The 134,786-nt window shown below is 31.8% G+C and overlaps 1 protein-coding gene across 1 annotated transcript; it reads right to left on the reverse strand.

Annotated features, from left to right (window-relative positions):
* Positions 1-43,058: 43,058 nt before the first annotated feature.
* Positions 43,059-91,793, reverse strand: LOC140435941 (alpha-tocopherol transfer protein-like). Its single transcript, XM_072524651.1, has 6 exons — positions 91,589-91,793; positions 79,769-79,928; positions 78,557-78,815; positions 74,780-74,890; positions 70,975-71,077; positions 43,059-43,251 (listed from the first exon to the last, which is right to left on the reverse strand). The coding sequence occupies exons 1-6, from the start codon at positions 91,713-91,715 to the stop codon at positions 43,103-43,105; spliced, it is 909 nt and encodes a 302-aa protein (XP_072380752.1). The 5' UTR covers positions 91,716-91,793; the 3' UTR covers positions 43,059-43,102.
* Positions 91,794-134,786: the final 42,993 nt, after the last annotated feature.

Here is a 134,786-nt window from a genome sequence, read left to right on the forward strand (position 1 = left end):
TAGTCCAAAATTGTGTAACATCTGAAGATCTGGCTGGTCAATTTATCAAAACGAACTACTATACTCTATTTTATTTTAAAAATGGTTTTTAAATCATTGCCTCACAGATCTGACATAATGGAATGCACATACATCTAACTGTTAGTATCTCACACCAAACATTGATTTTTTGGGAATATTGTACAGTGTATTACGAAATGGAGATTTTCCGTTACCCAATTGCGACAAATTTGTGAACGATATATCTATAACCTATTTTTTGAAAAACTATATTGTTTCAACAATCGAGTGCACGGCCAATATTCAGAAAACAATCCTGGGTCATGTGTCTGTTCTTCTAGTTAAACTACTTATGCGAACTTTTGAATTGTTTTCTGGACACAAACTTTTGGTTCTTCTATTAAGCTTTGTTTTACGCACTTTTCTTATTAGAACGACTTAAAATGTTGTTACAGTTTCTTTGTTATTTAACAATTCTTAATTAACGATTGTATATTTACCTTCATGACTAGTCCCCAACTTTTATAGGATTGTATTATATATAATTATATGTATTATATATATTGTATTGTATTATATATATAGAAATGTAGCCATAAGCTCCCTTACTATTAAGAATCAGCAGATTCCGATATCCGACGTTATAAATAGGAAGAAATCAATATTTTTATTATTATTGTAATTATTATGTTTCAATAGTCAAGTTTAAATCATTAAATGTAGTAGTTTGTAGAATTTCTCAAAAATTGTAACTTATTTTCGAAATAAAGATTTTTTTTTGGGAATATCGACGTTGAAGAAACATTTCTGGCGCTGCGAACCACAGGATATTTTATACAGAAACATAGTCGTTTCCTGGTCTACATTAGTTTAATGAAATCCTGAAGAACCTGGTAAAAGAGAAAAATGTATTGGAAATCAAACACGATCATCCTTGCGTAAGTTTTTCCTTTCTTTACCATTGTTTATGAGCATTTATTATTTTTATTGAATTCTTAAACATTTACATTGAATTTATTATTTATTGTTTATTGAATTTATATTATTTATAACATTTTACTTCAACGAATTTTTATATATACTTGCATTTATATTTTTGCATATATTTTATGAGTACATTGAATGATATTTCCCAAAATAGTATCGAAAATTTAAGTTTACTATTCGACAGTTTAAATCTAAAAATAAAAAGAAATCTACAAACCTCTAAATCTAAGCCTGCATCTAAATTACGTTCCAAAATGCCGATGACCAATAGCGATATTGCTAGCCTTTGCTCAACTCTGCCCGAATTCTTTTCTGGAGACAACCTCTCCACCTTTATCAAAGCAGTAGATAATTTAATAGTTTTCTTAGGCACCCAAGATTTAAATCCGTCCCAAGAATTTATCTTAAATTCCCATATCGTATCTCGAATTAAAGGAGAACCTAGAAATTTCTTAAACTATTCTAATAAAACCAATTGGACAGAAATTCGTCCAGCATTATTAACTAAATACGGAGACAGACGTTCCGAAGACATATTAGTAACACAACTATCCACTACCGTCCAAAAACATAGTGAATCCTACGACAATTATCATCAGAGAATAACTACAAATCTGAACGATTTACTCCAACACATCACCCTAAACGATAATCCCGCGACAGTCACTTTTAAAACTCCATACTTCAAAAACATTGCCCTCAAAACTTTCTGTACCGGAATCAACGAGCCTTATTGCGAATACTTATCGCATTTTGAATTAAATTCCCTAGAAGAAGCCCTTCAAAAGTGTATTGCCTACGATAACCACAAAAATCAACAACAATACATGAACTTCCTTAAGAGCCAACAAAACAAAAAGGCCCCACTCAAAAATAAACCCTATCAATCTTCGAATAATCAAAGATCCACAAACTTTCAACCCACATACTCAAACTTCCAACCCACGCATTCAAATTATGTGAGACCTTCAACTCACAACACAGAGCCCAATTTTAACTTCACTCCACAACAGAACTATAATTTTCCTCAGAGACAAAATTTCAGTTCTCACGAACAAAATCAATCCTTCCAACGAAACAATGTTCCGAAAAACAACCAACAAAGATTAAATAAATATAAAGCTCCTCGACCCCAACCAAATTTTGCTACTCCAATGAGCGGTGTTCAAACTACCACAACCAGAAACCATCAGCCCATGACAATTACAACTAATAGAAGCCACAATTTTCACATAGACTCAAATGATACCCAATATTTCGAAAATGATTTCGAAAATTACGAATCCGAACAAGAGCCCGATTTGCATGATGAAAATCATCAGGATTTTCAAGCCATCCCATTAGACGATCATCCACCCCCTGTATAAACCTACATAATATTGAAAGTTCCCCTGGGTTACCCTGCTTCGTTACACCCAAAACACATCTACGCGTTTTAATCGATACCGGCGGTTCCCATTCAATTTTATCCGCGAGCTCTCAAACTATTTGATAAAAATCATATTTATCGAAAACCTTTTTCGCTAACGTCAATGAAAATTACTTCCAAGCACGACTTAAATATTAAGACGCCACTATTCCTAGAATATGGAATTCCACAAACATTCGACGTAAAAATTGCCGACTTTAGTCAACACTTTGATATCCTCCTTGGAACTTACGATCTGAAAAGATTCCACGCCACAATTAGCTACGCAACTCATACTTTAACCTTTGAGAATCCTCATGTTAGCATTCCATTTGAAACTTTATACCAAAAAATTCCAGTAAGCGTTCATAATGGCGAAGTTTTATTGCACGAAAGACACTTTCAAGGTATCAAAATTCCCCATTCTATTCACGTTGCAAAAAACGGCTTTCTAGACACTTTCGACTTACCTATGCCTATGAAATTTAATAAGAGAATTGAAGTTGAGAACTTTTGTAATTATAATATAGTAAAAAGTCCAACGACGCATTTTAATGAAAACAAAATCCGTACTTCGCACTTAAATAACGAAGAAAAATATAAAATTATAAGTCTTTGCAAAAAATTTAAAGACGTATTTTACGACGAAAACAAAAATTTAACTTTCACGTCAGCTGTTAGACACGAAATTAAAACTAAGGATGAAAATCCAATTTATGTAAAGGGATTTCGGCATCCCAAAGCAATGCAGGAAGAAATAAAAAAAACAAATAAATAATTTATTAGATAATAAGATAATTCGACCGTCAATTTCACCGTACTCAGCTCCAGTTTGGATAGTACCAAAAAAAAGCTGATGCCTCAGGTCAGAAAAAATTTAGATTAGTAATTGATTATAGGAAGCTCAATGATCATACTGAAAGTGATCGCTACCCACTTCCTCAGATAGATGAGATACTGGATAACTTAGGAAAAGCCAGTTATTTCACAACATTAGATTTAGCTCAAGGTTACCATCAGATTGAAGTTCATCCGGATTCTATTCGGAAAACAGCCTTTTCAGTTCCGCATGGTCACTTTGAATTTTTACGTATGCCCTTTGGTTTAAAGAATAGCCCAGCAACATTCGAAAGGTTATTGGACAATATTCTTAGGCCCTTTATTCATAAGTTTTGCTTCGTCTACATGGACGATGTCATTATTTTTTCCAAGTCACTGCAAGAACACTTAGTTCATATTGCGACTATTTTTGACACTTTCAGAAAAAATAATTTAAAAATTCAGTTAGACAAATCTGAGTTTCTCACGAAAGAAGTTTCTTTCTTAGGTCACGTAGTGACAACCGAAGGAATCAAACCTAACCCAGCAAAAATCGAAGCTATACAAAAATATCCTCTACCAAAAACAGTAAAAGAAATTAAATCATTTCTTGGTTTAATCGGTTACTACCGAAGATTCATACCCAACTTTGCAAAAATAACGTCCCCATTTTCGAGATGTACTCGAAAAGGAGCAACTATCGACCCCACAAATCCAAATTATCTAGAATGTTTTGCAAAATGCAAACAATTGTTAACTAATTCTCCAGTCTTACAATATCCAGACTTCGAAAAGCCTTTTGTACTGACTACAGACGCCTCTAATATAGCTATAGGATCAGTATTATCTCAAAATAATCACCCTATTGCCTACTATTCTCGAACTCTAAATTCCGCAGAACGAAACTACTCCACTATTGAAAAAGAACTTTTAGCCATACTAGATTCTTGTAAACACTTCCGTATGTATTTATACAACCAAAAATTCACCGTAGAAACAGATCATAATCCTCTCGTATGGATCTACAAAATTAAAGACCCCACTTCTAGATTAGCCCGATGGAGACTTAAACTAGAAGAATATGATTTTGAAGTTAAATATAAAAAAGGCAAAGAGAATCAAGTTGCTGATGCTCTTAGCCGAGTCCAAATAAATGCCCTAAGCTCGAGTTCAGAATGTGCTGAACCCCCGAATTCAGAATGTGCTGAACCACCCGACAATTTCGACATAGACGATTTCCTTGCCGATTTTGACAACTTACAAAACAGTACTAACACACAACATACATCAGTTGAGAACCCTATCACTGGAATAGAGATTTCACCTGAACCAATTAATTTATCCTCAAACCAAATTATTTTTAAACCAGAGTCAAATAATTTTGAAATTAAATACAAAAGAATTTTTAACAAACACCGTTACACTGTCACTTTGACAAATAATTGGAAAACAGAAATAGCAAATACCTTCCAAAATATCCTTAGACCAAATCAAAAATTTGCAATAACAATCCCACACGAATTTAGACCTTTTATCTGTAACTATTTTAAAGAAAAAATAAATTCCACAGTCAAAGCAATATTTTGCAATATACTACTTCAGGACATAGAAGAAGAAAACCAACAAATAGAATGCATAAAGAAATATCACGTAGAAAATCACAACGGAATAATTGAAACCTACAAACATTTAAAACAAAAATTTTACTGGCCCCTTAATGCAGACAACTATTTCTAATTTTATCAATAAATGCGAAATTTGCCTAAAAAATAAATACGAACGACGCCCTTATAAACTTCCCCAATTAGGACCGTTGTTAGGTCAAAAACCTTTTGATATATTACATATCGATCTATTCCACTGCAATAAAAACCTGTATCTCACAATAATAGATTCTTTTTCCAAATACGGTCAATGCTATAAGCTCACCGACAAAACTTCCATTTCGATACTAAATAAATTAAGACACTACTTTTCGCACCACAATTACCCAAAAAAGATTGTATGCGACAGCGGCACCGAATTTAATTCCTCAGTCATTAAAGAATTCCTAAATATCCACAAAATCGAAATACATTTTACAACAGTAAACAATTCTTCCTCAAACTCTCCTGTAGAGCGCTTTCATTCAACTCTTATTGAAAAACTTAGGACCTTACAAGCCCAAAATCCAAATGACTCGTTAGATGACATTCTAACACACGCCATTCTTATTTACAACCAATCAATCCACAGTTCCACAGATTATTCCCCGTTCTCAATTCTGTACGGACCCTATGCAGAAGAAATACATTTCGACTTTGATCTTCCGATATACGAAACATATAATCAAAGACATAAAGAAGAACTCCAACCCTTTATTGCAGAACTATATAATAAACAAAAACAAAAAAGACAACAACTTTTAGATAGACAAAACGAAAATGCCGAAGATATTCCGGAAATAGACCTTACAAAATCCCTATATGTTTCTAAGAAAAAACATAAGTCCAAATTACAAGCCCCTTTCTCCACTAATCATCCAGAAACACAAGACAAAACAAAAATAATCGGTAAAACAGATAAACAAAATTTAACAAGCACTCACCTTAAATATGTAAAACGAATACGAAAACATGTAGACAAATCTACTCAAGACACAAATTTTTCACAGGACAATCCTCGCCCTGGTCCATCCACTCAATCTTCAGATTCCGAATAACGGTTAAAATCCAGACGACTCTGACTTAGACTTGTTAAAATCACACATAATCTCTTTAGAAAATAAACAAAACGAAATCATAAAAAAATTTAATAACCAAATATCTTATGGAAACTCTTTTAACACGAGATTCGATAAACTTTTAGAAAAACTGAATTCTGATAATTCAATTCTCATATCTGCACTCAACAAATTATCAGCTGATTTTGACAGCTATATCATTCTACACAACGAGATAATAAATCTCCAAAATATAAACGAATTTCTAATGAAACTTATAAGAACCATTACTTTATCTGAACTTAATATCTCTAATATAGAATTATTCACTTTAAAGGAAATAATAGACCTTAAAGAGAACCTTCTCAAAATTTATCCCAGAAATTCAATTCCCAATAGTAATGAACACCCTTATGAACTTATAGAATCAACAAAAACTTTAGTTTGTGTAACTTCAAATACAATGCTCATAATAATTAAAATCCCTATACTCCATGAAATTCCTTATACTACCTATAAAATCTATCCCATTCCAAACAAAGATCATGTTATGATTCTGCCACCTGCAAGCTACTATACAAATAATAAATGGTTCAACACTTGTATAGGACAAGGCGATAACATAGTTTGTTCCAACTATGTACAATCCAAATGTAACATACCCAATGTAGATAATTGCACAAAAACATTAATCACAGAGAACTTTTTCCAAGAAACCAGCAAATTGCTAGGACTAGTTCACCCAATGAGAATCCAGCAGATAGAAATTAATTCAACCAGCCTCTTGACGACAGATGTACCAATAATGATTGAAGGTATCCAATTTAATAAAAAGACGTCTCAAGACATTTCCATTCCAAAAATTGTTCCAATAAAATTAATACCAAACCATGAGATGAAAGTTGAAAAATTAACAATCCCAGAGACACATGGCCAAATTCAACCAATAGATACCATAGAAGTACTACCCCGATTATCCATAGGACTGAGCACCACTTCTGTTATAATATTTTTAACTATTTTAGCTTTCCTAATAATCTTCCTAATTAGGAAAAGAAAACGAATTTCCAAAATCCTATTTGGAGAAAAATTGCATCCTGTCCAGATCCAGATACTAGACGAGCTGATAGCCGAAGTAACCAAAACTTCGAGGACGAAGTCCCAACCAATGGAGGGAGGAGAAATGTAGCCATAAGCTCCCTTACTATTAAGAATCAGCAGATTCCGATATCCGACGTTATAGATAGGAAGAAATCAATATTTTTATTATTATTGTAATTATTATGTATCAATAGTCAAGTTGAAATCATTAAATGTAGTAGTTTGTAGAATTTCTCAAAAATTGTAACTTATTTTCGAAATAAAGATTTTTTTTTTGGGAATATCGACGTTGAAGAAACATTTCTATATATATATATATATATATATATATATATATATATATATATATATATATATATATATATATATATATATATATATTGTGATGGTGTATTGATTTGTGAATATTTTAATGAGCAATGAGTGTTTTTTAATAATATATATATATATATATATATATATATATATATATATATATATATATATATATATATATATATATATATATATTGAGATGATTGGTGTTTAAAGAAAATAATTTATAAGTTATATACTAGATAATATTAGATATAACAAGTATTTGGTTATTTTAAGAAGTTATATACTAGAGAATTTAATAAAAATTATTTATGTGAGGGCATTTTTAAGAAATTAGCATATAATAATTGTAAAAAGTTGTATTTTAGTAATTATAATATTGTAGATATATTTAAGTGAGCCATGTGACTAGGCAACCAACTATACAGTAAGTGACCGATAGAAATTAATAATTAGGAATATAAAGTGGGGTTATAATAATGTTAGTTTAAAATGTTTAATTTATATATAGTTACTGATTTAAGTGTATATTCTGATCTGAAAAGCCTAAATGTCAACAAAATTATCAATAGAAAAGTAAGGAATTCTCTAGATCACCGGAGATGGCCTTGTTTGCGAAATGGTTTGTTCCAGAAAATTCAGACATGTATTTAATAGAACAAATGGAACATGATTTCTTGCTAGATGATTCTGGAACATGAAAAAATATATAAATACCCGGTGATTTGGATTCAAGATGTCCATTCAGTTAGTCAATCAGTTATGAGTTACAGTTACTATGATGGCCAGTTTTAGTATGAAAATTAGTTAGAGGCAGTCAATCAGTTACAATTGTTCAATATAGTGAGTTAAATCAAGATTAAGAAACAGTAGAAAAAAAAAATATTATTGAAGATTAAAAATTATGTTATGTATAAATGATGATAATGGAAGAAGTATTAATTGAATATTAAAATTAAATAATATTTTTGGTGATTGGATATTGATATATTGAAAAGAAGAATAAAAATAAATGCTGTTTGCTGGTTTGCTTGGTGGTTTATAAATGCTGGTGAAGAAAAATATCTTAAATTAGTGGAAGCTGATAATTGGAAAAAGTAATTTCACAAAAACAAGGATAACCGAAGCTGCGAAGAAGACATTGAGTGGTGATTATAATCTATTCAGTGGAAAACAGTTCATTTAGGCATTTAGTGACAGAAAGGTACAAAATTTGTTAATATAATTTAGTTAGTGTCATAACAATTTCAATTTTGAAGATAGTTTGTTTAAATTTTACATTGTCTATAGAATTTAATTAGTTTCATAAGAATTTCAATTTAAAGATAGTTTATTTTAAATTTACATTGGCTAGGTTAGATATATATATATATATATATATATATATATATATATATATATATATATATATATATATATATATCTATATATATATATATATATATATATATATATATATATATATATATATATATATATATATATGTGTGTGTGTTTCATAATAGATATAATAAAGATAATTTAAAAAAGTACTTACAAACTAATTCTTTGAGAACCGCGATAAAAACCCTATATTATTAAAAAATACTCATTGCTCATCATTCACAAACAATACATCATAACAATTTGGCGCCCACCGCGGGGCTCTCTATTTAAAAAAATTAGTTTGGGAAGATAAGTGCTCTCATATAATTAAATTAATTATCAGTAGAAAGAAAAAATTATAGATTTTATTTTTAATTATATTTGAACAAGTAAAGTCTCAAAATGTCTCAAGGAAAGAAAGGAACAAGAAGCAAAAAGAATGAAGATGATGTGGAAGTAGAAACACAACCTATACAAGAGGAGAGTTTAGTTCAAGTTCCACAAGATACTGCAGAAATGAATCCAGAAAGAGAGGAAAATGTCAATATGGCAGCTTTGATGTCATTAATGATCCAGATGAACAAGACAATGGAAGAGAATTCAAAAGAAATCAAAGAAGACATGAGAAAAATGGAACACAAAATGGAGGAGAATACAAAAAAATGGAAGAGAATTCAAAAGAAGTCAAAGAAGACATGAAAAAAATGGAACAGAAATTAGAAGAGAATTATAGAAAATTAGAAAAGAAAATAGAAGATAATAATAATAAAATTGTAAAACAAATAGAAAAACAAATGGATAAAAAACTTGAAACTGCAGAGAAAAAAGTAGCAAATGAAATAAAAAATATACGGAATGACTACAAGAGAAGGATAGACAATGAGAGGACAGAAGTAAAGAGGATTATTCAAGATAATAAGATAGATATAGAACAGAAAATAGAGTTGCAAAAATTAACGAAGACAGGAGAAACACAGAAGAAAAATTAGAGGATATACAACAAAATATCCAAATAAATAGTAATCAAATAAGAAATGTGGAACAGAGAATAGATGATATTTCACAAATGAAAGACATAGGGAGACCTTACTTAAATTTAACAAATGAGACTGGGATTAAATTCTCTGGTAATATAAAAAATTTGCATCCTAGAGTATACATAAATAGTTTAAAACATAAATTAAGATTTGTGAATAATATTAATGATATTAAAGATTATATTAGAATGACATTAAATGACAATGCAGCAACTTGGTTTGCTAGTATTGAAAATGATTTAGATAATTTTCAAACATTTGAAAATAAATTTTTAAATTATTATTGGGGTGAATTAGAGCAAGCAAAGTTTAGAGAAATTCTATATTTTGGAAAGTATAATCACAATTTAAAATCAAATATGGTAGATTATGCATTGAAACTGATAACGGTTGCAAAATATTTGGAACCACCACTTAGAGAGGATGAAACAGTCTTAAATGTATCTAGACATTTTGATGCTGATGTTGTGCAAACAGTAACTGTACAAAATATTCAAACAATAGATAGTTTTATTAATTTTATTCAAAGAATACAAAGAGGTAATATGACAAGTAATAATAACAACAATAGAAAAGGCAATAATAACTTTCAATAAAATAAGAATGATAATCAACAATATAGACAATCATATAACAATAATACTGGGTATGGTGATAGTTTACAAAATTTTAATAATAATAACAATAATCAAAATAGACAGAATTTTAATAACAATACTAGTTATGATAGACAACATTTTAATAACAGTACTAATAATAATAGACAAGATTTTAACAATAGAAGAAATACAAAGCGACCTAACTATAACAGACAGGTAAATTGTGTACGAAGGAATAGAAGCTGCGAAGACAGGGAACGAAATAGTACAAGGCAAGAAAATGTGAGTAGAAGTCATAGTAGGGAAAGACATAGGACATCAGATCTAAGTGGTCAGATACAATCTGACCATTCTAATAATCAAAATTTTGTTCAGTAAACTTTCTGAATTACAAGTTAGGCCATTGCTATTATGAAAAACCTGAATTTATTTCTTTAGATGAAGATAAAATTATAGAATCTATTAATTTAATTTATATAAATGCTTTGACCAAAAATAAAATGATTAAGATTATGTTAGATACTGGTTCAGAAAGTACTTTAGTCTCGGAGAATTTTATTTTTAATACATTAAAACTATCAGATATAATAAAGATTCCAAAAATTAAAATTGTTGGTGCAAATAATAAGAAGTTGGGTGAAATTGATAAACTAGCCAATTTTAAAATTAAAATTAATATTCTTAATAAAGAAATTAATATGCAAGGATTTATTGTCAAGGATTTATGTGTTGATATATTAATGGGAAATGATGAATTGGAAAAGAAGAAAGTAAAGATAGATTTTGAAGAAAAATGGTAACTTTGGAAGGGCAAATAATTAAATCTATGCAGAAAGATGAGGTGGAAGAAGGAATAAGAGTTAATAGTATATTATTATCCTATCAAGAAATATAAAATAATGTATAGAAAATAATGATGTTTATGAAGAAGAAATGTATTTTGATGATAGGGAAATGTCCCAAAAGAATGTAAAGAATATATTGTAGTGAATATTTAAGTAATGGAAATTTTAAGCAGATGGATGCCAACGAGGTGGAGTGCTTAAAATTGGAAGCAAGGAATAATGAGTACATAATGAAGAATAATTTTATTTGTAAAGAAGAAGATGTGATAAAAGTTAATTGCCCTGAAGAATATAAATCAATAGTCGTTTCCATATTGCAGCAACACAAGGGACTTGTCAATAAAGAAAATAGAATTGCACAAAATTATATCCATAGTATAAAAGTTAAAGAAGAAAAAGATTTTAAAACAAAATCATACCCAATACCATATAAATACAGAGAAGAAGTAAACAGAACGATTAATAATATGTTAGAAGATGGAATAATTGAGAAGGCAGATACACGTTTTATAAATCCTATAGTAGTAGTGCGTAAAAGATCAGGTGAAATCAGGTTATGTTTGGATGCAAGGAATATTAACAAGATTACTGAAAAGCAATTTGAAGCACCAATGAGTATAGATGGAATACTAGGAAGAATTACAGGAATGTCATTTTTCACTAAAATCGATTTACAGCATAGTTTCTGGTTAATACCTCTAGAAAGAAAAAGTATACAGTATACAGGATTTCAGATAGATGGAGTAGTATATCAATTCAAAGTAGTACCATTTGGACTTCAATCATCTTGCAGTGCTCTATGTAGATGTCTTCATGATATTTTAGATAAATATGAACATTTTGTAATTCACTACATTGATATATTAATTTTTTATAAAACGGCTGAAGATCATGAGAAACACCTAAAAATTATAATCAACAGATTAGACAAAGTTGGACTAAAAATAAATCAAGAAAAATGTACATTTTTTCAAAAAGAAGTAATATATCTAGGTGATAAACTTAATACTAAGGGAATAGAAATGGATCCAGAACGGACACAGGTCATTCAGGAATATAAAACACCACACAATTTAAGAACTTTAAGAGGATTTATTGGAATAATTAATTATTATAAAAGGATGATACCAGATCTAAGTATAAAAGAAATTCCATTACTTGAACTACTAGAAAAAGGTGTAAAATGGAGATGGGATCAGAGAAGAGAACTAGCATTTCAAGAAATCAAAAACATTTTTCTGTCAAATTTAAAAATATACTATCCTGACTACACACAGCCATTCATATTAAGAACAGATGCATCCATAGAGAGATTATCAGGGGTATTATTACAAATACATGATGGGGTCGAATACCCAATACAATTCATTTCAAGAATTACAAAGCCACATGAAAAGGGTTACTCAGTTTCTGAATTAGAACTAGCAAGTATCATACACTGTGTCACAAAATTAAGATTTTATTTGTTGGGTAATGAATTTACTATAGAAACAGATCACCAAGCTTTAACATCTATATTAAATAACAAATATGGAAACAGCAGAATACATCGGTGGAGTCTAATACTTAGTGAATACTGCTTTGAAATCAAATACATTTCTGGAAAATCCAATATAGTGGCAGATGCTTTATCAAGGTTAGAACATACATTACAAAAAGGGCAGCGAACAATAAAAATTGGATTAAATCAATTAGTAGAAAGTACTGGATTATATTCTAAAGAAGAAATTATAAGAAATCAGATCAATTTGAGTGAAAAACAAAAAGTCCTTAAGAAAGATGGGGTTTATTATAAAATAATAAATGGCATAGAAGTATATGTAATAAGTAGAACTTTGGCAAGGAAAATATTGAAAAATTTACATAACAATTACATGCATAATGGTTCAAGAAAGCTATGGATGCTATTTAGGGACAATTATTTTGCAAAGAATGACATAAGTATAGCAAAGGAAATTACTACCCAATGCCTAATATGTCAAATAAACAAAGAAAAGAATTTCAAAAACCAGAACACATATAGATCTAATGTTGTATATGAAAAACTAAATACAGTGTCCATTGATTTTATCTAAAATTTAATTCCAAGTCCAACAGGAAAAAAGCATATCCTAGTGATAGTTGATTTATATACAAAATTTATTAAACTATATCCCTGCTCAAGAACAAATGTTAAAACATTGAAATTATATATTAATCAATTTTTCGAAGAAATAGAACTATTTAGAAATTGCATAATAGATAATGCTACATATTTTAACAACCAAAAATTTCGGGCATTTTGTGCGAAAAAGGGAATCAACATTCATTTTACAAGTATCAGACATCCTCAGGCAAATCCTGCAGAAAGATATATTAAAGAAGTTATAAAATATTTAAGAATAGTATGCCAGAATCAACATGAAACGTGGCAGCAACATATACCACAAGTAGAATATTTTTTAAATAATACACATAATTTAAATACAGAGGAAATACCAGAATATTTAATGTTTGGTCATATAGGAAACAGAAAATGGATTAGTGAATATAATCATAATATGTTAGAACAAGTAATGCAGAAAGTGAATAACCGAATTAGGAGGAAAGCTGAAAAATATATCAGAAGACAAAATCAAAAAATAAAAAAACCAATCACATTTCAAAAAGGAGACCAAGTGTTAATTCGTTCACTTAGAAAAAGTAATGTTAAAGAAAACCGTTGTAAGAAATTACAACCAATATTTGAAGGTCCATACAGAATTGAAAATCAGAATGGACTAAATAGTTATGTGTTAATAGATACAGATAATAGACCTAGAGGCATGTTTCATATCAAGGACATCTTAAAATATTATGAAGAGAATGAATAATGTTTTCTATACTTTTAACACTAATAATAACAACACTAACAGCTTACTGATATATCCATTTTATTCAATAGACTTGATTTGTTAAATAGATGGTAGATTTCATTATTGTGAATCAATTTGACATCATACTTGTTGTCTTGTACATATGGAAATTATTTTGTACCCTAAAAATCATAATTTGGGGTTAGATACAAAATTGATTCTATAAATGTCTATCTGATATAATAAAGTGTAAAACTTACCAATTCATATGGATAAAAGCCTGTTGAATGGAAATAATTCCTAGATTTTGTCTATAAATAAACATACAAACTTCCATTTGACATGACAGTTTGACGTAGACATGGAAACATAGGCGTACTTAATAGAACAATTTTTAAATAAGAAATTAAATTAGGTAATTTATTATATTTACTAAGGTATGTGGATAAGAAAATTAATATTTAAAAAAATAATAAGCAAATTATTTATTTTAAATTTAATTTTGGGGTATTGAGGTGATTGGTGTTTAAAGAAAATAATTTATAAGTTATATACTAGATAATATTAGATATAACAAGTATTTGGTTATTTTAAGAAGTTATATACTAGAGAATTTAATAAAAATTATTTATGTGAGGGCATTTTTAAGAAATTAGCATATAATAATTGTAAAAAGTGAGCCATGTGACTAGGCAACCAACTATACAGTAAGTGACAGATAGAAATTAATAATTAGGAATATAAAGTGGGGTTATAATAGTGTTAGTTTAAAATGTTTTTATTTATATATAGTTACTGATTTAAGTGTATATTCTGATCTGAAAAGCCTAAATGTCAACAAAATTATCAATAGAAAAGTAAGGAATTCTCTAGATCACCGGAGATGGCCTTGTTTGCGAAATGGTTTGTTCCAGAAAATTCAGACATGTATTTAATAGAACAAATGGAACATGCTTTCTTGCTAGATGATTCTGGAACATGAAAAAAGATATAAATACCCGGTGATTTGGATTCAAGATGTCCATTCAGTTAGTCAATCAGTTATGAGTTACAGTTACTATGATGGCCAGTTTTAGTATGAAAATTAGTTAGAGGCAGTCAATCAGTTACAATTGTTCAATATAGTGAATTAAATCAAGATTAAGAAACAGTATAAAGAAAATATTATTGAAGATCAAAAATTATGTTATGTATAAATGATGATAATGGAAGAAGTATTAATTGAATATTAAAATTAAATAATATCTTTGGTGATTGGATATTGATATATTGAAAAGAAGAATAAAAATAAATGCTGTTTACTGGTTTGCTTGGTGGTTTATAAATGCTGGTGAAGAAAAATATCTTAAATTAGTGGAAGCTGATAATTGGAAAAAGTAATTTCACAAAAACAAGGATAACCGAAGCTGCGAAGAAGATATTGAGTGGTGAACAGTTCACCACTCAATGGTGGTTGGTGACATACAGTGGAAAACAGTTCATTTAGGCATTCAGTGACAGAAAGGTACAAAATTTGTTAATATAATTTAGTTAGTGTCATAACAATTTCAATTTTGAAGATAGTTTGTTTAAATTTTACATTGTCTATAGAATTTAATTAGTTTCGTAAGAATTTCAATTTAAAGATAGTTTATTTTAAATTTACATTGGCTAGGTTAGATATATATATATATATATATATATATATATATATATATATATATATATATGTGTGTTTTATAATAGATATAATAAAGATAATTTAAAAAAGTACTTACAAACTAATTCTTTGAGAACCGCGATAAAAACCCTATATTATTAAAAACACTCATTGCTCATCATTCACAAACAATACATCATAACAATATATATATATATATATATATATATATATATATATATATATATATATATATATATATATATATATATATAAATATATATATATATATATATATATATATATATATATATATATATATAAATATATATATATATATATATATATATATATATATATATTATTGAAGATCAAATATATATATATATATATATATATATATATATATATATATATATATATATATATAGATATATATATATATATATATATATATATATATATATATATATCCTTATCCTTTTCTTCTTCATGTAACTTGTAAGTTACATTTTTGCAACTCTATTTTCTGTTCTATATCTATCTTATTATCTTGAATAATCCTGTTTACTTCTGTCCTCTCATTTTCTATCCTTTTCTTGTAGTCATGCCGTATATTTTTTATTTCATTTGCTACTTTTTTCTCTGCAGCTTCAAGTTTTTTATCCATTTGTTTTTCTATTTGTTTTACAATTTTATTATTATTATCTTCTATTTGAGACTTTACTTGTTCAAATATAAATAAAAATAAAATCTATGATTTTTTTCTTTCTAATGAAAATTAATTTAATTATATGAGAGCACTTATCTTCCCAAACTAATTCTTTTAAATAGAGAGCCCCGCGGTGAGCGCCAAATTGTGATGATGTATTGATTTGTTAATATTTTAATGAGCAATGAGTGTTTTTTAATAACATATATATATATATATATATATATATATATATGTATATATATATATATATATATATATATGTATATATATATATATATATATATATATATATATATATATATATATATATATATATATAAATACGTTCAAATTATCGGGTAAAGTGGTCTATAATAAAAATCTTTCTTTTTTCTAAATTACTCAATATTTCGCCATTTATTTAAAAGCTTCCTCAGGAGTAAACTAAAAACAATTTGAACATTACAAAAAATGGCGTACAAATACATTTTAAAACACTCACAGAATTTAAAAGATTTCACAAATAAAAACTGACATTGAAGTATTTGAAATATTGAATGTCAAGATTAAATGTCTTAAGCACGTTCGTTACAGCTATACGATAAAAAATTAATATTATTTCAAATGTAAAAATAAAAATAACAATAAACGAAAATTTAGAAGAATAATATTTATTTGATGAATTATTAAGGTTAGTTGTTATTAAGATGAATGTTGGCTATTTTTAATATTTATAAATTTTGTTCAATATGTTACAATATATGTTACTTAACTGTCCAGTGTCATATGCTAGACTATAACAAAGCTCACATTTTGGCACAGACTGATAACTACACTTTAATAAACGCAGTTGACGACAACATAAAAATCGCTAATTACACAGTGTTAAACATTAACTCGATATTCACCAAACTAAAAGATAAAACACCTACTGATCAATTATCTAATATAGTCTATCGTATCCTGTGCGGAAGTTGTAACAAACAATATATTGGCCAAACCAACAGACACCTAAAAAGTCGCATCACTTCCCACAAGAGTGACAGCAGATTATATCCTGATAGATGTTCCCTTGCAAAACACGTACATGATGAACACCACATAATGAACTACAGTGAAACAAAGATTCTTGCAATGGAAAATAATCTCAATAAAAGACTCTTCCTCGAGATGGCATTTATCACTCAAATGGATAATTTAATAAATAAGAAATCAGATGTTGAACATCTGAGTGAGATTTATGCTTATTTATTACACATCGAAAAGCAAACATTATGAATAGACACATCTAACTATTAAATAATTAATGCAACACATAATGTAATTTCAAAAATTTTTTCAACTATAACACACCTTTACAGTAAATATTAATCAAATAAACAACTACTACGTCAACGCCATGTAACTATTCATCTTCACAAAAGTCAATTAATAACATTCGATATTTGATAGTTCTGGTACTTAACCTTAATGACAGTTACCGAACTAAACGTTGTGTCTATTTTATTTTTAATTTGAATTGTGTTTGTTTCCTATATTTTAATTTGTGAACGTAAAATATACAACTAAATGTTACATTTCGAATATAGATACAATCAACATTATTCCAACAAAAAAATTTTTACTTGATGTTATTAAAATAAATCGCACTGCCATTAACCTCAATTAAGTAAGTATATAAACAACAAACTATTATTAAATTGTATTTTACCATGTTTTAAATAATTGTAGCTCTCATCTGATGATGCCAATGAAAATTGGCGAAATATAATGAATTGTTGAACAGAGTACACTTGGCTTTCAATCAGCTGTATACCCAATTAACCTCAACCCCCCTTTTATATATATATATATATATATATATATATATATATATATATATATATATATATATATATATATATATATTATAAAAGTAATACTGATAAGTGGGGGAAGGGAAAGTGTAGTTTGTTTAGATTTGGAAATGCCTGGCAGCACAGTTTTTAGCAGAAGAATACAACCAGTGGCGACTACCACCTTATCATTGCGAACTTAATCCCATTGAACTTATCAAGGCACAAGTGAAAGAGAAGTAGCACGCAATAACAAAACGTTCAAATTAAACGAAGTTAAGGAACTTTTGAATCAAGCAATCATCCATGTAACTCCAGAGAAATGGGTTAAATGTATAGGCCACATAATTAAAGAAGAACATCGTATGTGGGAACTTGACACTCATGTCAAGTTTTACTAGAGCCAATTATAATTGCACCAGGTGAAGATAATGACAGCTCTGGCAGCACTGCATCTTCTGATTTAGACAGGGAATAATATTTTTTAATAGTTTAGTAAGAACATTAGCATAAAAAAACCAAAAACAAAAAAAAGCCAGAAGAATATAGTAAGTGTGTATAGTATTTCTGTTTAAATAGAATAGTACAATGATTTGTTACATCAAAAATTATTTTTATTTTGTTTTTATAGAATTTTATTTTGTTTTATAGGATTTTGTTTTGTTTTGTTTTATACTGTTTAAGTGTTTTGTTCATTTTATTTAATGGGACAATATGGATCTTGGCGAACACCCATTTAAAAAAAGTAACGCGCCAGAAGACATACCTCTGGGGTGGTGTGGAAACTGTCTTTAAATTTGATTTAAAAAATTTCATTGTGTAACTCTTTAAGGACGGGTCACGTCAAAAGACGTTTTATCGTAACTTCCGCTACAGCCGGGTGGCATCAGTAAGCTTTCTGCAAAATTACTTGTTTTTTATAGCTTTTGGTTTGTGGCGTTCTGTATTTTTAGGAGACTGTAGGGAATAAGCCACAAAATATTTATTCATAGGTTTAATTTACTGATGTTTCGATCTCTACATAAAGAGATCGTTTTCAAATATACAAATGATAGTAATATTTATTTTTCTATGGCTTTTTGCTTGCCGTTCTGTATATTTAGAAATAATCTTGGGAATAAGTAACAATATATTTATTCAAATATTTAATTTACTGACGTTTCGATCTCTCTATAAAGAGATCGTTTTCAATATACAAATGATAGATATATTTATTTTTCTATAGCTTTTTGCTTGTGACATTCCGTATTTTTAGGGAGAATGTTGGAAATAAGCCACAATACATCTATTTAAATGTTTATTTTACTGACGTTTTGATCTTCATTTCAAAGACCGTTTTTAAAGTTAAAAAAAAAGAAAGTAAATAATATAAGATTATATAAATATATAATAATAAACAAATAAAATAAATATAACTATAATTTATATCTTTGAAAACGGTCTTTGGATATAGAGATGTAAACTTCAGTAAAAACCTGCAGATAAATATATTGTGGCCTATTTCGAACAGTAATTTTTAAACAATATAATATAATTAACGTTGAAATAAAATTGAGTGTACGCCACTGGATTTTCATATTCATTTTCATTTCCACACTGCTTGTACTTACTTAAAAAAAGATAAGGGATTTAAAGATACTTCAAGAATTATACAAAATGAGTTCTTAGATTACATGCTTCAGAGTAGCAAATTTTAAAATTATTATTTCTTGCATTAATGGCAGACGATACCACATATGTTTCTACACGAACTCAGATGGTATTAGTCCTTTGTTAGGTACTTTTTTGGCGGGAAAACACATGACCAATTTGGGTCTTTCAAATCCGAAAAGTCAAGATGCTGTTGCGATATCGACCTGTATTTTGGAGCAAATTAATGATACTTTGCCCGAGAAATTAATTGCAAAGACTTACGATGGCGCTGCTGTTTTCGCTGTAATGCGTAGACAGTTGCGGGGAGTTATTGTTAAAATCCAAGTTTTGGTTATATTTATTAATAAATAATGACAATTACAACTGCAGAAATTAAAAAGTGTTTTTCTACTTTGAAATAGATCAAGATATTTCTAAGGAATACAAGAAAGACTGACGGTGCTTCCCATGTTGTACTTTAAGAAAAACTTTAGTTGGAGAAATTTCTGCCTTCAACGAAATATGACGTAAAAGTTCATCTCCGATAAAAACAAAAGGATTGGGTTTCATTTTAAGAAGTTGGCTTGTGGTAAGTATCTATTTATTTTACGTTCTGTGATGTAGCCCGAAAGGGCCTTTTAAACTATAACCTTTTATAAACTATTTTTAAATCAAACTTTTGTGATTCATGGTATACAGCCAACTACAGGAATTTCGTTTTCCTTGTGAACAGACTTATAAGTCTACTACCAATCATATACAAGATATTCACAAAGATCATTAACAATAGATTAACAAATGCATTAGATGCTGCACAGCCCAGAGAGCAAGCTAGCTTCAGAAGTGGATTCAGTTTCACCGGGATCATATCCATACGTTTCGAGAACTAATAAGTAGAACTAAAGAATATGAAATACTGTTAGCATTAACCTGCATAGATTTCACGAAGGTTTTCGATTCTATATCTCAAAGCAGTAATAGAAGATTTGATCAACCAAGAAATTGACAAACCGTACATAGATAATTTAGCAAATATATACAGACAAGCAAAAGCTAAGGTAAAAAGCAAAATAAACTGGCAGAACAAAAGCCTATTCATTGATGGAGAATACCTCGGCCAACTAACATTTGCAGATGACATCGTTCTGATTGCTAATAATCCAGCAGAGCTACAAGAACTTATAAGCGACCTAAATGCAGCTAGCAAAGAAGTTGGCCTAAAAATGAACTTAACAAAAACAAAAACCATGTGCAAGATGTAATAATAAACAACACTGCACCTCAGACAGTAGACGAGTATGTATATCTGGGACATTTAATACATAAATCTGGCTCCAGACTCCCAGAAATCAACAGAAGAATAGAACTGGCTTGGGCATCTTTTGGTAAAAATGCAGTTATATTTAAATTCAGGATGCCACTTTACCTGAATAAAAAAGCATTCTATCAGAGTATACTAGCAATCATGACATACAGCTGCAAACCTTAAACACTAAAGAAACATATAATAGCGAAACTCAAAGTCACTCAAAGGTCAATGGAGCGATGCCTACAAGGTAACTGATGTAGTCTACATAATGAAATTTTTAAAATAGCAGTGGGCGGGACATTTAGCCAGAAAAACTGACAATAGATGGTACACTAGAATTGCACTGTGATACCCAAGAGGCGTCAAGAGATCAGGAAGACCTTCAAGTTTAAAATGGAACTATGACATAAGGAAACAAGCCGGTACAACATGGCACAGAAAAGAGAGTATTAGACAATCGTGGGTAGAAATGAAGAACGACTATTTAATGGAGGCTGCACAATAATCGGTAGAATACGCTAAGAATGATGATGATGATATTTTTCTTCTTTTAGTTTGTTTCGAATGTTGTGCGACCATCATCGCAATCTGTATTTGCGCACTGCTGCTCTGAGAAGATTTGTGGTTGTTGTGTTGAACCACGTCCGTAGATTTTTCAGCCAGGAAATCCTTCGTCTGTCAGAGTCCATGACTCAACTCCGTACAACAGCATAGGAAAGATATAACATCGCATTAACCTGATTTTTATGGGTACTGATAAATCATAGCATTTGAATAGCTTAGTCATTTTTGAAATGCAGATCTTGTTTCCTCTATTCTTCGATTCATTTCTAGGGAATGGTCCCAATTTTCATCGACGTTCGTACCAAAGTATGTGTATGTTTTTACTTTTTCTATTGGTTGACCAGTCAAACTGATTCAAACTGATTCTTCCAATTTACTGTTCCTTCTTAGAGATCATTATACATTTTGTTTTCTTAATGTTCAATGAAAGTCCATATCTCTGACTCACTTCTGTGATTCTATTCATGAACTTCTGGATGGCTTCATAACTGTCAGCGAATACCACCGTGTAATCTGCATATATAATGTTATTGATAGATGCTCCATTAATTCGAATTCCGGCTTCAACATTCGCTACTGCTTCTTGAAAAATTTCTCCAGATTATATGTTGAACAGCAGGGGTAATAGTATACATCCCTGTCGGACCCCACGTTTGATTTTGATATCATTGGATTCTCCTGCCTCTATACGAATAAACAATGTTTAATTCCAGTAAAGATTGCTAATAATTCTTAGATCACACGTGTTTATTTCAATATTTGTTAATATCTCCATCAGCTTGTCGTACTTTACTGTATCGAACGCTTTATGGTAATCAATGAAGCATGCATAAATATTGCAATTCACATCTCTACATCGTTAAAATAGCACTGGTATGTTAAAGATAGTCTCTCTCGTACCCACTGCGTTCCGGAAACTAAACTGTGTATGGCTGATTTCTTCTTCGCATAGTCTATCGTTTATGTATGATTTTTAGAAATATCTTTAAAATGTGACTCATTTATATATCTTATACATATATATATATATATATATATATATATATATATATATATATATATATATATATATATATATATTTATATATATATATATATATGTATATGTATATATATATATATATATATATATATATATATATATATATATATAAAATAAAGTTTTATATTGAGGTTGCAGTCATTAATAGGGCAGGAAAGTAAAACTCTTTGTTCTTTAATCAAGCTTTCGCAAAATTTATTTGCTTCTTCAGGATATGCTAAAATATGGTATCAGTAAATACAACGAAATTAGAACTAAATAGCATTGTATAAAACTAGTAAAAAAACTTACAACATGAGGTTAATCCATTAAATTTTCAAATTTGCAAAACACTAAAACTTAACTTATTTTAAAAATTATACAGTTATGTAAGTACAATATTCCAATTTAATTTAATTTTGTAAAAATTCATTTTGACATTGATTACAATACAAAATTAAATTAAATTGGAATATTGTACTTACATAACTGTATAATTTTTAAAATAAGTTAAGTTTTAGTGTTTTGCAAATTTGAAAATTTAATGGATTAACCTCATGTTGTAAGTTTTTTTACTAGTTTTATACAATGCTATTTAGTTCTAATTTCGTTGTATTTACTGATACCATATTTTAGCATATCCTGAAGAAGCAAATAAATTTTGCGAAAGCTTGATTAAAGAACAAAGAGTTTTACTTTCCTGCCCTATTAATGACTGCAACCTCAATATAAAACTTTATTTTACATAACGTGTCAGTCAATAATACCTAACTACTTTATATATATATATATATATATATATATATATATATATATGTATATATATATATATATGTATATATATATATATATATATATATATATATATATATATATATATATATATCAGAGTTAAAACACACCAGTAAAAGATGCCATAAACCAAGTTTTACTATCTGTACCTAAATTTTAAAAATTTTAGAATGTATTTTGTCCATTATTTTATATTTTATATGTGTGTTTTTAATGTTGAGTGTCAATGCTTTTATAAATAATCTCAACGACTAGTAAGTTGCTCTGAAGAATTGTGATATTTTATAAATATTTACATATTTTTATTATTACAGTGTCTTGAAAAAGGAATAAAACCATTCCGAAAGCTAGACAAAAAGTCAAAAGAGTGTTTCTTTAACACCCCTGCCAATTTTCTGACTAAAACCCTAATAAACTGTGTTCTTTATAAAATATATATATATATATATATATATATATATATATATATATATATATATATATATATATATATATATATATATATTTATATATTTTACAAAATTTATATATTTATATATATATATATATATTTTAGCAGCAGCAAAATATGGAATCCAAATAGAAAATTGTGCCCGTAATTGGTTTGACGAAGAATGTAAGAATGCAACCAAAGAAAAAAAAATTACACCTACAAAAAGATGCTTACCCAACGAACTAGAACAACTGTAGAGATCTAGCAGACAAATAGAAGAGAATAAAAAAATACCCAAAAAAACTAAACCACTCAAAATAAGGAATTTAATTATATCGAAAGCTTTAACAGAAAAAAAAAAGAATTAAGAATATTCTATAAAAAAGTTAACATCAACAGAAAAGAATTCAAGAAAGTCACAAGCCAATGTAGAAGTCACAATGGTGACCTATCAACAACAAGTAAAAATGTATTGAAGTAATAAGTGAAATACTTTAATGAGGAATATATACTTTATATAGAGGAAGAAGACCAAAGAGATAAGGTGAGCAAAATAGATGAGAGGAAAGAGGAATCACCAACGATTCTTGAAGTTAAAGGCACAGTTACAAAAAGCAGCCAGAACCAAACCAACTGGAAAAAAACATTTTTTAGCTGAACTATATAAATAAGGTGGTCACGATACCATAAGAGCACTAGAGCAGTTTATAAATAAAATATGGACACAGAAATCCCTCTTCAGTGATTGGAATATTGGAATATTATTCACCATACACAAAAACAGAAATATTTTTTGAATGCTGTAACCACCAAGGAATATCGCTCCTAAATTCAGCGTATAAATTATTTACACAATAATACATCACCGTAATGCACCCTAGGCAGAACGAAGAGTAGGAGAATAGTATGCTTGTTTCTGATGTGACAAATCTACAATTCATCACATTGCAACCCTGAAACAAATTTTAGAAAAAACACTGGAATATGGCATATATACTCATCACATGACAGCCTACGACTCTGTCACGACAAGAAAAACGTTCAAAGCAATAAAATAACTTTAAGTACCAAATTAGTTGATACATTTGACAAAACTAACTCTTGAAAAAGTTGACTGTATAGTACGAATACAGTGGAAACTATCAGAACCTTTTTAAACAAATAACGGACTGCGCCAAGGATACTGACTGCCGGCTCTCTCCTGTATACTGTTCAATATAGCTCTGAAAAGGTAAAACGTATATCACAAATCATAACTAGCAGTTCACTGTATAACAACTCAGTGCAAATCCTTGTCTATGCTGATAAGATCAATATGGTTGAGAGAACGGAAAACGCTGAACGAAATACGTATGTAGTACTACAATAATCGACTACAAAAATGGGTTTAATAATAAAAACCAACAAAACAAACAGAGTAAATGAATTTGTATACCTGGAGTATTCGTTTAAACCTTATAGAATATACTAGAAACTAGATATCGTAAAATATATATTAAGGTGGGTCGTCTGGGGTAGATAGGGCATGTAATGCGGATGGAAAAAATAACCCAACTACTCAGTCAGTTACTTACACTTTAAAATCTCGTTCTGGTGGTGGTGCCGCAACACATACAGCTATTAATCCAGCCAATAAAACAATAATTTGTATCTTCATTTTTAGTTTGCGTTTATTTGATGACGAACAACGAATATCAGATTAAATCCTAATTTTCTATTTAAATGAATAATTTTTGGGTGATTATTCAAATTATTAGTGGGGATAAGATGCTGCACAATTAAAATGTAAGGCAATATATCTTCGAATGATTGCTGAATTTTAATTAATAAAGTGCAGGTCAGTAGCCGAAAATTTTAGTGCTGAAAATTTATTTTAAATGTACAAAATATTGTAATGTTTATTATATTGAAATTAAATTTGTAGTGGAGAACAGAAAATGTTAATGTTATATTAATGTAACTAAGTGAGCACTTTTTATCTAGTAAGAATAAAGTTACTTAAAAACTTTCAATTAGACCAGCGTTTCCCAAACTTGTTTTTCTGTGGCCCGGCTATTTTTGTGCTTATACTTCGTGACCCACTATTTTTTGCATACCCTGGTGTGTGTGTACAAGAAAACATATCTAAATATTTGTTATAGTTTTATATATTTTAATAACGAATCATTAGCTTAAACAAAAATTTAATAAAATAAAAATCAAATACTTTATTAATGAGAAGTATGCAGTTGTTTCTGCTTAATTAAAAACTTCACGTTTGGAGGAAAAGATGTTAATTTTATCCTCAGGTCCAGTTCGACTTCGAAACGGTTCCTATATTTATTTTTGAGGAAAACCAGTGTTGAAAACCCTGCTTCACACTTATAGGACCTAACAGAAGGAATTAGAAACTTTATCGATTTTCCTGCTAAAACTAAGTACTCCTTGCGGCAAGTCAGCCAAAAATCTATCAGTGGTATTTTGTCAAATATGTATTTGAGTGCTCTACTATATAATAGTTCAATTACTGATTCATTATCTAAATCCGGAATTTCTGTCTCAGATTCTAGGTCCACTGTAAATGGATTTCTTATCCATGCTTTGTTGCTGACGATTGGGAAACAATATCCCTTCAGATTTGCGTTCAGTCCTAGCAAGTGTTCCTTTTCAGGTGTTTTAGCAAATAATTTTGATCTTTCATTTTAGTACAAGGTTTTAAGATTGAGCGATCTGAGAAAAATTCAAAGGCATAGTCTTCTTGGTAGCTATTTATTTTCTCTTTTTATTTATAAAACAAAGCTATTGGTTTACAACTGTATTCCCGATGCTTCAATGCCAAGTGCCGCTTCAATTTGAAAGGTTTCATGGACTTATTTAAAAGTGCAGCATAACAAATAACACATAATGGTTTGTCATCAGTACCCTTTATAAAACTGAACTGTAAGTAATCTTCAAAATATTATCGGGTCCAGGCCTCCTTCTTTTTTGTGAAAATTGTAGACTGTGCGTTGAGCGGCCGTTTGTAATTACCACTCGTACCTGCCACTGGATGGACATTACTCGACTGTCTATTATTATTGTCGCTTTTAGAACTTGTACTTGTTTTATAACAAATTTATCCATTGTCAAATTCAACGTAATCGATATGCACGAAAAATACGCGCTCTCAGGCCTGACAACTAAGCTTGACACTGATTGAAATAAAAGAAGCAGCAGTGCAGTGGACACCGAAATTTGATAATTTGTGGATATAATAGTGGGAGGTTAAAATAAAAGCAGTGGCGTCAGTCAGAGCGCGACCTGAAAAAGCAAGAAGAGCATTTGGAAAAGGCTAAATTAGACCATTTTTCATTTATTTAATAACGCATCGACCACGCGGGATCATTAGCGTATTTAATTTAATGTAACAGTTGATATAAATAAAGTATACACATCAGTTTACATTACTTATGTGTATTAAAATGTGTGTTTTAGGTCTTTCGAAGTAATTGACAATCTTTAACCCTTCAGTGAGCGCGCCAGTTTTATAACATTCAAGGTCAAGCGCGGAATCCGTACTCCAATATGACCCTATTTTATTTGAACTAAAAATAATTACTTGAAAAAATATTGTATTTCTTTTAATTAAAATTATAGAAAATTAGTCAACAACAGAAACGAAAGATGTATTTCATACAGAAAAATTCTAACTTGTAACAAAAAATTTCTAAAAAACAGTAATAACAGCAAAAAAATGACTGAAAACAACTTAATTTTCCATAGCAGTCATTGCATATAAAATTGGCATGTTTCAAACACAAATTTGTGGCATCTGTTACAAAAATATTTTGTAGGTCTATTTTTCTTACGGTCGCAATATTTGCATTTGCCTTTTTGGGGAAAAGACATATTTGGTTGATGTTCTTCTTCTTAAAAACCATAAATTTCGCTAATTTTTAGTTTCAAAGTTGTTGGTTATGAAATGATTAAAGCCCTTGTGAGGAAAGGATCTTGAGGTAACGCGAAACCTAGATATCGTAAAAATTTTTGTCTTAGATGGTCGTCTCTTCAGTATTCTCTACATAATAAACAACTTGACTGTTGATTATAAACACGTTTAGAAACACATAGAAAATGACCATTGGCCACCTTCTTGTAGTTCTTGCGCAATTATATGTTGAACATAACTTGTCGACAACATCGACACCGCCTTTGATCTGATTATATGTTGTCAATTTTTCAGGTTTGTGGGAATCTCCGGTTTTAGCATCTACTACTAACAAAAATTTTAATGCCATATTTGTTTTACTTGCTATGTAGGTATATTATATTGTCGAAGAAAACATCGGACCCTAAAGGATTCTAATTTTTGGTCAATGGTTACGAAGTCGCACAGGCTATACCCAGTTTTGCAACTCTTAATAAACGAATAAAAAAACTGTCGAATTGCTGCTAGTTTATCTTACTTTTTTCTTTGCTCACGGTCATTTCTTTTATCAAACCTGATACATCTGAGAAGAAACTTGAAACGATTCAGTGACATCGTGAGCCGAAATATCACAATTCCTTCACCGCTGCTTTCCCACAAGTCTTCCAAATTAACATGACTTGCTTCATGCGTTCTTGCGATATATAAGAGGCCAATAAGAGCTCGAATCTATATTAGTAGATATACCGTCTATATAGTGCGAGCATAGTCACTGACCAAATATTGCATATGTTTTTTTTTTATTTGAAACTGCTTCAACCACAACAGTTATTAGCAATGGTCGATTTTACAGATAACATAAATTAAAAAAAAAATAAATAATACAATTAGATTTTGTTAATTAGTCATGAGGAAACAAAAAAAAGTATGGTACGATTGCGGTCAATATGTTCACTTAGAATGTCTTTTATTGTTATAGGTAACTGTTCATCTTTTATTGTCTTTCAAATGCGTACAACGGACATTCCACTAATAAGTGATCTGTTAGATCACTACCACATCCGTAACACAAAGGTTTGGGTTACTTCTGTAGTAGGAAATTATGTGTGATCTTGGTGTGTCCTAATCTTAGTCTATACATGAAATTTTTTATATTGTGACAAGAATTTCCTTTGAAATGTGTTTGATTCCTTTTGTTGAAATAGACGGATGAAATTTATTTATTTATTTAAGAATTTTAAGATCTTCTAAATGGGTATGGCACTCATTTGGGTTCCATTGAATAGAACTTCTAGCAGTAGCGGAATCAGTAGAGCACTTCAACCAATACCTCTATGGAAGAAAGTTTTTAATCCGAACCGACCATGCCGCCCTTAATTGGTTGATGCAATTTAGGAATCCAGAGGGTCAGATAGCTGGATGGATCGAACGACTCCTAGAATACTATTTCAAGATTGAGCACCGAGCCGGAGTTAACCACAGAAACGCTGATTCTCTTTCCAGAAGGCCATGCCCAGCAGAGTGTTCCCACGGCAACAAAACGGAATCCAAGGAAGCAGCAGTGCTAAGAACAACGATGGTCAACGAGGATTGGACGAATAAGATAAGGGAAGAACATGAGAGAGATCCAGTTATACAGAAAATTCGATAATGGAAAGAGGAAAACCGTCGACCACCTTGGCAAGAAATATCAAACCTATGCTCAGTAGTTGAGACGTATTGGGCCCAATGGGACTCATTTATCATCGAAGATAGCTTGCTCAAACGAGTACTGGAAACTGATGACGGTTCAGAGAAGAGAAGAGTTGGTAATCCCAAAGAGCAGAATAGCCGAAGTACTTCGTCAGTTACACCACACTTCATCAGTAGGGCATCTTGCCCTCCTAGAAGGTGTAAAGAAAACCCTTCCGCAAATTCGGGAACGGTTTTATTGGATGAACAGTTCCGACAACGTAAAAGACTGGTGTAAGAAATGTACTATTTGTGCTACGAGTAACGGGTCTTACCGAAAAAGGAGAGCTCCTATGAGACAATATAATAAAAGTCCGTTTGAAAGAATAGCTTTGGACATTGCTCGACCATTATCAGAAAGTGAAAATGGAGGCAAGTACATGTTGGTAGAAATGAATTACTTTACTAAGTGGGTCGAGATTTACTCACTTCCAGACCAGAACGCCGCCAACACTGCAGATAAGTTAATCAAAGAATATATCACCCGATTTTTAGTGCCTTTGGAGATCCATATTGCCCAGGACGGAACTTCGAAAGCGATCTATTCCAAGGAATATGTGATAGACTAGGCATGAAGAAAACAAGGACTACAGCATATCATCCGCAATCGGGTGGTATGGTAGACGAATGAATAGGACAGTTGGCAAGTATTTGACAAAGATGGTGTCCGATAATCAGCGAGACTAAAACCAATATCTTCCGTTCTTCACAACAGCCTACAGATCTACTGTTAACGAATCAACAGGCCAGACACCAGCCAGAGTCCTATTCAGACGCGAGATGCGACTACCTTGTGATCTAGAGTTTGGGTGTCGACCTGGAGAAGATGAAGCAGGTGAAGATTATGTGATCGAATTACGAAGAAGAATGGACGATGTACACGAGTTGGTCCGTTCCCATCTTTAGGTCGCAAGCGACCGAATGAAAAAACAGTACGATACGCAAGCCGAAAAGGGGTGCTTTAAGAAGAACGACATAGTCTGGCAATCGAAAAGGTTTTGGTAAGGTCCGTACCTCATTATGGAGAAGATCAATGATGTCACCTACCGAATAAGCAAGATTCCGAGGGGAAAGCCAATGATAGTACACCATAATCGGCTGGCGTCTTTCGAAGGTGACCACGACGTAGATAAAAAAGTATAAGTAAACCAAATCCAAAAAGTGTCTGACCTTTTGAGGAATTCCTGGGGGCCTATGGAGGTACCCGTAAAGCAAGACGGTGTTATCTCTGAAGAAAAGCAAGATCTACTCGCGCTTCCCGATGACTACTCGCTGGCCCGTACCATCCCGGCCAGTATCAAAGATGCACCAGGGTTGGCATCCGTCTTTCGAAGGAAGTTCAGTCGAGTTGCAGAACTTCAATACCAAGTGCCAGCTGCCGGGAAAGCCTTGAAACTCCAAGATGCATTACGTTACTTTTTCTACCTGGTAACAAAAGACACTGCCCGTGACCAACCTACCTACCGAGATGTATGAGAAGCCTTACTTCAATTGAGAGAGCACGTACTAGAGTCGCAAAAGTGCAAAGTTAGCCATGCCAAAGGTAAAGTGCCGCCAATTAGGTTGGAGGGTTATCCGAAGTATGGTGGAAGAGATCTTTAAAGACACCGAAGTCCAGGTGTCCAAGTCTGTTGCAATCCGCATAGTTATAGGTGCGGAGAGAAAACCGTCCCTTATCATTATTATACGACTGGAAGTTGTAAAAGAGAGTCCAGTTACCGATACCAGCATACTGTTCCAGTTCCAGTCCCGACAAGGTTCCAGGAGGAACTATCTTTTAAGAGTGGTCAATGTTACGATAAATATCACTGATATTTAACCTGTAACCTGCTATTATTCTAATAAGAATTTTCTAGTAGTTTCCCCTACGATAGAATCGGTCTTATTTCCATACCGTTCAAGAGAGTTCAGAGGTCAGCACAGGTCAACATCCGTCTATTTTGAAGGGATTCCAGAACAACGGATATTTAATATATATAGAGAATTTTCATTGAAACAGTTAGTCTAAAATTGTTATCGAGTCGAGTTCTGAAATTTTACGCGTATTCTCGGGAATATAAATGGTAATAAATGTTTAGTAAAAGTAAATAAATTATATAATTATATTGTGAAATTATTGGTTAAAAGAACACTGCACAGAAGATGATATAATTATTTAGGCCAGCGCCAGCGGTAGAAAAGATAAAATAAGCTAATGTTGTTGCTAATAATGTTAATAAAAAAAGGAAGTGGCTATTAAAAAGCTGGAGACTTACTAACTATTTTTCTTTGTCGATATTGACGGATTTTTTGAATAACTGCAGACATTGGATTTATTAGTCTTTTTTGTTTGCCTTTGTCCCTATGTCTCTTATATTACGAAAATAAATGTTAAATTGCTGTATAGATATATTTTTGTGACCTTGTAGCATAAGAAGTTTAGACATTATGATTAGCTCATAATATGATAACAGATTAAAAACTAATTTTTGACTTATAGTTAATGACAACTACATCTGAAGGTTAACACATTAGAGGATATGTTAATTTAATTACTGGATTAATATTTAAATTTCTTTTAAAGTTGAATATAATAGTGGTATATCCATTGGATTATAAATTTATATCAAAAATGCTACATTAACATGCTAATCTAAATTTTCTTTCTTACATACATAAATACCGTGTAAAATACCCTAGTTATACTGGAAATACCACTCCGAAATTTAAAATTATTAACCAATTTCAATGTCTTGTTATAAAATTTGTATTTATGGATAATTTAAAGTCTGTATTCCAATTTTTCGATCATTCTAAACTAGACTACTTTTACGTCAACTTCGTATACTCGTATATAACTACTGATATTATTAGTGAAAGGATAGGTAATTATTATAATTTGAGATTTTTTATTAAAAAAAAAATTACAGTAATGAGTTCAAAACTCCTCCGAATAGCTCTGACCAAAATTTTAAAGAGACATATTTATTACTAACGAAATTATAACTTAAAATTCGAACACACACTAAGCTAACAGTCATACATTAACACCCTGTATCGACAGACTATATTATAACGAAACACACTTAACTTTAACAAATAATAATATACTAGGTTATCGCAAAATTTATTTTTATTTCAGATTGCCTACTAATCTACCTAAGTCTAATTAGTATTTAATTCATGTGTACGAATATCCCATATTCGAAGTACTAAAATGGTTACATTAGCTTGAAATAACTGACTAGCTTTAGTTTGGTAGTTATGGGCGGTGACCGTATGGTAACACAGAATAAAAGGGAGTAATAAACATAGAGTATGTTTGATTATTTGTTTGAACTTATTTAGGAGTTTTAAAAGTGCATGTTACGATTTACTTGGTGTGAAAAATACAGAAACACTTTTTACTAAGTCCAACGTCAAAATTCTCACACTCGCTGGTACACGTAGGCGTCGCCAGCATACCGTCTTCTAATGGTCATCTATTATTATTCAGTACAGGACTAACAAAGCGGTTTATACGAACATACCTAAGTGCCTCCGATATTTTATTTAGTGTCAAACTAAATTAGCTGGCACTTGGTCGTGTTGGTGTCTTCGGTTAATATTGAGCAATGTTAATTTGGATCGTGCAAATTCCCGCCGAAAATCTCACTTAGAGGTACATTTTCTGTCCTCTTTCTATCAATAAAGTCCGTATATTACCCAGGCATGGTGAAGCGCAACGTCTATTAGCCATGCAAAAGAGCCAATATCATTTTTACAGGTATGGATAATATGCTAATACTTGGCATTATTACCGAATTATCTACACATCGGACCAAGATCGTTCACTTAATTTTACTAATTGTTTTTTCAAACAACCTTTATTTTTTTTAATCATTAATTTGTGGTTTGCAAGGTGATATTTTTTTGGAATTTTAATTGCTAATAAAGGCCTTGTTACGTCATATCCTTTTTCTTTAATTTTTGTCAACAAATTATATTTTGTAAATATATTAGCAACAAAAATTTGAAACTGTATTGACTTTATATCTTATGAGAATACTTCAGGCATGCTTAATAATGGTAATGTACAGCTGCGAAAATTCTTATTAAGGTAATTTGCATTTTTAGGTTTTTTACCCTGATAGACCTGTAAGTTTATCAAGCTATGATTTGTTCAAATTGATTTCTTATCATTATATTTTTGTCATTTCGTTACCCATATCATCCCACTGATTTCAACAAAAGTTTCTTCTGCTAGGAAAGGAGTTAAAAGCAGAAGCCACCAAATATTCGAAAAAAATATTTCAACTCTTCGGCAGTTATATTTGGGTCGGAAACATTCAAGAACATTGCGTATCTTTTTGTTTCAGATGCAATAAGCTCAAATACAATATATAAATATACTATGTATGTTACTAATATAAGTAATATATAATATATATCTAAGTAATATATACTTTTGCTTGCTTGGACCCTTTCCTTTTGTATTCTTCTATCTGGACATTTTCGAGTTCATCATCAAATTCCACATCGACCATTTCAGCAGTTTCTCTTCTCCAGAATCCTCATATATATTAATACTAGGATCAAAAGGGAGATATATATTTAGTAGAACTAGATTTCTTAGTTTTTCGGAGGAGATGCTTGCAAATAGTCCAAAATTTGTAACATCTGAAGATCTGGTTGGTCAATTTATCAAAACCTACTACTATGCTCTATTTTATTTGGAAAATGGTTTTTAAATCATTGCCTCACAGATCTGACATTATGAAATGCACATAAATCTAAGTGTTAGTATCTCACACCAAACATTGATTTTTTGGGAATACTGTACAGTGTATTACCCAATGGATATTTTCCGTTACACAATGGCGACAATTTTGTGAACGATATTATCTATAACCTATTTTTTGAAAAACTATATTGTTTCAATAATCGAGTGCACAGGCGATATTCAGAAACCAATCCTGGGTCATGTGTCTGTTCTTCTAGATAAACTACTTATGCGAACTTTTGAATTGAATATATATATATATATATATATATATATATATATATATATATATATATATATATATATATATATATGTATATATTATATATATATATATATATATATATATATATATATATATTATGTATATATATATATATATATATTATATATATATATATATATATATATATATATATATATATATATATATTATATATATATGTATATATATATATATATATATATATATATATATATATATATATATATATTATAAAAGTAATACTGATAAGTAGGGGAAGGGAAAGTGTATTATGTTCAGATTTGGAAATGACTGGTAGCACAGTTTTTAGCAGAAGAATACAACCAGCGACTGGTGGGAGAGAGCTACGGAGCGCTAAGCTCCCTAGAAAAAATGATGTACAAACATTTAATTTTATTTTACATTTTTAAATTCCATATTTAAACCTTTCTGTTAAAACTTCATTCACTTTTTTGTTGAAACTTACTTTTAATTCCATTAAAATATGTTTACCCTAACCAAAGTAAATTTTATAATAAAGTTATTTTAAGCGTCCGCGCTATATTCGAAACTGCTTTTATAACGTCACATAAAGGTATGCGGTTACCATGGAAACAATATCCAGTAAATAAAATATTTCGTAGCTATCGGGCCTCAAATACGCAATCTGGTTGTTCAGTTCAGGGGAAAACTTACGATTCGATTGGTTAAGTCTCAAGAAATGACAATAAGGGCGTGCAAAATAAAGAAACTTAACTTTAGTTCTTTGCTAAGATTAATTATAATAATATGCTTGTACTACGTGGTCATAATGGGTCCAAAGAGTCGATTATAAAGTGTGCGTCTTTGGAACTAGTTCATTACACTAAAAATATAGATTCCACACTGCCTGTAGTTACTTAAAAGAAGCTAAAGGATTTAAAGATACTTCAAAAACTATCCAAATTAGCTCTTAGATTACATGCTTCACAGTAGCAAAATTTAAAATTATTATTTCTTTCATTAAAGGCAGACGATACCACATATGTTTCTACACGAACTCAGATGGTATTAGTTCTTTGTTAGGTACTTTTTTGGCGAAAAACACAAGACCAATTTCGGTCTTTCCAATCCCAAAAGTCAAAATGCTGTTGGGATATCGACCTGTATTTTGGAGCAAATTAATGATATTTTGCCCGAGAAATTAATTGCAAATACTTACGATGACGCTGCTGTTTTCCCTGTAATGCGTAGACAGTTGCGGGGAGTTATTGTTAAAATCCATGTTTTGGTTATATTTATTATTAAATAATGACAATTACAACTGCAGAAATTAAAAAGTGTTTCTCTACTTTGAAAAAGATCAAGATATTTCTAAGAAATACAAGAATGACTGACGGTGCTTCCCATGTTGTACATTGAAAATCTTTAGTTGGAGAAATTTCTGACTTCAACGAAATATGACGTAAAAGTTCATCTCCGATAAAAACAAAATAATTGGGTTTCATTTTAAAGAAGTTGGCTTGTGGTAAGTATCTATTTATTTTATAAATAAATAAATTTATCACCAGCGGCCACTAATTTTAACGGTCTATCCGGATTCCTTGTATCACATCGAACAGAAATTTGTGTCCGAAAAAATCATTGGTTTCACGATGAATGCAAGAATGCAACAAAAGAAAACAATGAAGCCTACAGAATGATGCTTTAGAGAATTATCAGAAAAAGATAGTAGAAGAGAAGAGGATACACAAAAGAAAAAAACGAAACCACCTAAATGGGGAACTTAAATATATAGAACACCTCAACAGAGAGAAAGAATTTAGAACAATCTATAAAAAAGTTAACATTAATAGAAAATAATTCAAGCCAAGCACAAGACAATGCAAAAGTCAGAATGGCGACCTAATAATAACAAGAAAATATGTATTGAATAGATGGGTATAATACTTTAACCAGGCACTTAATATAGAGGAAGAAGAAGAAAACCTGAAAGACGAAAAAATGAGGTAAGGGTAACAGACAAGAAGGAATAGGAATCACCAACGATTCTTAAAGTAAAAGATGCAGTACTTACTTACTTTATCGTGTCCGGACATGTCATTCATAAAATTTCGGCCCAGTATCGGGCTACGTCGGTTCCATCTTTGTTGGCGAGCCACAAATCTTCGAGGATACATCGATGAGGACAGTTTTTGCATGTAAGAAGATGTTCCATATTCTGTGTTTCTCCACAGTCACAGTTCACATCATCTTGGTCGATTTTCCCCATTTTGCCATGTTTGATTTTACTGGAGCAACCCTCATTCTTATCCGATTCATAGTTTTCCACGTTTTAAAGTCTAGGGACGGGCCGGTTCATTGAACCTGGGGAAGAGAAAAAGACTCAGGCGGATCATTCTGCACTGTTCCAAAGAAGCTTTTCCTAGATTTTAGTCGCTTTCGTGGTGTTCGAGCTTTGTATAGAGCATGCCGCTCGTCCGCGATCTGTTTAATTCTCTCTATGTGCTCTGCAACGCCTCTGCGTGTTGAGGGTTCTGCAAAACCCGCTGCTTTATATAGATTTGAGAGTGGCGTTGGTTTCATGCACCTAGTTACTATCCTGCATGTCTCATTTAGCGCAGTATCAACTTGTTTGGTGTGGGCAGATCTTCCCCAAACGGGGCACGCATATTCAGCAGTTGAGAAACACAGTGCCTGTGCCGTTGTTCTTAAAATGCCAGGACATGCGCCCCATTTACTTCCCGTTAGCTTTCTGAGTATGCTGTTCCTAGTTGTTACTTTCCCTTTCGTTTTTATGCAATGCTGTCTGTAGGTGAGCGACCGGTCCAGAGTTACTCCAAGATATATAGGTTGGTTTGTGTGTTCTAATGTTTTACCATTCCACACAATTTGGAGTTTTCGCTTGGCTTCCTTTGCACGAAGGTGGAAATCGCAGACTTGGGTTTTAGAGGAATTGGGTCTCAGGGAATTCTGCAGGTAGTATGCTGTCATTGTTTTTAATGCAATTTCGAGTTTCTTCTTCACTTCTTCAAAACTATTTCCTTGAGCACATTGCAAAATCGTCAGCATAGAGGAAGTGCTTGGTTTCGGTCGGCGTAGGTTGGTCGTTTGTGTATATATTGAAGAGCATTGGTGCTAAAACACTTCCCTGTGGGAGGTCATTTTTTTGAACTCTCCACCTACTTACTTTACCCTCCAGCATAACGAAAAAACGTCTGTTTTGCAGTAAGGAATATACGACCTTACTTAGATGGTGGTCATTTAGAGTGTCGTATAAATTGTGGATCAATGTTTTGTGCCTTACTGTGTCATAAGCTGCTGTCAAATCTACAAAAGCAGCCCCTGTTATAAGTTTTTCTTCAAAGCCCTCTTCAATGTGTTCTGTTAGTGCGAGGACTTGACCGGTGCAAGATTTGCCGGGTCTGGATCCTCCTTGTTGTGGGATGAGGTGCTTGTCGACTTTTTTTTCTATTCTGGGGAGTATGAGTCTCTCGTATAGTTTAAAAAAGTGATACAACAGCGAGATAGGTCTGTAGCTACTAGGGTTTTCTAGGTCCTTTCCTGGTTTTAACAAGGCTATTACTTTAGATTTCCTCCATGATTTTGGAATTTCGCAGGTTTTGCAGCACGTGATATAAAATTGCATGATCCAGTTTTTTGCTCATTGGCCTAGATGTTTTATTTGTTCACTGTATATATCATCCACACCTGCAGCTTTTCCGTTTTTTAACCTGTTCATACCGTCGTGGAGTTCTTTTAGTGTAAAAGGAGTACCTAGGTGGTTTGTCTCCGAATCCAACCTTCTTCTAGTGTTTGGGCTCTTATATCGGTTGGTAGTTCTCCCACTTATAAGGAGTTGAGCAGCGATTTGGTTTGCTGTAACCTTGCAAGGCGGTTTATGTTCTTTTGGATCACCGCTAAGTTTTTTTATAAGGTTCCATGCTATTTTGCTACTATGTGTCATGTCCATTTTTTCCAGGGTCTCAATCCACTTTTCCTGTCTGGCTTGACTTAGCTGTTGGAGTAGTACTGCTCCGCAGTCAACCGCAGTTAACCGCATCACAGATGCAGTTAAAAGCTATCCAGAAACAAATCACCCGGAATAGATGATCTCCCAGCTGAAATATATAGAAAAGGTGGTCAATATACCACAATGGCATTACAGCAGCTTATAAAAGAAATATGGACACAAAAATCCCTCCCCAATGATTGGAATATTGGAATACTTTGCACCATACAGAAAAATAGAGATATCTTTAAATACTCTAACCACAGAGGAATTACGCTTGTAAATGCAGCGTATAAAATATTTTCCAGAGTACTATGTCACCGTATGGTACCATACGCAGAAAGGATAGTAGAAAAATACGAGGCTGGTTTAAGAGGTGGTAAATCGACAATTCATCAGATTGCAACCCTGACACAAATTTTGGAAAAACCACTGGAATATGGCATTGATACTCATATTTATTTCACAGATTTATAGACTACAAACATCCTACGACTCTGTGAATAGAAGAGAAATCTTCAAAGCAATGAAAGAGCTAGGAACACAAAATCAGTTGGTAAATTAAACAAAACTAACTCCTGAAAAAGTTAAATGTAGAGTAAGAATTCAGGGGAAACTGTCTGAACCTTTTAAAACAAATAACGGGCTGCGCCAGGGAGACCCTCTCTCCTGTATACTGTTCAATCTAGCTCTGAAAAAAGTAATACGTATGACAAATCAGAACCACTGGTTTAATATATAATAAATCAGTGCAAATCTTGGCCTATGCTGATGATATCAATATTGGTGGGAGAACGAAAAATGCTGTACAAGAGGCGTATATAACATTAAAAGAATCAGCTACAAAAATGGATTGAATAATAAACACCAACAAAACGAAGTATATGAAAATAAGCACGCAACCACAAATCCTACAACCACTTACAGAAGAATATTTATAGAAAACGACGTCATCGAAGCAGTTAACGAATTTGTATACGTGGGAATGCTCCTTAACACTGGAAATAATACTACCGCAGAGATAAACCGCAGAATTTGCACGGCCAACAGATGCTATTTTGGGCTAAATCTCCTTCTAAAATCCACAATTATATCGAGAAATACAAAAATAAAACTCTACAAAATAATAATACGCCCACTTTTAACATATTTAACATATGGTTTGGAGACCTGGACTAACAAAAAATAATGAAAACATGTTAAAATGTTTCGATGTGTGGAGAAGACCATACAACTTCGAACTTTATAAAATATACCAGGAACCTGATATCGCAAAATATATTAAAATAGGGCATCTGAGGTGGATAGGCCATGTAATGCGTATGGAACAAAATTATCCATCTAGAAAAACGCTCCTTAATAGACTCATTGGCCAGAGAAGAAGAGGAAGACCCAGAACAAGATTTCTTGATAATATCGATGAAGACATGAGAAATATGGAAATACGTGCTTGGCGGAAAAAGGCGATGGATAGAGACGACTGTAGAGAAATTCTTGAGGAGGCTAGGACCCACGCAGGGTTGTAAAGCTGGAATGATGATGATGAATTCCTTGTATCAGTTGTGTACAAGAATTTATAAAAATAATGTTACCGCCGCGACAAATTTCGAATAAAATACATAAATGCAACTGAGTAAGCCTTGAGGTTTAATCCAGATTTTCACGCCTCAGTGACGGAGAACATGAATATATTTTAGTCTTTAAGTTTAAATGTGGTATTGTTGATCGTGACATATCCCTTTATTTGCACCCAGATTAATACCATGGTAGTATACTCGGTTCGCTATCTCCAGTCTGAACTGTCTAGTGAATTTAGTAATTATTTTTTGCGAAGTTAGTTACTTTTTGACAGACTAGAAGTGGCTGGAAATTACTATACAACCAAGCACACGTATTTATAGCCAATATTAATAGTAAACAAACTAAATAGTATATAAAACAGAACTTTACAAATTACCGACAATCAATATTTATTTATTTGCACCATATATAATAAATAGTTATGTTAAATTATAACAACTAAAATATATCTTTTAAATATATACTACCCAAAATTGTATGGGTTTAGTATGCACTTCCACTATTTAGAATAATTCTTCTTTTTTCAAAGAAAGAAGTCTGCAACAGTATAATACTTGAGCTATTAAAACTGAGAAGTAGGAATTGTTGTGTTGTAGGTTTCCGACAATGAATCTGTCAAAAAATGCCCGAGCTAAGCGAATGGAGTTTAACTACACTTTGTTTTACTACTTCGTAAATAGCAAACTTCTTAAATCTTGAAAAATGTAATTTACATAACTGCAAAAGTGATTTTTTGAGCATTACTTTTCATACTTTTCGTTCTTTGCGTATTAACTGCACTGGCATTGTTCACAGAAAGACAGAATTGATCAGAAAATAATCTTCTCTTCGACAAATCTTCTATCCTCCAACATAACAGTCATAATCAAATGACGACCTTTGCCAGTTGGAAATTTTAACTAGTAGACAAACCTTCAGTAAATGTCTGACGAGCATTTGTAATCTGTTTATCTTGCAAAGTTTTCATTTTTTTATCAGATAAAAAAATATTAGTGCCTTTAATAGAGACTCATTTAAGTAATACGTAACGCACTTTTAAAATTTTTTTGACCATCTCTGCCATCTACTATTAATGACTCTTAATATGTTTAAAATCGTTCTAGGCTTCATCTTATCGAAAGCCGTTGATCGCAGCATTTTTGGATGAGTACATTTAAGCCAAAAAGTGCCTCACTGATACTCAGCGCATTTCTAAATACAAAATTGGGTTTCATCTAGGTCTATTTCGTAATGAATAATGTGAAAAAAAACTTTTCGATGTGTAAATCTAATTAATCTGTATTCGTCTCATCTTTTGGCCGCCGTTTCGTCGGAATTACTATAAAAACATAATTTAACCATTCCTCAAATATTTTAACCAGTAATATATACAGCATTAAAAAGCTTAACTAGGGCACTGATATGGCCATTATGTATGTTATTATGTTCAGTTGCTTTTTGATTTTAACTGATGTTATTGTATAAAGAAATTCAGATTTTAAAATTTCAGGCCCTTTTTGATTTACATTTCTCTGTATGTTTGACATGTCATCTTGGAATACTCATCTACTAGAGCATTAGTGTTTTTCTTATTTTATACAGGCCTAAAACTTTACGAACTTTCTTTTGCTGCAAATTGAACATGTCATGCTTGTTTTTATAATTCTTCCAGTTCTGAAGCCACTTTATTTTAGCCGCTCATATTTTTTGTTCTATATCACTTTTTTTTTCTATATTTGTCTGCCTTGTCCTTATATTGACTTGTTTGTTCAAAAAGGTCTAGTATTTCTTCCGTCATCCATTCAATCTATTAGTTACACTATATTCTTCTATTCTTGGTCATACGTACACGAAATAATTTCTATGTTTTCTCAATATTTTCGGTAGTTCTTGTTTCTTTCAAGTGATTATTTACATCATTTTCTATTTTACTTTTGTTGATATCTGAAATAGTAAAATTTTGTTCCCGACTAAAGGGTTGTGATTAGATTTAATATCAACTTCAGGGTATGTTTTTATTTTACTGATAAAGTTGGAAGTCTTTTGTTGATACAAATGGAAGAAAGAGATAGGTATTTAAAAAACAGTTCAGTTGGCGTTACTAAGTACTTTTCTGTCCTTAGGTTTGACAGATATTTAAATGATTTCAATAGTGACATCCGGAGAGCAGACGAAGAGGGTTCTGGAATTATTAAACCACTTGCATCAACTTCGTCTTTGCTGAACCAATAGGCATCCTCAGGCGATGTGTTCTTGTAGCGCACAATGCAGAGAAGCTCATTTGCCAATTTGGCAGCAAGTCGCTGTGGAATACTCTAGTGTGGGATGTAAATAGATCCTACTGGTTGCACATATTCTGTTCTTGAATCGTAGAGCACCTGCTTAAATGCTTTCAATGGAGGCAATAGATCAAATTAAAACCTCACAAAAAGTGGTGACAACTTGCATGATCCTTTATCTAACTGACTAAGTAACATGAGAATAATTGGGATTTAAAGGATTGGGCAGTCTGACTGCAGGAAATCTGGAAATACAGATTTAAATGCACTCCTTTGGGATAACAGCAGCATATTTCTGCTGGATCCCGAAAGCTATCTTCAGGCTTTCGGTATTCGGCCGAAACATCATAGTTATTAAGTTTTTTTTTTTCAAATTTTGATGACATGACAGTGATTCATTTTTATTTATATAGATTCTTAGATTTTGCACTATAATTTTTCTATTCATTTTTTATTAACTGGTTTGATATTGTATCTGAGCCTGCTGCTTCTTTGTTTGAGGTTTTTAAATTCTATTTCCCTTATTATCTCTTGTTTTTTCAATTTTTTTTTTCATACACATTCTTCCATAACCTTAAATAGCTATGGGTAGTATATTTACCTTGTTTTAGTATTTATTTTATTTGTTGAAATTCTTTAAATGGGTATAATTTAGGTAGTTAAATTTTTTTTTTTTTTTATTTTTAACAAATATGATATAATTGTTTAATTACAATTTATTTTAAATTAACAGCATATTAATCAAAGCACAGGTTTTTAAACGTGCCTTGAACTCCATAAGATTCTGTATCCTCCAATGGAGTGGGGCGAAGACTTTCGTTCACTTTTAATACATCCCGTTGGTCAAACATTTGTTGGTATTCTTTTAGCTTTGTGTTCCAATCTTCTAAAATAAATAAAACAAATGAATATATTATAGGTTTAAATATGCAAGGGGATAATAGGACACATTAAATATCTTCTCTTGACATCTGCGGAAAAACGAGGAGCCAGTATTCTTAAGGTTAGTTACCCAAGTTAACTTCAAGCACCAGCAAGAGGCGCTACTACCTGACTTGACGATGTGAAGTGCGACCTTGCCGAAACGTCGTCAAAATAATGGTTTTTATCAAAACCAAAATTATTCAACGGAAAACCACAAAAAGAGCATATACATATATATACATATATGCACATGTATATATATATATATATACACATTATATATATATATATATATATATATATATATATATATATATATATATATATATATATGTATTGAAAACAATACGACCGTTAATTAAATTTAAAATATATTCAATGGTTGAATTGCAGAGGTTTGATCGATCAATAATTGGGAAATGAAAGTCGTCAACTACTTTATTGATTTACTTGAATACGTTTCGCTTTTATTCTTTTTTTAAGCATCATCAGTTCAAAAAACAATTTGTAGGCTTTTTTAGATGTTATAAAAGCTCTACGATAACTTAACATTAAAATTTAACTAACTAAACGAGAAAAAAAAACAAAAAACACCAGAAAAACTGTATATTTTCATTTTCAATGAACTAATTGTTCATTTATATTATTTTTTGGTGATTTTTTTTTTAGAGACACACATATATATATATATATATATATATATATATATATATATATATATATATATATATATATATATATATATATATACATATTGTTGTAGTTCAAAATTAACTTAAAAATAAAATAATTTTATGTAAAGCATTATATAATTTAGCATTAAGAAGTGTTTGAAGAAGAGTGGACAGTTTGTATGTTGGCACATTTATGCTAATACAAATTTTTGATAATACGGAGGTCTTGGTCATCAATTCCCACCTATTTTAAGACACCGATTAGTTTTTCATGGGCGAACCGGTGAAAGACCTTTTCAAAGGCGATAAACCATATACATATATACTGGCTGTTCTATATCCCTACATCTTTGAACCTGGCCTGCAAACTGAATAAGGCATTTCTGGTTCCAAGGTTGTTTCTGAAACCAAACTGTGTTTTGCTTAGTTGTATTTCTATTTTGTTGTAAATTCTCGAGTGTAGACAAATTTTCAGTACATGGCTCATTAGACTGGTAGTGTTTTAGTTATCTTGCCTTATATTTAGTTATCTTGTATGTTATATACTGTTATGATTGTTTATTTTGAGTTCAAACTTAGTTTATTGAGCCAATAAAAAAAGTATAACTTATCTGTTATCAAAAGTAAAATAATCCTTATATTATCTGTGTTCGATGGATTCAAAAGATTTTCTAGTTGTCTTTTATCGGGAAGGAGAAGAAAGGATAATAATACAAATATATTATATTACAAAGATTTACGTTTCTTTATTTTATATGAACGAATAAAACAATTATTAAATTCTGTCGTTATCTTATCAATCAGCATACAAGAAAATAAATCAAATTATTATGATAATAAGATTATAAAGCTACATACATTTATATTACGTGAAAAACCAATTTTACTTAAAATTTTCTTTACTTGAAAAAAAACCACAAAACTTTAACTTTTTGATTAGCCTAACAAAACCTCAATTCTTAAATTTGAATGCTAATGACCATGATGTCGAAACGATCCTTCACAGATATAAAATTCAATTGTACAAACACTTACAGTTTATTTTCTTCTTGAGTTGTATGTTGGAACATACCCAGAAAAGTCCAGTCTCCTCAAAGATGTGATCTCCCTTTTTTGGCACCTCGGCTCCTTCTTTACATCTCTGCAAACCTCCTGCAGACTACACAAAAAACACCTGATTCACTTCTCCAAACTCCGCTACTTATTTATGATACCAGGACCTCCTTTTGTCAACTTGATAAGAATACGTAAGAATACTTTCACATATACTTTATAAAAATGCCCACGGTAGATACAAGGACCTGTTTTAATCTACTTGTTATCTCCTTCTTCAAACTATTCACTTCTTTTCGTTACGCCGGTATCCAAACTCACGAACCACACCCTATCTTGAGACACACGACTGTTTCCTTTCGATGACCAAAATATGACTAACTTCTCCTCTCTCATGATCGACTCACCAAATTCCCATTTAAAAACGACCGTCCAATCAAAAAGCTTAAATTGTGTTTACTATGATATTGGAAAAGCCTAATTTCGGTTTCAGAGAAAACTAAATAGCTTACTTTAAAATTGGTTTTTTTTTAATACATCATTTATACATATTTCAAAAGATTAGAATATGGTCATTTAATACTCGACTCTAAAAACAATGAAGAGATTAACTTACAGGTAAAATGTCTTCTAATTCTAAACAAAGGATTTTTGATAATTTTGTTTGAAACGGAAACAGGTCGTTTGCCAAACAAATTTCTATTCTTATCTACTAAATCTTATCTTAAATTACTATACAGATTGAACGAATTTAAAACGGAACATACGAAATCAATGTATTTCGGCTCAACTCCGCTCTAGGTGGTTGGCCAACAAAAGGTTGTCAAATAATTATATTATAAAAATCCAATACTTCAGCGGGCTGCTGGATTCTGAATTCATTCAAGAACAAATCAAAACTCCACCCAAATAGGTTGCCTAGAATCACTGAAAAAACTAGACTACACAAGCAGTTATTATGCTGTCAAACCACTTATCGCTTCCTTATAGTCCAAGAGATAGAGCCGAAATTTTGAACTGATCAGTAATATGACATTTCTCTATTGGAATATATTCATTGTAACTGGGTTAAGATTTTGCATTACAGGCGGACCCCCTCGTGGTACAGGGAGTAGCTATACAGGGATGAAGTTGTCATTTTTTTCGGAAAAATTAACGATCGATGATATGGCTGAAAATTTGCCCAGAGTAAGATCTTGGTATAACTAGACGAAATCCCAAAGGGCGGACGCGAGAGTGGATACATAAGGGGTGGCGGACAAGGGTGAAGTTGCAATTTTTTGGGGAAAAAGTAACGATAAGTAATATGTCCGCCATTTTCATGGTGATAATGTTTTTTTTTTTCAAACTAAAGTCATATTTACTTTACAAATCACATTTTTTTCTTAAATATAAATATTTTACGAATTAATTTTTAATTGAATAAATGTTTGATATTTGATATTTTATTAAATTAAAGTAATTTTATAATGTTAACTATTAAATATTTTTTGTATAACAAATAGTAATTTTACTTATTTTTTATTACAATAAAAAGGTTTTTAAATTTATATTGCATAAATAATGGTTGTTCAGATATAAGAAAAATTTGATTTATTATTACATTAATAATCAAATACAAAATATATTATTTCTATTTATCAATAGGTAAAATTCAATTTGTAGAATTCCTTTAACATTTTACAAATAATTATTAATAAAAATCAATTTAATAGTGGAATTATCAATTTTTTAAGTTTTGAAATTTACTTTGTAGATATTTTCAATATTTTTTTTAACTTTTAAATTGATTGAATTTTTTTTTCATTAGTTAATTATAATTTTACAAATTCTGTTTGGACATTAATTTTGCATCATTATTATTTTAAAATATTAAAATAATAATGATGCGCGTTCCATTTAGACCAGTAATTCTAGACGCATGCGCTAAATGTAATAAGTATCAAGATGCTTTTATCCAACTTGGTGAAACTGACTTCGATAGTAATGAAGTTTTTGAAAGCTTAGAAACTTTCATATGTCACTTATATGGAACAGGACTGACGAGAACAATTCCAAAAAGCAAAGTAAACGATGTCAGATTTTCACTATTTAACCGACAGTATAAGTTGCATGATGTAAACGAGCCTTTTTAAAAAAAAAACTAAAAAATTTCGATGCTTCAAGCTTACCACCATGTCAAGATGAATTACACCAACATCTACTGAGAGCCCATTATATTTCAAATATTTAAACAAATGCTCATAAAAAAGTACCAACAGAATTGATTGTTGAAGAACATGGTTGGGAGTTTTAAGATGAAACATATAAATTCAAATGGTTTAGTGGACGTCAGATGCCAGAATCAGTTCGAGAAGTAGTGATTAAAAATGAAGCAGATAATGAATGTGATATTATTGAAAGTGAAAGTGACGAAGATGATGAATGTGATGACATCAATGAGAGTGAGAAAAATGACGAAATTTTTAAAGTTTTTCTAAATTTTTTTTTCTTATCGGAAAAATCGTTTGAAAATTTTTGGAAAAAAATTATGGTATAACTGACAGAAAATCGAAAGGATTCTACAAATTGGATTTTACATCAAAAAATTACGAAAATTTTCATTTACGGAAATTTTTTTGGAAAATTTTGAGGAAAACTCTACTTGACGCTTTTCAGAATAGTAACAGAAGTGAGCATACAAATTTTCAAATCAATCGGTATAAAAATATCATAATAAAATCAGTTTGAAAATTGTTACCGAGACCTAAAATGTGCAGGCAAGTGGTACATTTGACCCCGTTTTATGGCTCTCTGTACCAACCCAGCTGTCCGCTCTTTTGGATTTAGAGTTTTTAGGGGCTAAATAATGAGCCATGAAAATGGCGGACATATTACTTATCGTTAATTTTTCCCCAAAAAATTGCAATTTCACCCTTGTCCGCCACCCCTTATGTATCCACTCTCACGTCCGCCCTTTGGGATTTCGTCTAGTTATACCAAGATCTTACTCTGGGCAAATTTTCAGCCATATTATCGATCTTTAATTTTTCCGAAAAAAATTACATCTTCATCCCTGAATAGCCACCCCCTGTACTACGAGGGGCGTCCTCCTGTAAGGCAAAGTCTTAACCCAGTTACAATGAATATATTCCAATAGAGAAATGTCATATTACTGATCATTCCAAAATTTCGGCTCTATCTCTCCGACTATTAGGCAAGCTCCTCCTTCCTTTAAAGGAGACAGATAGTTGAACGATATTTTATACAATGTCTATCACTGGGTATGGATTTATTTTTGTCCAAGTTTTATATTGGTCCACTATTTCAAATGCAGTTCAAACAGACATATATTAAATTGTATGTTCCGTTTTAAATTCGTTCAATCTGTATACAATTTGTTTATATTGATATCTTGAAATTTTATTTCGATGGATTTTTTTATTTATTTTTCTTTGGTTGGGAAAGAAGAAACATAACAATACATATACATATATATATATATATATATATATATATATATATATATATAAGAATAAGAAAAAAGAAGTACTTGTGACTCGTTTGGAACAAATATATAACTGTTTTGGATGGGTTGGAGTCAATAATAGGGCTACTGGTTAACTATTTTTATATTCTAGAGCTTTCAATTGTGTTTACAATTATTATCAAGAGCTAAAAAAGACAAAATACTTACAAGGTTGAACTAAAAAGAAAAAACAATCTTTGTTAACTTACCAAATAAAAATTAGTTTGGTAAGTAAAAATCACTGCTTACATCTTCAAAATATTTAATACAAAAATGCTTTTATCTAATAAATGTATAAATCATAAAGAAAGAATATAATTATAAATTTTGCTTAAATTTTGAATTTCAGATCTTTTGTTTAAACTCTTATCATTTTTGCTAATACAAACCATTTCCAAAAAAGTCCTTTTAAATTTATTACTTTCACTACATAAAATTTTAATGTTATCAAAATGGTCTTTATCGATTACATGTTCTGCCAAAGCACAAGATGGTTTTTTAATTCTGCAATCAATAATTAATAAAAAACCATCTTGTGCTTTGGCAGAACATGTAATCGATAAAGACCATATTATGGATTTTGATAACATTAAAATTTTATGTAGTGAAAGTAATAAATTTAAAAGGACTTTTTTGGAAATGGTTTGTATCAGCAAAAATGATAAGAATTTAAACAAAAGATCTGAAATTCAAAATTTAAGCAAAATTTATAATTATATTCTTTCTTTATGATTTATATATAAAACTTGTAAAATGTCATATTTAATTCTCCATATATCTGTCACATTCTTTCAGACATCTGTCAACGGTGAATAAATCTTCTTCTTTTTGTTACTAAACAAAAAAGAATGTTTAAACGAAGTTTTACTTTTGGCAATATAATTGTCAAAAATAAAAATTTTATGTTGGCATTTATGACATTGAGGCTATTTGTAATTGGTTGCTATTTGAACTTATTTATAAATTCAATTATTCTTATATTAAAAAAATGTTTTCAAAATTATAAAAATTTTTCAGAGAAACATTTATTAGATAAAAGCATTTTTGAATTAAATATTTTGAAGATGTAAGCAGTGATTTTTACTTACCAAACTAATTTTTATTTGGTAAGTTAACAAAAATTGTTTTTTCTTTTTAGTTCAACCTTGTAAGTATTTTGTCTTTTTTAGCTCTTGATAATAATTGTAAACACAATTGAAAGCTCGAGAATAAAAAAATAGTTAACCAATAGCCCTATTATTGACTCCAACCCATCCAAAACAGTTATATATATATATATATATATATATATATATATATATATATATATATATATATATATATATATATATATATATATATATATATATATATATATATATGTATATATATTGTTATGATTCATTTTATCAGCCAAAGATAAAATTAAAATTACTAAATAGACCATCTAAATAAATTTTCAAGATATCCTGGAGAGTTTTTATGCTATGTAAAAATAAAAAATAATATTGGTTTGCTCTTAATATATTTCAAAGTATAAAATATAATAATTCAAAATATTTCAACTGATAAACTATAAAAGATATTTCGAAGAAATGAAACTCCATTATCTTTGGATTACCTGTAGTAAACAAAATTTAAAGATATCCAGAAATTATATTCTATGTAAAATATATTTGAGTGAACGAAGTGAAATGAACAATGCGACCGGGTTTTCCAAATGGACTTGTACAGTGAATAAGACAATTTGTAGAAACCGATTAGCATGTTAATAGTTTTTAGGAAATTTATAATTGTAGGTAAAATTGTTTGTTTGTTATCTAAATGGTAGATGGGGATACGTATGACGAGCTTTGATTGGAGGAGATTAAAAGAAGGTGGGATAGCTATGTAGGAATGAGAGTTCAGCTAGATTTTTAAGGAAGAAAAGATAATCAGTTGTTTTCCAAGGGTGCAAGGCGAACAGTCGTTGTTCTTTGGCGGTTCCCAAGTAATAGTAAGCATTAGAAGTGAATGTTTGTGAGTTTTCGTAGACTGATGATGATGATGAACTAATCCTGACGGAAGCTGATCCAGTAAAATATTGTAAGTCATTCTTTTCTACTTATATATTCCAAGAGTCACTGTTCAGGCCGGAACGAGAGATTCAGTTTATCGAGAGGAGAAGAAGCTAGCATCTTTTGAACGATACGTGCATCTGAAGGAGATCATTGAAGACGAGAGGCTCGCAATAATTTGTTGTACGATTGCTGATTATCTAGGGAACTGCTAAGAATAGATAGTGTAGGCTTCAAGGAACAAGGATTTGGACAACTTATCTTCAGAGAGATAGTTTTTTTTTACCATTCGTCAGTTTTTCTTTATCAACAAAGTTTTTTTTTAATTGCTTCAGAAAAGATAGAAATATTTATCAGGAGATATAGAACAACAATTTTGATTTGAAATTTTAATTTATATAGTATATAACATTAATTTTTGAAGGTTCACGTACGTAGAACAAAATTTTGATAATCATTGTATGAGATATTTTTTGTTTAAGATATTTGAGTGTGAATTTTATTTCAATATATAATTTTGTATCATATATGTTTATTATTCCGGTATTGCATTAGACCTTACCTATCATATGTAAAGCATAGCTATTGAAGCACGAATATAGCCCTGAGGTAAGAGAATTAAATAGTGTGATAAAATCATAATTGCATCATTTAAATAAGTTTAATTAATTAATTAATTAGCTAATTACTTGCTTGGCGCACCACTGACTTTTAATATCAGATTAACTGGCGCCCAACGTGGGGCTTGAAAATATCGCAGCTTTACGTATGATGGTACGAGAAGAGATCCGGAATAAGTACAGGTGATCCAGAGATAAAAAAAAATAACATTGAGGGAATTTGAATTTGAAAGTATTTTGACAATTTTTCCAGTGGATAAAAAATTGATTTATTGATTGATCGTAGTTAGTTGATATTTACTGCTATTGAATTATTTGATTTTTATTTTCTTTACCAATCGTACATTTGATATTTATTGTGAATTATTTAAATTTTACTGATTGCATATTTGATATATGTCGTGAAAATTTATTAAATTTGGGGAGAAATATTTGTCGTGTTCTGCAACATATAGAGTGTGGTAAAATTTCACATTTGGCGGGGACAAAAGGAGTAACAAAAAGAAACAACATGTCTGTCACAAGGAGACAAAGTAAAGTGCAGGAAAGGAAGGAGGATAACAGAGAAGATGAAACAATTTTGGAAGAAGGATCGGATAATGAAGGAAATGTTACAATAGTTGAGGAGAGAAAAAAAACCATCAGGAATAAATAAAATATTACAACTAATGCAACTCCAGTCACAAAAAATGGAAGACACAAAACAAACAATAGAGAAAAACCAAAATGAAACATCAAAGAAAATGGATAGAAATCAACAAGAAACAAGACAAGCAATAGAACTAAATAACAGGAATATAGAGCAGCGTTTGGAAAACTATGAACAGAAAATTAAAGAATGTGTCGAGGGGATAAAGAAAGAACTGATACAACAGATAGAAGAATAACCCTAAAGAATGCAAAACAAGAGACAGAGATTAAAGATATCCAAAATACAATGAAGGAGATACGAAATTGCCAGAAAAAGGAACTAGAGAAATTAGAAACAAAATTTGAAATGGCGTTACAAGAAGACAAGAAAGAAATGGAAAGGAAACTTAAGCAAAATGAAAAACAAATGGCAGAAATTGAACTAAGAGAAGAAGAGAGAAAAGAAGTTATCGTCCATGGAACAAGCGAGGCGAAAATACAATTTGGCGGGGATATTAGAAAAACACACCCAGTACCGTTTGTTAAAAATTTGAAAACTAAATTGCAACATGTTAGATATTTTGACGATTGCTAAGAAACAATTAGAAACCATCTGAAAGAAGAAGCAGCGTTATGGTATGAAAGCAAAGAAGATGAGTTTGAAAATTGGACAGATTTCGAAAATAAATTTCTCAATTATTTCTGGGGTAAAAATAAACAGAGGGAAATCAACCAAGAGCTACAGAATGGAAAATATCACGAGAAAATGGGAATATCTGAAGAAAGATATGCTTTGCAGATATATAACAATTCAAAATATCTAGATTACAAATACTCTACCGAACAACTGGTAGAAATGATAAGCAGACATTTCGAAGAAACGTTGGAGGATCACGTGATTTTGAGAAACTATCAAGATATTGATAGTTTGTGCCAATTCCTTCAATTAAAAAAACGAAAAGAAGAGAAATGAGAAACAGAAGACAACATGACCAATATAATAGACCGGAAAGAAGGTACCAAGCAAATTACGACCAGAGAAAACGACATCCCCATCAACAAATGAATATAGGCCAAGAGAATACCACAATTACACTAGACAACAAAATTATGATAACCGGAATGACACGCAAAATAGAACATATGAAAATCACAACAGGAACATAATTGCACAAAATTCTCCGAATAGGAATATGAACGAACAAAGGGACGGTAGAAATAATCAGAGCTTCCAACGACAAAATAGAAGAGAGATGAATCATGTAGCAATAGAAAACGAGGAAGAAGCTGTATGCAATGAATCTAGACAGGATCCACTAAACAAAAGTAAAAAACTCTCCGGTATATTTTGTCACCCGAGAGAGTTTATACAGTTGGCGGAAAACGCAAGACAAAATTCTAATTCCAATCTAATATTTTTAGATGCATTTATAAAACATAAAGCGATTAAAATTCTGATTGATTCTGGATCGGAGATATCGTTAATCAGTAAAAAACTAGTAAAAGAATTAAATTTGGAGAGATTTGTGTATAAGATTCCTAGAGTTGCTTTAGTGGGTGCAAATAATAAAAAATTGACGACAGTAAACGAAGGTTTCGGAGTACGGATTAGAGTGGGAGGCCAATTCCATATTATGCAATGTGTGGTGATCGAAGATTTAAATCTTGATATGATAGTGGGAATTGATGAATTAAGTGAAAAACATATCACTATTAATTTTTCGGAAAATAAACTGGAAATCAGAGCAGAACCAGACAACACAGAAGAAGAAAAGAGAACAGATAGGACAAAAATTTTTGAAAGAATAAATGAACAGGAAAAACATAAAGAAATCAATATGACTGTAGAGGATAAACCGAAAGGACAAGAAAAAAATCAATCAGAAGAGAAAAAGAAGGAAGAAAAAGAAGAAGAGTTCGAAAAGAAAGCAGGAAAACACGGTAGAGACAAGAGAAAAACAGGAAATAGAAGGTACAGAAGAATTGTTGGCAACCGATGATAAAACAGAAAGAAAGCAGGAAGAAAAGGAAGTGATCATAAGAGAAACGAAAGGAGTAGAAACGTGGTGCTCGGAATACCAAACGGAAATTGAATAAAGAGAAAAACCAGAAGAAGAAATAAAGGATGAGGACAGAGAAGAAATGGCAATTATGGACGAGAGTCCAGAATTTTGTGAAGAAATATTATGGACAGTGAACACACGTAAACAAAATGAGGATGAAAGAAAAATAAAATGTGGAGAAAACACGGAAAAGGACAAGAAACATGAGAATCGGAAAAATGATGATTTAAACAAAGAAAAAACGGTGGAAATGAATTTGACAACGAAGCAAGGACAGAGAAAGAAGAAAAAGCAGAAAACAAAATTAAAAAATGGAATAGAGAATTCTGCAAAAGAAGAGATGAGCTCAGCCGAAGAAGAAAAAGAAAAATCAGGTTTGATGAAAGAAAAGTGAAAAGATATAATTGAAACGGGAGTGTTTAAAGAAGAAGTATGCGAGATAAAGAAAACGGAATTAATTTCCGAGTTGGAAGCGGTAAAATTTAAAAAGAAAAATTTGCAGATGTTGCTGGAAATGAAAACTGATGACAAAAAAAGACTTATGGATCGCCTAAATAAATTTACATTCGACTCATCCAGCGAAGACTGTACTAACTCATTTTTTGAAGTTTTCGAATAAAGCAAGATCAAGTTTTGATTAGCGCAAAAAATCAGGGGTTCTTATTTATTAAATTCTTTTTATATTCATCCATTGTGTTTACCGTATTGTTCCATTCGTGCTTTTAAACATGTCAATTTTGTTTCTTTATCTGGATTTTGAATGAGTTAGTACAGTATTCGCTGGAAAAAATTGGGAATATAAATAATACATACCATCGTTCTATGAAATTGTATTTATGATTAAAGTCTACATCGAAGTTAAATTACAAAATATTATAAACAAACTGTAGCAAAATACTGGGGTGTGTAGGAGGACAGAGGTATAAGAAGAGTGGTCTATATATATGGGATAAAATAGATAACAATTAAGTAAAGAAGTATGAAAAAAAAGTATTGAATGGAATGTGGCTAGGCTAGCAATGTAGGCAAGAGAATGACCACTAGAAACTCAAGGATGGATACGGCCAATTTGCATGCCTTTTAAAGACAGTAAATCAGGAAAATATGTATGATGGATAGAAAAGAAGATATGAAAAATAAATAGATATAATGAAAATTAACAAAGAAAACAAATTGAGGGCGCCAGAAGAGGGATAATACTCTAAAAAGAGTAACAGTCACTCTTTCAGGTATCGTATACTGCTAATATTAATTAAAGTTGATTTAATAAACAAAAATGCTGTAAATGTAAAAAGGTAAGGAAATATTAATAAAAAATTATATGCAAAACAAATTCAAGTTTATTAAATATAACTTCTTAGATTTTGACAATCTCTAAGTTACCCAAAAAGTATATGAAAATTTCACAATATAATATTTTAAAAAAGAAATGTTGAAAACAACTATAATAAAAAGTTGAAAACTACACAGAATAACTCTGATATAGAGTGTACAACCTACATCTAGGTTAAAAAACAACCTTAAACAAAATAATGCTAACGTTGGAAGAACGTATAGCCAAGTAACTATATCATACTAACCTACAATATGACCAACAATATTGTTAAACACCTCTAAATTCAAATATAAACCAAGTAATATATAAATGGGAACAAGCCAAGTTAAACAATTAAAACGGTCTATTATCCTGAAGGGATAATAGCCAGAGTTAATAACGCAAGATGAAATATAAAAAAAATTAGTTAAGTAAACACATAATGAAATAATTAAAGTTAATAATGAAATAAATGGTTAATACAAAAAAAACAATGGAAGATAATCTCTGGGTAGAATTTGAGCTCAAACTTACCGATACCTTACACCAAGGGGAGTTATATTAATTTATATATATATATATATATATATATATATATATATATATATATATATATATATATAAAATATATATATATATATATATATATATATATAATATATATATATATATATATATATATATATATATAATATATATATATACATATATATATATATATATATATATATATATATAATATATATATATATATATATATATATATACATATATATATATATATATATATATATATATATATATATATATATATATATATATATATATATATATATATATATATATAGTTCTGAATCAAAAACCAACTGTCCTCCTAGGTGAAACAGTTGTCTGGAAGGATACTCCCGAATGGCTTCGGTGTCCCAGCGAAGTCCTCCTTGAGGTCCGAAATTAGCACGGAGCTGGTGCTAATTGGCTCAGTTCCGATGATTACGGTCCTGCCCTACCTCTAGGTGCAGGCTGGAGAAAAAATGAGGGTGGAGTAGACAATACCCCCTGGCTTGTCCCAATGACCCTGATTCTTATAGAGTTGAAGTGGTACTCTCCCTCGGATGTTCTGAGGGAAATTTATAATTCCATGGGAGGTGGCTGAAAACAATTCCCCGTTACTTCTAATCTCAACATTGATAAAAAAGAAATCAAAGAAGAAGTGAGGAAAGTTTCTTTCAGCATAAGAAACCGGAGCAAAAAGATAATTATAGTAGATAAAAAAAACCCATCCAATCGGATGTAGCGTGACCTTGCTTCACATAGAGTAAAAATATAATGGCCTTGAACAAAATACTATATTAAAATATGAAATAATGAATCTGAATAATAGGATATAGATAAAATACTCTAATGTTCATTAAAATATCTGTGGAAATTGTAATAGATGTTAAAGATTTACGGAAAATTCAGAATTTTAATCAGATTCATGCCAGAATGATTGTAAGCGGCCATACTATGCTTGAATTCGTGACCCAAGGTCATTCTGAATACCTTAAGGATGTGGGATGTGGGAACAAAAAGTTAGTTTTTATAATATAAAAAAAATTATTATTTACCAGATAGCTAATCAATTCCGTGCTAGAAATTTCACTTCCGCTTCCCGAGTTTCTGAAAACACCGTCAATTAAATTGTTATGGTTATACTTAGAATATTTAACTTCTTGAAGTGAAGGAAATTCTATGCATTAATTGGATTTTCTTTCGCTAACTACCACCTTTGTACCACTTCAAACTCTCGATCAAAAGTGAATTTTAATTCACAGTTAATTAACCAAGAGCCAGTTTCCACTCCCCCCTCATCTCCTGTCATCCCACTGGTTCGCAATGGTACCAAATTAGATCAGAGTGACAACTTAAATTATTAAAAATACACACTTAATAAGCAAATGAACACTTAAAGTTAGGCAACCCATACTACATCTCTGAAATTATTTTAATATAAATTGTTTATTATTTTAATATAAATTGTAATAAAAGTAACGACTGTTACAAAACGTTATTGCAGTTCTTCGTCGTCACTGCTAGTAGTGATTTTATACTTTTCTGATGTATCAGAATGTAGACTTCTATAGAAGTCATGAAACATAGTAGGAATTTTTTCAGTATCACAAAGCCATAATAAGCCAGTTAACTTCTTATCTATTGGCAAAATATTTGTGTATACTTTAGATGAAAATTGATCAATACGAGATGGACGTCCCCTTTTTGCTTTTGTTAGATCACACCTGATTGAATCGGAACTTAATTCATACTTAAAAAAATAACATTTGGTGTGTTACACGAAGTACTGATTTCCGTTATTTGACTGATTTTGACCATTCCTTTTCCATTGTCAGTTTTCCAATTTTTGTTGCCAACAAGCCTTTTGAAATCTAGGAAGTCTTCTTATGACATTTCTGTTACATTATATACTTTTCCGACAGGTTTGGCCATTCTTATCAAAGTAATCTATTATTCAGGAACATACAAGACCGACTGACGTTTTTTCGCGTTTTCAATTACAGCATGCATGCTGTCTCCCTCATTTTGGGTGTGACCCTTTTCTAAAAATCTATGAATAATACTGACTTGGAAATAGACAGCTGCATAAGAGAACATTGAAAATATGGTGTGGTTTCTGTTTTGCCCACCACAGTTATCCCAATAGAAGATCAGTGATTTAATTCCCCTCTTTTTTTGGGTCTCTATAAACTTCCACAAACAACTAGCAACTTCGTTTGAACCTCGTTTAGCAATTTGTTCATGCCATACATAACAGAAACCATCATTGTTGCCTATATCAAATATGGTGAAGTTGTATGTAGCATACTTACTTTTATAATAAAAATCGCTTACATTCTTTTGGGGAGTCGCTAAAACTTTTTGGAGATCAAAACATGCAACGCAGGTGGTCTCATCTGTCAAGGCGAGTTCTTTGTCACTGTTTTTCATATTTCTAACCACTATTTTATTAGCTAAGTGACGTTCATAGTTCTCCGTAAGTCGACCTTCCCAGTTTCATCAGCTAGGTTAAAGACTGAGCAGACATCGCACTGATCTTTCTTTGGTCTAAAGAAACTGATATTAAATTAAGTGTTAAAGATGTCTCTATACTGGCGATGCGTAGCAAGTTGTCCAATAATGTTTTCATTGCCATAAAATTCCGTATATAGTTTATACATTTTTTGAATGATTAAACCCTTCTTCTTCTTCATTGCCTTATCCGGTCCGGATGTTGGCGATCATCAAGGCTATCATGGTTTTGTTGACTGCTCTGCGAAACAGCTCCGCTGAGGTCATCCCAAACCATTGTCGGAGATTTTTCAACCACGAGATACGAGGGCGTCCCGGTCCTCTTCTGCCAAATACTTTACCCTGCATAACAAGTTGAAGAATTCGATATTTTTCTTCGTTCCGCATCACGTGGCCGAGGCCACGTGATGGCCGATTAAACCCTCCTCAAGATATATCCTCTTAGAACCCTTCCGAATATAATGTGAGGGTACCAACGGAAATAATTTTATGTGCTTTCTCACACTTTCTGCAATATCTGGAGTAAGTCTATGTGGTCGAACTTTATGCTTTCCACGTTGATTTGATTGTAAAACTCCAGTTACTTTTCTTTTAGTGAATGCTTTATTTACCCATGTTTGTGAAATACCAAGAGTTTATAAAAACATATTTTTACAAATTTGGTTTTGTTCACCGCCGAGCTGAAAATGATATTGCCGAGAAAAATTCCTACGAGAGTGTACACCAGCAGAAATAGTACTTTGTTTTTTCTCTATCTATGTCACATGCTGTACAATAAAGTCCCATTACCTTGTATGATCTTGCAAGTTCCAAAAGTCTTTAACATTCATCTGTCTCATTTCTTGATTCATTTTTGTGTTACACTTAAATCTGCATGTTTGTTGGCAAGGTTCGCCTATTTTTCTTGCCTTAACCAGTTTTCCCTGTCGATTTGTATGTTTCAGCCCACGATCTAGTCCAGTTTTAGATTTTACATCAATCCATTCTTCCTCTTTTCTTTCTCGTTTTCTACCCACTTTAACTCTAGTATTACTTTTCCTGTTCTTTTTACACTTACTTATTTGTTCCTCATTTTCCTTTGTATCATCATATGGAATTTTCTTATTATCATCTTCTGAAAGTAAATAATCCGGGTCGCTATCTCAGCTTGCATGAAAACAGTCTTTAGTATCAACTTAACTGTATTCGTTCGTTCTGTTTCTGAAAACAAAAGACGATGCATGTTACATTAGGAATTTTTACTTGTTTAAATTAAAACAAACCTATAGATGCTTCGATATTAGTAGATATAACTTCTTTGGTCGTATTTAGGTCCGCGTTATCACAAATTGTTTTTAAAAAAGGTATAAATAATTCATGTTTCTATACATATTAAAAATATACTAACCTCTTGAACAATGCGCCTGTCGAGAATCTGTTTCTCGCTTGTTAGCTGTCCTTACTAAATTTACCATGAATTGACCTCTCGAATACATCCTGGATACTTATTTAAATTTATAAAAATGTACACTCTATTTAAACGTATTATTTTTGATAGCAATTTATACACTGTACAACTTTTATATGTAAACACCGTTGGTCATGTAGGCGTACCACCGGCGTACTTTACTTAGCCTCAAAATGCGAAAACTGTATTAACTCACGAGACAACGGCACTTCCGTTCGGAATGCCGAGGAAGACTATACTAACTTAAGATAGAATAGTTTTCGTTGGAAAATGTATAGATATACAAGTTAGTACAATATTGAAGTGCAAAATTGGTTGCCTAAACATGGTCAAATTAACTTAGAACTTTATTCGTTGAAAGATATCACGGTAATTTACTTCTTCGGGGGTGTAACTCAAAAACGCCAAAAATTGAGTTGCACGTGTCGATTTATAGAAGAAAGTTTAAACATGAAAATTGACAGATTGTTAAGACTTTTAAGAGAACAAAAACAAAAAATTGTGGAATTAGAGTCTTATGTTACAGCCAGTAAATTTGTTTTTTCAGATCAAGCTTTGATGTAGAAAACTTGCAGAAACAAGGATCTCAAATACCTGATTCATCTGCGCATACCGAAAAAAATATCGGTTACAAAAACTCACAAAAAACATACAGGAAAGCTTTTTCAGGATCAGCTAAACTGGATTCGATAGCGAATGAAACTAAAGAGAACTTAAATCAGATCAGTTTGCAGTACGATCCTAAAATGGGATCAAAGTGTTGTTGCGAATTTGGCAGTAGAATTAAATGGGTGAGGAAGCTGCTCGAGAAAGGTATGGCTTTAAGACAAGAACAGGCTTCCCAGAAAATTGAATCTTTACGAAAAATAAAAGAAGTTGGTTAGGATAAAATGATAACAAGAGAATTTTTTTTTGTTTGAAAGAAAATATTTTTTTTTCACTTAAAAAAAAATACTCACTTAAAATAAAAAAAAATTGTATCTCAAACAAGGCGGGGATGTTGTTATGATTCATTTTATCAGCCAAAGATAAAATTAAAATTACTAAATAGACCATCTAAATAAATTTTCAAGATATCCTGGAGAGTTTTTATGCTATGTAAAAATAGAAAATAATATTGGTTTGCTCTTAATATATTTTAAAGTATAAAATATAATAATTCAAAATATTTCAACTGATAAACTATAAAAGATATTTCGAAGAAATGAAAGTCCATTATCTTTGGATTACCTGTAGTAAACAACATTTAAAGATATGCATAAATTATATTCTTTGTAAAATATATTTGAGTGAACGAAGTGAAATGAACAATGCGACCGGGTTTTCCAAATGGACTTGTACAGTGAATAAGACAATTGGGTAGAAGTTAGAAATTATATTTCTCCGTTAGTTCTTAAGAATTTGTAGAAACCGATTAGCATGTTAATAGTTTTTAGGAAATTTATAATTGTAGGTAAAATTGTTTGTTTGTTATCTAAATGGTAGATGGGGATACGTATGACGAGCTTTGATTGGAGGAGATTAAAAGAAGGTGGGATAGCTATGTAGGAATGAGAGTTCAGCTAGATTTTTGAGGGAGAAAAGATAATCAGTTGTTTTCCAAGGGTGCAAGGCGAACAGTCGTTGTTCTTTGGCGGTTCCCAAGTGATAGTAAGCATTAGAAGTGAATGTTTGTGAGTTTTCGTGGACTAAGTGTATCCTGAAGGAAGCTGATCCAGTAAAATATTGTAAGTCATACTTTTCTACTTATATATTCCAAGAGTCACTGTTCAGGCCGGAACGAGAGATTCAGTTTATCGAGAGGAGAAGAGGCTAGCATCTTTTGAACGATACGTGCATCTGAAGGAGATCATTAAAGACGAGAGTCTCGCAATAATTTGTTGTAAGATTGCTGATTACCTAGGGAACTGCTAAGAATAGATAGTGTAGGCTACAAGGAACAAGGATTTGGACAACTCATCTTCAGAAAGATAGTTTTTTTTACCATTCGTCAGTTTTTCTTTATCAACAAAGTTTTTTTTTAATTGCTTCAGAAAATATAGAAATATTTATCAGGAGATATAGAACAACAATTTTGATTTGAAATTTTAATTTATATAGTATATAACATTAATTTTTGAAGGTTCACGTGCGTAGAACAAAATTTTGATAATTAATGTATGAGATATTTTTTGTTTAAGATATTTGAGTGTGAATTTTATTTCAATATATAATTTTGTATCATATATGTTTATTATTCCGGTATTCCATTAGACCTTACCTATCATATATAGATATTAAAGCACGAATATAACCCTGAGAAAAGAGAATTAAATAGTGTGATGAAATCATAATTGCATCATTTAAATAAGTTTAAATAATTAATTAATTAGCTAATTAATTGTTTGGCGCACCTCTGACTTTTAATATCACATTAATATATATATATATATATATATATATATATATATATATATATATATATATATATATATATATATATATATAAATTGTTATGATGTGTTGTTTTGTTTGAATGATGAGCAATGAGTATTTTTAATAATATAATATATAGGGTTTTATCGCGGTTCTCAAAGAATTAGCTTGTAAGTACTTTTTTAAATTATCTTTATTATAACTATTATGAAACACACATATATATCTAACCTAGCCAATGTAAATTTAAAATAAACTATCTTTAAATTGATATTCATATAAAACTAATTAAATTCTATAGACAATGTAAAATTTAAACAAACTATCTTCAAAATTGAAATTGTTATGACACTAACTAAATTATATTAACAAAATTTTGTACCTTTCTTTCACTGAATGCCTAAATGAACTGTTTTCCACTATATAGATTCTAATCATCACTGAATGTCTTCGTACTTCGGTTATCCTTGTTTTTGTGAAATTACTTTTTCCAATTATCAGCTTCTACCAATTTAAGATATAGTTTTCTTCACCAGCATTTATACACCACCAAGCAAACCAGCAAACACCATTTATATTTATTCTTCTTTTCAATATACCAATATCCAATTATTATAAGTTGATTTATACTAATCTCCAATCATAATATAATTTTAATTTCTTCCAATGTCCATCCAATATTCTTCTAATATACTTTTATAATCTTCAATAATTATTTGTGTATAATTATAAATGTGCATTAAATATAGGCATAATTTTTAATCTTCATTTAACTCACTATATTAAACAATTTGACTATTTGTAACTGATTCACTGACTCCAACTAACTTTCATATTTCTTACTAAACTTTTCTGACTGACTTCTTGAAAATTCTGAACAATTTACTTCACTAACTAAATGTGTCTACTAACTTTCATAATAAACTGGCCTGACTTCTGACTAAAAACTGCCATCTTGAATCCAAATCACGGGTATTTATATCTTTTGGATATTCTAGAATCATCTGGTAAGAGATCATGTTCCATTTCATTCTATTTTTTCGATATGGATGTTCTCGAAAAAAATATCTGTTCCATTCACCGACATAATCATTATTCCAGAATGTTCGACCGTAAACAATGGTCACACTCTGCACTCTGGAGAATTCGTTAATGTTTCATTGATAATTTTGTTGACATTTAGGCTTTTCAGATCAGAATAAACATTCAAATTAGTAACTAACACTCTAATTTAATAAAATATACATTTCAAACAATATATTATTATAACCCCACTTTATATTCCCAATTATTTCCTAAAATGTCACTTGGAGAGTAAGTATATCTGTCTATCACTCACTGTATAGTTGGTTGCCTATGCACATGGCTCACTTAAATATATTTACAACATTAAAATACAACTTTTTACAATTATTATATGCTAATTTATTAAAATTGCCCTCACATAAATATATTTTTATTAAATTCTCTAGTATTTAACTTCTTAAAATAACCAAATACTTGTTATATCTAAAATTATCTAGTATATAACTTATAAATTAATTTTTTAAACAATATCATTTCAATATATATATATATATATATATATATATATATATATATATATATATATACATTATAATTAGAAGTGTTACACTCAGAAGGAATAATTTCTTGAACTTAATTTTTTGGCAACATAATGACTATATTTAAACCATGCTATGATAACAATACCAATGTTTTTTTTTCTACTTTTTGTAAAAATAAGGTTTTATCTTTAAATTTTTTTGTGTAGAGACCGATTTGTAAAAACCGGTTCGTATAGAAATTTTTAGTTATTATTCCTCAGTCTAATTGTAATAAGTGTAAGAAAATGCCTCGAGTTCGAAGACACTAAAATTACCACCATGTTAGCGATTTTGACAGGGATAGAATTTTTGCGTATGGAGATATGGGTTTGTCATATCACAAAGTTGACCGTCGTGCTAATTGTATTGCTGTGTGTGGACAAACGAAGGTAAAGAAACACAAAGAATACCAACTGGTCAACCGAGGCGTACCACAGAGCGTCAAGATATGCGCTTTAGATTACTGGCTCTGCGATACCGTTTTGCTACTACGCGTCAAATTGCTGATCAATGGTTTGGAGTAGTAGGTAGACCTGTTAGTATACGTACATTATACCGTCGCATTCGAGCCTTTGGACTGGTTTCATTCCGCCCACGACTAGTGCTTCCTTTGAATGTGGACCACTGTCATCAACGTTTGAATTGGTGCAAAGAACGGTATCATTGAGAGGCAGAATAACGTAATATAGCATTCAGCGATGAATCATGATTCTGTTTAGGAATGCATGATGGTTAGCATGGTAAGACGCCGCCGTAGAGAACGACGAGATACCGGGTTTGCTATTGAGAGGCATGTACACAGGACAGTTAGAGTAATGGTTTGGGGGGCTATTGCCTATGGTAGCCGATCACCACTTGTATTTATTCGAGGCAATATGACAGCTGCCCGTTATGATGATGACATCTTACAAACCACTTTACTGCCTTATCCCGACGGCCGTCAAGACGTCCTTTTTCAGCAAGACAACGCGCGTCCCCATATTGCTCTTCAAACTATGAACTTTCTTTAAGAACCTGTCGTTAATGTTTTGTCGTAGCCGCCCCGTGCTCCGGATTTAAATCCTATCGAATATATATGGGATATGATGGGAACGAGATTGTCCAATTTGCACCTTCTTCCACAGACTCTGGCATAGTTAATACATGTAGTTCAAGTTGTTTGGATCATTTAATTTTGTCAATGCCTAGACGTATACAGGAGTGTATTCAGTTGCGGGGTCGCCAAGCACATTATTAATTTTAAAATTAATTTTTTTTTTGATTACTTGTTAATAAAAATTCTTGACAACGTTATTCGTTTCATTCTTGATGTAAATCTACCATGTTGTCAAACAATTAAGTTCAAGAAATTATTCCTTCTCGGTGTAACACTTCTAATGTCACTGAATATATATATATATATATATATATATATATATATATATATATATATATATATATATATATATATATATATATATATATATATATATAGAGAGAGAGAGAGAGAGAAAACGGTTGAGTGAAGGAAATCCTTAGTAGTAGTAGTATATATATATATATATATATATATATATATATATATATATATATAAATATATATATATATAGATATATATATATATATATATATAAATATATATATATATATATATATATATATATATATATATATATATATATTATATATATATATATATATATATATATATATATATATATATATATATATATATATGTTATATGCATTGTACCAACCCGACTTATAACGACGATTCCCGTCATAGGTTATATATAGGATAGGTTTCAAGTTCTAACTATCACTATTACCAGAGCCGATAAGAGATTCGAGGTTTTTATACGTTCCCACTGAGTCACCAAACACCAATATTATAACATAATTTGTCGTAATAGAACGTTACTTTGCTCCTTGTATTTTCAAAATAATTTTTTTTAAGTTAAAAAAGTGTTTGGCAACAAAAAAATATTGTTGCCGATTGCTTTGTTAATTATACATTTTTGGCGCATATTCTATTAATCTTCGATTTTTTTTATTTTTATTTTATTAAACGATTATTCCACTGATCAGACAAATTTATAGAAACATACTTCTCTCATATTTTAATTAATTGTTTAGGTAATCAATCCATAACCCAATGTTTGTATTTAGTTTATTGATTTATTAATTATCTGAAATGTTTTTGATCGTACCCGAATTTGAAAGCAATTAGATATTCTTATAAACGTTTATAAATGCTTGTGAATATACCTACAATATATCTGATCAAAAACAACTAATAGTAATTCATGTAAAAAATAAACTACGCGGAACCGCAGCACAACTCATACTTCAGTTCAAGAAATCCATTATCGTATCTAGAAATCAAGCAGCTTCCTAATTCTCATTTTGAAGACACTACACACTAAATACAAGATTTATAGATATTCAAACAGCTTCCGAATAAATCGCCCCTTACATTCTTCAATCGTGTCCAAGACTTTAATGCAAAAATGCATGCTAATGAAAGGGAATTTTAATAGATTTAAACCCTATTATGAGTAATTTTCTTCCAGATTCCTCGGATTAATTTCAGTAATTCATTCCCAGTATACGTTAACCCCAATCGACGATACCGTTGGAATCTTCTTTCACGAAGAAACTAATCTTAAAATTTCAAACGATAAATAGACCCTCCTTTTGTATAAAGACATGCGACCAATCAGAGACGTTATCGACAAAAATGACAGAATCTTAAAAAAATTATTGGAAATAGTGGAAGAATATCATGTACATGTAATACCTCGAATGATGACATTCAAATTCGAAGTCCAAACTCACATAAATCTCGTGGGCGAAGAGAAGCGTGGGCTTATTAACGGAATAGGTTTATGAAAATCAATAAGCGGAAAATTAGACTCATCAGATAGCGAATATTTTAATGAATGTATAAATAAGATAATCCGCGATGAGTATCAAATCGAAAACTTATTGAAAAATCAAATATCGGTTACCATTTCTGTCATTAAGTACTTCAACACCACAATTCGGAAATTACACATAGATGAGGAAACATTTAACAATAATAGTACAAAAGATTACAACGTTAAGAAAATCAACAAGAACCTTTAAATAGAACAAGAACTGCATATTACCAGCAAATGCGAGTCCAGAACGTCAAATTGGAGATTATCCACACCAACCATGTGCTCAAACTAAAATCCACGTGCGATGCCTTTATTGGTAGTACAAGAGTACACTCCCAGAAATTGATCGAACGATCAATCAAATACTATATTTTAAATAAACAACAGGGAGTTTATGATATTTCATAACGATATCCAATGTTGGAGAAGAGGTTTAACCAAACTGATGCAATAGAAGATTTATCGAACTCAAGACGAAGGAAAACTGCATCAAATGAAGACAAATCTTAAAAGTTTGTCATGATTCACACTTGAATACTAGACAAATTTCGCAAAAATCCGTAAGCAAAATTTTACGTGATAATAAATTCCATTCATACAAAATATGATTAGTTTAAGAATTGTCAGATGACTTTGATAAACGTGAAAAATGTGTAGACACAATTATGGTAAAATGTTACATTTCAATTGATCTGAATTTTTTAAATGTTATGTTTTACGATGAGACAACATTTGTTATTAACGGAAACGTAAATCGGCATAATTGTAGATACTGTTCAATTGTAACAATTCTCATTGGATGCGTAAATACCACATCCAGTATCCAGAAAAACTTAATATATGGGTTGAAATTATGGGCGACAAAATAATTGGACCTTTTTTAATGAAGCAAACTTACATTTTCAGAGTACTTAAATTTATACAAAAACAGTGTAATAACTTCGCCATTGATTAAGTACCAGAAATATTAACAAGGAAAAAGGGCATTGTCAACCAAGGATCGGAACTATTACCGGAAATCACAATAGACGAAATAAAACTAGCTCCAAGAAAAATTAAGAATAACAAATCTCCAGGCGAAGATTGTATAGTTACTGATACAATCAAAATCGGAGGCACTTGCCTACTTAAAAAAATAAAAAACCTTTTTATGTTTTTTATTTATTGTATTTATGTATGTATGTATATTGTATGTATGTATTTTTATTATATAAACTTACAAGAATAGTAATGAATCGTCTTGAGAAAAAACTTGATTTCTACCAGCCAATAGAGCAAGCGAGATTTCGTACCGGATTTGGAATAAATGATCATCTACTGAGCATTAAAACGGTAATAGAAAAAAATATCGAATACAATCGACCATTCGTTCTGGCTTTAGTAGATATTCATAAAGCCTTTGATATGGTAGAACTTGACAAAATCCTGGATGAACTACAAGCATGCCGCATTGACTACCAAAGGTTAATTTATAATACGCAATACAAGGACGCAACTATGTCTTTGAAACTACATAAAAATACGGATCATATTCCAATAGACAGGGTGATACCTTATTGCCTAAACTGTTTACAGCAGTACCAGAATATGCTTGTAAAAAACTTAACTGGGAATAGAAAGGCCTAAACATTGACGGTAAAAGATTAACAAATCTGAAATTCGCAAACGACACAGTTTTGTTCTCGGACAACCTGAACGAGATATGTACAATACTACATGAACTTCAGTTAGTGTGTGCCAGTGTGGGTCTTAAAATAAACATCTCGAAAACAAAATTCATGACAAACCTAGTACCTAGCGAAAATATCACTATTATAGACAACGAAATAGATCTTGTGGAGAAACACATATACCTTGGACACGAAATAAAGATTACAAGAAACAGTCAAACATGCAAACTTCGAAGAAGAATAAACCTAGCATGGTAGCCTATGAAAAACTTTAAAGACATCTTTAAAAGCGATATACAAATTACTTTAAAACGTAAAACATTTGACCAATGTGTGTTGCCTGTGATGACCTATGGTGCCGAAACTTTCACATTGACAGCTACAACTTCTACATAAAACGCTGCAAATAGCTCAGATGAAAATGTAAAGGTCAATGCTGAGTATATCGCTTCGTTACCGAGTTAGTAATGAAGACTTAAGACGAAGAACAGGAGTTACCGATGTAATTTCCCGAATTGCCACACTGAAATGGAACTGGGCCGGACACGTCGCCCGAATTAGTGATGAAAGGTGGATGAAGAGATTGCTTGAGTTTAGGTCGAGGTTAGACAAAAGAAGTAGAGGAAGACCCCCTACTCGTTGGACTGACGATCTCAAGAAAATGTCAAAAAAGTGGATGAAAATTGCTCAAGATAGAGCACAATCTATGTGCTGGCAACGTGAAGTTGTGTTGGGTGGTAGAAAGGCTATCGTAATATTTTCTAATGGAACTTTTACTTGTGACGTGGCATTATCCCGGAAAAGAAGCATTTTTTTATTTTGCTTTTTTTATTCTATTGTTAGATTTATGAAGACATCTTGTCATAATTTCTGTTGTCATCCGAGTCTTTTTGTTAAAAACGCATTACAAGGGTAATTTGTCAATATGACTGCAGTTAACACAGCGGATTTTATACTTTTTCCAATTACTAATGGATGTTCTTTCGAACCTTTTATATTTGCATATATCAAAATAGTCAAACGTAGTTTTGCTGCCTTCTTCCCTGTCAATTTTTCATTTTTTGATGCAAATGTCTTATAAGGCAAGACTCTGTAATAAAGACCTGTTTCGTCAGCATATTATATATCTCGTGGGTGTAAAGTATATAGGGTGATATATTAAAAGTAACAAAGTTGATTATTATTATTTCTAGAAAAACGGAAAATTCGACAACAATGTTCAATTTTCCGTTTTTCCGTCTACAACTAAAATGAGATCTATCGCATTCCAAAACCCTGGCAAACCAAAATTTGCATTATTTACGCTAATGTACTATTTTAAACAAATACCTTATCAAAAGAGCCCATATTATAAGTATTTATTCTTGAAGATCAGGCTTGATGATATTTTTTTTGTCAAAAGCTTTTGTACTCTATTACAAACTGGTCGTATTCTAGCTAATTGGTTTATTATAGATACAGCCAATACAACTTCCATTTCTAGGCCTTGTACCAGCTTGTAGTCTTTTGTGTACACTGTATTCAGTAAATATCTTTTTATAAAAGTCGCGATCTTTACAAAGAGTAGTGTATTATATGCAAATGATTGTGGCATTTCGTACCAAAATTTTTTAAGAGGTTAAGTGGTTAATGAATTATTATCAGTAGGGAGCGGATTTTATGCTAAACCCATATTGCTTGCCTATTTCGCATATTTGTAAACTTTAACAAATTTTGAATATTTTTAAAGAAACATGCATATTAGGTATATATTATATGCAAAATATTTTTGTTCAAAAAAGTTCTAAATTTTTTTAATTCGACACAAAATATTTCGCCGCACATGCGGTTGTATCTTTTTGAGAACTACCTGAAGTCAGCTAATTACTGCTTTTTTCGGTTTTTGTATCCCCCACCAAGTGCGTGTAGACGCCGTCATAAAACGATTGTAAGGATGGTTTACCGGAAAATCCGGATGTTTTTTAAGTTTATTACATTTAGTAGGTATAATTTTGGTGATTCTTTTAAATACCCCATTGTTAAGAAAATATTTACACCTCTAACCATCGTTTTACGATTCATTAACGGAAATTTAAATATGACTAAAATCAGATACCGTTTTGTACGTCGAATAAATAGTATTGACCACCAGCTGATATATAGTATATTATATATATATATATATATATATATATATATATTAGTAGTAAGAGTAGTAATAATATAGTAAATTCCTTTAAGCCGATAAGATAGGGATAGTTATTAAATGTATGAATGGACTTAACACCCGTTGGTTTTACTAAGAAGAAAGTAAATCAGTAAAATTAGTAGCCTTTAGTCAATCAATGCGAATGTTTAGTTTTTGTGTAAAATCTCGAAATTCTTTACACCAATGGAAAATTATTCTGCAAAACATGTAGTAAAATGGCGAATTTTTGGCTTTAACAAGTTAATTCAAATACTCACCAATTACCTCTGTTGATGTTGAAAGGAGTTTTTTAAATTAAAAAATATTTTATCAGATCAAAGAAAATGTTTCCTGGTCGCATATGAATCCGATCCCTAATTATCAGGTATATTAAGTAATCTGTAACATATTGTATTAGATTTCCTCAAGAGAAAATTAATACTTTATTTAATATATTTTTTAAATATACTCGTACTATTTTTAAGGAATATAGTATATAAACTATACACATACCATGTAGTTCATCAACAGATTTTTCTTTACCACCATAATCGCTGGGTAATACTTCAGCCGGAATGTAGTCCAACAATGTATCGGTAGATTTGTGTAACCGGATCTAAAACATTAATTTGTTACATTATTTGTGTCAACAGTTCTATAAACTGGTAAAAACAAAATTAAATAAAAGAAGTAAACATGCTTCGAAAATAAATTCCAGAGCCTTTAATTTATAAGGGCATCATTTGAGCTGAACAATTTCATAAAAACATCTTTCTAGTATATTTTCTATCATAGTATTATTATTATTAAAATATAAACATGTCGTTACTGAAGCTCAATAATTGCCTAAATCAAAGTAAACTAATGTTTTACTAACTCTATAGAAAATGTCAATTCATAGGAAATATAAAAAACAATTATTTATGATTTAATAACGTGCATGCTTTCCTCCAACGGTAATTATGGCTGGTAACTGCATAAGTTGAATTTAGCATCCGTGCAGAAAATCCCGGGTAATCGAATGATCTAGTTACATTTGGCCTAGCGTTATCATGTTGTATAACAAGATCATGGGAAATACAGTACGCAGCAGTTATCACTGTTCATCCAAGACGATTTGGACATAACTTTGAGCTTCAAATTTTCTATACTAATTCCGGCCAAATCATCAGAAATCTATTACCAAATCGGTTGACTTCCTGAATAAAAATATGTAGGTATAACCATATGTATCCATACCATTCCATACATTTACCGAAAATATCAATTAACGTGATTTGGAAGTTCTGATGTCGAGTCGTTTTGCTTTTGCAAACTTGTCCGCCTCTCTGTGTGTATCCTTCAGCTTCCATAAGGCATGATTACAACCGGTGACCCACCGAGAGAACTTGGATATTTATAGTAACAGAACAAATAGAGCTACTGGCTTTATTTAGAACAACTACGCTTGGTGTTTCATTAAGGTGTATTGAAAAACAATAGATACGTTTGTATCGGGAGGTTCTAAGAAACTTGCAGGTTGCTGTTCAACGGGCCTGCACTGCGGTTCAAAGGGCAACTATATTTTTCTTTACTGAGTAAGTACCGTGTCTAGTAAATAAAATAACAACTTCACAAAAGAAAAAATTCACTCTTAATTAATTTTAATGCTTCTCTAAAAATTCACAATTAAAAATTTGCTTCAATTGTAATGGACTGGTGAAACGATAGTCTTGATGAAAACGTATTCTTTTTATTCGTTTATGGCCATTTTTTACCAATATCTTTTTTTAAGCGCACCAATAACGATATATTTTCTATTGACGGATTTTATTTTTTACGGTAATTTATACATAGATCATACCAAAATATTTTTCATGTGAAAATACGGAAGCTAAAACGGGCTATGGACGGCTTTTTTCTGTTGTTTTCCATTCACTTGACTACTGATTTGTATTTGCAGTGAAGACGTGGATCTATGTTTCATCATTGACACATAATATATTGTTGCTGTTTATTGCACTTAAATACTTGAAAAACGGTTTACATAGTTCTTTTTGATCGACTGTGAGTATACACGCTACGGCACCCACTTTTTTTATCTTTCTCATTGACAAAAATGGTCATCCTAATGGTAAATGCATTGCTAATATCTTCTACTCGACTGATATTTTATGCAACTTTTTTTATTAACTTGCAATACTAAGGTATGCAAAACGAGTTTTGATTTTTTTTTTATTTTTCTGAGATCTGCTAAATTTGAGTCTTGAAAGTCAGCGTGTAACCTGTTAACTAAAACTGATAGTCTGATTGAGTTAATTTTTTATAGGTGACGTTTGCATGTTAATAATGTCCCACAATTTAAGTCCCGGACTTATCTAAGAATGTGATAACTTTCCACCCTTTACATCCAATGTCATTGTCAAGATAATTTCTTTATCTCAAATAAACGCAAAATGTGATACAATTATAATAAAAAACTATCTCCTAATTAAGTCCTCTATCAAATATATAGCCTCTAAACGCCTCGGTGAAAAGAAACCAGGAACTAGGCTAAGAGAAATAAAATAAAATATTCAAAAATAATAAATAAGATGGCGAATAAACAAGGATTCCAAATACAATATCATAGTGTCAAAAATATTTAGATATACAGTGAAACTTCTCCCTAACGGTCACCAACGGGGGAAAATAATGTCCGTTGAGTAGAGTTATCGCTTAATCAATTGAAATAAAAAAGGGGTTTCGATTTGCTTGATCGTTAATTAAACATTTTCGTACATATTTGCATAACCATATACACTAATAAAACAAATGTAATACTAATGAAAAATAGGTAGGTACAGCATCAATTTTGGTTTGTTTTTTGTTTTAAACATTATTTTTCACAATTTCTGACTTACCATTTATATAATTGCATCAGATATTTTTTGACTTACTCTTGCATCACCTTTATATATAAAAAATAATTCCAAATCTCTTAATTTTAGGTAAGCATCATTTAAATTACTCACAGTTGTAGTAAGTTATAGTTCATCGTCCCTCTCATTGTCGGAAACGTTGGACACCTGTTCGTTTATTTAAATACTAACAAATTTGAATGACTAGCTAAGTTTACTTCAGAATTTTCGTCAATAGGGCTGCATCGATCTATAGGTGGTTGAAAAATTTTTCAACTCCATGACTTCCGTAACAGGTTGACAATGGCAAACCATCGTCCAGGTCTTGTAGCTCCAGATTTTTCACAATTTCTTCTCTATTATTATCGTTTTTTAAAAAACCGCCCAAGAAAACTCTTTTTCCCCAAATAAATTTACACACAATTTGTGCTTTGAAAGTTAATCTGCTTTCGTTAGCAGATTAACCGCCAGTGCACTTTTCATTGCGAAATGTTAAAGTTTTACTCGGTAAGGCTCGATACTACAGACAAGTCTCGTCAGCGTTATAAATAAAAGGGTATCAGATAAATAGCCACTTAATAAGTGTAGCAGTTTTCTTTGTCACTCTGAAACTTCGTCAAGCTTTGCAGCTTCTCCAGAAATTGCTCTAAATTTAATGTTATGTCTTAAGCAAAACTTATCAAGCCAACTATTAAAATCTCTAAAATTTAAATTGAGTTCTTTTGCCACCTCTAAATCTCTTTCTTTTATTATAGATCCAGATAATGGAATGTTCTTACTTCTGACTTTACAAAACCAAACATACACTATAGTATCGATGGCAATGGATTTCCACTTTCTCTATACCACTTTCTTAAATCGGCCTTTTTCTTTAAAATGTCACTAACTTGAGTTTTTCCTATTTGAAACTTTTCGGCCAAAACTCTAACACTATAATTATTTTTTTCAGATGCTTCTATCACCGATATTTTTTCTTCCAAACTTAAAAACTTTTTTCTAGTGTAAGACATTGTAACCCTTCGATCAGAATATCGCAACTAAATTAAAAATGTGTACAAAGGAAGAATAAACTCTAAAATGGGTTTTTCCAAATCAAACTCCATGTACCTAAAGTAGTTTTATGACCATAAGTACCTACTTATATAATTAGTTTTATGACTGCAATAACTTATGCACATATTTGGATTTCGGGAGTTTTAATTATCTTTTAAATTACAATAACCTCTTAAAAATCTGAAGGCAAATTTTCTCCTGAGTGGTTCTAAAGAGGGTCCGTTGTTCGGAAGTGTGTTCCTATTTACCCATATATGAAATGTTCGGTGACATGAAAACTGTCCGTTCAGCAGAGGTTTTCGTTGTGGAGCGGTGTCCGTCAACAGAAGTTTTATTGTATATTATATTTTTACAATTGTTTAAACATTTAAACTCTAACTACTTACCCTTTCATATAATTTGGGTTTAAGAAATTGTTTACATAGTTTTAACAACAGGTCCACAAATGGCGGGCTATTAAAAAGGTGAAACTCCTTTATTTTGCTATTGAGTAGTGTCTGGAAAAAATACAGCGTAACTTTATTTCTATGAATGAAGATGCATTAATTTTTATTTTAAAAATTATTCCAACTAAAAAAGAACCGGCATTAAACAGTATAAACGGATTTTTAACGAATCGGCGGAGTTTAAAAATGTAAACATTGATAGAAGAACATACGATTATATCACTTATTCGATAATTAACAACCTCCCTGATAGCTAAAAATCTAAAAGCTAAAAATCGTTTAATAATAGTTATTTAACCAACAAGTGTATTAATAAGGGCGATTAACAATTGAGATATTGTCACACCATGCAATAAATTCAGCGTATGTTTTTCCGTATAACACTCTGCTTTTTTCAGGCAGTAAACATAAAGATATTTCATTTGCAGTTTCGGCCACTTCTGGTGGAGTTACATTAAACTCTTCGTCAATATCCATCTTTTAATTTTTCAAATACACAGAATTTTAAACAATAAAGTAAATAATGACATACAATGACAGATAGTACTAACAGCGGCTACTTCATTTTAAATTTTTTAGTGGGAATATAAATAGGTATATGTTTGGTTGCCTGCACCACAGGTCACTGCCAATCACAGAGCGTTTAATTAAATTATGCAAGCAATGTATGTTGTGTTGCCTATAATGAAATCGTTCATTAATAGAAAATCATTCATTAATTATGCAAGCAATATATGTTGTGTTGCCTATAATGAAATCGTTCATTAATAGAAAATCATTCATTAATAGGGGTCGTTGATCAATGATTTTGAGGGTGTTAAAATTGATCATAAATGGACGGTCGTCGGAAAAAATATTTAATGATTGGCTTCTGGAAGGAAATTACATTGACAAAATGAAAGAAACAATTATATGTCTTTTTATCAAACCCAATAAAGACAAAACTGTCTCATCATCTTATAGACCCATTTCTTTATTATATTGTATAACAAAAACTTTCGAAAGAATAATCAAAAATCATCTTAACTAACAGTCGAACACTATTATAATCTTTTGACAAGCACTCAGTATAGATTTCGATTAAGTCACTTAACAACAGCTTTATAACAAAATTTTTCTAAAAATAAAATATTTAACATGTTTTATTTTCTAGACCTTAAAGGCGCTTACGACTTTAATAATTAAACTGTAACGCATTCAAAGTTATGCGAACTGAGGTTGTCCACAAAATTATATATCAGAGACCATAGTAATCAGTTACATGGTCCAAGAATAACTCATACAGGATTACCACAAGGGTTTCTATTAAGCCCAATTCTCTACATCTTTACTCTCAACATATTTTTGGCAAGTATACACTATACACGGCACTTTTGATGATTCCTCAAAATGTACGCCGATGATATATGTATTTATTCCATCCGTTCTGGAACACATCGTGAAACTAGTGGATAATTGGACTTAAAACCATGAACTAACTATATCCCCAGAAAAAGCTGCCATTAGACATAGGATGCGTACCTCTGATAGTCTAAACCTGTCAAGATATGTTATACTTGTTGTTAGTGAGTATAAATATCTTGGTATAATCCTAAATCCCAAATTACTATGGTCCAAACATGTCTACTATGTAAAAAAAATGTGAGAAAAAAATCAATCTCCTTAAATGTGTCACTTGCAGGAGATGGGGTGCTGATTCCAAAGTTACAGGACCTACGTGTAATCGATTTAAGATTATGGATGTATATTATACGGATCAGGAAGAAATACACATTTACTAAAAATAGATCGTAATCAGTTTAAAAGTTTAATATTAACTCGCTGCTATGAAATCAACACCATGCCCTCTGTTATTTGCTGAAAGTAATGAAATGCCATTAAAAAATCGTAGAAATTTATTGGCAACAAAATATGTATTGAAATTAAGGGGCAGAACAAGAGGCTTACTGAGTATGCTGTATGAATTATCCATACAAAATCTAGCAAACAAATTATTAGAAAATAAAAAATTCTCCACCATTAGCGGATGCCTTTTTGGAAACCAATGATTTACCGGTTACATTTTCAACAAATTTTATTGTACCACTCTATAAATTAGAATTTAATACGATCCTCAAAAAACACAATATTATATTTCCGAAACATTCAGATTCACATAGAAATAAATGTTGTATATTAATAAATAAATGTTAAACTCCATATTGAGTAAATATACTAATAAAGCTATAATTTACAAAGATTCCTCTAAACTGGACGATAAAAAGGTAGGGTCTGCAGTATACATTTCTTCTAATAACAAATCATTTAAAATAAAATTTTCTTAACATTGCTCTATTTACACTGCAGAAGCAATAGCTATTGGTTAAGCTCTGGATTGGCTACAGCACGAAAATTTGCAAGATGCTGTAACCATCTCACACTCTAAGTCAGTTCTTAGCGGACTTAATAAAACTGAGTTAAACCATAAAACATGTGAGCCGATATGTGACATTAAACAAAAAATGAGAAACAAAGATGTAACATTTATTTGGGCAAAAAGACACACCGGGATAAAAGGCAATGAAATAGTAGACGAGCTTGCTAAGGATTCTACTCATTCTGGTATACAAGAATATTTTACACAGTAACAGATCTAATTAATTTTTATAATAAAAAAATAAAATTTAACTGGCAAGACAGATGGAAAATATTGCCGAATACATCAAATAATCATTATTACAAGATTTATCCTACGTTACCATCCCTAACGGAATTACCACACATATTCCATTATAACATATCCAAACGATCACCCGCAACTATCACAGGAATAAACACTAGTCACGATACTGTTCCTGCTCACCTGGTTAGATTAAAAACATTATAGAATCAGGAAAGTGCTCTTGCGATAATATTTCCCAGTGTGATATTAATGTCATCCTGTTTAAACGTATTAAAAATAAACTCTCTTATCTACATTTTATGAAAACCTGGTTAAAAGTAATGTGCAACTTCCAGTAAACATAACCCACCTCCTGTCACTAAATCAAAAATCAATATACGAACTCGTATATAATCATTTATATGCATCCGGATATATAATATATATTTGTTACAATCAAGGACTATTCCATACCAAACTCACTATCATCATCATCATCATCATCATTAAACAAATTGGGCAACAGATGACGTCACCGTTACCAATAAACAAGAAAACATTGTGAAATCAGTGATTTAACAATTTTTTTAACAATAATTACACTTTTAAAACATTAAAATTGTGGTAACTACTAATTTATACTGAGAAAATTTTCATTAATACATAGTAGGTACTGTATAGCAAATTCTGTACACAATTCTGTACAAATTGTTAAATTCAACTCCCAGTGAAACATCTGTAATGATATGAGACTGTGAGTCTAACTTCACATCCACTCAATGCAGGGCACACTGGGTGAGGAAGTTCGGAAACATAACAGCAAAACATCTAGTAATTGGCTATCCGTGATGTCAATACACAAGAACAAATTGTGAAATCAGTAATAGCAATAAAAGTTTGGTTACAACTAATTTACACTTAATAAACTTTTATTGAAACATTGTAAATACTCTGTACCAAATTGTTAAAAAGTTTTTAACTGTTTTTTGTATGTCTTAACGCTAATAATTCTCAGCAGTGGACTAAAATTTCTTTTGTTCAAATAAAAGAAGACAATTATACCTAATAATACTTGCCTCTACAATTACTAAAGCGTCTCTTATAATTGTTGGAGTTAATCTCAACAAATGCTCCATTTTGAAATTTCGTTGGTCAACCAATACAATGATACCCAAAATTAAATTATCATGTTCTCTTAATGCGACGTCCATGATATTTAGGGCTTGAGCAGCCCATCCATATATTATATCAAAGTCATTTGGAATACAATCTTTTATTTTCACAAATGTTACTCGATATCTATCGTCTACCATTTTCGGGAACACAAGCAAATAGCTAAAATAAAATACGAAGTTAATGAACCAAATTGTTGATATAGTCTAATCCATCAATTTTACATATACACACAGCGCAAAAGTCTAAGGATATTTTAATAATTTGACAATACCAATGACAGAAATTTCATGACCATATAAATTTGCTTGTACTATAATTGTTGGTACAGACACACACTTCTTCTCAAAAAAAAAATTGCAAAACTGATAGCAATGCGTGTTTTAGGATGTTTTTTATAATGCAAAAAAAATCGACATTTTTAGGTTTTGTTTATTTTTAATTTTAGTCACTTTATACCATTCTTGCTTAATAGGTGAGTTACAGATATTGTCTTTTTACCATGCAGCGACAATATTTAACGTTGGACGAGATGAATAGAGCCGTGGGTCTCCTTCAACTGGTATGCGACAAACTCAAGTTGCTCACCAGCTGGGTGTCTCCCAAAGCGTCGTAAGCCGTTTGTTACGTCGGTTTAGAGACACTGGGAGGAAAAGTTTGTTTTTTATTTTACTGCCGGTAAGCCATAGATTGCATTTTTTAGGTTAATTTACCTAAATTTGTTTACACTTTAATTAAAAAAACTTCTAATTTATCAAAAAACTATTACAAAAAACATTACTATTTATTTTGTTATCAAAAGTTTTGCAATAACTACGGCGATTGCCAAAATAAATGTTGGTGAGTATTGCTAATAAACTTACTTTTATCAATAAAAATCTTTATAGCTAACTCGGAGCTTTAAACACACAGTAACAAACACGTTTTTCACACACTGTTCCCAACTCTACATAGTTTTTCTACAATTTCTCTGCAATTTCTTGTAAAGCACTAAGTGCTAAAAATGCAGCGGAAGCACCAAGTTTAGTAAGTTTAGCAGTAGGGATGTTGTAAGAGTCTTGGAATAAATGTTATTTTTGAGCTATAAGTAAACAACAAAATAACGTGCATCTTACCTTGATTCTTTAGATCTTTTCATAAATTCAGTTTTTGGATTTGCAAATTGGTATATATTCGGCATACTTGATCTAATTGTGTAGTACAAATCTATTCTCTGCTTTGTTTTTTCCAAACTAAATCTATTAGCCCATATAAAAGAAGCGAGAATATGATCGCCTAAAATAATAAAAATAAGTAAAAAATCGAGTCCGAGACGACATTAGAGAATAGTGTCGAAGAAAAGGACCGTATTTTTGCAGGGGTTTGCATAACAATATGAGTAGAAAAAGTTTTTTTATTTAAATATGTATAAAAGGAAACCTTCCATAGACAGGCTTGACAAAAATATACTTTTTTAGACGGGGAACAAATAGCCTTGGCGTTCTCATAAAATCGGTTAATAATGTACCTATCGTAAGTTGAATACATTTGACAGAAATTACGCCCAACTCGTTGACACTGTAACTATAAAACAAACTATCTATTTTTTGTTGACCTTTTTTATTTTTTATAAATTATTTTTCTCGGTTTCACTGTTTTTATAAGCTATTCAATTTTAGTTATTAAGAACCCGACAGATTTTTATTCTTCCTTGTAACTTTTCGTTCTTCTACGTATCTATGTTCCTCTTAATGAAAATAAGAATTCTGTGAATATATGGTCAATAGGTCTTGTTCTTCGTCAACTACTTGTTAATCAGTATAGCCCTATTTGAGCTTTTAAGCCTACATATTTACATTCTAAGCCTATTTAGGTACATTCGTTTCTATTCTTTGCAGACTGGTGCCAATTTGCCATATCGATTTTTTTGGTATACTTATACTGTATCCTGCACAGTACGTAATCAATTTATATATATATATATATATATATATATATATATATATATATATATATATATATATATATATATATATATATATTTATATATATATATATATATATATATATATATATATATATATGAATATATATATATATATATATATATATATATATATATATGTATATATATATATATAAAGTAGTTAGGTATTATTGACTGACACGTTATGTAAAATAAAGTTTTATTTTGAGGTTGCAGTCATTAATGACTGCAACCTCAAAATAAAACTTTATTTTATATATATATATATATATATATATATATATATATATATATATATATATATATATATATATATATATATATATAAGTTTTGAGTTTATTGAACCGTACTATATTTAATATAAATTTAGTATTTCTTGGGTTTAGGTTCAATAAAATATATATTACATGTGGATCGATTTTAATTTCCATTGCAATCAACGCTTCGGCAGGAAACCCTTGCCTTTGTCAAGATTCTAAAATGTACATGTATAAGACAAACAGTTATTGTAAAATATGTATACATATATGACTTACCAAAACGTAAAACGGGACACAGACATTAATGAACTGACAAATAAAAGTTGATATCTGATATCTCATGGTTTACTGTCATTAGTATATAATTATTTGTATTTGAGCGTATCATTGATGTTTTCGAAAGAGATAAAATGGAGATATGTTATGACTTTAAGAGATTTTTATGGTGGTGTATTTATTATTATTTAAATCTATTGATTTATATTTATATTATATGATTGATAGATTGAAATATATTTTATTTAGGTTTTTTGTACGTTTTTTGTCATTTATTGCGTTGGTATTTCTTTTTATTTCTATTGATTCGTATATCTCCCTCTTCTTTTTGTTTTGTTCTGTTTTTAAAACTTTGATGTTTTCAAAATCAAATTTATGCTTCTTCTCACTTACATGTTTTGTGAGCGCAGTGACGTTGTTCTTGTCATATTTGTGAGAGCGAATTCTGAATTGAAGCAGTTGACTAGTTTGACCGATATAGACACTTTCACAGTTAATACCTGGTATCTCGTAAACAACATGTGATTTTTTAAGTTTTGGAGTTTGTGTTTATAGTTTTGTGAAATATTTATTTAAAAGGTTGTTGCCTTTGTGGGCCACTGTTATATTATGTTTGGCTAAAAGATTTGTTAATTGTTCGGATAAACCTTTTATATACGGAAGAGTTGTGTAATTCGTTTTGATGTTGAGTTTGTTGTTATTTGTGTTGTTATAAAATTTATTAAGTCTTGATTTGAAAATAGTTTCATAATAATGTTTGTCTAAAAGATTTGTTAATTGTTCGGATAAACCTTTTATATATGGAACAGTTGTGTAATTAGTTTTGATGCTGTTGGGTTTGTTGTTATTTGTGTTGTTATAAAATTTATTAAGTCTTGATTTAAAAATAGTTTCGATTAGGTATTCGAGATATGCATTCTTTAGAAGGGCATCTTTTGCTTTTTTTATTGCAGTTGGTCTGTATTTTGGATCTGTTAGTTGTATAGATTTATCTGCAAGACTTATAATTACGGACTCCTTATGGGAAAATGGATGATGAGAATTGTAGTTAAGATATCGTGAAGACCATGTTTCTTTTGTAAACACATGGTTTTTACTGTATTGTTTATGCGATGTAAGGTGATATCCAGTAAATTTATTTTATTATTTTGTTCAATTTCTATAGTAAAATTTAGTTTTGGATGGTAGCTGTTGAAAATATCTAAAATATCTGTATATATATTATTATATTATATATATATATATATATATATATATATATATATATATATATATAACAACGTAAATAATAGTTAAAAAATGGAAAGAAAATTAGAGATTAAACAGCTAAGAGAACAAGCAGGATTCCGAAAAAGTTACGGAACTAATGACCATCTACAAAGCATAAAAGCCCCAATAGAGAAAGTAGTGGAATACAATAAACCTGTAGTACCAATATTTGTCAATTTTCAGAAAGCCTTTGACACAGTTGAGCTAAGGAAAATACTACAGGCGCTTAAAGAAAGCAGGCTAGACTATAGGTATGCAAAATTAATCGCATAAAAATAGAACGGGGGTTAGACAAGAAGACACAATGTCACCTAAACTTTTTAATACTGTGCTGAAATATGCTTTTAAGAATTTAAATTATTAGAATTATTTTCTGAGCATATTAAATAGATACTATCGAAGCCAAAAGACTAACCTGGTATGGAAATCTGCAGAGAATGCCTGAAAGATAGAAAAATGGACTTCGTCCAATAGAAGTAAACGAGGTAGACCAAGACGGTCATGGAGAGAAGATATCGAAGATGCAATGACCGTCAGATATTTAAAAACTGAAGATTGCTTCGACAGAAAACTCGCCTATTATATTATATATTTAGAATTTGAATTGGCTGACAAAGAAAATCAATATATATATATATATATATATATATATATATATATAGGGAATATCTAAACAACTTACGTTTCGCCGATGATATAGTCACAGTAGGATCTAGGACTGCAAGCGAGATGGTATAGGAACTCGTCGTTGCTACAGAAAATGTAGGTTTAAATATAAACATCTCTAAAACAAAAATAATGACAAATTTGGTACCCAACCAGAACATCAGTATTGATGGGCAAGAAGTAGAACTCGTAGATAAATATAAATATCTAGGATATGAAATTATGATTGGCAGGGATAATCAGATCCATGAACTAAAAAGAAGAATCGGTCTTGGGTGGCAGCATATGGAAAACTAAAAGAAACTTTTAAAAGGGAGCTGCCCACATGCCTGAAGAGAAAAATATTTGATCAATGCGTTCTCCCTGTGTTGACATACGGAGCAAAAACACTTACTTTAACAAAAGCATCGGCTACCAAACTAACAGAGAAGAATGGAGCGATCCATGTTAGAAACAACACTGCGAGGCAAAATAAAAAAACGAAGAGGTCAGGAGAAGAACCAGGGTGACTGACGTCATCGAAAGGGTAGCCAGAATAAAATGTAGATGAGTAGGACACATAGCTAGAATGACAGATGGACGATGGACAAAGAGGTTATTGGAATGGAGACCAAGGAAAGATAAGAGAAGCGTTGAGCACCTACACAATGTGCTGACGATTTAAGAAGACAAAATAAAAACTGAATGAGAGTGGCGCAAGATAGACGGGGTTGGAAACGCGAGGAAGAGGCCTAAGTTTAGCAGTGGACATTTAAAGCTGGATGATGATAATAGCTCAAAATTATATTGACGACGCCAAGTGTTTTTCACTTAAATATTAATAGTGTGTATTTGTATTACAAAAAATATGTTGTCTCTCTCTTAAAAATCTAACAAACAGATGATGGGCAAATAAAAACACTCCGGCTCTAGCTATTGATTTTCCCAATCTATCACATTATTCATTTAATTAAAAAGTATTTACATTCTTTGGTTCTAATTATGATATATTATATGAATATAAACCTATTATAGTAATTCGTTTATATAGTTTAATTGTTCAGGAAGATTTAGTAGTACAGGATAAGACTGGAAGACTGTAAACACTCTTGTAAAATTTATACCGATGCGATGGCTTCAAATCTTCTGTGGGTACCGGCTGTGCCATTTACATAGATAATATTCAGTATGATTTTCAGCACAAATTAAAATAAGATTGCTCAATATTCCCAGCTGAATTATCAAGGCCATCTTCGAAACGTTGGAATGGATAATTAATTGCACATTATATTTCAAAAGGTATATAATTTTATTCCACTGACAATCCATTCTCCTCACATTAAGACACTTCTCCAAACACATATATACCTACAGACTAATTGTGTAGGTGTTTGAAAAGCTAAGGCTTCTAAGTACTCTAAAAAGAATTGTTAGCTTTGTGTGGGTAAAATGTCATTCCAAAATTCCAGGGCGTGAAAAAATAGACCATTTGGCTAAAGACGCTACCTTAGTGGATCTAGAATACAAAGAGTTGCCCAAATAAGATTTACTTATAGCTCAGAAGAAACACGTTAAACTTAATTGGGAAATTGAGTGGCCATCCTTTATTAACAGTAGCAAAAATACATACTTCCAAATATATCCATCTCTTCCATCTACTTCATGAAACGAGAGAACGATAAATGCCTTTTTGGACATGCTACAGTAAACGCATACCTATATAAAATAAAACTTTCAGAAACAGTTATATGTGAATGTGACGGCAGTTTTGATGACCTTAACCACTGGATGTTTTAGTGTTCGTATAATCAAGAAGCCATTAAATTATTTTTTTGAAACTATCTCCCAACAAAAAATCATATTGCCGCAGAACGTTGTTTCTCTCCTCTATTTAAGTGGTCGAAACACAATAATTATTAGATCTGTTTTGTTTGTTAACAAAAATGTCACCTTAGCGTGAAGCATGTGTCCATATTTAATCCTTTTGTTTCGTCACAAATAGTGTTTTTAATGGGAGAGTGAAAACAAAATAGAAAATCGTCAGATATAAAAAGAGGAGTATAAAAGTTTACTTTTTTTACTTCAAGTGAAGAAAAAACATTTATAACAGCGAATTCTTTAGATCAAAGACGTAAAGAATTACAAAAAATTTCTTTATTTTAAATAATACAAATCTATCAAATAATCTTACAAGTAACTTCAATAATTGCCAATATATTAAAGCAGATATCCAAGCAAACTGCAGGTATCTACTACTGGCAAACCTTTTGTTATTACATTGTTGGCTTTTTATTCCTTTTTTAGTCTTTGTTGGCGTAATTTTGTTTCGTTTAGCTCTTCCTTATTTCTTCCTTTTCCTTGTGTGTTCGTTTGATTTCCTTGTTTAACTTTCTTCAAATTTTCCTTAAATGTGGGATTTAGTAGGTGATTTACTAAAGTCTATGTAAATATTTTTATTTTCAGAGAGAAAATACGATCATTCTTCTTATGGTGCCTATCCGTTACGGATGTTGGACACTAACATGGCTATTCTGACTTTGTTGACTGCTGCCCTGAAGAGTCCGGTAGTGGTTAAGTTAAACTATTTTAGCAGGTTATGCAGCCAGGATATTCTTCTTCGCCATGGACTTCTTTTCATATGCACTTTACCTTGAAGTATGGTCCGAAGTAGGTCATATCGTTGTTCATTGCGCATTATATGGCCCAGGTATTCTAGTTTGCGACGTTTTATGGTTACGACTAGTTCGCGCTCTTTACCCATTCTATGTAGTACTTTTTCGTTGGTAACTCTGTCTAACCAGGAAATCCTCAGCATGAGTCTATAGCACCACATCTCAAATGCTTCTAGTCTCTTCAGTGATGCTTCAGTTAAGGTCCATGACCGTCTGTAAAGTGTCCCGGCCTTTTTGATTTATAGATGCCTGCTGCTTCTTTGATCTTTTTGTGGAGGTTAAAGGAATCGTGTTTACGTTCCAATATCTCGATTTCTTCACACTGTTCTTCCAGATTTTTATTTTTAGCTTCTCTGACAGCTTTTTTTTTATCTCTTTGTCTAGAAATTGATATGCAACGTAGTCGGTCATCCATGGTTTTTCCTTTTCTGTCTTTTTCGGTCGCAGGTATTGGTCTAATATTTCCTTTCCAATGTTTTTTAAGTGGTTTATTTCTGAGTTAACATCATTAACTACTTCTGACTTAGATATGTTGTTTTTCAGATATTCCCGTACTTCTTGCTTTATGTCATCCTCTCTTAGTTATTTGAGATCGTATCTTATAGGAGTAAGTTTGTGGATTTTTTTTTAATTTCAGACGAAACTTAGCGACAAGTGGGTTATGGTCTGACTTAACATCTGCACCAGGGTAGGTTTTCACTGATGTTATTGAGTTTTTGAATCTTTTATTTAATAATATATAGTCAATCTGGTTTCTTATGAGATTTTCTGGCGTGTCACAGGGTGAGCGCCATGTGTACAACCTTCTGTGTGGTAATTTGAAGAGTGTATTGGAGATTACCAACTCTTCTTCCTTAGCAAATGTGAGTAGGCGTTCTCCTCTCTCATTTCGCTCACCCAGACCCCATGAACCTATTACTTCACCATAACTACCCTTACTGATTTTGGCATTAAAGTCACCCATAACTAGCGTTACTTCATTGGTTTTTAACTTACTTTGGACTTGACTGGATACCGTTTCTGATATTGAACTTAGCGACGAGAATGAGGAGGAAAATATTCCAGAAATTTTCTCAAGTAAAATAAAAATAGATATCGGGTAGCGGGTAGATACTCATCTATGATCCCGATAGGTGACAGATCTACTTCAGGGATGCGCCCCTGCCCACGTGATCCTTGGTTTATCTCCTAATACCATACAGGGGAAACCATTGTCCTACCCTCAGTCCATATCCAAACCTACCTTTTCTCTCCCAGTACCCTGGATGGATTTACCGATAACGACCCTAAATTGAATATGGAAATAATTTTTGATTAACGAATAGGAAGATGGTCCTCCGAAGAATAGGGGGTTGAGGCGCCGGGCCTGCTACCCGACACTCGTAAAAAGCCATTATGCAAAAACCAAGTCAACACAGCCTTGGATTTTGGACGGAAACAAAGATATACGACGATACTTAGGCGAAGAAAAAGGACTATAAGAATAGGAACGTGGAATATACAAGGAATCGCATCTAAACAAAATGAAATAATCCCAGAAATCAAAAGACTAGGCACATATATAATAGTCTTAAGCGAAACAAAAAAAAAGGTCCAGGAGAGGAAATTATAGGGAAATATACACACATATGGAGTGGAGTTTACAAACATGAAAGAGCCGCAAAAGGAGTATCAATATTAATACAAAATAAATGGAGAAAATACATACAAGATTACCAGCAAATAAATGAACGAATAATGGAAATTAGGATGAACATATTTGGACAACCAACAATAATTGTTGGAGTATATGCAATGAATGACAATGCGACCATAAGGGAAAAGGAAGATTTTTTAATGCACTAAAAGATGTATTAGACAGGACAAAGGAAAAAGAAGATATTCTACTAATTGGAGATTTTAACAGCCACATAGGAAAGGATGATGAAAATATAGTGGGACGTCGGACGTGGGACGGAGAAGACGAAATTAAAATAAATAAGTAAATAAATAAGATAAAAACATACATAGATACACATGAAAAAAACCTAGTAGAAACCAAAGATCAATTATTGATTTAATAACAGTAAGAAAAGCCAGCAAAACAATAATACAAGATGTAAGAGTATAAAGACAAGCAGAATGTGCAAGTAACCACCGATTAGTGCTAGGAAAATTCATATACACGGGAAGACGACAAAAAGACAATATCCAGAAATATGAGGAGATGCAAAAAATTGCAAATACGAGGTATAAAGTAGAACTTCTACAACAATTTAGCATTCGAACACTATATCAAAATAGGCTACAGAATATGCTACCGATGAACGAAGAATGGACCCCAACAGAAATGTATCAACACCTAAAGGAAAAAATAAACAAAGCGGCAAACGAAGTGCTGGGTATTGAACAACATAAGAATACATATTTGGAGAAATACAGCGACGACTTAGAAGAGATGATTAAAAGAAAAAAAAAGTGCATTTCATAAATGGCTAAACGACAGAACCCCAGGAACACGGGAAGGATATGTTACCCTCAGACAACAAGTTAAACAAAGAATAAAGCTCGAGAAAAACAAATACTGGGAGAGAATGTGCAGAGAAGTAGACAACACGATAGGGTATAACAGATCAACGGAAGCATGGAAAAAAATAAAAAACATCAGAAGTAACATCAGGCTTTGAAAAGATGGTATAGAAAATGCGGAACAATGGGCATACCAGTACAAGAGAATATATTACATTCACTACTTTTCGCAGATGATCAAGTCATTTTTGCACAAGACAGGGAGAATATGGAATTTATGATAAGGAAATTAAAGGAAGAATATGAACTTTGGGGACTCAAGATAAATATGTGCAAGACCGAATACTTATGTATTGGACCCGAGGTTGCTGATTTGAACTTAAGTTTAGAAGAAGAGACTATTAAGAGTTGTAAGGCTTTTAAGTATTTAGGGTCAATGATTAGCCGAGATGTTACTTGTATGAAAGGTATAGAAATGAAAATAGCACGGGGAAAACAAGCCACAAGAGCACTTCATGGAGTGATATGGAACAACACTCTAACCAAAGAAAACAAAAAGAGGATATTTCAAAGCATAGTGATGAATATTACCCTATATGGAGCGGAAGTATGGCCAATGACAACAACAATACGAAATTAAATAAGAACAGTTGAACTGGACTTTATGAGAAGATGTCTACAAATCACAAGAGCGGATAGAATAAAAACGAAGGAAATAAGGAACAGAATGGAAGTAAAATGCTCAATTACAAAAAAGTTGGAAAACAGAGCCCTGCAGTGGTACGGGCATGTACAAAGAATGCCAGAGCATAGGTGGCCAAAAAGAATATTAAACTGGGACCCGCCGGAAGAAGACGGAGAGGAAGACCTGCTAAAAGATGGAAAACATACGTCGGAAATGTTATGATAGATAGAGACCTCAGAGAAGGGGACTGGGAGAATAGAGTGCTGTGGAGGACGAAAACGGCGAACTCATATTGGGAAAAGCCGAAGAAGAAGAAGAAGAAATAAAAGTTCGTGTAGGTGTCGATAAACTGGGACTTACCCTTGATAAGTTATCTGAGTCATACCGGAATGAGGAGAAAGATAAAGCTGACATTTCAGAGCCCTCGTCAGGCAAGAAAAAATACATTCGTGTAGGGACTGATCACATAGGGCAGGGCCCACAAAGATTAAAATCCCTGAGTCACACGAGGATGACGAGAACGAATCTGGGTCACACGAGGCTGATGAGAACTATTTACCATTTGATGGACCATCTACATCAATTTTAGCTTGTAACAACCAAAAAATCTGTAAAATGGCGTAAGAAAGATTTTGAACCTTTAGATTTGGTTTGGAATGAGGAACAACAACCTACCCCTACAACGCCCCAAGTAAAGAGTCTCATGATCCTTTTTTTTCATTTTCATTTTTTATTTTTTTTTTTTCTAAATATATAGACGAACAGCAGTTTGAGCAAATGGCCACTTTTACCAACATGTATACTTTTCATAACAAAAAAATACATATGCAGATGAAATTACAAGTTTATTTGGTTTACACATTATTCGGTTGACTAAAATTTTCATCAGTTTGTTTATATTGCCACAAAAATTTGCATATCAATATATTTAGTGAAACAATGGCAAGAGACTTTTTAAACTTCAATCAAATTTACATTGTGTAGATACTTTAACAATCCCCAATACCTGTACCGATAAGTTCTATAGAGTACGTTCTTTGTATGATGGTATCAGGAAACGATGTTTAGAGTTAAAGTTAGAAGAAAACCTATATATTGATGAACAAATGATACCATTTAGCGGCTATTTGTCTGTAATTCAATACTCAAAGGGTAAAATTACACCCTGGGGGTGAAAATTTTTGTCCTTTGCGCAAAGTCTGGCATCGCTTATGATTTTGTTTTATATCAACGCGCTTCTACTGGCTTAGATGTTTAGCTGCTAAAATGATTTGGATTTGGTGCTACAATAATTCTTCATCTTACAAAAAGAATTAATAATAAAGAGCACAAGTTATATTACCAAAATTACTTTTCCTCTGATCAACTTCTTCAAGTCTTAAAATAAAAAAATAAAACTTAGCAGCTGGAACAATTCGAGGCAATTGGTTTAACAATCCTCTTGTGAAAACCGATAAAGAAATGTCAAAAAATGGTAGAGGAACTACAGATCAAATAACAAGTAAAGATGACGATGTAGTTTTAGTCAAATGGATGGATAATCGGAGTGTGCTTTTAACTTTGTTGGAATTGGAAATACTGATGTAGTTAAACGGTGGAACAAGAGAAAAAAAGTATATAGATGTAGAGAGACCTGAGGTGGTAAAGTTTAATAACCATTCAATGGGTGCCGTTGATCTATTAGATCAAATGATCAGTGGGTACAGAATTTATATTCGTTCAAAAAAATGGACTCTGAATGATTTTTTATGCTGTAGATTTGACTGCAAGTCTACTTATAGTACTTATATATAGTACTTATATTATAGTACTTATAGTATAGCAAATCTACTTACTAATAGCTGGTTTGAATATCGAAAAGAATGTGACACTAAAAATTCCAAAAATGGACCGATTAACACTTTTAGATTTCAAAATGAGGCTTGCTGAAAGTCTGACTTGCAGGTCAAATACTTCAGCACCACCGATAGCATAAAAAAAATTTAAATTAAACCTTGAGGAAACTAGACCAGTTCTTGAAGTTCAATATGACTATGTTGACCATATACCCCAACTGGATGGAAACAAAGGAGGAAAAAGGTGTAAACATGCCAACTGTAACAAAAAGACTCACTTTTTTGTGATAAATGCAATGTACACCTTTGTATAAAAAAAGATGAAACTGTTTTTTTTTTATTTCACAAAAAATGATTTTTTGCTATTTTGAGTCTTTTTACGTTTTGAAAAACATTTTAGTTTTTACATTTTTTATTAATAACTAGTTTTTGTGTTTTTACTTAATTTTTTTATTAAAAGTTTTAGTAAATCTTGCCAGTTTTTCTTCTTTATCGATAAAATTGATTTACGCTAGCACCCCAATGTGCATAATATTGCAGATATTTTTTTCCAAACTAAATGAAAATATTTTAAAAAATATACATATAATATGACTTTTAGGACCACTGCATACTACAAATTGTAAAAACAAATTTTTCCCCTATATAAAAAATCAGGTCAGAAAGGGTTAACGTTAATATTAAAGATTTTACTTCGTGTATAGTTTTTTTTTTCAGAAATGGTGAAAAAAAAGTATTGCAAATAATTTTTTTAAATATTTGCAATACAAACCAAAAATTATATCAGTAGAAAAATTGTCAGTAATTTGAATACTTACTCGGAATTTCCGGCAGGTGAGGTTGAGTCTTCAACCACTCTTTAATCAACTTAACATCTTCTTCCATGTCCTTATTGGTTTTTCCGAAATGCGATAGCATTAACGCCTTTCTTTCCTCTGCATTCATCTTTCACGTCCAAAATGCACTAAAACAACTCACACTTCGTATAAAATATTTTTAACTAGTACAGTTTAACTACCTTGAACCTAGTAATTTGACTGTTGAAACTCCTTCAGTTGCAGGTCGTCGTCGTTCTGCTTGATACTTTATCTTCCAACCCCACCGACATTTTTTAACGAACGCGTTTTAAATAACTTTCGAATTAAGATAATTAAATATCAGGATTTTCAATGCAAACTGTATTGTTTAACATGTTTGAAGGTTTCTAGTTGTTTATTATTTGCAGAAATATTTTTTCTTTAATATAAATGCCGATTTGTTTATTTTATATACGGATGTTAACAGGAGCTAGAATGTATATAAAAGGTAAAAAATATGAATCGCGGCATGGTATGTAGTCACTATTGCGGTTGTTTGCAGAAACTAATAGTTTTTCAAACACTTTAGACATGATTGGCAAGAGGCTGATTGGTCTGTAAAACGTAGTTTTTTTAGGTTTTCCCGTTTTAGAATTATTATTATTTGAGATACTTTCTATTGATCGGGGAAGTAACCTAAGGGGAGGTAAAAGATGCTCCACCTTCTAATTTATTAATTTTTTTATAACTTCTGTTTGGACTGAAAATCGCTGTAAGCTTTCTTCTTTTACATGGAATGTTGGAATTGTAGCGTAATTTTGGAGTAATATTATTTTAAATTATATTTAATCTAGGATGCACTGACAAACCAATGAATTTTTGGCAGCAAAAGTATAATCACTAATTAGAATTTATAAAATAAAAGAAATGGCACATCTATTAAAACACAATATGGACCGTTTATCATAATCTTTTTCTTTTTTTATTTAGTTTATTGTGTCTCAACTACAAGGTTATTGACACTGAGTCAATTTTGTTATTATACAGTTTACATTGCATTAGGTAGAATTTACAATAAAGGGAATATGTGAAAGAAAAAGTAATAAAAAAGAATACACTAAATTTTGTAATACAACTTCGTTTCTTGTACATTCGGAACAAGTTCTAATTGGCTTTGGATAACATTTGTAAGACCTTGTATAAAGTATTTTTTTTTGTTCTTGCTCGTATTTGACACACTCTGTAAGAATATGCTGGATAATAAGGAATAGATGCAAACAGATGAGGCAATGAGCCAATCAGAGGATGAGATGATGTGGAGTACGTGGAGGAACCAACAGAAGAGGAAATAAAGGAATCAATAAAATGGCTTAAAAACGGTAAAGCAGGGGAGAATGGAATCGCGGAGGAATTTTTAAAGGAAGGAGGGGTCACACTGCAAAGAAAGCTATGTAATTTGATACTGAGAGTGTGGAGAGAGGAGAAAATACCAGAGAGATAGAAATGAGAGAGAGAAATTCCGTAATTTGCCCAATACATAAGAAAGGTGACAGAATCCTTTGTGAAAATTGCAGAGGGCAAAGATCATACGTAATAGATTGAAAAAATACGAGAATGGCATAGTAGGTGAATACCAAGGAGGGTTTAGAGCAGGAAGATCGACAGTGGATCAAATACTCGTATTTACCTTAAAATTGATACAAAATAACAGTTACGAACAAAACCTAGGACTCTACATGCTCTTCATTGATTTTAAACAGGCGTATGACTTTATCGATCGGGAAAAGTTCTCGATATGGTTTGTACATGTTCTTCATTATATAGATTTTATAATTTTATATTTTTCAATCAGACTATTTGTTCAAAATTTGAATTTTGAGAAAGAAGTGTAAATGTCTAACCCTTCTTGGGCATATTATGTTTATACCACTAACATCAATAATGTAAAAAGACAACAATAATACAACTGTGATATACTAACAACTACACGGATGTGTTATTCCCCTTTTGTGAGAACAAGATGAACTTTAATTTATTTTATATCTATTATCATCATTCATACACTTGTTTCTTCGGCAAAAGGTATATAATACATACATCTCACCGTCATGTTGACTACTATATCCAAGACTAATTACAAACCAAAGATTTAGTAAACATGATATGTTTATATAGAGTAGAGACCGATATTTATTCAATTTATAATTTTATAATTTAATTTGGTATGACAATCAAAAAAGTCTAATATTTCTGACTGAATAATGCCAACAAAAAGAAGAAGTGATTAATACACAGTGACACAGATTAAGTGACAGTTGAAATAGCACATGACGTAATTAACAATTTCTTGTCAAAAATGCCGGCCACATGGTTATGGTTATAATAAAGTAATTTTAAATATTTAATAAAGTCCTTGTTTGCCACTTTTCCTCTGGTTGGGAGATGCGTTTGGTTTCTTTTTAAAAATATGTGTATGTCCATGTCAATTTTATTTTACATTAAGAGATAGTGTCGACATTAAGGTAAGATTAAAGTAACATCTAATTATGATATTGTAAAGAATGTTTTTCCATTACAGCAAGTTCTGATGAAGCCCAAAATTATGTGGCGAAAGCTTGACTCTTAATAAAGGACACTCGCTTAGAAGCACCCATTTTTTATTGCTTCCTTAATATTGGGTCGTTCCCGGTTATCCTCAACTGTCTGTTGTTTACCAGTAACCCGTTACTGTCTTTGACTTTCTTATATATTTATATATATATAATATATATATATATATATATATATATATATATATAATATATATATATATATATATATATATATATATATATATATATATATATATATATATATATATATATATATATATCTTCTTCTTCAGTGCCTTATCCGGTCCGGATGTTGGCGATCATCAAGGCTATCATGGTTTTGTTGACTGCTCTGCGAAACAGCTCCGCTGAGGTCATCCCAAACCATTGTCGGAGATTTTTCAACCACGAGATACGACGGCGTCCCGGTCCTCTTCTGCCAAATACTTTACCCTGCATAACGAGTTGAAGAATTCGATATTTTTCTTCGTTCCGCATCACGTGGCCGAGGTACTCAAGCTTGCGTTGTTTAATTAAATTAAGCACTTCTTTTTCTTTTGTCATGCGCTGTAGAACCTCAACGTTGGTGACATGGTCCACATAAGATATTTTTAGTATCCTTCTGTATATCCACATCTCGAAGGCTTCGATTCGTTTTTCAGTGGCTTGCGTCAGTGTCCAGGCTTCAACTCCATACAGTAACACTGGAAGAACGTAGCACCTCACTATTCGCATCTTGGTTCCCAAACTGAGATCACTGCAGCACAGCAAGGATCTCAACTTAATAAATGTAGACCGTGCCATTTCAATTCTGGATCTAATCTCTTGAGCGTAGTCCCATTGTACGTTGAGGGTAGTTCCGAGGTAAGTGAATCTGTCGACTCTCTGGATCTCTTCGCTACCTGCCATTAGTGCCCCGGGATCTAAATTTGTACGGCTGACAACCATGAATTTAGTTTTCTTAATATTAAGGTTCAGTCCGTATGTTACGCTCACAGTTCGCACTCGGTCTAGTAAGGCCTGCAGATCGTTTAGGCTGGTTGCTAGTAACACAGTGTCATCGGCGTAGCGGATATTATTGATGTATTCACCGTTCACTCGGATTCTCATGTCTAGGTTTGTGAGGGCTTCATTAAAAATCTCCTCAGAGTATATATTGAAAAGAGTCGGCGATAGCACACATCCTTGTCTTACTCCTCGCATGATCTTCACTTGGTCGGTCAGCTGGTCTTCGACCTTGACTTGAGCACGCTGGTTCCAGTATAAATTCATGATGATCCGAATGTCCTTCTCATCCAATCCAACTCTTTGTAGTGCGGTGACCATCTTCTGGTGCTGACAACGGTCAAATGCCTTGGCGTAGTCAATAAAACAAATATAGACATCACAACTGACATCGCGGCATCTCTGAAGTAAGACTTGTAAGGTGAAAAGTGCTTCACGTGTAACCATAGAATTGCAGAATCCGAATTGCATTTCACCGACATTTTCTTCGCATTTCTTGTAAATTCTGGCATGTATGATTTTAATAAAAATTTTAAGTGCATGACTCATAAGACTGATAGTTCGGATATCTTCGCACGTTTTCGCAGATTGTTTTTTTGGTAGCGTTACAAATGTTGACAATAGCCATTCCTCTGGGATATTACCTGAATCGTATATGGCGTTGAACAGTTCAGTTAACTCCTTCGTGCTCACTTCACTCATCACCTTAATAAGTTCAACGGGTATTTCGTCCGGACCTGTAGCCTTACCATTCTTAGACTGTTGTAAAGCAGCCTTTACCTCGCTTTCTAGAATTGACGGCCCTGTCATGCAATTTATTTCCGGAAGGTTGCCGCGGTCGTCCCAGAAAACTTCGATATATATTTTCCAGGTAACCAACTTCTCATTCACTGTCGTCGCCAGATTACCGTCTTTATTTATGAGGAGGTGTGTGTTTCTCCTCTTGTATTGACCAGTGGCTTCACGAATCCTTCGGTGGATATTTATATGATCGTGTTTCTCTTGGAGCTCCTCGATTATTTTACATTTTTCTTGCATCCATGTCTCCTTGGCTCTTCGTATTTCTTTTTTAATTGTCTGGTTGGTTTCTTGGTATTTCTTCGCGTCCCTGTTTTTCATTAATCTTCTTTGTTCCATCATCTGTAGAATGTCATCAGTCATCCATTCTTTATTTTTTACTCTTTTTTTCTTTCTCAGATGTTCTTTTCCCGCATTCAGCATGACGTCTTTGATATAACTCCATTTTTGTTCTACACTCTGTTCTTGTTGTTGAGCCGTTTCTAGTTTTTGTCTCATTGTATCTCTCACGTTTTGACGAACTACGGGGTCTTTTAGATTGTCATAATCCAGGTTCTGTTTAGGTTTATTTTTGATGAGTTTCTTTAGTTTGAGTTCTATCTGGCCCACTAATGGGTTGTGGTCCGATGAGACGTCTGCTCCTGGGTAGGTCTTCGCCGAAGTCAAGCTGTTCTTGAATCTTTTGTTAATGAGAATAAAGTCTATCTGGTTTCTGATGATATTGCTGGGTGTATCTGCAGGTGACTTCCACGTATAAAGTCGTCTCGGGGGAAGTTTAAACCACGTGTTAGCAATGGTAAAATCTTCTTCCCGGCAAAATTGTATGAGTCGGTCTCCTGTGGTTCCGGTGCATTTATTAGCCACCCGCTTCCGTACGAACGTCGGTAGGTCATCTCACACCCCAGGAAGGGAACTTAACCTATCCTCACCTAAATAAAATATATATATATATATATATATATATATATATATATATATATATATATATATATATATATATATATATATATATATATATATATATATATATATATATATATATATATATATATATATATATATATATATATATATATATATATATATTTTTATATATATATATATATATATATATATATATATATATAAATAAATTATATATATATAGTTTTTTTTTGTGCCATTGCTAAATTCCGTCTGTGTAGTGCCGGATTAACCGCATTCCGGCTAAAACCTACCACCGTTACTTAGATAGAAATCTAATTTTTTGTGCCCAACCTAACCTAACCCAACCACACGAAAGAGAAACCGACGCCCTACGGGCGTAGATAGGTCATCTCATGGTCCAGGAAGGGAACCTAACCAAACCTAACTTAACGCAACCTAAACCTAACCTAACTCATATCAACCTAAACTAACCCAACCCAACCTAAATAAAAAAAACTTCTTCTTATGGTGCCGTGCACCTATAGTGCGTTGGCGAATTATCTTAAGGTCAGACGTCTGTCTTTTGCGGCATGCAAAAGTTCTCCAGTGTTAGTTACGCCTGTCCAGTTCTTTATATTTCGCAGCCACGATATTTGTTTGCGACCTACTCCTCTCTTGCCCTCAATTTTTCCTTGGATAATTAGTTGAGGGATTGCGTATTTTTCCCCTCTCAGGATATGGCCCAGGTATCCAATCTTTCGTGCCTTGATCAAGCTGAGCAATTCTCTCTCAGTATTTGCTCTTCTTAGGACTTCCTCGTTTCTCACCCTATCTGTCCATGGTATGCGGAACATTCTTCTTAAAAAAAACTAATTAACATAAAATATATTAGTGGGTATACTGCTCCTACGGAGCATGGCTAATCGAGGATCTACGGGAGTCACTAGGATATATAGCGGCTCATAAAGGAAAATTTACAAAACTAAAGAACTAACTAAATCAATCTAACCTACGCTAATCTAATTCAACCTAATCTAAAAAAACATACCATACTATACTTTAATATATATATATATATATATATATATATATATATATATATATATATATATATATATATATATATATATATATATATATATATATATATATATATATAAGAGCTAAGATTAATATTATTATAAAAATTAATATTAAACTCACCAGTCTTCCGGGTTGAACCGCATCGATATCCATTTTGCCGAGCTTTCGACATCCTCTCTAATGTATTCTTCAGGGCTTCCGAGGTCTCAGTCTCCCGAGCCCCTAGACACTACTACACTCATTAGTCACTTCTAGTTCACTCACTAGTTCACTACTACGACTGGGACCAGGGGACGGTTCATTTATACCGTCGATGGTGACGTATGACAAAAAACCATAATAAATCAAACAGGTTATATGAGCAAAATTTATTATTTTGTTGATATCAACAACTATTTCATTATAATCAATATATATATATATATATATATATATATATATATATATATATATATATATATATATATATATATATATTATATATATATATATATGTATATATATATATATATATATATATATATATATATATATATATATATATATATATATATATATCGAGAAAAGGAGTACGACCGTCAATCCAATATAAACTAAGGTACACTCGAAGAGTGGCGGGTTTTTCGGTCAAAGTGGAGAAATAAAAGACAAAGACGATGGCTACTTCATCTATTTATTGAAGACGTTTCGCTTTCTGCTCAGAAAGCATCATCAGTTCATCTAAAAAGAACAATATGAAACCAAACATCCATAGAGAAGTTATAACCAAAGTGTGTTACCTTACAAAGACATGTAGCAGTCAGTGATGTTAAAAATATAAAAAAGCTTACAAAGCTGGACATTCAGAGTTAACGTTGTATATAACAATTAATTGAAACTAGGTAAAGTTTGCAATTTGACAAAATTAGCACAGCAAAAGAACATGTGATAAAAATACATGTATATATAAAAAAATTTTATAAAAAAACTTAGTAAAAAACATTAAGGTTTATTTTAAAGTGTAAAGAACTAGAAAGATCATTAGATTGCACTTCCAACAAATTTATTTAAAAATTATATTTTAATTTTAACTTTAGGTAACATTATAAGTTATTAAAGATTAATAGTAATAAAGAAAAAAAAATGAAGTTACCAGTCTTTAGCTTACTGAGGCTCGTTGGTAAATGAAATTTAAAGGTTTGACACCCACGCACAACAACGTGAGTAGAAGTGGCCTTGAAGTCACAATGACATAAACAGCAAGGCAAGCTACCAACCTCTATGTATAAGGCGGTATATTCAAAGAATGTGATAAAATTGGTTGACAACTTGTCGTTAAAAAACCAAGCAGTGAAAGGAAAAGGTGGTTAAGATCACCATTTAACCCTACAGTGATTGATCTGTCAACAAAGACAAAGCAAGAGAAGTCAATCCAATATATCATATATTATACTATTATGACGTCACTAGTTAGCCAGCTAACAGGTGAAGATTAATAAAAATTTCCACAGTCCAAAGGTTCAAATATTAAGGACCGTAATGAAAAGGATTCTAAGAATCAGATTCAATTTCTTAAAGTTTTATCAAACAAGTTCATCAAAAAGAACAATTACTTGATTATGTAAAAGTGATATTTACAAATATTAATCAAAAGTAAGTTGATAAATCTTCATTAAAGAAGGAATAATTTATTTATATTTTATTTTTATTTTTATTTAAATTTATTATAAGAAAATGTGATAAAGAAAACCCCAAAATGGGACAAAATTTAAGTAAACAACATATCTAGCCTAATTCTGTAAAATTAATGCATGATAAATTTGGCTCAAATTACTAATGTCCGTTCTCTTATTAAGAGTATTAGGATGTTTTAATATTGCACACATTTCTAAAAACTGTCTTTTAACGAGATTGCGTTCAGTGCCAAGAATTTTAACTTCATTAAAGTTTACTTCATGCTTAGTGTTAATAGCATGTTGAGCAAGAGCACAAGTATGCTTAGATAAATTGATATCACTGCGGTGTGTCGTAAGACGCCCTCTCAGTGATCTCCCAGTCTGACCGATGTAACATGAGTCACACTCAGCACAAGGTATATGATATATTACATTCACTTGTTCCAGAAGGGACAGAGGTGTTTTAGTTTTAGAGAACAAATTCCTGACAGTCTTAGCATTCTTAATAGCAATTTTAACCGGTACGTTATTATGTTTGTACAGTTTAACGAGTTTCTCAGTAACTTGCGGAAAATAAGGTAAAGAGGAGTAATGGGTAGTTGGATTCCCAAGTACAGTATTAGGCAGAACAGTGTTATTAATTGAATTATTTGATATCATTCTAAGTTGGTCACCATTGGGTATATCATTTAAAGAAGAACCATAGCTTTGAGCGAAAAGGTATTTATTAATAAGGGAGGATGGATAGGAATTCTCAATCAGAATATTTTTAAGTAATTGAAAGGATTCCCTTCGATTAATCGGATGTATCAGTCTATTTAGCCTGCAGCTTAAAGCTTTAATAAGGTTTAATTTATATTTAAAGGGATGACAAGAATGGTAGTTGAGAAACCTATTAGAGGCCATTGGTTTCCTGTACCAACTTGTAGTAAGGGTGTTATCTCCCATTCTAATGACACGCATGTCTAAGAAGGGAATACTATTTGTGTTAGAGTCCTCAAGTTCAACAGTGAACTGTAAATGAGGATCAAACTCATTGAATAAAGACAAGGTGGCCTGAATCTTGTCTGGAGGTAAGGCTAGTAATAAGTCATCAACATACCGTTTAATAAAAGGGATTTGGAAATCTAAAAGACCCAGACGGTCAGATACTAAATCATCCAGTACATAATTAACTAGGATGGGAGAGATTGAGGAACCCATAGGTGTCCCAAAAATTTGAAGGTAATATTTGTCGTTGAAGACCAAAAAATTAGTGTCAAATGTTAATTGTAAAAGTTCTGCAAAAACATCCCAGGATACAGGACAGTTTGGTTGGATGGAGTTCCAGTGATTTCTTAGGGAGGTAATAACGCTTGAAAGAGGTAAATTAGTGAAAAGAGATACCACGTCAAAACTCACTAAAATGTAGCCTTGTGGAAGTTCAAAATTATTAATAAATTCACTAAAGTGAAAAGAATCAACAATATTAAAGTTGTTATTATAATTATAAGATTTAGATAAGATGTCAGTTAAAAATTTTGCAATATTAGTATTTGGTGAATTAATGGAGGAAACAATTGGCCTCATGCTCAATGTGGGCTTATGTATTTTAGGTAGACAATAAAATCTGGGAGCATATCCATCATAATTATGTAAAAATTTTGCAAGTGGTTGATCTATGATCTTAATATTTTTTAAGTGTGTAATGAATTTATTTATTTTATTTGTAAATTTAGAGCAAGGGTTGGTAGAGAGAGGTTGATAGTATCTATCATCATCTAACAACGATTGGCTAAGATTAAGATATTGATCTCTATCCATGAGGACAGTAGCATTCCCTTTATCACTAGTAAGGACGAGAAGATTAGGGTGAGTTTTTAAAAACGATACCGTCTCCCTGTAAATCTTATCTAACTCCGATATGGGTTGTCTAGGGCGATTAGAAAAGTTCAACAGAATATTATTGGAAGAAGACCTAAGAGATAAAAGGTCAGAATTGTCAGCATGTGACAAAATATTTTCCACATCTGCTAAAATTCTACTAACAGAATAATCTCTGAAAGTTGGCTGTAAGCCAAATTTGGGGCCCAAGGATAACAATTTAAGAAGTTTCCTCCATTAATTCACCAAATACTAATATTGCAAAATTTTTAACTGACATCTTATCTAAATCTTATAATTATAATAACAACTTTAATATTGTTGATTTATTTCACTTTAGTGAATTTATTAATAATTTTGAACTTCCACAAGGCTACATTTTAGTGAGTTTTGACGTGGTATCTCTTTTCACTAATTTACCTCTTTCGAGCGTTATTACCTCCCTAAGAAATCACTGGAACTCCATCCAACCAAACTGTCCTGTATCCTGGGATGTTTTTGCAGAACTTTTACAATTAACATTTGACACTAATTTTTTGGTCTTCAACGACAAATATTACCTTCAAATTTTTGGGACACCTATGGGTTCCTCAATCTCTCCCATCCTAGTTAATTATGTACTGGATGATTTAGTATCTGACCGTCTGGGTCTTTTAGATTTCCAAATCCCTTTTATTAAACGGTATGTTGATGACTTATTACTAGCCTTACCTCCAGACAAGATTCAGGCCACCTTGTCTTTATTCAATGAGTTTGATCCTCATTTACAGTTCACTGTTGAACTTGAGGACTCTAACACAAATAGTATTCCCTTCTTAGACATGCGTGTCATTAGAATGGGAGATAACACCCTTACTACAAGTTGGTACAGGAAACCAATGGCCTCTAATAGGTTTCTCAACTACCATTCTTGTCATCCCTTTAAATATAAATTAAACCTTATTAAAGCTTTAAGCTGCAGGCTAAATAGACTGATACATCCGATTAATCGAAGGGAATCCTTTCAATTACTTAAAAATATTCTGATTGAGAATTCCTATCCATCCTCCCTTATTAATAAATACCTTTTCGCTCAAAGCTATGGTTCTTCTTTAAATGATATACCCAATGGTGACCAACTTAGAATGATATCAAATAATTCAATTAATAACACTGTTCTGCCTAATACTGTACTTGGGAATCCAACTACCCATTACTCCTCTTTACCTTATTTTCCTCAAGTTACTGAGAAACTCGTTAAACTGTACAAACATAATAACGTACCGGTTAAAATTGCTATTAAGAATGCTAAGACTGTCAGGAATTTGTTCTCTAAAACTAAAACACCTCTGTCCCTTCTGGAACAAGTGAATGTAATATATCATATACCTTGTGCTGAGTGTGACTCATGTTACATCGGTCAGACTGGGAGATCACTGAGAGGGCGTCTTACGACACACCGCAGTGATATCAATTTATCTAAGCATACTTGTGCTCTTGCTCAACATGCTATTAACACTAAGCATGAAGTAAACTTTAATGAAGTTAAAATTCTTGGCACTGAACGCAATCTCGTTAAAAGACAGTTTTTAGAAATGTGTGCAATATTAAAACATCCTAATACTCTTAATAAGAGAACGGACATTAGTAATTTGAGCCAAATTTATCATGCATTAATTTTACAGAATTAGGCTAGATATGTTGTTTACTTAAATTTTGTCCCATTTTGGGGTTTTCTTTATCACATTTTCTTATAATAAATTTAAATAAAAATAAAAATAAAATATAAATAAATTATTCCTTCTTTAATGAAGATTTATCAACTTACTTTTGATTAATATTTGTAAATATCACTTTTACATAATCAAGTAATTGTTCTTTTTGATGAACTTGTTTGATAAAACTTTAAGAAATTGAATCTGATTCTTAGAATCCTTTTCATTACGGTCCTTAATATTTGAACCTTTGGACTGTGGAAATTTTTATTAATCTTCACCTGTTAGCTGGCTAACTAGTGACGTCATAATAGTATAATATATGATATATTGGATTGACTTCTCTTGCTTTGTCTTTGTTGACAGATCAATCACTGTAGGGTTAAATGGTGATCTTAACCACCTTTTCCGTTCACTGCTTGGTTTTTTAACGACAAGTTGTCAACCAATTTTATCACATTCTTTGAATATACCGCCTTATACATAGAGGTTGGTAGCTTGCCTTGCTGTTTATGTCATTGTGACTTCAAGGCCACTTCTACTCACGTTGTTGTGCGTGGGTGTCAAACCTTTAAATTTCATTTACCAACGAGCCTCAGTAAGCTAAAGACTGGTAACTTCATTTTTTTTTCTTTATTACTATTAATCTTTAATAACTTATAATGTTACCTAAAGTTAAAATTAAAATATAATTTTTAAATAAATTTGTTGGAAGTGCAATCTAATGATCTTTCTAGTTCTTTACACTTTAAAATAAACCTTAATGTTTTTTACTAAGTTTTTTTATAAAATTTTTTTATATATACATGTATTTTTATCACATGTTCTTTTGCTGTGCTAATTTTGTCAAATTGCAAACTTTACCTAGTTTCAATTAATTGTTATATACAACGTTAACTCTGAATGTCCAGCTTTGTAAGCTTTTTCATATTTTTAACATCACTGACTGCTACATGTCTTTGTAAGGTAACACACTTTGGTTATAACTTCTCTATGGATGTTTGGTTTCATATTGTTCTTTTTAGATGAACTGATGATGCTTTCTGAGCAGAAAGCGAAACGTCTTCAATAAATAGATGAAGTAGCCATCGTCTTTGTCTTTTATTTCTCCACTTTGACCGAAAAACCCACCACTCTTCGAGTGTACCTTAGTTTATATTGGATTGACGGTCGTACTCCTTTTCTCGATGTTTTCTGTTACAGAGGGGTTTTATGCCACCACCAGGCGCATCCACGGAGAACCAGTAGTGAAGAAGCTGAAGAGATGGACGAACCTAACAGAGAAACTAGCCACAGCAGAAGCTAGAAGAACTTTCCTTTTGGAGTGTAGGAGAACTAGGAAGATCCCAAGATTTATCATAGACACCACTTCCAACATACTCACTTCAACATCAGGCTCCACCAATGACACCCTCTACCGCAGAAGCCAAGCGTTAAACAGACAGGTGAGGGCACGATTACTTAATTTCCATATTTCTAAGGTTCACACTGATATTAAATTTATTATTTCTCAAATCAATAATGTCACTTCTTTTTTGGATAATCACCTTCCTGACAATTTGTTGGACACTTTTGAGTCATCTTTACATAAGAAATTTAATTTTGTATATCATAAATCCATGGCACACCTTCGTAAGAAGCTTAATAACTTAGACACTCCCCAGTTTAAAAAAATTCCATTTAATCCTAAGTGGATTAAAAATCTATCTAGTACTGAGGTTCCTCAGGACATTCTTAAATTGTTATCCTTGGGCCCCAAATTTGGCTTACAGCCAACTTTCAGAGATTATTCTGTTAGTAGAATTTTAGCAGATGTGGAAAATATTTTGTCACATGCTGACAATTCTGACCTTTTATCTCTTAGGTCTTCTTCCAATAATATTCTGTTGAACTTTTCTAATCGCCCTAGACAACCCATATCGGAGTTAGATAAGATTTACAGGGAGACGGTATCGTTTTTAAAAACTCACCCTAATCTTCTCGTCCTTACTAGTGATAAAGGGAATGCTACTGTCCTCATGGATAGAGATCAATATCTTAATCTTAGCCAATCGTTGTTAGATGATGATAGATACTATCAACCTCTCTCTACCAACCCTTGCTCTAAATTTACAAATAAAATAAATAAATTCATTACACACTTAAAAAATATTAAGATCATAGATCAACCACTTGCAAAATTTTTACATAATTATGATGGATATGCTCCCAGATTTTATTGTCTACCTAAAATACATAAGCCCACATTGAGCATGAGGCCAATTGTTTCCTCCATTAATTCACCAAATACTAATATTGCAAAATTTTTAACTGACATCTTATCTAAATCTTATAATTATAATAACAACTTTAATATTGTTGATTCTTTTCACTTTAGTGAATTTATTAATAATTTTGAACTTCCACAAGGCTACATTTTAGTGAGTTTTGACGTGGTATCTCTTTTCACTAATTTACCTCTTTCAAGCGTTATTACCTCCCTAAGAAATCACTGGAACTCCATCCAACCAAACTGTCCTGTATCCTGGGATGTTTTTGCAGAACTTTTACAATTAACATTTGACACTAATTTTTTGGTCTTCAACGACAAATATTACCTTCAAATTTTTGGGACACCTATGGGTTCCTCAATCTCTCCCATCCTAGTTAATTATGTACTGGATGATTTAGTATCTGACCGTCTGGGTCTTTTAGATTTCCAAATCCCTTTTATTAAACGGTATGTTGATGACTTATTACTAGCCTTACCTCCAGACAAGATTCAGGCCACCTTGTCTTTATTCAATGAGTTTGATCCTCATTTACAGTTCACTGTTGAACTTGAGGACTCTAACACAAATAGTATTCCCTTCTTAGACATGCGTGTCATTAGAATGGGAGATAACACCCTTACTACAAGTTGGTACAGGAAACCAATGGCCTCTAATAGGTTTCTCAACTACCATTCTTGTCATCCCTTTAAATATAAATTAAACCTTATTAAAGCTTTAAGCTGCAGGCTAAATAGACTGATACATCCGATTAATCGAAGGGAATCCTTTCAATTACTTAAAAATATTCTGATTGAGAATTCCTATCCATCCTCCCTTATTAATAAATACCTTTTCGCTCAAAGCTATGGTTCTTCTTTAAATGATATACCCAATGGTGACCAACTTAGAATGATATCAAATAATTCAATTAATAACACTGTTCTGCCTAATACTGTACTTGGGAATCCAACTACCCATTACTCCTCTTTACCTTATTTTCCGCAAGTTACTGAGAAACTCGTTAAACTGTACAAACATAATAACGTACCGGTTAAAATTGCTATTAAGAATGCTAAGACTGTCAGGAATTTGTTCTCTAAAACTAAAACACCTCTGTCCCTTCTGGAACAAGTGAATGTAATATATCATATACCTTGTGCTGAGTGTGACTCATGTTACATCGGTCAGACTGGGAGATCACTGAGAGGGCGTCTTACGACACACCGCAGTGATATCAATTTATCTAAGCATACTTGTGCTCTTGCTCAACATGCTATTAACACTAAGCATGAAGTAAACTTTAATGAAGTTAAAATTCTTGGCACTGAACGCAATCTCGTTAAAAGACAGTTTTTAGAAATGTGTGCAATATTAAAACATCCTAATACTCTTAATAAGAGAACGGACATTAGTAATTTGAGCCAAATTTATCATGCATTAATTTTACAGAATTAGGCTAGATATGTTGTTTACTTAAATTTTGTCCCATTTTGGGGTTTTCTTTATCACATTTTCTTATAATAAATTTAAATAAAAATAAAAATAAAATATAAATAAATTATTCCTTCTTTAATGAAGATTTATCAACTTACTTTTGATTAATATTTGTAAATATCACTTTTACATAATCAAGTAATTGTTCTTTTTGATGAACTTGTTTGATAAAACTTTAAGAAATTGAATCTGATTCTTAGAATCCTTTTCATTACGGTCCTTAATATTTGAACCTTTGGACTGTGGAAATTTTTATTAATCTTCACCTGTTAGCTGGCTAACTAGTGACGTCATAATAGTATAATATATGATATATTGGATTGACTTCTCTTGCTTTGTCTTTGTTGACAGATCAATCACTGTAGGGTTAAATGGTGATCTTAACCACCTTTTCCTTTCACTGCTTGGTTTTTTAACGACAAGTTGTCAACCAATTTTATCACATTCTTTGAATATACCGCCTTATACATAGAGGTTGGTAGCTTGCCTTGCTGTTTATGTCATTGTGACTTCAAGGCCACTTCTACTCACGTTGTTGTGCGTGGGTGTCAAACCTTTAAATTTCATTTACCAACGAGCCTCAGTAAGCTAAAGACTGGTAACTTCATTTTTTTTTCTTTATTACTATTAATCTTTAATAACTTATAATGTTACCTAAAGTTAAAATTAAAATATAATTTTTAAATAAATTTGTTGGAAGTGCAATCTAATGATCTTTCTAGTTCTTTACACTTTAAAATAAACCTTAATGTTTTTTACTAAGTTTTTTTATAAAATTTTTTTATATATACATGTATTTTTATCACATGTTCTTTTGCTGTGCTAATTTTGTCAAATTGCAAACTTTACCTAGTTTCAATTAATTGTTATATACAACGTTAACTCTGAATGTCCAGCTTTGTAAGCTTTTTCATATTTTTAACATCACTGACTGCTACATGTCTTTGTAAGGTAACACACTTTGGTTATAACTTCTCTATGGATGTTTGGTTTCATATTGTTCTTTTTAGATGAACTGATGATGCTTTCTGAGCAGAAAGCGAAACGTCTTCAATAAATAGATGAAGTAGCCATCGTCTTTGTCTTTTATTTCTCCACTTTGACCGAAAAACCCACCACTCTTCGAGTGTACCTTAGTTATATATATATATATATATATATATATATATATATATATATATATATATATATATATGTTATATGAGAAAATATTAACCTTGAACTAGCTTAAGTTCGCCGACTTCAGATTTCATCATCCCATTTCCATAGAAACCGCTGAGCACGCATTAGAACTTTGTACGAACCGTTGGCCAATATTCATGGGAACAGCAATTCAGCACTTCATACCAAACCTATAAATTACCATTCTCAGATGCCGGAATCACTCTTAGCTGCAACTTCGACCAGTCCAGTTATTGTAGTCATTTTAAATTAATTTAATTTTGTACTATTATTTAATATTTAATTTGTAACAAATAAAGTTCTTTTTTAAAAAGTCAAATACGTGATTAGTGATCTAACAATTGGCGCAAAGTCAGTAGGATCCGGTTAACGTTGCTAGAACACGTGTATACTCACTGGCAGCGGCGGATTCTCATCCCTTAACGGAACAAAGAATCTACGAAAGTCCTCACTCCTGTGACCTACGGAAGGAACACCTAGTGAAGCCCCTGGTAGCCGAGCAGAGAGAACAAGACAACCCTTAAAGAAGAAGGCATCTCCGAACAACCTCACTCCTGCGATCTACGGAAGGAACACCTAGTGAAGCCCCTGGTAGCTGAGCAGATAGAACAAGGCGTCCCGATGTTCTTCTTTATGTAAGTGGATTTTGAATCATCTCGTTAATAATTTTGTTATAATAATTTACGAAATTGACTATACTGCAAGTCAATTAATCAAGATACATAAAAAAAATACAAGTTGATTATCTAATATTTGAAATTATTGATATTTCTTTACATACTATTTTATACTGATATTTTATTGACATATTTTTTTTTACTTGCTATATTTTTGGTATATTTTCTCTTGATATATTTTTATTTGGTATATTTGATACATTTTTATTGATATATTATTTGATATTTTTATATTGATACACTTTTGTCCTTTATATACCACCACATTTTTTTTTCTCCCTTATATACTGATACATTTTATATTTCTCCATACTTCTATTTTTCATTTTCGTTTAAAAATATCTCGAAAAATGCCTGAGACACGTTCCCAGACTCAACAAGAAATCGAACCATACAAGCTTTCGGAAATATTTTCTATTATCCCAGAATTTGAAGGCGATCCGATTTCTCTTTCTACATTTTTAGATGCGTGCGACTGTGCTTTTAAAATGGCCACAGGCGATCAGCGCGTTCTATTAACGATTCACGTAAAAAATAAACTCAAAGGTAAAGCTGCACAGCTTATTAATTCTAGAAAACCAATTTCTTATACAGAAATAAAACAATTACTAAATCTACATTTCGGAGACAGTAGAGACCTGACCTCCTTAATACAAGACTTACAAAGACTAAGACAACTATCTAACGAATCTCCTCTAACTTTCTTTAACCGTTTACAAGTTCTGAATGCAAAAATGCACGCCTCGATCCAAGTAGCAAATTTATCCCCAGATCAAAAAACTGCCCAATGTGACTTAATCGATACCATGACCCTAAACACACTTTTAACCGGTTTAGAACCTCGTCTAGGACAAATTATTAGGGCTAGTAATCCAAAAGATCTCATTGAAGCAAGCAATCGTATTAGACGCGAACTTCAATTGTCTTCAATATTTTGAAGAACAAAAATCTAATTCTAGATCGACTATTCCTAAATCCTCTCAACCAATGAGAAGACCCTCATCTCAGTTTACAAAATGTACAAATTGTGGCCGCATTGGTCATCTAAATAGTGAATGCCGCTCTTCACGTTTCGTACAGCCAAACAAAACTTTTTCTAGACCACACGGTTACCAAAACCAATATAATAATGGACCTAACAACTATCAAAACAATCAGAACCCTAATAGGAATCAATATTCCTCCAACAATCCAAATTTCAACCAACAGAGACCTTCCTTTTCATCTCAAAATCAAAATCAAAATCGTCCATCTGTTATTCAAAGAAACCCAAACTTCCAAAGAGCACATGTTTTAAACAAATACCCTGATGAAATGACGACTAACTATTATACAGACGATTACTATACAGATAATTATTATAATACCGATAACTATGAAAACTATGAAACGGATTATTATACAGAAAATAATCCGCAAACTGATAACTTTTACGAAACCAATAACACACAAAATTATCAGGATTTTCTTTCACTTCAGAATCAAAATCATCCTCCCACGAGCCCCTCAACGAATATTACGAATATCCAAGAACAAATCCAAGCACTCAACTTGACAACTTTCACCCGAATCTCAATTTTCCCGAACAGACATTCATGTAACCCCATTTCATACAATGAGTTCCAAAAATTTATATTACATTAACGATGCTACCAACACTTTTAAACTTTTAATCGACACAGGTGCTGGAATCACTGTTTTCAAAGAAAACACAGCACGCAATTATCATAATAGATTTCCTGAAAACGTTACTATTCAAAGTATAACCGATCAAAAATTGTTAATAACAGAATCTGTCCTGATTCCCTTCACTGCCGATAATCCTCACAAAGTCTTTATTTTCAATCTAGACATTGATTTCGATGGCATAATAGGCCTAGACTTTCTAGATCATTATGAATGCGTAATAGATCTTAAATCCCGACAGCTGCATACAAATTTTAAAACTGTCACCCTTCACAAAGTAGGACACGAGACAAACACACCTCCTAAAGACAAAACACCGACACACCCCACAGAAATAAGACAAAACGAACCTAAAATAAAAATTAAATCAGATTCTAAACAGGAATCAAATTTAAAATATCAAAATCCTATAAATGAAAAATATACTATCGTAAACAATCGAGATCAAGACAAAAATCTTGAAAGACCAGAGAGAAAACGAATAAAAGGAAAAAACAGAATTACCATTGACAGCCGGACCGAACAAATATGCAGACTAAAATGCAACTTATCAAATACAGATGCCATATTATCAGCTCAAGAAATAGAAAAAGTTAGATTACCTCATGCATTAGTCCATGTAGATGAAAATGGAGAATTCTTAACTTCCGTACTAAATGCTAATGCTATGCCGAAGACGATCGAATTTTCAGACATTTCAATCGAACCTTTCGAAAATTCGGAGACAATCCTATCCTACAACGGAAATGATTTTGAAGAACCCGTAGTAGATAGAACACGAGTAATTAAAGAACAACTAAGAATTGATCATCTAAATTGCGAAGAACAAGAACTCATTCTAGATATATGTACTGAATACGCAGATATATTTTATGTCGAAGGCGACAAACTGACCTTCACAAACGAAATCAAGCACAAAATCGAAACAAACAATGCTAAACCTATCTTCACTAAATCCTATAGATATCTTCAAATACATAAGGAAGAGGTAAAGACGCAAATTAATAAAATGTTAGAAGAAGGAATAATCCAGAAAAGTGTCTCGCCCTGGTCGAGTCCAGTCTGGGTCGTACCGAAGAAATTAGATGCGTCAGGAAAACAAAAATGGCGAGTTGTTATTGATTATCGAAAACTCAACGAACTCACAGTACAAGACCGTTATTCTCTACCACAAATATCAGAACTATTGGACCAACTAGGAAGATGCCAATACTTCACAACACTAGATTTAGCGTCTGGATTTCACCAGATTGAAATCAAGCCACAAGACATCCAGAAAACGGCCTTTTCCGTCGAAAATGGACATTACGAATTTGTTCGCATGCCATTCGGACTAATGAATGCTCCATCTACTTTCCAAAGAGTAATGGACAACATCCTCTTAGGAATACAAAACGAAAGATGCTTAGTGTATATGGATGACATAATTATCTACTCACCCACTATTCATGATCACATGTCACGACTAACAGAAGTTTTTAAAAGGTTACGAAAAGCAAATTTAAAAATACAGCCAGACAAGTGCGAATTTTTAAGAAAAGAAGTAGCATATTTGGGCCACCTTGTAACAGAAAATGGTGTAAAAACAAATCCAGCTAAAATATCTTGCATTAAAAACTTCCCAGAACCAAAGAACACCAAAGAAATAAAGTCATTCTTAGGCTTAGCCGGTTACTATAGAAAATTTATTCCAAATTTTGCCAAAATTTCTAAACCACTTACGAAACTACTTCAGAAAGACGTAACTTTTATTTTTAATTCCGATTGCAAAGAAGCCTTTAACGAACTCAAAAATATTTTAACTTCAGATCCAATACTTATATATCCCAATTTTGAGGAACCATTTTTACTAACAACTGACGCTAGTGCATTCGCGATTGGAGCCGTTCTATCGCAAGGCCCTATTGGAAAAGATTTACCCATAGCTTATGCCTCCAGAACATTATGCGGTGCCGAAACAAAATATTCGACTATAGAAAGAGAACTATTAGCTATCGTATGGGCAGTCAAACATTTTAGACCATATCTTTTTGGCCGAAAATTCACCCTGATTACCGATCATCGACCCCTTACATGGCTTTTCTCGATAAAAGATCCCGCCTAAGCGCGTTGGCGCCTAAAACTCGAAGAATACAATTATAAAATAGAACATCGCGCAGGAAAAATAAACAGAAATGCAGATGCCCTCTCAAGGATAAAGATTAACCATTTCAAGGATTGTGCAAACTTTCAATCAAAAATCTCATTACATGCATCGAATGAAGATGATACGGAAACTCAAGAAAACGAAGACGACGATGAAGAAAATATAGAAAAAATGTCCGAAGAACTTGACAAGTTTATCCTACTGTATAGAACAAAGTCAATAATCGATTATTCTAAAATTGAAACATCGAATACGGACTTATTAGACAAATCCCACAAAAATATTGTTACATTTTTTTGGCAAAATAAACTTGAATAACTCCACGAGAACATAATGAATGACATATTCGAAGAAAACATGGAATATAGTAACCGAAGAATTAATATTGTACACAGCAAAACTGTAAAAGATCGAAAATATTTTATTATACCATTACCGTTTGATCCCGAACAAGTAATATCACACTTGTTTCTTGTACTTTTTGCAAATAAAGATCAATTCGATGAATCAAAAATATATTGCGTCGAAAATAATCTCGAACTACCCATCCTAGAGATATTTTCTTATATTTTTGCTGACAAAGAATTAAAATTAAGAATCTGTCAAAATATAATTAAAACAGCCAGCGAAGACGAAATCCCTCAAATTTTAGATCATTACCATTGCGGTAAAAACAACTTACATCGAGGAATAAACGAAACTGTCAGAAGAATAAAGCAGAAATACAATTGGAAGAATTTAACAAAAGATGTAGAGAAATTTGTAAAAGCATGTGAAATTTGCCAAAAAGTTAAGATTTGCAGGAAAAACTTCAGTGGACCACTAGTCATAACAGAAACTCCAAAAACACCATTCGAAAGAATAAATATGGATATATTCGAATACCCTACTAGGAACTACGCTTTAACTATTCGTGACGAATTGACAAAATTCACGCAAGTCTATCCTTTGGAAGACAAAAAGGCAGTAACAGTAGTCAAGACACTCCTACTCTTTTTTCAACACTATGGAACACCACTAAGAATTCATTGTGACTGCGGTCGAGAATTCGAGAAGGCTATAATCAAAGATGTATGCGAATTATACGACATTAAACTAACATTTTCTAGCGTTAACCATCCACAATCTAATGGATCTATAGAAAGGTTTCATGCCACACTCTCAGAAATGATTAGAGCAAATCAAGCCGAGAACGCAAACGATCATTCCTTCACTATACTTCCTTATGCAATAATATGCTATAACAACACAAAGAATAAGACCCACGGTTTCACACCATATGAACTTATATTTGGGCACACTGCAGGCCGACCACCAGAAACTCTATACAGTCAAAAAACACTAATGAGTAAATATATTCGAGACCTGAATAACCGCATGGAATATTTTTACAAAGTAGCCAGAGCAAAAACAGAAAGACAGAAAGAAAAGGCGAAAGTAAGATTTGACGAGAATATTTCAGAACGAAGACCTGATTTTAAAATTGGTGACAAAGTTTACGTAAAAGAATCCCAAATTAAATCAAAATCGGATAATCTTTTTAATGGACCTTTCGAAATTCAAGAAGTTTTTACAAATTCCGCAATTATCCTTAACCCCAAAACTAACCAAACCTCTAAAGTAAATTTTGACAGACTTAAACCTTATTTTGAATAATTTTCCTTTACAGATTCTATGGACTCCTTCCTATCGTCCAATCCCAAATTCTCCTCACTCCAATTAATAACACAATTGGAATATTTTTTCATGAAAAAGGAACTATACGAATATCTAATGACAAATGGACTTTACTTGTTTACAAAGAATTATTACCTATCAAAACTACAATATCCAATAATGACAGAATTTTGGAAAACCGGTTAGAAAAATTTATTAACGTGGATACACCGAGAAAACTTGCCTTTCAAGCCGAAGTACAGACACATGTTAGTCTGCTAAAACAAATCTCAAACTCCGTTAATTTAAAATATAAAGAAATAACCTCTGACACAGTACCTTATAATAAACGCCTAAAACGCGGTTTAGTAAATGGTATTGGAACAATCTGGAAATCTATTACTGGAAATTTAGACGCCTCTGATGGCGAATACTTTAATAAATGTATAAATAAGATAAATTCCGATGAAACTCAAATTGAAAATCTCCTAAAAAAATCAAATATCTGTTACCACTTCAGTTATAAGAACTTTCAACACTACAATTCAAAAATTGCAAATAGACGAAGAAACTTTTAACAAAGACTTAAAAACTATCGAGACTACACTTCTGGACATTAATAATGACATCTCCTTTTACCAAGCACAATTACAAATACTAGATTTATGTGAGTCCTTAATGGAAAGCTACGTATTTTTAGAAAATTATTTAAATGGTATACTAAATTCTATCACATTCTCTCGCCTGCAAATTCTACATAGTTCTATTATTTCGCCCATAGACTTAATGGACGCATTAAAAGAAATCTCACAGTCATTACAAAATAACGTATTGCCTCTACCCACTTATATGTCAAATATAGCTCAGTATATTGACATAATAAAACTGCAAGCTTATCAGCTTGATTCAAAAATTGTTTTCGTCCTCGAAATTCCGTTAGTTGATCCCGAAATATTCACCTTGTATCAATTATATTCAATACCAATATTAGATAATCAAACTGGTTTTCATCATATACTTTCAACTGTTCATAAATACATAGCGCGAGATGATGATTCAATTTCATATGTCTTACCCATGGACACCGAAAAATGCAAACAAATCAGTCAAAACCAAAGAATGTGTACAGACATTCTTCCGTATCCCATAGACACAGATGCTATATGTGAAGCTCAGCTTTTGAAACCTCTCAGCAACTTACCAAAAACTTGCAAGATGTCCATGCTCTTAGCACAAGGTTACAATGTACAAGAAATTGACCGAAATTTATGGTTACTAACCATTTCCGATCCATTACCAGTAACAATCAAATGTGCAAGGAAGGACGTCACTACAAAAATAATAAAAACAAATTCAATCTTAAGATTAATTCCCGAATGTATTGCATTCATCGGCAGTACCAGAATTCATGCTAGAGACCAAATTGAGAAATATACAAATATCACGTATAGAAGTCACCCAGTTAACGTACCCTACAGATGCTGTGACCATTTTGAGACAAAGAATCACCTATCAAAATTGAAACCATTAAAACTCAGTAAGATCAACGTAGATGACTTAAATATTGCACAACACAAATTGGACCAATATTCAGAAGAACTGGACCATATTATGAGCCAATCATTCATTGAGGAACATCTACCCTTATTCACTATATCAACCTTGTCCCTGATTATTATCCTAGTTATCTTATACCTTTTCTGCAAATACCGAACCAAAATATTCCCAAAAATTGCAATCTCCTTGTCTCAGGATCAGCCTCCAACTCCACTACCACGCAGAAATTCCATTAGACAGAAACTTCAAAGCTTAACCTCCTTCAGAAGAAGACCCAATGTCCAACAGGAAAGCGAAGCAGAAACACCAATTACTCTGTAAAAGTCAAAGCAATGGCATTGACTTTTCACTAATAAGGGGAGCTGTTATATGAGAAAATATTAACCTTGAACTAGCTTAAGTTCGCCGACTTCAGATTTCATCATCCCATTCCCATAGAAACCGCTGAGCACGCATTAGAACTTTGTACGAACCGTTGGCCAATATTCATGGGAACAGCAATTCAGCACTTCATACCAAACCTATAAATTACCATTCTCAGATGCCGGAACCACTCTTAGCTGCAACTTCGACCAGTCCAGTTATTGTAGTCATTTTAAATTAATTTAATTTTGTACTATTATTTAATATTTAATTTGTAACAAATAAAGTTCTTTTTTAAAAAGTCAAATACGTGATTAGTGATCTAACATATATATAAAATAAAGTTTTATTATGAGGTTGCAGTCATTAATAGGGCAGGAAAGTGAAACTCTTTGTTCTTTATCAAGCTTTCGCAAAATTTATTTGCTTCTTCAGAAATATTTATTTATTATATATTATATATTATATTTATTCAATATATATATATATATATATATATATATATATATATTGTTATGATGTGTTTTTTTGTTTGAATGATGAGCAATAAGTATTTTTAATAATATAATATATAGGGTTTTTATCGCGGTTCTCAAAGAATTAGCTTGTAAGTACTTTTTTAAATTATTATCTTTATTATAACTATTATGAAACACACATATATATCTAACCTAGCCAATGTAAATTTAAAATAAACTATCTTTAAATTGATGTTCTTATAAAACTAATTAAATTCTATAGACAATGTTAAATTTAAACAAACTATCTTCAAAATTGAAATTGTTATAACACTAACTAAATTATATTAACAAAATTTTGTACCTTTCTTTCACTGAATGCCTAAATGAACTGTTTTCCACTATATATATTCTAATCACCACTGAATGTCTTCGTACTTCGGTTATCCTTGTTTTTGTGAAATTACTTTTTCCAATTATCAGCTTCTACCAATTTAAGATATAGTTTTCTTTGCCAGCATTTATACACCACCAGCAAACACCATTTATATTTATTCTTCTTTTCAATATACCAATATCCAATTATTATAAGTTGATTTATACTAATCTCCAATCATAATATAATTTTAATTCCTTCCAATGTCCATCCAATATTCTTCTAATATACTTTTATAATCTTCAATAATTATTTGTGTATAATTATAAATGTGCATTAAATATATGCATAATTTTTAATCTTCATTTAACTCACTATATTAAACAATTGGACTATCTCCAACTAACTTTCATATTTCTTATTAAACTGCTTGACTGACTTACTAAAACTGTGAACAATTGACTTCACTAACTAATCTACTAACTTTCATAATAAACTGCTTGACTTCTGACTAAAAACTTCCATCTTGAATCCAAATCACGGGTATTTATATCCTTTTGGATATTTCAGAACCATCTGGTAAGAGAATATGTTCCAATTTGTTCTATTTCTTCGATACAGATTGTTCCAGAAATGAACATATCATTTTAAAACACAAAATAAAAATATAGTTCTTTACACTTTTCTTAGTGTAGAATAAGTAAAATATTCACTAATATCAAGTTTGCTAGCCGACTTAACGGCGCCACAGCCTCTTAAATAGTTTTCACACCTAAATACAAGAGGGGTAATCTACACTTTTACGCACCAAATTTTATTTTATTAGTTAGTTCTCACTCACACGCCCTTGAGGCAACACTCTCAATTCATATATAAAATATTTCTCTACGCCGAAATCGGGCATTTTTTCTCATAAATACGGTTTTCTATTTTACGTGTGATAAAGAAAGAATTATTTGATACTGTATAGTCAGCTACGTCGTTTTGAACCTCTTTAATCTAAAAATAGTTAATTATAAGTCGATAAACTTAAAGTGCTTTTATTTCTCTGGAGCAATATTTGCTCACCTTAACAATCCTTATCCTTCAACGGTCACTGAAGAACCAAACCTATGGAGATACATCCATTCACAAGTCCTTTGAAGTAAGGCTTGGAATCAAAAGATTTCCAACCCTCTCATACAGGGAGCCAGTTACAAGGCTCCCACTCATTCGTGGTCCTATCGAGCACAGATTATTTGATGAAACAGGACTGAAGAAAGAAAAGGATTACACACGCCGGAGAGCAACAGGAAGAAAGAATATTGGTTTCTCGTCCCTAGAAGAAAGATTGCACAAGTTGACCTTCGTTCAAGATTAGACACGTGTGTTTTGTGAAAAGTGCGTTATGTGCTGGTAAGCGACAGCGGTAATTAAATTGGATACTTGAAAAACATTTGGTGAGGTTAAAACTCTTTCTATATTTTCTATAGTTACTGCATGCACGTAATTTATATTGATAGACATTTGTCTCGACTTTTATTTGTTTATTAATATTTATATTAACTAATGGCTTTGATTTGACAACAGATCTTTCTTCTCAATATCGCTAAAGATAGCTGACAATTATTTATTATACAGATTGTCTCATAGCCCGCTCTCACGAAAAATATTTATTTATCACTCTAGTAAAAATACTCTATTAAAATTAAAATCGCGTCTTAGTTGAAAAAGACATTCACACTAAACAAAATCATTCACTCTTATTTCTCGCTCAGCATATATTTGCAAATAAATTCACTTTAAATAAAAAATGGAAGCTTTAAAGAAAAAGCGCAAATCACTTAAAGCATCAATTACACGTATCTCAGATTGGTTTATAGCCAATAAAGACACAGAAAACGAAATACTTGATTTTGAAAATAGGAAAGAAAAACTTTTTAATTTTTTCACACAATATGAACAAATTCAATTAGAAATCGAACAGACTGATGACAGCGACCAACAATCAGCTGATCGAGCAAATGTTGAAGAAAAATACTTCAACACACTCAAAGGTTTGCAAAGAAAAATAATAGAATTAAATTTAACTGTAAATAAAGTACCCAGCTCAAATAATAATGCTGTTTCCAGTGCGAGGCTGCCTGAAATTAGCATGAAAACCTTTACCGGCAATTTCTCAGAATTCAATGAATTTTTTCAACTATTTGAAACTCTGATCACAAACAATTCAAGTTTAAATAATGTACAAAAGTTTATATATTTAAAATCCTTCCTCAAAGGAGAACCTTTAAACTTAATTAGCAGTATCGAAGTAGTAGATGCAAATTTTGCTATCGCTATAAAAACCCTAAAAGAAAGATATGATGACAAATCACGAGTGATTAGTACTCTTATAAAAAAGCTGTTAAAGTCTCAATCTCTAGTTAAATGCACTCCTCAGGTACTAAGAGATTTTCTTGTACACACGAAACAAACGCTTCAAGCTCTTAGTAATCTCGAAGTTCCAATTGAACATTGGGACCTCCTTTTAATAGAAATATTTTTAGAAAAAATAGATTTTGCTTCTCACAAGGCTTTTGAATATGAAGTAGGTTCTAAGAATGTTCCATCACTCAAACAATTTTTTGAATTTTTAGAAAAAAGATGTGATGTTTTAGAGAAACTTAATTACACTGAAACTCAGTCAAAGTTTAATAATAAAGTCACTCAAAAAACTGCTCATATTTCCACCATAAATAATAATAAATCTAGCTATGAAAATTGCATATTTTGTAAACAAACTGGTCATAAAATATATCAGTGTAACTTATTTAAAGACACAAATTCTCGAGAAAGGTTTAATTTTGTAAAGCAAGCACAGCTTTGCAGAAACTGTTTTGGCACTAAGCATTTTACTGATAAATGCATCTCTAAATACACATGTAAAATTTGCAATAAAAAGCACAATACACTTCTGCATGAAGAAAATAATTTTTCTCACACTCATGAAAATAATTTATTTTCTCCCACTCGAAGCAATCAAAGTGCTTCAAATTCACATGATGGTAATCAAAGTCACGCCAATAGACAACAATCACGCTTTAATGCACCACAAACCTCTCAATCGTCCGCAAGTATACAAGGTGATTCACAAACTCGCCATAGTGCACCACATATCTCTCAAAGTCATTTTCATGCTCCTCAAAGGAGTAATAATGCCCAAGTTACTCAAACAATTAATTCTCCACATTCATATAATGAATCACCAAACACTTCTACTCACTTAAGCACTCAGACAAATGAATATTGTCTACTCTCAGACACACAAAGTCAAAATTCATCTTGCATCTCTTCTCTCTCCACTTTCAATCCAAAAAACGAAGTTTTGCTAGCCACAGCGCTGGTAACAATTTACTCTAAAAGTGGACAACCTGTACACGCAAGATGTCTTCTCGATAATGGATCTCAATCGAGCTTTGCAACAAAAGATTTAGTAAATAAACTAAATTACTCTACCACTAATAAAAGATTACAAATTTCCACAATCTCTCAAAATTGTTCCATCTCAAATGAAATGGTAAACATTGAATTTTTCCCATATAAAAACAATGATATGAAATTTGAAGTATCATGTGCAGTTTTGGATAATATTACGTGTAAAATACCTCAGGTACCTCTAGATCGTAGCAAAATAAAAATACCAGATGGCATAAAGCTCAGTGATCCCTCTTACTCCTCCCCAGGGAGAATCGATCTCTTATTAGGTGCAGAAATTTACTGTGATCTATTAAAGGATGGTTTAATTCATATTGGAGCAGGTCTTCCAGTGCTTCAAAACACTCATTTAGGATATGTCATGTTCGGTAACCTATCTCCACAAGTTTCATCTAAGAAAAAGATGCACTCTCACTCAAACTGTAACTATTCACACTCGAATCATATTTCTTTATTTGTTCAATCTCACACTGAAGAAGAAAATATAAATAATCTTCTCCAAAGGTTTTGGGACATTGAAGAAGTTCCCGAAATAAAGCGTTTAAGTCCTGATGATGAAAAGGCTGAGAAAATATTTAAAGCCACAACACAAATCCTACCGAATGGACAGTTCCAAGTAGATTTACCCCTATGCACGCCTAATGAAAATAATAAATTGGGCGACTCTTTCCAAATGGCGCGAAGGCGATTTCTAAATTTGGAGAACAAATTCTCAAAAAATGATTCTCTTTACAAACAATATAAATCCTTTATAGATGAGTATGTTGAATTAGGACATGCAAAATATGTTCCGTTGTCTCTGCAGAATCTACACTCAGAAAACAAATATTTCTTGCCTCACCACAGTGTAGAAAAAGACACTTCTCTCACAACTCGTTTGCGCGTAGTTTTTGACGCATCCATGAAAACCACTTCTGGTTTTAGCCTTAATGATATTATGTTAAAGGGTTATACCACACAACCGGAACTATTTGACACTTTAGTCAACTTTAGACTCTTCAAGTATGTATTCACATCTGATATAAAAAAGATGTTTAGACAAATCAGAATAAACCCCAACCAAACTTTCTTATTAAATATTTTGTGGCGCAACTCTCCCTCGGAGCCGTTAAAATGTATACAATTGGAAACGGTTACCTATGGAACGAAACCAGCTACCTTCCTTAGCACACGATGTTTAATTGAACTCGCAAACATGCATAAGGAAGAATATCCTCTCGCTCATGATATGCTCATTAATTTTTGCTATATTGATGACATATTATATGGTACAAATAGTATTGAAACACTCACACTTGCGCATGAGCAAATCACTGCACTGCTACAAAAGGCAGGCATATCTCTTCACAAATGGTGTTCAAATTCACCACAATTTTTAGAAAATATTTCACAATTTTCAACTGACTCTACGTATGTTATATCTTCAGAAAATCATTCCAATAAAATATTAGGTCTTTGTTGGGACTCTAAATTAGACAGTTTCTCTATTTCAGTGCCAGAAATCGAAATAAAAGATTCGTACACTAAGAGACAAGTGCTCTCGATAATCGCAAGTTTTTTCGACCCCAAGGGATTAATTAATCCTGTAATAGTAACTGCAAAAATAATAATGCAAAAAATTTGGCTTTCAAAAATTCAGTGGAATGAAAGTTTAGACTCTACACTCTTAAATGAATGGTTAAATTTTCTCAAACATATTTCAGCACTAAAACATTTAAAAATTCACAGACCTTTTTTTATTGAAAATTATATATGTACTATACAAATACACGCATTTTCCGACGCTAGTGAAAAGGCATACGCCAGCTGCATATATATTAGAGTTACTTATAGCTCAAGAAATGTCTCTTCCACACTCATCACCTCTAAAAGTAGGGTAGCTCCAATAAAAACATTAACTTTACCTAAGTTAGAACTTATGGGTGCTGTTTTATGCAGCAAACTCACTAAAAGAATAGTTGAAATTCTAAATAATAAATTAACTCAAATAGACTCAATAAACTGCTGGACGGACTCAGAAATCGTACTTGCTTGGTTAGGCTCACATAGCTCGAGATGGTCACAGTTTGTTGCAAATAGAGTTTCTGAAATACAAGGAAACCCACAATTTAAGTGGCGATATATAAAGTCAAAACAAAACCCCGCAGATATTGCGTCAAGAGGCATGTCTGCTCCTGAACTTCTAAACTCAAAATTTTGGTTTCAAGGTCCCGCATTTCTACTTAATTATGACTTAGATTTAACTTCTTATGATTCAAAACCAAATGTTAGTAAAATACCCGAGGAAAAGAAAATAGTTCATCTAGCACAAGAAAGTCCAATAAGTTTCATTGAAAATTTATCTCTCAAATTTTCAAACTTCTCAAAACTACAACGCAGTATCACACTTATTCTCAGGTACATTCACAATTTCAAGTTTCCAAATGAAAAATATGTTGGACCCTTCTCTGTTTCAGAATTAAAAAATGCTGAAAATTTAATAATAAAAGTTTTGCAAAAGGCACACTTTTTTCGAGAATTTTCTTGTCTTAAAAATAAGGAGATAATTTCAAATAAAACAATTTTAAAACTCAACCCATTCATAGATAATCAGCAAATGATTCGTGTAGGTGGTCGTCTAAGGTACTCAGACGTCCCATATGAACAGAAGTACCCATTACTTCTACCCTCTCATAATCACATAGTAAAATTAATGCTGCATAGAGAACATATAAGATTATGTCATGCAGGCCCTCAAAATACTCTTTCCAATTTTCGTTTAAGATATTGGTGTCTAAATGGTCTCAAAGAAACTAAAAGGATAATTAATAAATGTCACGATTGTTTTAAATTTAAAGCAAAGACAGCCACACAGTTAATGGCTGATTTACCACGGGAACGTTCATGTTTCTCCCCTCCATTTACCAATGTTGGTCTAGACTTTGGTGGTCCATTTCTTATAAAAAGCTCCAATTTAAGAAAGGCTCCAAAAATAAAATCCTACATAGCGTTGTTTGTATGTATGGTTACTCGTGCAGTGCACATCGAATTAGTCACAGGTCTCTCTACCGAAAGTTTCTTACTTGCTTTAAAAAGATTCATCAGTAGGAGAGGCTGTCCACAAATTATCTACTCAGATAACGCCACTAATTTTCTAGGAGCTAGAAATCAGTTGAGGGAAGTTGCACTATTTCTTAAACAAAAGGAAACCTCTGAGTCCATATTCAATTTTCTCTCCTCTTCTGAAATCCAATGGAAATTTATTGTAGCCCATTCTCCGCATCATGGTGGAATTTGGGAGGCGGCCATAAAAAGTGCCAAATATCACATTTTAAGGCTTTTAGGCAATACCACTTTAACTTTTGAAGCCTTTAGCACAGTTCTCGCACAAATAGAAGCAGTACTAAACTCACGCCCTCTTTGTGCTATGTCAAATGATCCAAATGACTTTAACACATTGTCTCCAGGACATTTCCTAATAGGAAAACCAATTACGTCATTTCCTGAAGAGATAGTGACGGAAATACCTGACAATAAATTAACAATTTGGCAAAACTACATAAAGATTCAGCAATCATTTGCCAAACGCTGGAAAATTGATTACCTTAATCAACTTCAGAATCGCCCCAAGTGGTTAACACCACAGAAGAATCTTGAAGTTAACGACTTAGTTCTATTAAAGGAAGATAAGGTTCCACCCCTACACTGGCCATTGGCAAGAATTGTTGAATTGTTTACTGGTAAGGACGATAAGGTCCGTAGTGTTAAAATAAAGACTAGAGATGGATATTTTAACAGACCCATTACAAAACTCTGTCCTCTTCCTGTGGACAAAGTAGAAAATTAAAATTTTAAATTTTGTCACATTTATATGTATTACTCTAGTTTAGGAATAGTTATTTCTTAAATTACATTTAAGTTAAGTTTGCTTACTTTCTCAAATCACTCTTTCTTTCGTTTTGAAGTAAATACTTCAACGCGGGCAGTCTATGTTCCAGAAATGAACATATCATTTTAAAACACAAAATAAAAATATAGTTCTTTACACTTTTCTTAGTGTAGAATAAGTAAAATATTCACTAATATCAAGTTTGCTAGCCGACTTAACGGCGCCACAGCCTCTTAAATAGTTTTCACACCTAAATACAAGAGGGGTAATCTACACTTTTACGCACCAAATTTTATTTTATTAGTTAGTTCTCACTCACACGCCCTTGAGGCAACACTCTCAATTCATATATAAAATATTTCTCTACGCCGAAATCGGGCATTTTTTTCTCATAAATACGGTTTTCTATTTTACGTGTGATAAAGAAAGAATTATTTGATACTGTATAGTCAGCTACGTCGTTTTGAACCTCTTTAATCTAAAAATAGTTAATTATAAGTCGATAAACTTAAAGTGCTTTTATTTCTCTGGAGCAATATTTGCTCACCTTAACAATCCTTATCCTTCAACGGTCACTGAAGAACCAAACCTATGGAGATACATCCATTCACAAGTCCTTTGAAGTAAGGCTTGGAATCAAAAGATTTCCAACTCTCGAATATAGGGAGCCAGTAACAAGGCTCCACTCACAGATGTTCTCGAAAAAATATCTGTTCCATCCACCGACATAATCATTATTCCAGAATGTTCGACCGTAAACAATGGTCACACTCTGCACTCTGGAGAATTCGTTAATGTTCCATTGATAATTTTGTTGACATTTAGGCTTTTCAGATCAGAATAAACATTCAAATTAGTAACTAACACTCTAATTTAATAAAATACACATTTCAAACAATATATTATTATAACCCCACTTTATATTCGTAAATATTCTTAAACGTCACTTCAGAGTATAAATATCTGTCTATCACTCACTGTATAGTTGGTTGCCTAGTCACATGGCTCACTTACATATATCTACCACATTATAATTACTAAAATACAACTTTTTACAATTATTATATGCTAATTTCTTAAAATGCCCTCACATAAATATATTTTTGTAAATTTCTCTAGTATATAACTTATTTTAAAACAACCAAATATCTAATATTATGTAGTATATAACTTAAAAATTATTTTCTATAAACCCTAATCGTATCAATATATATATATATATATATATATATATATATATATATATATATATATATATATATATATATGTATATAGAAGACATCGAATCTGTACATATTGCAGTCTTCTTGGCTTTAGTTTATTTACATAAGCGTTTTAATGCTCGTAGGACGGCGTACAGCCCTTCTGTATGGATAGGGTGGATTGTGGAACGCGGAACTTCTGAGTGATACTATTTTTGAAGTTGTTACAGAATATCCGACAGTATCAGTTTTAGATGCATCTTTGTAGAGAATCTCGTCATATGAGTATGTGCTGACGAACTCTAGGAAGCAATCTTTTTGTATAAGTATGCACAATTTGTCTTTGGTACCACACGTACAAGCATGCTTGATAAAAATAGGGGAAGTTTAATAAAATATGTCGAGCTCGGAGGACGATACGCTCGCTTTGGCCGCTGTTGTTCTTGTGAAAAAAAGAAAATCCCGAATAAAAAAGCGTGCGGTGAGGTGTAAACAATGGTTGATGAAAAGGAAAACCCATTCTCACATTAGCTTACTAAGTGAGCTGAAAATATATCTGCGTCACTGGCACAATTATCTTGGAATGGATGAACAAACGTATTTAAACATTTTGTCTCTTGTATCACCTTTGATTCAAAAGCAGGATACAATCATGAGAGAAGCAATAACACCACATGAAAGATTAATGGCAACATTGGGATTTCTTGCGACTGGAAGGAGTTATGAAGACCTGAAGTATTCAACTATTATTTCGCCACAAGCATTAAGTTATATAGTTCCTGAAACCTGTTTCATTCTGCGGTTTATCTCTACGATAGTATTATTTTTAGTGTTAAGGAGCACTCCCAGGTATACAAATTCGTTCACAGCTTCGATGACGTCGTTTTCTATTACGAGTGGTCGTAGGATTGGTGGTTGCCTGCTTATTTTCATATACGTTTTTTTAGTGTTTATTATTAAATCAATTTTTGTAGCTTATTATTTTAATGCTACATACGCCTCTCGTACAGCGTTTTCTGTTCTCCCAACAATACTAATATCATCAGCATAGGCCAGGATTTCCACTGATTTATTATATATTGAACCAGTGGTTGTGATTTGTGACATACCTTTTACTTTTTCCAGAGCCAGATTGAACAAAATACAGGAGAGAGAGAATTCCCCTGAATTCGTACTCTACATTCAACTTTTTCAAGGCTTAGTTTTGTTAAATTAACCAACTGATTTGGTATTATATATTACTATAAATATGTGATGAGTATCAATGCCATATTCTAGCGTTTTTTCCAAAGTTTGTTTCAGGGTTGCAATCTGATGAATTGTAGATTTACCACCTCTGAAACCAGCCTGGTATTTTCCTACTATCCGTTCTGCATATGGTGCCATACGGTGACATAGTACTGTGGAAAAATTTTTATACGCTGCATTTAGAAGCGTAATTCTTCTGTGGTTAGAGCATTCAAAGATATCTCTTTTTTTGTGTATGGTGCAAAGTATTTTAATATTCCAATCATTGGGGAGGGATTTCTGTGTGCATATTTCTTTTATAAGATGCTGTAATACCATAATGGTATTATGGCCACCTTTTTTATATAGTTCAACTGGGAGATTATCTATTCGGGTGATTTGTTTTGGCTAGTTTTTTAACTGCATCTTTAACTTCAAGAATCTTTGGTGATTCCGCTTCCCTCTCGTCTACCCATCCACTTCTGCATTGTCTTGTGGTTGTCTTGAATTCGCTTCTATATAAAATGCTCTGAATTCTTTTTCTCTGTTAAGGTTTTCTATATATTTAAGTTCCATATTTAGGGGGTTTCGTTTTTTTTTCTTTTGTGTATCCCCTTTTCTTCTCTTTTCTTTGTATGGTAATTCTCTACAGTTGTTGTAGTTCGTCGGGTAAGCATCTTTCTGTAGGCTTCATTTTTTTCTCTTGTTGCTTTCTTGCATTCATCGTCAAACCAATGATTTTTACGGGCACAAATTTCTGTCCTATTTCATCTTTCGCTTCTGCTTCAGTATATTCCTTTATTCTGGTCCAATAGGTGTCCAACATGTCTGTCTGGCCTTCTTCATTTACATTTTGGTTCCTTAGCCTGTTCCTTAGCACTGTTCTGCAGTTGTCGCTTCTCTCATTTTTTGCACATTCCATGTTTTTGTATCCATTTTATTTTCTTTACTGGTGTTTGAAATTCTAGCCCTCTAGATGTTGAGATCACTAGGCAATGATCTGAGTCTATGTGTGCATCTGTATAACTTCTGCAGTTTATTACGTCTGTTCCATGCCTTGAATCTATTAAGATATGATCAATCTGACTCGTTGTTCTTTCATGAGGAGAGGTCCAGGTTACCTTGTGTATGTTCTTGTGTTCAAAATAGGTGCTAGAGACTATCATATTGAATGCTGCTGCTAAGTTTATCAGTCGTAATCCATTATCGCTACTGATGTTGTGTAGGCTATGCTTTCCTATCGTGGACATGAAAACTCGCTGCCGTCCTATTCTTGCATTCATGTTACCTAATACAAGCTTAATGTCATTTCTGGGATATCTCCTGTAGGCTTGCTCTAGGTGTTTGAAGAACTGTTCTTTTATTTCCTCTGGTTTATCATCAGTTGGGGCATGTGCATTGATCAAACTGTAATTAAAGAATTTTCCTTTTAAGCACAAATAGCACATTCTTTGACTGTAGGGTTTAAAGTCAATAATTAGGGCTTCTGTTCTTCGGTTTACAATAAATACCACGCCATCTATGTGTTGGCTTTCATTGCAGCTATAATATATGGAATGGGTTCTCTTATCATGAGTGCCAGTTCCCATCCACCGCATTTCCTGCATTGCTAAAACATCTACTTTGTATGTGTTCACTATGTCTAGTAAAGATGTGAGTGCTCCAGTTCGGTGCAGCGTTCGGGTGCTCCATGTTCCTAATCTCAGTTTAATTTTTTATTTGCAGAGTCGTCATAGTTCCATCCAGCTAATAGTTCCTGAGGTTCCGTAACATATGTTTTTTTACAGGAAGAGGTTGTCAGCCTCTAGTCCAATCTCCAACCTGGAGGGCCAGGGACTCTTCTATTAGGGTTGCCATACCTTAGTCTGTTTTGGTTCGAGGTTGGTATTTTAATATCCCAACTACCCACCGGTCCTATGACCGGTTAGGGCTTTCCCCTATCCACCAACTGGAGACGCGTCCGATGGGAGACAGACAAATTCCCACGGATGTTTCTATGGAACTACAGAATTATCCTCTGGTTTTTAATAATTGTAAACTAAGTACCTGAGGAAAGATTTTTTTGTAACGTTTGATTTAGTTTTTGTTTCTTTCCCCTTTTTCTTTTGCCTCTTTTTTTAATCAGCTGCTTTGATTTTTTAAACGAAGCCTTCAGTTTTCTTACTTGTAATTTAGAAATTCTGTTACTTCTCATTGTTCCAGTAGCATGGTAGCCTCTGAATTTAAGTAAGTTAAATGGATTTACTGAAGTAAAGAGATTATCTAAGTAAAAATGATACGGTAACTTAATTTTTTATGCAGAAAATTTGCTTAAAAGTTTAACAAAGAGAAAAGCAGTCTTTCCAAAACTTGTGCTATAAGCATCAGGATTTGTAGCAATTTTTCCTTGATACAGCAAACAAACCGGATCGGTTTTCCTTTAATGAATTGATTAGTGCTATGTTTTTTAAAATATTGGAAAGTTTATGTAAATCACATTTACAATCGAATAATATTCAAAATTTTTGAATAATAAATAAATTAGTTGTTTTCATATATTTTACTGCTTCTAATATAGCGAGTTGTTCTGCTGAATAACTTAAAAATTCACTCGTAAGTTTTTTACCCTCGAAATAGTTTTGTGATAACAAAAAAACTATTTGTGTATGTAAATCCGAAGACGTGACTTTCGGGTAAAAAGCTAATGACAGCAATGGTCGCAATGTATCTGTTTGATACGTGATTATAAAATTTACTAACACGCAGTCAGATATATGTGGTGTGTTAGTTGTGTTTTTTATTATTTTTATAATTTATTCTTTTAGTAGGATATAAAACATTTATATATTATCAAAAAACGGCAACTTACATAAAAATATAACCCAAGTACTCGTATAAAATGATTTACATTATAAATTGGTAAAAATAAAATGTTCGACTCCGTATATTTTCCTGTCCATTTTTGATTGAAATCACTTGGGCATTAATGCCTACAACGTTTTATCTATCTATCCAATTAGCCTTCTTCTGTCCATCTTTTGACATAGGCCTCCTCAATCATTTTCCATTCTTCTCTGTCTGTCGCTACAGTCATCCACCAAGAGCCCACGTGCTGCTTGATATCATCTACCCATCTCATTTGGGGCCTTTCTCTGCTTCGTTTATATTCCCACGGTCTCCAACTTATAAGAATTGTGTTTCATTGGTCTTCTTTTTGTCTTTTTGTGTCCGGCAAATCTCCATTTCAATTTTGCAACTTCTTGTCTAACATCCCTCACTTTTGTTTTCTTTCTTATCCACTCGTTTCTCTTCTTATCCATTAGTCTTATGTGCAGTGTTTGTCTTTCCGTTGCTCTTTGGGTTTTTATGATTTTGTCCATGTTTGCTTTTGTAAATGTCCACGTTTGGGAACCATAAGTGAGAACAGGGAGTACGCATTAATTGTATACTTTGACCTTAAAATGCTGTGGATATCTTTTGTTTTTAAGAATGTAGCTTAGTTTGCCAAATGCCGCCCATGCCAGTCTAACTCGTCTTTTTATCTCTGCTGTTTGGTTTTTTTGTTAAGTTTTATAGTTTGACCCAGATATATATAATTCTGAACTTGTTCTATTTCATCTTGTCCGATCCTCATTGTGAGGTCTTCATCTATATTTGTTATGATTTTGGTCTTGCTGTAATTCATATTAAGCCCTATTTTCTTAGCTTCTACGTCCAGTTCTTTCATTATTTCAAATAATTCTTCTTTTTTATCAGTTATCAATGCGATGTCTTTAGCGTACCTTAGATGGTTCAAGCGTTATCCACAAATTTGTATACCATCTTCTTCAAATTCTAATACTTTAAAAATATCTTTCAGAGTCTGATTGAAAAGTTTCGGTGATATTGTGTCACCCTGTCTCACGCCTACAACGTTCAGCATGGAAAAAAAGACGACCATGGGCCAACGACGTGTGTTTCTAGCAACGTTGTAGAAAGCGCAAAGCTTATCGACAACGTCGACACCTGACTTGGTTTTATTATAATATGTGATTATGTCTGGTTTCGTAGCTTTTGTCCTGACGTCTGATCTATGGAATCATCGTAATGCTGAGAAGATATAACAAAAACATTTTGATTCTTTTTTGATATGTAGGAAACAATAGTGGAGTGTTCTCCAAAACCAAACATAGTTGACTGTGGTGGTCGCCCTTTTACATTTAGCAGATCTACTGGCAGTTCCCTTTTTTTTATTGTGCCAACATACGACAGTCTATTACTTTTTAATTCGATAACAAGTTGCACATCTGTAAATCAATTATCTGCCGTTATATTGCGCCCCGTTCCATAAATAGGTTGTGCCAATTTTCTAACGACATCAGATGATTTATTACTTTGTTCATAGGGTCCCTGGGGTTCCTTTCCTGCGTATATTTCCAGGCTGTATCTATTAAAAGTAACTGCATCACACAAAGCATAAATTTTTACTCCTTATTTGGATGGTTTTGAAGGGATATATTGTTTGAACCTGCAACGTTCCCTAAAAGCCTCCAGCTTTTCGTCACACACTGTCCTAGTGAACAGCTATGTTTACAATTATGAACAAAATCGTCGAAGAGTTCCGAATCTGCACAATGTTGTCAACAGCTTTCCTTTCAGGTCTTGTGATGCGGTCATCCTAACGCAGTCATCTCATAAGAAACTATAACCTTCTGAGACTCATAACCAGTCAAAATATTTGCACGCCGTGTCCATCTGTACCCCAGAAATCCTCTAACATCATTTTGTTGGCGTGCAAAGTTCCTGTTAGATATAAAAGGCCTATAAAGGCCTTGAGTTCTGTCATGTCCGTGTCAATTGCATCACATTGTCGCTCAAAGCGATCCTTTACTTCAAGATGAATATACTGGTTTGTGAACTTGACTATTGTTTGTAGCATTTTATCAGAAAATATCTGACTCCAACATTTCATATGTAACTTAGCTAGTCGTACTTAATTTATTACTCCTGGGAGACGTGTAACCAGGTTATGTGGCTCAGTGCGTTGCTTCTTCGCGCGCGGTGTTTTTATCTATTTAGTGGTTTTATCTTTTCCAAAGTAAAATAAATTGTCGTGTAAATCCGGTTCTTTTCTGTCTCACTCTCTGCAGTATCAGAGTCACCAACTCTTTCATCCGTTGGCTGATCTTCCGCATCTGTGTCCGGTTCATCCTCGAAATCTTCCACTTGGTTAGGGGCATCTTCATTTTCGTCCTCTTCTAACATCCGCTTTGCAGCCATTATAGTGAAAATATAAATATAAAATAACACTTACCTTTAATAAGTAGGCCGAAAGTAGCCTAAAATACGACCAAAGTAAAACAACACTTACAGGTTATGTCACAATGTATCAATATGACACAATACTCTTGTATGTAAACACACTCAATAACTAGGATGTTAGGAATACGACTGAGCGATAAACTTAACCGGTCTAGGAAGGTACTATGAAGGTGGGTTCTTCTTACTTTAGAGTTCAATAATAGCATTGAAAATTGGAGAGCTTGTATCATTTTGATACACATGCGACCGACGGAAGGTTAAAGAACTGTAATTAGATTCAAGATCACAAATGTCAATGTAAATTGTAGTATCAATATCCCAGTATCTTAACGTCCCTGAATTCGTCTGTTAGCTTTTCTAGGCCAAAGGTATAGATTGTATACACAGTAGGACTTAAAACGCTACCCTGAGGTAATCCCAGACTTGTTGTTCTTGTATCTAAAATTTCCTCATTTACTTAAAGGTTAATTATGCGATTACGATATAATTCAATAGTGGTCAATTTTTCTAGAAAATTGACCACTAAATCCAATTAGCGCCATTTTTTAATGTAGAATTCCTATTTACTTTATCGTACGTTCCCTCAATATCCATAAATAGCGCTATTGTAGAATTATTTAATGAAAATGAAATATTAATATCAGTGACTAGATGAGTAAAATTTTCTATTGTGGAATGAGCTTTCCTAAACCCAAAATAATATTTTGGTAGTTTGAGGTTGGATTCTAACCAATATTCCATTCTTGTTTTGAGCATTCGCTTAAATGTTTTTATTACACAGAATGGCAGTAATATAACTCTGTAGGATTCTGTTTTAACATTGGAATCATAATGTATTTCTTTCAATCTTCTGGATACTGCGTGGTTTCCCATATATTATTTATTATTTCTAACAAAGTAATTTTGCAGAACGATACAATATAATGAATGTTATCGATACCAGGAGCTGTATTTTTGTGCTTTTTAATACTGTTCTGCAATTCTTTAAGACTAATTTTCCTTAATAGACTGTCCATTGTAATTTTATTGATATTTTCTACTTAAAGAGGGTAAACTGCTTCTTCTTCTTCTTCAACCCATGGTGGCGTGACTTGGCTTTTAAAGGTAGTTGTCGACTTCCCCGCTACTACTTTACTAACTGGTTCTTTGTAATTATTTTTTAATTTTCTAACCTTTGTTCATATTTGTGTAATTGGTGTATTTTTATTTATTGAAGTACAAAAATTCCTCCAAGATTTTTTTTTGCGCTTTTTTATTAGTTTTTTTTACACAAAGCTATTTTTCTTTGTAGACAGATATAATTCTCTGCATTTCAGTTAGGTTTAAATCGCAAAGATCATCTTTTTGATTTTTCACATTCTTCACATCTGATGTCACATTCATCATTCCGCCAAGGTTTATTAAATTTCGAATTGATCATTTTTTCTTTTTGAGTATTGAATTTTCTGCTGCTTTGTTTAATTCTGCTATAAATTTATTATGTCCTTTCATATTATTTTGATTAATACTGTAGTTAACATGTTTAAAAAAGTAACCAATTTGCTTTGTTTAAGTTCCATCTGTTTTCATTTGTTTTAATAATATATATAATTATTACATTTAATTTCTATTAATATAGAAAAATGATTAGATCCTTAAGTAGTTATTTTTCTATGCCAATTGCATAATGTAACCAAATCAGGAGATACAATAGAAAGGTCTATTGCCGACTTATTCTTTTGATTTAATGAAAGAATGAGAGTTTCCGCGCCGTTATTAAGAAAAACTAGAATGGCATTTTCAATTGTTGAAATTAATTCCTGCTCTATCAGTAATATGGGGACCACACACTTGATGGGGACCATTAAAGTCTCCCGACAAAAGAAAAAGTTTTTCCAGACTTTCAAGAAATAATGACCAACTTCTTTCAGATATATTTAACTTCGGTTTAGCATATATCGAATAAAAATTTATTGTAAATAAGTTACTTTAACAGTTAGAGAAATAATCATTAAACCTATATTCTCTATAAATTGTTTGTATTGTTAAAAGCATTTTTTTTTTCAGAAGATTACCTATACCACCATATCTCTATCTGAACGAAACAAACTAAAATTTGGTTTCAAATGTTTCTTTAACCAGGTTTCACTTAAAATACTGAAATGAATATTATTATCAAACAAAAATTTTTCTAGTAACCCTTTATTATGTATTAATGACCTTATATTATACTAAGATATATTGAATTGAACCATTTATCGTTTTATTTAAATATCTTAGTGTATCTTATAACATTGAATCCTCTGCGGATTGTAAATTCTTATTTGTTAAAACTTATTTAATTGAGATTAAGGTAATAGAGCATAACTCTTCTATTTTAGACTTTTGTTGGGGTATATTATGGGATTGAGTTGAATTTCTTTTAATATGAGGAATATTCTGATATTTTTCATACACAGGTTGAGATGTTATTTTGTGAGTTTTGAAAAATGTTATTTTGACTTATGTTGATGGGAGTATCCCGACGATTCTGCATTAGATATGATAGTCTGAATAGAATTTTTTCTTTTTCTCTTTTGCTTCACTATAGTGTATAATTTCTGCTACCATAATCTTTTTTATTTTTTTTTTATTGTCGAACTCTGGGCATTTTTTACGATATGTTGTTGAATGATCTCCTCCATATAAAATACAAATTGGTTCACTTGTTTTTTCACATATATTCGTTTCATGATTTTCTCCGCAGTGCCCGCATCATAGAGTT

Source organism: Diabrotica undecimpunctata, chromosome 3 (genome assembly GCF_040954645.1).
Source record: "Diabrotica undecimpunctata isolate CICGRU chromosome 3, icDiaUnde3, whole genome shotgun sequence".
NCBI lineage: Eukaryota > Metazoa > Arthropoda > Insecta > Coleoptera > Chrysomelidae > Diabrotica > Diabrotica undecimpunctata.

What these genes read in the sequence shown, in the direction of transcription:
- LOC140435941 (XM_072524651.1), bottom strand. Translation starts at nt 91,715, where the DNA reads ATGAATGCAGAGGAAAGAAAGGCGTTAATGCTATCGCATTTCGGAAAA. An exon ending in AACCCAAATTATATGAAAGG is followed by an intron (nt 71,078 to 74,779) that starts GTAAGTAGTTAG and finishes TTAATGTTTTAG; the next exon opens with ATCCGGTTACACAAATCTAC. An exon ending in ATCTGTTGATGAACTACATG is followed by an intron (nt 43,252 to 70,974) that starts GTATGTGTATAG and finishes TATTTATTTTAG; the next exon opens with AAGATTGGAACACAAAGCTA.